General features: G+C 38.0%; 1 protein-coding gene across 1 annotated transcript; it reads left to right on the plus strand.

Moving 5' to 3' along the window:
- The first annotated feature begins 14,893 nt into the window (after positions 1-14,893).
- On the plus strand, positions 14,894-117,828 carry LOC128645725 (gamma-aminobutyric acid receptor subunit beta-4-like). The gene is given in 9 exon segments (XM_053698935.1): positions 14,894-14,956; positions 98,236-98,456; positions 99,453-99,535; positions 100,090-100,230; positions 109,003-109,155; positions 116,420-116,586; positions 116,588-116,617; positions 116,619-116,666; positions 117,457-117,828. Coding segments are annotated over 9 exon segments (1,263 nt in total). The 5' UTR covers positions 14,894-14,908.
- The last annotated feature ends 26,351 nt before the right edge of the window (positions 117,829-144,179 follow it).

The following is a 144,179-nucleotide window of genomic DNA, read 5'->3' on the forward strand; positions in this document are numbered from 1 at the left end:
AATAAGCCTCATAATGCTTGATGAGGTTAGAGAATAATTGGCAAGGGATCTGCGACCATTCCTCCATACAGAAGCTCTCTAGATCATTCAAATCTTGAGATTGACGCTGATGGACTCAAGTCAGGGGACTGGGATGGCCATGGCAGGTCCTTGATTTTGTGGTTGGTAAACCATTTTTGTGTTGATTTTGATGTATGTTTTGGATCATTGTCCTGCTGGAAGATCCAACCACGGTCCATTTTAAGCTTTCTGGCAGAGGCAGTCAGTCGTTCCTTTAATATATGTTAATATTTGATAGAGTCCATGATGCAATGTATCCTAACAAAATGTCCAGGTTCTCTGGCAGAAAAACAGCCACAAAAAGAGCCACCACCATATTTAACCGTGGGCATATGGCTTCCTCTCTGTGTGCGCTTAACCCACCACTGGTGTTTATTGCCAAAAAGATCTATTTTGGTTTCATCTGACAATAGGACCCAACCCCATTTGAAGTTCCAGTAGTGTCTGGCAAACTGAAGACGACTGAGTCCTTTTCTAGGTTAATTCATAACATTTCCAGTTGACTGAAACCTCTTAATTATTGCCCTGATGGTGGAAATGGGCATTTTCAATGCATTTGCTATTTTATTATAGCCCCTTCCCATTTTGTAATGCTCAACAACCTTTTGCCGCACATCACAGCTATATTCCTTTGTCTTACACATTGTGATGAATGACTAAGGGAATTTGGCCTATGTGTTACCTCATATTTATACCCCTGAGAAACAGGAAGTCACAGTTGAACAATTTCCTGTTCTTAGTTACCCAGGTGCACAAAAAAAAAATTAAAATATCAATGGGAATATACTTCAAATATATTTTTCTCATATGAATTCATAGGGGTGCCAAAAATTCTGATCAGACTGATTTACTACGGGAAAGTTCTACTCTGTGAAAAGCATTACTGGGCTAAAAAGAAGCTGCACCCAGGTGATAAATCACCATAGAACAGGTTAACAATGGTATTGAGCTGGTTGTTCATTCCTGTGAGTGCGCTTCTCTCTCTATGTATTATAATTGTGCCACATATATATTTAACAAAGATTTTGTTTTCTGGATAAACCTGTGTTGTGTTTGCAATTATTTTCTCATATTTACCAAGAGTATTAGTGGAGGGCACTAAACATAAAAAGTCTGGCAGTCTCTTGCAAGCACACAAGAGATTAAAAGCAAAATGGAAGAGTTAGTCAACCAAATATATATAGTCTGAGGAAAGGGAAGCTTAGTAACCAAATGTCACTATAAAAAATGGTTTGATATTAAATTTACAAATCCAGTCAGAGCAGTATCAATACCTTCTCTCTCTCTCTCTCTCTCTCTCTCTCTCTCTCTCTCTCTCTCTCTCTCTATATATATATATATATATATATATATATATATATATATATATATATATATATATATATATATATATATATATATATATATATATATATATATATATATCTTTGTCTCTCTTTTTTAATGCATTTTTGGCATTATAATATTTTGTAATTCATCAAAAATACATTTCTACAACATTTGAAGTGATTTTTTTATTTTTCAAATTCTACAGGCTAGACCTCTTGTAACCCATTTCTCCTATTTCAAGCAATATATCTTGACCAGTAGCAAAGCTATTTTTCAATGTTAAAGTGAAGGTCTATTTTGATGAATTAGTGCCTGGTTTTTAATAAACCTATTAAAAACAAGGGCACTTTAATTCATCAAAATTGACATTTCACTGTTTTCTTCAAAAACTTACCTTTTAATCCTGAATGCCGCTACAGCGATTCCCCCGGCCTCTGCAGACGTCAGAAATTACGAATCAGGCTTCCTCCAATCACAGCTTCCCACCCCCCGGGGGAATCTTGGCCTGATGCAATGCTGTGATTGGAGGAAGCCGGATTAGTCATTTTGGACCCGCGAAGACGGCTTGCGACGGGCAGTGGAAGTGCTGGAGCGACTGCCAGGATTAAAAGGTAAGTTTTTGAAGAAAACGGTGAAATGTCAATTTTGATGAATTAAAGTGCCCTTGTTTTTAATAGGTTTATTAAAAACCGGGCACTAATTCATCAAAATGGACCTTCGCTTTAAAGATATTTTTGTATAGTCATTTTAAAAATAAACAATATCTTTTTGATTAATAAAAACAATAAAAACATAAAAATATTGCTCAAATTAAGCTGTATACAATGATGTTTGTACTTAAATGAAAAACATCAGCATGTTTTTGGACATGTTAATTTTGAAAGTGTTCAAAATTAAATTATAAGTTACACATGTGTCATGAACTGATATTTAAAGGGACAGGAAAGCCCAAAATTTTCTTTCATGATTTGGATAGAACATACACATTTTTAACAACTTTTCAATTTACTTCTATTATCAAATTTGCTTCAATCACTTGTTATCCTTTGATGAAGGAACAACATTGCACTACTGGCAGCTAGCTGTACACATCTAGTTAGCCAATCACAAGAGACAAATGTGTGCAGGCACCAATCAGCAGCTAGCTCCCACTAGTGTAGGATATGTGTGTATCCTTTTTCAACAAAGGATACCAGGAGATCAAAGCACATTTGAAGACAGAAGTGAATTTAAAAGTGTCTTAAAATTGCATGCTCTGTCTGACTCCTGCAAGTTTACTCAAGGGATTGGCCTTTATTTTATTTTTTTCATGCTGTATCTATTGTAACCCCTTAATGACCACAATGTACCCTGTATGTCACTGGTCGTTAAGGGTTTTTTCAGAACATAATAGCACAAGTCTAGCAAGAAGACGCTATTAATGCACTCCCTCCAGCAGTCTTTGTGGAATAGAGCAGTCTCAACGCTGGTGGCAAGACCGCGCTATAAAACAATCAAGTCCCAAAAAAAGGCCAGTGACATACAGGGTACGTCGCTGGTCCTTAAGGGGGTAAACATATCAAAGAAAGCTGTGCTTCTTATTTCTACCCTCGAGCTCTCCTAACAGGGCAGAGTGTGAGTATTTCCCTTCCTAGGTTAGACCACTGCTCACCACTGATTTACCTACCTCAAATTAGTAAAACCTTAGATTCTGGCTTGTTAGTGACATATGAGGGGCGGGCTGGAGTTGAGCTTTACTGATCTGATCAGAGAAAGTTTATTACTGTGACTAAGGGCTAGATTTATTAAGCCCCTACGGCAGCAAGTTCTCTCAAGAACTTCAATGGATCCTAACTCACAATAAAATCATATGTTAGCAGATCACTGATCTGTACTGAATCTGTTTGATAGCGGTGCTAATTGCTAAAATAATGTATTGTCCCCTTACCTGTGCTGCTGAAGTCCTGTCCCAATACACCCTGTTTCATGCTACTTACAGTACTTACAGCAAAGACTCCAGCAGGCAGCACACGCTGTATCTGAGACTCACTTTTCCTGACACTGAGTACCGCACCTCTGACATTGCCTTCTCTGGCTTGGAATACTATTTAGACTCATTTTATCTTGGGCTTCTTGTTTGGAATATAATTATCTATACGGGCACATTAACTGTCTAAATAGTATTCCAAACCAGAGAAGGCAATGTCAGAGGTGATGTGCAGGCTAACATTTCAAAACAGCCAGAGGAATACTAGTAAGTCTTTTTACTTATATATATTTACATCAAAATGGACTACAGTTTGCTGTACAAATCCTTAAATACATTATCTGAATGTTATAATAATGTTTGGGTTGACTTCCCCTTTAAACCTTCCTTATATTGGCAACATATTAATTTAAACAACATTTAAATTATCTATCTAAAAAATTGTTATAAAACAAGTTTCAATGTCAGTAATTTTAGGTAATTATTACTGTTACTTTTTAGGCACAAGGGATTAAAGTGATTCAAGTGTTGTCAGCTTTAACCAATATTCAAAGGTTAGGGGTAGTGACTGAAGGGGGGAAGAGGAAGATCAAAGTATTAGCGATATTGAGCTTTTGCTAATAAGAGGGTAACCAGGATGAGATTCTGGATAGACAGCTGGTTACATGAGTGAACAGGGAAGATAAGTGTGGTGTAGAGAGGTAGATTTGTCAAAAGCCGCAGATTGATTGAGAAGGATTAGTAGGCAGAAATGGCCTTTAGACTTGTCATGTAATTTGTCACCTTGGTGACTACAGTCTCTGTGGAGCATTTTAGACAAAAGACAGATTGCATAGGATTAAGATGAGAATTTGATGTGAGGAAGTGCTATAAGCATTTGTATACAATCCATTCAAGCAGATTTGAGGCAAGAAGAAGAGATATAGTGATAGTCAGTGAGGCAGCCTGAGTGGAGCAACCCTTTCTTAAAGGGACAGTTCACCCAAAAATGTTCCCCCCTTTAAATTGTTCCTAATGATCCATTTGTGATTTGAGTGTATTAAATTGTTTACAATTTATCAGCTGCTTCTCTGAATACATTGTCCCTTTAATCCATTTGCTGATTGTGGCATCATGTGGTCATCATCTGCACAATGCTTTTAGTGCAGAGGAAAACTACATGCTGTCATCCCGCTATCCAAGCTCATCGTGGCCCCATTTAACTTACCCCCCATCTCGGGTGGTCTTGTAGCATCGACCATAAATGGTGATGTCACCAGGCCCCAGAAATCCAGAAGTGCAGGTTACTGCAGAGGGCTTAAGGGAGCTGAATGGAGGGGGTAAGTATTCAAATCCCTCAATCTCAGCTCCCTCAAAGCAGTCGATTGTTCTTTCAAATATGGGTATAAAGTCATAGCAATTTTTTTTAAAAACAATTAAAAGAAAAAAAACACATTTTGTAGGAAGTGGGTATCTATGGGTCTGTAACAGATAATCAACAAGGCCTAGAGACCCCCAACACCCTTAGATTTAAAACCCAGAAGGCCCTTTTTTTAATGTGCAGATCAAAGTTATATGCATAAACCCAAAGACCCTTTTATGTGTGGATTATCTATCTTTTTGCCAAAGAGTTTGAGAAAAACAACACCACATACACTATTTTCTACAACCTTGTTTATTAAAAGTTTAATATAAATATATGTTTGTTCCACACATTTTGTTGCAGAGTTCTCATGTGTCATGATATATAGATACATAATGTAATAGTTTGAATATGCTGGGTTTGCTGAATTTAAAAAAAAATCTATATAATTTGTGTGTATTTCTTGCTAAAAAATACCTACAGTGAGGCTCAAATATGAGCAGCATCTAAGACGCCAAAACAGCTCAGCACAGGGGTGGAAATGGCTCAGCAGTTAAAGGATTAAACAAGACAAGATTACATTATTGTTGGTCAAACAATCTTTTGATGGGGTCTGATTTATTATCATCTATATATAGGTATAAATATGTTTGTACAAATAACCATCAGATATATGTAGAAATATGTATTTATCAATAATTAATAATAATAAATGAATACATTTATGAATTTATGAATGTGAAGAACATTTGCATGTGAAATATTCATATTTTCATGTCAGGTTAGCGCAAATGAGAATATGCGATCAGGTTTGCGCTCAAATAGGGTGTTTTTTCTCCACTGTTTTTCCTCCATTAACTTTTATGGGGAAATACGTTATTGCATGCGATATTCTAATATTGGAAGCGAGTGAAAACAGTTTTACTTTCAACTTGTAATATGAGCACTACCCAAAACGCATAAAAAGCTTACTTCTAGCGGAGTTAGCGAACGAGCAGGAGTGTTAAATAATGCTCCAGTTGTAATCAGGCCCTAATTAGGGTAGGCTTGTTATGACAATTATTAAAAAAAATAAAAACATTTTTTGACATGTGATTCAGTTATAAAAAATAGATAAGAGAGCAAAAATTAACTATGTCTTGCCTTCTTTCAGCGCAGGTGGTGTGTATCCTCTTTTTTCTAAGGTATATATATATCTTGGTGTGTATCTATCCCAAATGTAGTAAAAAATATGTTCTGGTTATTTCACATATAAATAATTTGGGAGATTAAGTAATTCAGCCATGGAATCCAAAAAACACCCACACTGAGCTTGACAATTTTGCATATTAGTCTTTCTCTTGTTAAGATTGTTACCAGTAGTATATAGAGAACAGAAGGTTAGGGGTGCAATCTATTCCAATGTAGATGACCTTGAAATCAAAAAGCTTTGATAGAAAAAGCAAATAGTGCAGGTTAATGAATTCTGCCCTGATAAAGCTGAAGGTGTTTCTATGCGGTGGAAATAGAGGAGTAAATACACAGTGCACACAGAAGAACTTATAGTTGCCTAGAAACCAAGGCCTGAACATTCTGGTCAAATCCTAAACCCTCAGACAAAGCAGAAAAACACAATTTCCTAGTAGGACAGAATCAATCTCATCCAAGGTATGAATATATCATGCTAATTATTAACAGCCAAAAGGTAGATTAAAATCGAGCCAAAGAAGTCAACAGTGTTAGGTTTGCTAAATAACAGCACATAGCAGCAGCAGCTAGGTTAATAGTGAGAGCTATTTATTTAAATGATAGTTGCAAACGTTATCTTTACATTGCATCTTAATCAGGTTGCTGTCAAAGGCCCTTATGCTGTATCGCCCGTATATGCCTATATGTTCCTTCATTACTTCTTTGGAGAAGAGGTCCAGTTTGTCTAAGCATTCCAATTATATTCATATGGGAAGGTTCTGTAAAGAATCCTGTCCAACACAATATAAGACTACAACCCATGAGGATCTTGCAGGTGTCTGTTCAAAAATAAACACATATTTGTAGAAAAATCCTATACCTACATACATCCAATTCAAATGTTGCTACTCAAATCAATATCCAAAAATTTAAGAATGTAAAAAAATATGGAATATTTTAAAAAATACCATTACTTGCCTATGTGGAAATAATACCTGTATGAGTATTTAAAGTACATGCAATGGCAGAAAAGTTGAGAAACACAACCCTAATTTCCTTAAGGCAATTAGCAAGCCTTGATTATTCTTTTATCTAGAAACATAGATTAGGTGTCTCTATTGTAGGCCATCATGCAAATATATTCCAGGTGAGATTTAGGTGAGTAAAGGGTAAATAATATCACAAGAGGGCTAGTTTATATAATGTAATGTAAGTGTTTGGCCAAATATATTTGAAAAGAGGCCGATATGTTCTGGTGCACTAATTTTTATGATTCCTTTATGTTCAAGGAATGAGACCAGTGGTTAGCCCCTTGTGAGGTTTCAACCCTTTCATATTTAATGTGGAGATGCCTGCAAAAGTTGAGCTAATTTTAAGTCCGTTTCAATGATATTAAAGGAATACTAAACCCAAATGTTTTCTTCCATGATTCAGATAGAGCATGCAATTTTAAGCAACTTGTAAATGTAGCCACCAATCAGCAAGCTCTACCCAGGTGCTGAACCAAAGATAGGCCGGCTCATAAGCTTACATTCCTGCTTTTTCAAATAAAGATACCAAGAGAATGAAGAAAATTTGATAATAGGAATAAATTAAAAAGTTGCTTAAAATTGCATGCTCTATCTGAATCATGAAAAAAAAATGGGTTCAGTATCGCTTTAAGCAGGCTTTAGTAAATTATGCAAACTGAATAAAGCATCTGAATACTTTCTTATGGCTAGATTACGAGTTTTGCTGTAATCTTAAAAAGCAGCGTTAATAGGTCCTAACTCTGCTTTTTTAACGCCCGCTGGTATTACGAGGTATAGGTGTACCGCACACTTCTTTGGCCTTAACACAAATCAACACGTAAATTTAGTAAATTCTTTTTTCAATGGGACTTGCATAGCGCTGATATTACGAGTTTGTACTGGGAGGCTTAAAAGTGAGCGGTACACCCTCTACCTCCAAGATTCGTAACGCATTTTAAAGTCAGTAGTTATGATTTTTACGCTACAAAGCTGTAGCATAAAACTCATAACTAAAGTGCTAAAAAGTACACTAACACCCATAAACTACCTATTAACCCCTAAACCGAAGCCCTCCTGCATCGCAAACACTAAAATAAAAATATTAACTCCTAATCTGCCGCTCCGGACATCGCCGCCACTATAATAAACATATTAACCCCTAAACCGCCACACTCCCGCCTCGCAAACACTAGTTAAATATTATTAACCCCTAATCTGCTGCTCCTAACATCGCCGCCACCTACATTATACTTATTGACCCCTAATCTTCCGCTCCGGACATCGTCGCAACCTACATTATATTTATTAACCCCTAATCTGCTGTCCCCAACATCGCTGCCACCTACCTACATTTATTAACCCCTAATCTGCCATCCCCAACGTCGCCGCCACTGTTCTAAATTTATTAACCCTTTAAACCTAAGTCTAACCCTAACACCCCCTAACTTAAATATAATTTAAATAAATCTAAATAAAATTACTATCATTAACTAAATTATTCCTATTTAAAACTAAATACTTGCCTATAAAATAATCCCTAAAATAGCTACAATATAACTAATAGTTACATTGTATCTAGCTTAGAGTTTATTTTTATTTTACAGGCAAGTTTGTATTTATTTTAACTAGGTAGCATAGTTACTAAATAATTATTAACTATTTAATAACTACCTAGCTAAAATAAATACAAATTTACCTGTAAAATAAAACCTAACCTAAGTTACACTAACACCTAACACTACACTACAATTAAATAACTTGCCTAAATTAAATACAATTAAATAAATTAAATAAAATTAGCTAAATCACAAAAAAACCCACTAAATTACAGAAATTTAAAAACAAATTACAAGATCTTTAAACTAATTCACCTAATCTAATAGCCCTATAAAAAAAAGCCCCCCCAAAATAAAAAAAAAACCCTAGCCTAAACTAAACTATCAATAGCCCTTAAAAGGGCCTTTTGCGGGGCATTGACCCAAAGAAATAAGCTCTTTTACCTGTAAAAAAAAATACAAACAACCCCCCAACAGTAAAACCCACCACCCACACAACCAACCCCCAAATAAAAGCCTAACTAAAAAGGCCTAAGCTCCCCATTGCCCTGAAAAGGGCATTTGGATTGGCATTGCCCTTAAAAGGGCATTTAGCTCTATTGCTGCCCAAAGCCCTAACCTAAAAAAATAAACCCACCCAATACACCCTTAAAAATCCTAACACTATCCCCTGGAGATTCACTTACCGGGAGAAGTCTTCATCCAAGCGGCAAGATGTCCTCAACGAAGCCGGCAGAAGTGGTCCTCCAGATGGGCAGAAGTCTTCATCCAGATGGCATCTTCTATCTTCATCCTTCCGACGCGGAGCGGCTCAATCTTCAAGACAACCGGCACGGAGCATCCTCTTTAATCGTCGTCTTCTTCAGAATGAATATCTCTTTAAGTGACATCATCCAAGATGGCGTCCCTTAGATTCCGATTGGCTGATAGAATTCTATCAGCGAATCGGAATTAAGGTAGAAAAAAACACCCCCAAAAAAAAAACGAAAAAAAAAAACTAACACGAACCCCAGAATATCTACTCACGGTTCCTGAAGTCCAGACATCGATCTTCATCCAGACGGCGAGAAGTCTTCATCCAGGTGATGACACCTTCATGCATCTTGGGTACGTCTTCTATCTTCATCCCGGCGGCACGGAGCAGAGCAATCCTTGAAGCCGATCCAATCCTGAGCGAAGCATCCTCTTCATACAGTAACTGCCGTACACTGAAGTTGAATGCAAGGTAGCCTTTCAAAATGGCGTACCTTGCAATCCTATTGGCTGATTTGATTCTTCAACTTCAAATCAGCCAATAGGGTGAGAGCTTCTGAAATCCTATTGGCTGTTCACAATATCCTATTGGCTGATTTGAATTTGAAGAATCAAATCAGCCAATAGGAATGCAAGGTACACCATTTTGAAACTGCTACCTTGCATTCAACTTCAGTGTACGGCAGTGACCGTATGAAGAGGACGTTCCGCGCAGGATGGGATCAGCTTCCAGGATGGATCTGCTCCGCGCTGCGCCGCCGGGATGGAGATAGAAGACGTCCCCGAGATGGATGAAGGTATCGACGCTTGGATGAAGACTTCTCGCCGACTGGATGAAGATGGATGTCTGGACTTCAGGAACCGTGAGTAGATATTCTCGGTTAGTTTTAGGGTTTTTTTTTTTAATTTTTTGGGTGTTTTTTATTTTGGATTAGGGCTTTGAGCTTTTGGAAAAGAGCTGAATGCCCTTTTAAGGGCAGTGAAAAAGAGCTGAGTGCAATGCCCATACAAATGCCTCTTTAGGGGCAATGGGTAGCTTACGTTTGTTTTTTAGAGTTAGGTTTTTTTATTTTGGGGGTTGGTTGGGTGGTGCGTCTTACTGTTGGGGGGGACTTTGTATTTTTTTACAGGTAAAAGAGCTGTTTAACTTAGGGCAATGCCCTACAAAAGGCCCTTTTAAGGGCTATTGGTAGTTTATTGTAAGATGGGGGTGTTTTTATTTTCAGGGGCTTTTTTATTTTTATAGGGCTATTAGATTAGATGTAATTGTTTTTATTTTTGATAATTTCGTTTATTATTTTTTGTAAGCTTAGTGTTTTTTATTTTTCATAATTTAGTATTATTTTTTGTAATTTTAGATTTTTTAATTTTTTTCGTAGTGTTAGGTTTTTTGAAATTTGTAATTTAGATTTTTTAATTGGTAGTATTTTTTTATTTTATTTGAATACTTAGGTTAATTTATAGTTTAATGTTAGATTTATTTTTATTTCACAGGTAAGTTTTTATTTATTTAAATAATAAGTTAGGGGGTGTTAGGTTTAGGGGTTAATAGTTTAATTTAGTGTTTTGCAATGTGGGGGCTGGCAGTTTAGGGGTTAAAAGTTTTTCGTGGCGACGATGTGGAAGGCTGGAGGTTTAGAGGTTAATAGGTTTATATAGTGGTGGTGATATGGGAGGCCAGAGGTTTAGGGGTTAACAACTTTATTATAGTGGCAGCGATGTGGGAGGCCAGAGGTTTAGGGGTTAATAACTTTATTATAGTGGCGGTGATGTGGGAGGCTGGACGTTTAGGGGTTAATAGGTTTATTTAGAGGCGGTGATGTGAGAGGCCGGAGGTTTAGGGGTTAATAACTTTATTATAGTGGTGGCGATGTCTGGGGGGGCTGCGGATTAGGGGTTATTAGGTTTATTTAATAGTTGTGATGAGGGTGGGCGGCAGATTATGGGTTAATAAATTGAATATAGTGTTTGAGATGCAGAAGGGAGGCGGTTTGGGGTTAATAGGTAGTTTATGGATATTAGTGTACTTTGTAACATTTTAGTTATGAGTTTTGTGAAACATTTTTGTTACACAAAATCCATAACTACTGCTCTCAGATGGCTGTATGGATAGTGCCGGTATAAGCTGTAACGCAAGCTTTTTAGCCTGAACGCACAACCTGTAATACCGGCGCTATGGAAATCCCCCACTCAAACGTTATTTTTTGAATGCGGAATGGACGTTGCATTACAGGTTTAAATGCTTGTGGTATAGCTATACCGACACGACTCGTAATATGCGTTAAAAGCTAGACCGCAATACTTGTAATCTAGCCGATATTGTAATAATGAGTTTAAATAATTAACTATGTACTTGCTAAATGAGCAGAAGTGAAAATATAGAAATTAAAATGTGACTTTAATTGTCTGTTAAATGACAAAGTGGTTGTTAGTGCACTATTTTCAGTATAAATAATAAATCATTTGTTTACCAACACAGATATATTGATATTGTTGAAGTAAATTCTGAGCCTCACAGTTGAGACTTACTTTCGGAAAGACTTTCTATATAAGGAACATTTTCTAACTGCCTGAGCCAGACATAAAACAAGTTAGGATAGAGACAAAATATAATAATATGTACTTGAATTGCTTTACCTGCAAATGTATACTGCCGTACCTTGCCATTAACCCTTTCATTTTAGTTTCCGAATTGTAAAGCTCTAACTCCCCCCACACATTACATTCTATGGCTGTATCTATATCTATTGTTGTTTTGGTAGAATGCAAAGATGCATAGGGATTATCTGCTGGAGCATGCCTAGAAGCTGTGAACAATGCCCGTGTCTAAACACTGATAAGAGGGGTGGAGTTTGCTACTCCAGGCAGCTTAGCTATGTAATTTATTTTGCTTATTTTTTAAAATGTTTTTAAAATACTTGCCAGCAATTTTTAAACATTTTTTTGAGGCAAACTATTTTTAATTAATTAGTCCTTTTAGGATATGCACAGATCTCAACCTGATTTATGTCCCTTTAATATTTTTTTTTTCTTCTTCTTCACTATATGTGTTATTGAGATGTAATATCAAGGTATTGGTTTTATTATACTATATGTATTGTTATGTTCTGACAACAAACAAATAAAAGTTAAAAAAAATACAAAAACTTTATTAGGGCATATCTCTATCTATTGGGTACTTATAGAGCGTGAACTAATCACCCGTGAGGGTCTCAAGGCGCTAAGGGAATGGGGATAGGGTATAGGAGAAAGGGGGGGGGGCATATCAGTGTTTCAGTTGCCCTTCAAATGCACAGTTTTGACTAAACATTTTTCTTGAAACAATTATAGTTGTATCATCTAACTTCTGTTTGGTATATGATCATCTGAGAATCATGGAGTGAACTCCTGGGGATTCTGGGATATATGGTTCTTTTGGCTGTAACTGATTTGTCATCATAGCATTACTTGACTACAAATTCCTAAATATCATGCAAGTCATATAGGTAGACAGCACATTACAGCCAATCATTACAGAGTTGTGCATCATACCCATTAGGCACTCTAGACATCCTGAGCAACAGGGTAAACTATGATTGCAATTAAAACATTTAAGTAACATGCTTTCCTTGTTGTCAGACATCACTTGGCAACTGTATTGTGTAATGTGTGTGCATGTTTATGTACATGATTATGAGATATTCTGTTGGTGTGATATATATTTATAAAGTACCACCATGAATGTGTGTTTTTTGTTCAAAGTTTCATGATATGATAGTAATTATGGATTTTTATGTTGATTCATGAGCATTGAAGCGTGTACCTTTGAATTTAGACCTGAATACTACTGGTTTTAACTACTGTTGTGAATAGTGAATTTGTTCAGACATTTATTGAAGAACAAATAATACAAAATAATACAAAAGACAAAATATATATGAACGTCCAGTGCTTTCTGTAATGCATGCTATCATGTAATTGTTCATATTGTACTAAGTGATGCAACCAATGGTTATGTCATTATTGATTAGTTGATTATATTGTATAGAAGCGAGATTTGGGTATATATTGTGGGTGATACCAGGGTTCTGTATATGCTGCATTTTATAAACTTTTAATGAAACAAAATGCTTTTATTTGCCATGTCTTAATAAAACAGTTTTGTTTTGGCTTCAGAGTGTGATGTGTGCATACCTATTTTTATATGTACTATAAAAGTTATTACACAAGGAGAATTAATATACTACATAATGATTATACAACTATCTAGAAAATTCAAAGATGAATCTGCTTCCTTCAAATATCTTGTTTAATGGATACATTTGAACTGTTTTAAACAATTCACAATACATTGACTCTTTTATATAAAAAATATAATAGCATATCTGAATTGAAAGATTAAGCAGTAAAGTGATAATTAGCATATCTGAATTGAAAGATTATGCAGTAAAGTGATAGTTTATCCTTTGTTTCTACTATGTACCACTTTAAAAGTAATACAGAAATATCTATTGTTCAGAAACATGGTATAATTATAATACATATATAATCATTTATATCTTTTTTTTCTCTCTCTCTCTCTCCCTTCTTTCATGCATTGTTCTCTTTCTCTCTTTCTTCTTTTTTCTCCCCCTATTCTACGTTTCCTATTTTCATTTCCTTTACGCTATTCATTTCTACCATGCCTTAAATGTTTCTATACCCACTCTCTCTCTGAATTTCCCTGATTTCCTCATTACTATGTTCCTGTTATAATTCTATCCTCTATCCTTTTTCTGTTATAATAATCTATTACCCATTCTGTTACTGCCACTTACCTTCTCTTTTGCAACTCACTTTCTATTCATACCCTTTACTTTTTACCCATTCTAATCCACACTCCACACACATATTCTACTTTTAGTCCTCCCTCTGGGAATATCTCAGTGGTGAAGAAGACTGTGGACAAGTTGTTGAAGGGATATGACATCCGTCTACGGCCAGACTTTGGAGGTGAGAAATGCCCAGTAGTTAAGAAGTATTCATGGGCCACAAGATAACTTCTAAGCAGATGTTATGGAGAAATAGATGGAGATATTCTATACTAAGCAATACGGAGCTTTATAAACAGGGATTACGCATAGTAATTGCATCGAGATAAAAAAATATGCATATATGGAGAAATGGAAATAATAAATCAGACTATGCTGAACAATACCAGAAGTTACTTCCATGTATTCCATATGCCATTAGGATGATGGAAAGTGATTTAAGTAGGATTATCTGAAGAAATACATGGAGATATAGGGATTATTTAGAGTAAAGTGAGGAATTACAAGAAAGATTATATTGAGCAGTTGGAGGAATTATAGAAAGATTTTTTTTATGCAATATAACAACGACTTAAAAGGAATAATATGAGAAGCCATAGAAAAATGGTATATGGAGCAAAAACTACAATAGTCAAATGGGTTTTCCTTGAGGGCTTAAGATATATAGAAATTGTGTCACAATGATAACTATCTCATTGAGCGCAATGGTATGTACCCCTTATATAGCTTATTGTAAAACTAAATATAAATATCCCAAAATAATTAAAAGTTGTATTAAGAATAGTTCTAAGAAGTAAAAACTGTATATCATTTTCTCAGCACATTACAGTATCAATAACTGGTAGGTCATGGCTGGCCAAACCCCTTAATTAAATAGTACATACCAAGACTTTAATAATCTGATTTCTCTTTTAGGTCCTCCAGTTACAGTAGGGATGAGCATACACATCTCCAGCATTGACCAGATATCAGAAGTCAACATGGTATGTTCTCGCTACTTCATTTTATTAAAATCTAGATTTTGCCTGATATTCATAATTTTTACTACCTACATATCCATCCAAATTGTGTAATACTTTCCATTAAAGGAACAGTATACACTCATTTTCATGTAACTGCATGTAATAGACACTACTATAAAGAATAATAAGCACATATATTGATATAAAAATCCAGTATAAAACTGTTTAAAAACTTACTTAGAAGCTCTCAGTTTAGCTCTGTTGAAAAGGTAGCTGGAAAGCCCACTGCAAGTGGGAAATAAGACACTCCCCCTCCCCCTTCTTTTGTATATGAAAAGACCCTTTACACAAACAGGAGCAAGCTGGACTAGGTAGCTGACGGTAATTCTCATAAAACTTTGGGTCTTGGTTAGGAGTCTGAAAATCAGAGCAATGTTATTTAAAAATAAGCAAAACTATACATTTAAAAAGAAAAAAAAACTTTATGGGCTATATAAATAGGTCATCTACAAAACAATTATGCAAAGAAAAAATGAGTGTATAATGTCCCTCTAAGACAGAAATGTATCAAATACCTGGAAGTAAATTGAACTTGGGAAATAACTCTGATCAGTACATAATAAGCCAGCCTTGAAAATAAATAAACACATGTGAGTACTCACAACTCTCCCTTATTGTATACATTATTATAGTAATGGATCCTTCACTTATCCCTAAACAAATACCTTCCAACCTTAAAAGGACAGTAAACACTTTGTAATTGCATTTTTTTCTGCAGTTCTGAAATAAATTAGCATACTATGTGAGTGTGAATATTTTAGAAATGTGTTAACACTTTGTTTGCTACAATTGTTTTCTAAACTCCCCAAACCCCTTTCCTTAGTTGGGGAAGCCAATCTAGTCTAGGAGTCTGAAAAGCAGCACAATGTTATTTAAAATAAGCAAAACTATACATTTTTACAAAAACACTACCAGATAGGCTATATAAATGGATCTACAAAACATTTACACAAAGAAAAATCTAGTGTACAATGTCCCTTTAAATTACAGGAAAAGGGGGCAAGATAAATAATGAAAATATGCTACAAAATCTTGTTCTCTCTCTCCCCCCTCTCTTTTGCTCTCTCTCTCCCCATCTCTTTTGCTCTCTCCTCCCTCTTTTGCTCTCTCCCCCTCTCTTTTGCTCTCTCCCCCCTCTCTTTTGCTCTCACTCTCCCCCCTCTCTTTTGCTCTCTCTCTCTCTCTCCCTCTTTTGCTCTCTCTCTCTCTCTCCCTCCTCTCTTGCTCTCTCTCTTCTCCCTCTCTTTTGTGCTCTCTCTCCCCCCTCTCTTTTGCTCTCTCTCTCCCCCTCTCTTTTGCACTCTCTCCCCCTCTCTTTTGCTCTCTCCCCCTCTCTTTTGCTCTCTCTCCCACTCTCTTTTGCTCTCTCCCCCCTCTCTTTTGTTCTCTCTCTCCCCCCTTCTCTTTTGCTCTCTCTCTCCCCATCTCTTTTGCTCTCTTTCTCCGCCCCTCTCTTTTGCTCTCTCCCCCTCTATTGCTCTCTCTCCCCCTCTCTTTTGCTCTCTCTCCCCCTCTCTTGCTCTCTCTCTCCCCCCTCTCTTTTGCTCTCTTTCTCTCCCCCTCTCTTTTGCTCTCTCTCTCTACCCCCTCTGTTTTGCTCTCTCTCCCCATCTCTTTTGCGCTCTCTCTCCCCCCTCTCTTTTGCTCTCTCACTCTCTCCCCCCTCTCTTTTGCTCTCTCTCCCCTCTCTTTTGCTCTCTCTCTCTCCCCCCCTCTCTTTTGCTCTCTCTCACTCCCCCTCTCTTTTGCTCTCTCTCTCCCCCTCTCTTTTGTTCTCTCTCTCCCCCCTCTTTTCCTTTCTCTCTCCCCTCTCTTTTTCTCTCTCTCCCCCCTCTTTTGCTCTTTCTCCCCTCTCTTTTGCTCTATCTCCCCCCTCTCTTTTGCTCTCTCTCCCCCCTCCCTTATGCTCTTTCCCCCCTCTCTTTTTCTCTCTCCCTCCTCTTTTGCTCTCTCTCCCCCTCTCTTTTGCTCTCTCTCTCTCTTTACCCCCTCTCTTTTGCTCTCACTCCCCCCTCTTTTGCTGTCTCTCCCCTCTCTCTTTTTCTCTCTCTCCCCTCTCTTTTGCTCTCTCTCCCCTCTCTTTTGCTCTTTCTCGCCCCTCTCTTTTGTTTTCTCTCCCCCTCTCTTTTGCTCGCTCTCTCTCTCACGGCCATGCCCACTTCCACCCAGCCACGCCCCATCACAGCCACTCCTGCCTTGGCCACACCCCCACCATGGCCGCTCCTGCCAACCATGCCCCCTCACCACAGCTGGCCCGCCCGGCCAAACTCTATCACGGCGCTCCCGATGCCCAGCCCCCCCCCCCTGCCATGCCTACCCTCTCTGCTGCCTGATCCTAACGTCCAGGTATGTTTGTCCTCCCACAGTCTCTACTGCACATGACAGCTTCGGACAAACATACTTGGCCTTTTATATTATAGGATGTTTACTGTCCCTTTAACATGTTATTGCCTTGAAATGAGCATTTCCTCCTTTACTATTTTATATTCATTAAATTAAGGTTTGCATAATGGATCTAATTTTGAGAACTATGTTTCCTCAGTCTCATTAGTATAATTTCTCACTGCTCTGACAAACAAATGTATAGAATCAAGATTTAACTAAGAAGTTTTATTTCCATGTTTTGTTTATAATTGAATGGAATCATGGTTTTTTTTTAGAATATTTACTATTTATTTAGGGACAGATTGCAAGCGGAGCGGTAGTTTGCGTTTCCACTATAATGATAATTCCGCTAGAATTTAGATTTTTGCACTAGTTGGATTGCACTGGTATTACAAATTTAAAGTAAACTGTTTTTGCTCTAGCAGTAACCCAACTAGCGCAAAAATCCGAATTTACAATATCGAGTGCACGTTCACTTATTCCCCCAAAGAAGACAATGGAGAAAGAAAACAAACCTAACACCCCACTCTTGCACAATCGCCATCACATATTCTCATTAGCGCTAACCTTACATGAAAAAGATAATATTTCATATTCCAATGTTCTTTACGTAACATGTTTTTTTGCACAAATATATATATAAATACATATATATATATATATATATATATATATATATATATATATATATATATATATATATATATATATATATATATACTGTAGGTTTAGATATATACATATATATATAGGAATATCTATTAAAAATACTTAGAACATATTCCTCTATGCAAAGAACATTGGAATGTGAAATATTTACAGTAAATACATAGTTAAAACCTTTATTAAATATGAATATTGCATAAATGTTTTTACATGTTTTCATCTACTTTACGGCAAAAGGCTCTAATGCACATATATATATAAGTGTGTACATATATATTTATGTTTTTATATGTCAATCTCTGTCTGTAAATACATGTATACACATAAAAATACATATGTACACATATATAAACATATATATATATATATATATATATATATATATATATACACTGTATATATATATATCCATTCATATCCATTTTTAGACATGTATGTGTATGTCCTTTGTTATTATACGTATAACTGTACTCTGTAATGTATTTTTGAAGTGTTTTGTGTAACTTTTTATTTTCAGCAAACAGTTAACCACAGCTCTGAAATCACAGTATTGATTCTAACATAAATCAATTGTAATTGCTCTCAACTTGTAATATCAGCGCAATTTAAACGCCATGCAAATGATCGTAAAAACACTTTCGCAATTGTTTGTTCGCCACTTGTAATCTAACCCTTAGTATTTAAATGACATACTTTACTTATAGCTGCTGTAAGAGAACTGATATGCCACTTTAAATATGTTTCTAAGGGTAAATATTATTTCGCTCTATCATGCCTTGATCACTTTAGTAAGAAACAAATGAGTCCTATAAAATTCCTTAAAGGGACACTGTACCCAATTTTTTTCTTTTGTAATTCAGAAAGAGCATGCAATTTTAAGCAACTTTCTAACTTACTCCTATTATCAATTTTTCTTCGTTCTTTTGCTATCTTTATTTGAAAAAGAAGGCATCTAAGCTTGTTTTGGGTTAAGTACTCTGGAGACAACAACACACAAAGAGACAACAACACACAAAGGCCATATTGGAAAAATTCCTAAACATAAATTACACAGATAATCATGGCAGTTTTTTTTTCTTGCTAACAAGCAAATATGGTCCAGACATAGTAAAAAGCCTTAGCTTTTCTTTTTTTTTTTATTTCACAATGGGAAACACAGTTTACTTACTCTTTTAACTTATGCATGAACGATACTTGCACTCAATATATTTGTGAAAAACACATTTTTAACTTAAAACAATACTGCAACCAGTGGGTAAGATAGGAAATCACACAGCAGTCTTGTGTTCAACTGGTCAACACTTTTTGGCCCACCTGATCTGGGTAATTTATACTCTTTTGATTTATGGAGCTTTCCTAGCACCCTACTGTTAAATGATCAAACATCAATAATATATTAATGTATTTGACCTTTAGAAAACACACTTGACTGCATATGAATATGTTGTTTGTGAAACTAATATTTAAATGACAATTGGGCTGATTATTCTTAAAGGAAAATTAAACCCAATTTTTTTTCCAGGATTGATATAGAGCATGCAATTTTAAGCAACTTTCTAATTTACTCCTATTATCAATATGTCTTCATTCTTTTAGTATCTTTATTTGAAAAGTAGGAATGTAAGCTTAGGAGCCAGCCCATTTTTGGTTCAGGAACCTTGGTAGCGCTTGTTATTTGGTGGCTAAACCTAGCCACCAATCAACAAGCGCTACCCAGGGTGCTGAACAAAAAAAAATTAATTGGCCAAGATACCAAGAGAACAAAACTAATTTGATAATAGTAGTAAATTGGAAATTTGTTTAAAATTGTAAGCCCTTTTATGAATCACGAAATAAAAATTCCCAGCAACATCTGTTTAAAAAAAAAACATTTCATTCTAACCAACAAGACCTTACATAAACAATTTGAACTGTTCTCATTTATAACCTTGATGATTGCAGTCTTTGTGGAATATCAGGGATAAAAGTCAGATTGCATAAGGTCAAGAAGATAATCTCATGGAAGTAAATATGCTAGTTGCTTCCAATCAATTGTGAGTAGAGGACATAGCTGTTATTGTTTATTTCATATTTAATAAAATGTATTTTAAGTTGTTGTCAAAGTTTTGTGCCAAGTAGGAAGATGGGATTGGGCAACTGAGGGTATCAAAGGTGGAGAATAAACATCTGGGACTACTTGAAAAGTAATTTTGCTTATAGAGCAAAGTGGGAGCATGATACAGGTTTATCGTGAAAATTACAGCTGAGATGTGGAGATTTGTGAGCAGGGTGTGGGGCATAGCTAAAGGAGCCATATTGTGAAGGGTTCTGGGAAGTATATGAGAGGAGATCTAAAGTGTTTACAAGCTTCTACAGATATTTCAGGGCTTTTAGGACTTTTTATCCAAAGTCGTATGGTGGTATATGGGTTTTAGAGGGACAGCATTGGCATGTCAAGAGGACAAATCTCATCCTCTGTCTTTCCCAGGCCATGTGCTGTTCATCTGGATTGGTTTATTTTTAGTCCTATTTTAGCTTAGCATACGAATATAATGAAATAATATCCAAATTAAGGTTGAATTAATATTTAAGGTGTATTAAAGAATTACACATATTTTGAATATAACTTAAACATATTCAAATATCCCATATAGTTTTACAAAGCAGAAATGGACTATGGAATAGTTACAAGTGTTGCAATAGGGGGCAATTGACGCATGTTACAGATCTACCATGTAAGATAAAATCTTCATATGCTGCTTAGGCAAACAAAGATTTCTAGTTTTTCAGAGAAAGAAAAATTGCTCTAAATTAAAAATAGCTGGAAAAGGTAGCCCCTGAGGCAAATACTTCCTTCTGGGATCTCTGAGCTGCTTCAAATTGCATTTCATCCTAAAAACTCCTATATGTGGAATTCACAGTCTATTTGAGCTAAACAACATATTATCCTTGTCCACATCTGTTCCTTTCAAGCCAACTATGGAATAACCTTGTATTGTAAAATATATTAATCACCTGAGATTAAACCTTGTTTTAGAATCTAACTAAAACAAATTGGTTTTAGAGAATCATGTCCAAAATAATTATAATAAAACTGAAGGAATTAGAGACAGATTACGAGTTTTGCGTTATGAGTGGCTTGGTAATAACTTGCAAGTTATTTCCACTGCTCACCTTTAATAGCGCTGCTATTACAGGTTTTCCAAAAACCTGCGTTTGCGGGCAATATGGCAGCGTGGAGCTCCATACCGCACACAAATACTAGTGCTGCTCTGAGCTGTTTTTACGTGCTCGTACACGATTTCCCCATAGGCATCAATGGGGAGAGCAGACTAAAAAAAAGCCTAACACCTGCAATAATGGAGCGTAAAGCTCAGTAATGCAGTCCCATTGATTCCTATGGGGAAAGAAAATTTATGTTTAAACCTAACACCATAAACCCGAGTCTAAACACCCCTAATCTGCCGCCCCCGACATCGCCGACACCTACCTACACTTATTAACCCCTAATCTGCCACTCCCGACATCGCTGCCACCTACATTACACTTATTAACCCCTAATCTGCCATCCCCGACATTGCCGCCACCCACCTTCACTTATTAACCCCTAATCTGCTGCCCCGACATTGCCGACACCTACATTACACTTATTAACCCATAATCTGCCGCCCCCGACATCGCCGACACCTACCTACACTTATTAACCCCTAATCTGCCACTCCCGACATCGCTGCCACCTACATTACACTTATTAACCCCTAATCTGCCATCCCCGACATTGCCGCCACCCACCTTCACTTATTAACCCCTAATCTGCTGCCCCGACATTGCCGACACCTACATTACACTTATTAACCCATAATCTGCCGCCCCCGACATCGCCGCCACCTACCTACATTTATTAATCCCTAATCTGCCACCCCCAACATCGCCGCCGTCACTATACTAAAGTTATTAACCCCTTAACCTCTGGCCTCCCTCATCACTAACACTAACACAAAATAAAAAAGCCCGCCCAAAATAAAAAAAACCCCTAGCCTACACTAAACTGCCAATGGCCCTTAAAAGGGCCTTTTGCGGGGCATTTAGCTCTTTAACGTTGCCCAAAGTCCCTAATATAAAATTAAAACCCACCCAATAAACCCTTTAAAAAAAAATAACACTAACCCCCGGAGATCCACTTAAGGTTTTTGAAGACCGAACATCCATCCTCATCCAGCCGGGAGAAGTCTTCATCCAAGCGGCAAGAAGTCCTTAACGAATCCAGGAGAAATCTTCATCCAAGAGGCAAGAAGTTGTCCTCCAGGCTGGTAGAAGTCTTCATAAAGACGGCATCTTCTATCTTCAGTGTTCAAGACATCCGGCGCGGAGCATCCTCTTCTTTCGATGGCTCTTCAAGAATGAAGTTTCCTTTAAATGACGTCATCCAAGATGGCGTCCCTTGAATTCCGATTGGCTGATAGAATCAGCCAATCGGAATTAAAGGGTAAAATATCCTATTGGCTGATGCAATCAACCAATAGGATTGAGCTCGCATTCTATTGGCTGATTGGAACAGCCATTAGAATGCAAGCTCAATTCTATTGGCTGATCCAATCAGCCAATAGGATTAAAGCTCAATAGGATTAAATCTTAAATTAATTGTAATTTTTATTTGGGATTATTTTAATTATAAAGAGAAGCTAAGATATCAGCGCTACTAAGGTTGTGAATGATTATATAATGGAAATATAATATAATGAGGTTAATATGCAATAAATATAAATATAAACTGCCAAAAAGATAGTATGCTCCTGAATAAGGAAAAGAAGTACAAATGCTCAACTGTATTGATCAACAGTAGAAAGAATTAAAACATGCCACAACACAGCTAAAAATAAAATACAAAATAAGTCCCAATAAGAGTCTCAAAAAATAGAGATGCCTTACAAATTGCAGCTGTAGTGGTATTGTAAGTTCTCACCATACAAACAGGTGTGTGCTGCTCTTCAAAAAGAGGTGTATCATACGTAGATCCCTTGGAACAAGGCAAAGCTGAAAAATAAAGCAGAGAAGAGCGCAGCCGGACTCAAGTGAAGAAAGTCACTGTCAGTGCAGTGTAGCATCAATAGGAATCCTATTGATGCTACACTGCACTGACAGTGACGAATACAGACTTCCGGTAGCAACCGGAACCGGCTTTCTTCAGCAGTTCACAGCTGATCTCTCGCACACACCGCTACACGAAAGGAACAGCTAAGGACGTTTGACAAAGATTTGGCTTTCCTGAATGAGCGACCTGTGGAGTGGTAATTTGATTTATCAACAGTTCATGTTTTAAATGCTTCTACTTTATTTTTATCTGGTACGCAGGATATTTTTTTATCTTTGAATTGTATAATTGAATAAAACTTTCTTCACTTGAGTCTGGCTGCGCTCTTCTCTGCTTTATTTTTCATTATTTTAATTATGTTAAAGTTAGTGGGTGTTAGGGTTAGGGTTACGTTAGGGTTAGGTTTATGGGTTAATAACTTTAGTATAGTGGTGGCGACATTGGGGGCAGCAGATTAGGGGTTAATAAGTGTAGTTAGGTGGCGGCGATTTGGGGGCAGAAGATTAGGGGTTAATAACAGTAATGTAGATTGCGGCGATGTTAGGGACAGCAGATTAGGGATTAATAAGTGTATGTAGGTGGTGACAACATTGGGGGCAGCGGATTAGGGGTTAATAATATTTAACTAGTGTTTATGATGTGGGAATGCGGCAGTTTAGGGGTTAATATGTTTATTATAGTGGCAGCGATGTACGGAGCTGCAGATTAGGGGTTAATAATTTTTCTTTAGTGCTTGCGATGTGGGAGGGCCTCGGTTTAGAGGTTAATAGGTAGTTTAAGGGTGTTAGTGTACTTTGTGACACTTTAGTTATGAGTTTAAAGCTACAGCTTTGTAACGTAAAACCCATAACTACTGGCTTTCAGTTTACAGTACAGATCTTGTAGTTATAGGCTGTACCGCTCACTTTTTGGCCGGACAGGCAAACTCGTAATACCGGCACTATGAAAGTCCCATTGAAAAAGGTTTTCTTTTAAAAAGTGCGGTAGTTACATTGCGTGACGGCCCAAAAAGTGTGCGGTACAGCTATACCTACAACACCTGTAATACCAGCGGTAGCCATAACGCTGCTTTTTCACTCATAACACACAACTCGTAATCTAGCCGTGAGTTAATAAATGTCCCTCTGTTCTGGTTTATGCCAGATAGAACCTTAAAAAAGATGTCTCAAGCAATAGTGAAGTCTAAAATAAAAATTGTAAGCTGGAAATAGAGATGTTTCAACCTATCCAATTAAAATGATGTGGATGAATTTTTAAATAATTCTGGGCTTGATAGACTTCCACAGGACCTAAAGTATCAATTAAGTGTGCTTTTCAACACTATGATTTGGATGGATAGATGGATACAGAATGTTCTGAAATATAGTAGTCACAAACTGACGTGGTTCTAGGGTCACAATGGCTGATCAAAATACATCATTTTGAAATCATTACAAACCAATTGTAGACTGAAATGAACTATAAGTACTATAAAACAAATTAATTTAGAACAGCTGAAGAAAGCACAGAGCTAGAGGGAGATCAGGGGGAATGTTTCAAATAAGCAATATTAAACGGTATGCTACATGAACCGTGCTTATAAGAGTAAAAAAGGAAGCCTGCATTTTTTTTAAGAAAAGGGTTACATGCTGTGAAGAAAAGGTAAGTAATAGAAATGCAGATAGACATTCATAAGAGAATAAAAAATATGGATAATCCAGCAAAGGAAGACTGTGCAGTTGTTTAAATGTATTCTACTCCTCCAGTGGCAGACAAGACATTATATTAATTGAAAAATTATGGGGGGAAAATGATTTGTTTTAAAGGAGAAAAACAAAATGATACGGATAATGCTAAAACATTAAAGGGACATTGTAGTCAGAAAACAAAGTACAGTATTTGAAAATAACGAATAACCTTATTAGCATTTTGCAATATATATATATTCAAAATATTGCAACTAAAGTTGTTTAGAACTGAGTATGCAATTGTAAGCAACTTTCTAATTTACTCCTATTATACATTTTTCTTCATTCTCTTGCTATCTTTATTTGAAAAGGCAGGAATCTACGATAAGGAGCCAGCCCATTTTTGGTTCAGCACCCTGGATAGCGCATGCTGATTGGTGGGTACATTTAGCTACCAATCAGCAAGTGCAACCCAGGTGCTCAACCAAACATAGGCTGGCTCCTTAGCTTAGATTCCTGCCTTTTCAAATAAAGATAGCAAGAGAACAAAGAAAAATTGATCAAAGGAGTACATTAGAAAGTTGCTTAAAATCACATTCTCTATCATGAAAGAAACAATTTGGGTTAAGTATCCCTTTAATTCTGCTAAAGTAACACAAAACTGCTGTCTTCCGTAGTGTACACAATATACTGTGCATAGCTAGTACTGCAGAAGCCAGTAGTTCACGGTAGCTCAGTAGGTGGCTCTATGCATGTACTACAGCTGGTTAGGGAGTGTAGGAAAATAGTGAGCTATGTGAGGAAGGAACAATACTATAGTACAGCTGGTTAAGGAGTGTAGGAAAATAGTGAGCTATGTGAGGAAGGAACAATACTATAGTACAGCTGGTTAAGGAGTGTAGGAAAATAGTGAGCTATGTGAGGAAGGAACAATACTATAGTACAGCTGGTTAGGGAGTGTAGGAAAATAGTGAGCTATGTGAGGAAGGAACAATACTATAGTACAGCTGGTTAGGGAGTGTAGGAAAATAGTGAGCTATGTGAGGAAGGAACAATACTATAGTACTGTACAGTTCATACCTGGAAATGACAACACAGGCAAGTTCACTCTACTTTAGCTTTAGAAAAATGTAATTCATATATATTACAAATATATTAATTAAGTCATTCTTTTTTTAAAATATTGCATTTTGTTTTCTGACTACATTGTCCCTTTAATGATTACTTTTGTATTTACTAGACCGTGGGATATTTTGTTAATGGGATGCTACAAGGCTTCTGGACCTTCTGACTTACCATTGCTTAAGTTAAAATAAATAAAAATTAAATATAAATCTATCTCTCAAGGAACAAGGAGTCAATCTCCTTAATTAACCCCTTAATGACCAGGGTACGCCGCTGGTCTTTTAATGGGGCTTGTATTTTTGACCACACTATAGGTAAATAAATTATTTGTTCTCCTTTCCTGTAATTTGATTCTGAATATTGTGTGCTTTCCAATTCATGTTAAACATGGAAGTGCAGACACAGCTATATTTCCCACAGTCATTCACCTAGATTTAGAGTTCTGCGTTAGCCGTCAAAACCAGCGTTAGGGGGTCCTAACGCTGGTTTTTACTGCCCGCTGGTATTTAGAGTCAGTCATGAAAGGGTCTAACGCTCACTTTCCAGCCGCGACTTTTCCATACCGCAGATCCCCCTATGCCAATTGCGTATCCTATTTTTTCAATGGGATCTTTCTAACGCTGGTATTTAGAGTCTTGGCTGAAGTGAGCGTTAGAACTCTAACGACAAGACTCCAGCCGCAGAGAAAAGCCAGGAGTTAAGAGCTAACGCCGGTTCATAAAGCTCTTAACTACTGTGCTCTAAAGTACACTAACACCCATAAACTACCTATACACCCCTAAACTGAGGTCCCCCCACATCGCCGCCACTCTATTAATTTTTTTTAACCCCTAACCTGCCGACCGCACACCGCCACCACCTACATTATCCCTATGTACCCCTAATCTGCTGCCCCTAACACCGCCGACACCTACATAATATTTATTAACCCCTAATCTGCCCCCCCAACATCTCCGCTACTTAACTACAATTATTAACCCCTAATCTGCCGACCGGACCTCGCCTAAAGCTAAGTCTAACCATAACCCTAACACCCCCCTAAATTAAATATAATTTTAATCTAACGAAATAAAATAAATCTTATTAAATAAATTAATCCTATTTAAAGCTAAATACTTACCTGTAAAATAAACCCTAATATAGCTACAATATAAATAATAATTATATTGTAGCTATTTTAGGATTAATATTTATTTTAACCAGGTACAATAGCTATTAAATAGTTAATAACTATTTAATAGTTACCTAGTTAAAATAATTACAAAATTACCTGTAAAATAAATCCTAACCTAAGTTACAATTAAACCTAAGACTACACTATCAATAAATAAATTAAATAAACTACCTACAATTACCTACAATTATATCAACTAAACTAAATTACAAAAAACAAACAAACACTAAATTACAAAAACAAACAAACACTAAATTACAAAAAATAAAAAAAGATTACAAGAATTTTAAACTAATTACACCTACTCTAAGCCCCCTAAAAAAATAACAAAGCCCCCCAAAATAAAAAAATGCCCTACCCTATTCTAAAATAAAAATTGTAAAGCTCTTTTACCTTACCAGCCCTTAAAAGGGCCTTTTGCGGGGCATGCCCCAAAGAATTCTGCTCTTTTGCCTGTAAAAAAAACATACAATACCCCCCCCAACATTTACAACCCACCACCCACATACCCCTAATCTAACCCAAACCCCCCTTAAATAAACACTAAGCCCCTGAAGATCTCCCTACTTTGTCTTCACCACGCCGGGTATCACCGATCCGTCCAGAAGAGGGTCCGAAGTCTTCATCCTATCCAGCAAGAAGAGCTCCTCCAGAGGGTCCAAAGTCTTCATCCTATCCAGGCAGAAGAGGAGATCCGGACCGGCAAACATCTTCATCCAGGCGGCATCTTCTATCTTCTTCCATCCGGCGCGGAGCGGGACCATCTTCAAGCAGCCGATGCGGAGCCATCCTTCTTCACCGACGGACTAACGACGAATGAAGGTTCCTTTAAGGGACGTCATCCAAGATGGCGTCCCTCGAATTCCGATTGGCTGATAGGATTCTGATCCAATCAGCCAATCGGATTGAACTTGAATCTGATTGGCTGATTCAATCAGCCAATCAGATTTTTCCTACCTTAATTCGGATTGGCTGATATAATCCTATCAGCCAATCGGAATTCGAGGGACGCCATCTTGGATGATGTCCCTTAAAGGAACCTTCATTCGTCGTTAGTCCGTCGGTGAAGAAGGATGGCTCCGTGTCGGCTGCTTGAAGATGGTCCCGCTCCGCGCCGGATGGAAGAAGATAGAAGATGCCACCTGGATGAAGATGTTTGCCGGTCCGGATCTCCTCTTCTGCCCGGATAGGATGAAGTCTTTGGACCCTCTGGAGGAGCTCTTCTTGCCGGATAGGATGAAGACTTTGGACCCTCTTCTGGACGGATCGGTGATACCCGGCGTGATGAAGACAAGGTAGGGAGATCTTCAGGGGCTTAGTGTTAGGTTTATTTAACCCCTTAACGACACGAGTCGTACAGGGTACGTCGCACACAACCTGGTCTTTAAAGACCAGCGACGTACCCTGTACGACTTTGGGGATTAAAGCGGCTGGAAGCGATCCTGATCGCTTCCAGCCGCTTTACAGTTATTGCAGTGATGCCTCGATATCGAGGCATCCTGCAATAACATTTTTCCCCCATCCGATGCAGAGAGAGCCACTCTGTGGCCCTCTCTGCACCGGCATCGATGGCCGCAATCGTTGGTGGGTGGGAGCTGACATGGGAGGCGGGTGGGCGGCCATCGATGAAAGGCTGAAGAGAGAGGAGGGCGGGATCGCGGGCGGGGTTGTCGGGAGTGCGCACCGGAGCGCGCGCGTGCACGGGGGCGGCGGGCGGGCGTGCACGGGGAGGGAGCGGGTGGGAACCGCTTCACTACGGAAAAAGACATTGTACAGAAGTGGCAGTAAGGGGGGATAAAATCCCTAATAAAAGTTAATCTAAGGGATCTGGGAGCGGGTGGGGGATTGGTGGGGGGGGGAAGCTACACTACACTACAGAAAAAAGGAAAATAAATAAAAAAAATTAAAAAAAAATACATTTTTTATTTGCAAACTGGGTACTGGCAGACAGCTGCCAGTACCCAAGATGGCTCCCAGTAAGTTAGAGGTGGAGGGTAGAGAGCTGTTTGGGGGGGATCAGGGAGGTTGGGGGCTAAGGGGGGATCCTACACAGCTGCATATGTAAATATGCTATACAATTTTTTTTTTTATTTTTTAAATACACCTTTTATTTTAGTACTGGCAGACTTTCTGCCAGTACTTAAGATGGCGGGGGCAATTGTGGGGTGGGGGAGGGAAGGGAGCTGTTTGGGAGGGATCAGGGGGTGGGATGTGTCAGGTGGGAGGCTGATCTCTACGCTAAAGCTAAAATTAACCCTGCACGCTCCCTACAAATGACCTAATTAACCCCTGCACTGCTGGGCATAATACACGTGTGGTGCGCAGCGGCATTTAGCGGTCTTATAATTACCAAAAAGCAACGCCAAAGCCATATATGTCTGCTGTTTCTGAACAAAGGGGATCCCAGAGAAGTATTTACAATCATTTATGCCATGCTTGCAAAAGTTGTTTGTAAATAATTTCAGTGAGAAACCTAAAATTGTGAAAAATTTTACGTTTTTTTTTATTTAATCGCATTTAGCGGTGAAATGGTAGCATTAAATATACCAAGATGGGCCTAGATCAATACTTGGGGTTGTCTACTACACTACACTAAAGCTAAAATTAACCCTAGACGCTCCCTACATGCTCCCTAATTAACCCCTTCACTGCTGGGCATAATACACGTGTGATGCGCAGTGGCATTTAGCGGCCTTCTAATTACCAAAAAGCAACGCCAAAGTCATATATGTCTGCTATTTCTGAACAAAGGGGATCCCAGAGAAGCATTTACAACCATTTATGCCATAATTGCACAAGTTGTTTGTAAATAATTTCAGTGAGGAACCTAAAGTTTGTGAAAATATTTGGGAAAGAGTGAACATTTTTTTTTATTTGATCGCATTTGGTGGTGAAATGGTGGCATGAAATATACCAAAATGGGCCTACATCAATACTTTGGGATGTCTTCTAAAAAAAAATATATACATGTAAAGGGATATTCAGGGATTCCTGAAAGATATCAGTGTTCCAATGTAACTAGCGCTAATTTTGAAAAAAAAGTGGTTTGGAAATAGCAAAGTGCTACTTGTATTTATGGCCCTATAACTTGCAAAAAAAGCAAAGAACATGTAAACATTGGGTATTTCTAAACTCAGGACAAAATTTAGAAACTATTTAGCATGGGTGTTTTTTGGTGGTTGTAGATGTGTAACAGATTGTGGGGGTCAAAGTTAGAAAAAGTGTGTTTTTTTCCATTTTTTCCTCATATTTTATCATTTTTTTAAAGTAAATGATAAGATATGATAAAAATAATGGTACCTTTAGAAAGTCCATTTAATGGCGAGAAAAACGGTATATAATATGTGTGGGTACAGTAAATGAGTAAGAGGAAAATTACAGCTAAACACAAACACTGCAGAAATTTAAAAAAAGCCCTGGTCCTTCAGGGAAAGAAATTGAAAAATGGCCGTGTCCTTAAGGGGTTAAGGGGGGTTTGGGTTAGATTAGGGGTATGTGGGTGGTGGGTTGTAATGTTGGGGGGGTATTGAATTCTTTGGGGCATGCCCCGCATGTTGGGGGAGCAGAATTCTTTGGGGCATGCCCCGCAAAAGGCCCTTTTAAGGGCTGGTAAGGTAAAAGAGCTTTACAATTTTTATTTTAGAATAGGGTAGGGCATTTTTTTTATTTTGGGGGGCTTTGTTATTTTTTTAGGGGGCTTAGAGTAGGTGTAATTAGTTTAAAATTCTTGTAATCTTTTTTTATTTTTTGTAATTTAGTGGGTTTTTTTGTAATTTAGTGGGGGTTTTTTGTAATTTAGTTTAGTTTATATAATTGTAGGTAATTGTAGGTAGTTTATTTAATTTATTCATTGATAGTGTAACTAGGTAACTATTAAATAGTTATTAACTATTTAATAGCTATTGTACCTGGTTAAAATAAATACAAAGTTGCCCGTAAAATAAATATTAATCCTAAAATAGCTACAATATAATTATTATTTATATTGTAGCTATATTAGGGTTTATTTTACAGGTAAGTATTTAGCTTTAAATAGGATTAATTTATTTAATAAGAATTATTTTATTTAGTTAGATTAAAATTATATTTAATTTAGGGGGGTGTTAGGGTTAGGGTTAGACTTAGCTTTAGGGGTTAATACATTTATTAGAGTAGCGGTAAGGTCCGGCCGGCAGATTAGGGGTTAATAATTGTAGGTAGGTGGCGGCGACGTTGGGGGCGGCAGATTAGGGGTTAATAAATATAATATAGGGGTCGGCGTTGTTAGGGGCAGTAGATTAGGGGTACATAGGGATAACGTAGGTTGCGGCAGTGTACGGAGCGGAAGATTAGGGGTTAAAAATAATATGCAGGGGTCAGCGATAGCGGGGGCGGCAGATTAAAGGTTAATAAGTGTAAGGCTAGGGGTGTTTAGACTCGGGGTACATGTTAGGGTGTTAGGTGCAGACATAGGAAGTGTTTTCCCATAGGAAACAATGGGGCTGCGTTAGGAGCTGAACGCTGCTTTTTTGCAGGTGTTAGGTTTTTTTTCAGCCCAAACTGCCCCATTGTTTCCTATGGGGGAATCATGCACGAGCACGTTTTTGAAGCTGGCCGCGTCCGTAAGCACCGCTGGTATTGAGAGTTGCAGTGGCGGTAAATTATGCTCTACGCTCCCTTTTTGGAGCCTAACGCAGCCCTTCTGTGAACTCTAAATACCAGCGGTATTTAAAAGGTGCGGGGGAAAAATACACGTGTAGCTAACGCACCCCTTTTGGCCGCAGAACTCTAACCGCTAGATTTGGAGTTTTGTCAGTAATGACCAGAAAAACTAACGCCGGCTTTTTTCTGGCCGCACCATAAAAATAACTCTGGTATTGAGAGTCCACATAAAGGCTGCGTTAGGCTCCAAAAAAGGAGCGTAGAGCATTTTTAACGCAGCTTCAACTCTCGATACCAGAGTTGCTTACGGACGCGGCCAGCCTCAAAAACGTGCTCGTGCACGATTCCCCCATAGGAAACAATGGGGCTGTTTGAGCTGAAAAAAAACCTAACACCTGCAAAAAAGCCGCGTTCAGCTCTTAACGCAGCCCCATTGTTTGCTATGCGGTAACCCTTCCTACGTCTGCAGTTAACACTCTAACATGTACCCCGAGTCTAAACACCCCTAACCTTACACTTATTAAACCCTATTCTGCCGCCCCCGCTATCACTGACCCCTGCATATTATTATTAACCCCTAATCTGCCGCTCCGTAAACCGCCGCTACTTACATTATCCCTATGTACCCCTAATCTGCTGCCCTAACATCGCCGACCCCTATATTATATTTATTAACCCCTAATCTGCCCCCCACAACGTCGCCTCCACCTGCCTACAATTATTAACCCCTAATCTGCCGACCGGACCTGAGCGCTACTATAATAAAGTTATTAACCCCTAATCCGCCTCACTAACCCTATCATAAATAGTATTAACCCCTAATCTGCCCTCCCTAACATCGCCGACACCTAACTTCAAACATTAACCCCTAATCTGCCGACTGGAGCTCACCGCTATTCTAATAAATGTATTAACCCCTAAAGCTAAGTCTAACCCTAACACTAACACCCCCCTAAGTTAAATATAATTTAAATCTAACGAAATTAATTAACTCTTATTAAATAAATTATTCCTATTTAAAGCTAAATACTTACCTGTAAAATAAATCCTAATATAGCTACAATATAAATTATAATTATATTATAGCTATTTTAGGATTTATATTTATTTTACAGGTAACTTTGTATTTATTTTAACCAGGTACAATAGCTATTAAATAGTTAAGAACTATTTAATAGCTAAAATAGTTAAAATAATTACAAATTTACCTGTAAAAGAAATCCTAACCTAAGTTACAAATAAACCTAACACTAGACTATCGATAAATAAATAAAATAAAATACCTACAATTACCTACAATTAACCTAACACTACACTATCAATAAATTAATTAAATACAATTGCTACAAATAAATACAATTAAATAAACTAGCTAAAGTACAAAAAATAAAAAAGAACTAAGTTACAAAAAATAAAAAAATATTTACAAACATAAGAAAAATATTACAACAATTTTAAACTAATTACACCTACTCTAAGCCCCCTAATAAAATAACAAAGCCCCCCAAAATAAAAAAATGCCCTACCCTATTCTAAATTACTAAAGTTCAAAGCTCTTTTACCTTAACAGCCCTGAACAGGGCCCTTTGCGGGGCATGCCCCAAGAAATACAGCTCTTTTGCCTGTAAAAAAAAACATACAATACCCAAGCCCCCCAACATTACAACCCACCACCCACATACCCCTAATCTAACCCAAACCCCCCTTAAATAAACCTAACACTAAGCCCCTGAAGATCATCCTACCTTGTCTTCACCATACCAGGTTCACCGATCGGTCCAGAAGAGCTCCTCCGATGTCCTGATCCAAGCCCAAGCGGGGGGCTGAAGAGGTCCATGATCCGGCTGAAGTCTTCATCCAAGCGGGGCAGAAGAGGTCTTGCAAACATTAGTTCAATAGTATTAATCCCTAATCTGCCGTCCCTAACATTGCCGCCACCTACCTACATTTATTAACCCCTAATCTGCCGCCCCCAACGTCGCCGCCACTATATTAAAGTTATTAACCCCTAAACCTAAGTCTAACCCTAAACCTCACACCCCCTAACTTAAATATCATTTAAATAAATCTAAATAAATATTCCTATCATTAACTAAATTATTACTATTTAAAACTAAATACTTACATATAAAATAAACCCTAAGCTAGCTACAATATAACTAATAGTTACATTGTAGCTAGCTTAGGATTTATTTTTATTTTACAGACAGGTTTGTATTTATTTTAACTAGGTAGAATAGTTATTAAATAGTTATTAACTATTTAATAACTGCCTAGCTAAAATAAATACAAATTTACCTGTAAAATTAAACCTAACCTAAGTTACACTAACACCTAACACTACACTATAATTAAATAAATTAAATAAATTAAATACAATTACCTAAATTAAATTAAATTAAATTTAATTTGCTAAAGTGCAAAAAAAAAAACACTCAATTACAGAAAATAATAAACAATTACAGAAATTTAAACGAATTACACCTAATCTAAAAGCCCTATTAAAATAAAAAAGCCCCCCCAAAATAAAAAAAAACCCTAGCCTAAACTACCAATAGCCCTTAAAAGGACCTTTTGCGGGGCATTGCCCCAAAGTAATCAGCTCTTTTACCGGAAAAAAAAAAACAAACAACCCCCCAACAGTAAAACCCACAACCAACACAACCAACCCCTCAAATAAAATGCTAGCTAAAAAAAAACCTAAGCTCCCCATTGCCCTGAAAAGGGCATTTGGATGGGCATTGCCCTTAAAAGGGCAGTTAGCTCTTTTGCCACCCAAACCCTAATCTAAGAAATAAAACCCACCCAATACACCCTTAAAAAAACACTAACCCCCTGAAGATCGATTTACTGGGAGACATCTTCATCCAAGCCGGGCGAAGTGGTCCTCCAGACGGGCAGAAGTCTTCATCCAAGCTGGGCAGAAGTGGTCCTCCAGACGGGCAGAAGTCTTCATCCAGACGGCATCTTCTATCTTCATCCTTCCAGCGCGGAGCGGGTCCATCTTCAAGTCATCCGACCTTTAAGTGATGTCATCCAAGATGGCATCCCTTAGATTCCGATTGGCTGATAGAATTTTATCAGCCAATCGGAATTAAGGTAGAAAAACTCCTATTGGCTGATGCAATCAGCCAATAAGATTGAAGTTCAGTCCTATTGGCTGATCCAATCAGCCAATAGGATTGAGCTTGCATTCTATTTACTGTTCCAATCAGCCAAAAGAATGTGAGCTCAATCCTATTGGCTAATTGGATCAGCCAATAGGATTGAACTTTTATCCTATTGGCTGATTGCATCAGCCAATAGGATATTTTCTACCTTTTTTTTTTTTTTTAAATAAATTTTTATTGAGGATATTATAAACATATACAGCGTATAAAATATGCCAACACTGAAGTATTACAAACATTGGGATATCATTCACGATATATAAAAAAAAAACCAGTGTATAATCCGGTAAATATAGATTCAGAATGTAATAGGCAAAGATAATGATATCCTAAATTTTATACTGATAAATACCTCCTCTGAAGAATGTAGGCCACTCTTGGACCGTGATATAGTATATAGACTCATCGGAGGTAGGTAAATTAGGACTATAGCCACTTTTGGGCTTGGTACAATATATAGCACTAGACATATATATAATATTTTCAAAGTCATACAATTAACCAATATAAACAATAATATATATATTATCAGTAAAAAAAACAAATAAAGGTAAGAACATAACTTGTTCATATGTGAAAATACATGAGAATTTCCAGAATATCGATAATAATCAAATCTTTTGAACACAGATTTGAAATAGCCACGTAAGTATTTTTAACGGTCACATGTATTCTTGACAGATCTAGAATATAAATCTCACATTTCTAGTTCAGATAGTGACAAACATATATAGCATTTCAATATGGTATATCATATGATCCAAATAATTTTGAAAATGCGTCCATCAGAATGAGGTAAAAGTAGCTATCTTGGACATAAGAGAAATGGACATAAAGAGAAGAAACAAATAGACATACGTGAAACAAGTAAATAGTTTTCTACAGGATATATTTTCCTTCGCTTACGTGGTAAGCTCATAGGGGTACATAATTTAGGGAGGGGATTTGGGGTGGTAATGTATAGTGTTCCTGCTGTAAGGATAAATGAAATTGGTGTAAGGAGGGGGAAGGAAAGGGGAAAGATGGGGGAGGATGGGGGGAGCGGAGCCAATAAAAAAAAAAAAAAAGAGAAAAAGAAAAACCAGAAGGAAGCTTGGCTAATGAAGAAATGGAATAGGACTAACTGTTATATCTCCCCTCAGGGGTTATTGCCACCACTGGGCGAAGCCGGAAAAAGGATATGGGGTATGACCCACTCTCTTTCAAGAGTGGGAAAGGATGAGGGGAGATATCTGTAAATAGGAGGAAAACTAGAGTGGAGAGTATATATGTGCAGGGGTTATGGAATCATATAAGGAGCTGTATCTCTGACTTAGCGTCATCATTAAAACTAATGTATTTGTTGGGGTGAGTATTCTTGACTTTAAAATGGGATAGGCTACTTTGCTAAAACACGCTAAGGGGTGTAGTCTCTACCAGTAAACAGAGTTGAAGAACTTGACTAGCTATGTAGGTCAGACATAAAGCAAGTGGCTAAGACATATAGAAACATACAATGCAAAAGATACAGTATAACATTTCCAATGACATACATAATACAGAGAGTCACTGTGACCATGAACCGCTCCAATGAGAATTCTAGTGTTTGTACAAACCCAAAGCACAACAGAATATAGACAAAAAGCAGAAAAGGAAACACCCCTATATCTAACCTCCTTAAGTTACTACTTAACAGCAGTGTATGTTTTTGTCTCAAAACATATAAATAGTTACGGGGAAATACAGTAGTTCTCAGTAAAAGTGTAGTAAAATCTGTGTGGATATATTCAGCATTCTAGCAGTGACCCAGGAGCATGGGCCCTATACCCCAGGGTCAAGAGCAAAATGTGCAGCTCCCTAGTCTATAGTATAAGGAGGACCAGTATATAAAGAATACAGGACTGAGAAATACATATATAAAATAGAACATTACATCTTATGTCTAAGGACTCCTATATTAGTGTGCACTAAACTGGTAATGAATCTTTGTAACAAACGACTAGGGACTATAATATTACCCAGCAGACTGTCTTAGGTAGTATATATATACATGGAAACAGGCAAAGTGCAGGATGAACAAATGCCATAATAACCACTAGATCAATCTAGATATTTTCTACCTTAATTCCGATTGGCTGATAGAATTCTATCAGCCAATTGGAATCTAAGGGATGCCATCTTGGATGACGTCACTTAAAGGTACCTTCATTCTGTTTTAGTCGTTGGATGAAGAGGATGCTCCACATCGGATGTCTTGAAGATGGACCAGCTCCGTGCTGGATGGATGAAGATAGAAGATGCCATCTGGATGAAGACTTCTGCCCGTCTGGAGGACCACTTCTGCCCGGCTTGGATGAAGACTTCTGCCCGTCTGGAGGACCACTTCGCCCGGCTTGGATGAAGACGTCTCCCGGTAAGTCAATCTTCAGGGGGTTAGTGTTAGGTTTTTTTAAGGGTGTATTGGGTGGGTTTATGTTTTAGATTAGGGTTTGGGCGGCAAAAGAGCTAACTGCCCTTTTAAGGGCAATGCCCATCCAAATGCCCTTTTCAGGGCAATGGGGAGCTTATTTTTTTTTTTGCTAGTATTTTATTTGGGGGGTTGGTTGTGTGGGTGGTGGGTTTTACTGTTGGGGGGGTTGTCTGTATTTTTTTTTACAGGTAAAAGAGCTGATTACTTTGGGGCAATGCCCTGCAAAAGGCCCTTTTAAGGGCTATTGGTAGTTTAGTTTAGGCTAGGGTTTTTTTATTGGGGGGGGATTTTTTATTTTAATAGGGCTATTAGATTAGGCCTAATTAGTTTACATTTCTATATTTTGTTTATTATTTTCTGTATTTTTTTTTTTAAATTCTTTTTTTTTTTTATAAATAGGTTTTTATTGAAGTCATAAACAAATATAACAATAATGAAACGTCCAACAATGGTAACAAAAGAGAATAGTATAGAACTAATACCATGATCTTGCCAGGTAAACAATACAAGTTATGCCAAGATTGTATACATTCAAAGATTTAAAGAGTAGTACTCCATGGAGAATGGTAAAAGAATGGAGAAGTGCTAGCTGGTTAGTGTTATAAAGGAGCATGGAGGTTTACTAGGCAGTAAATCTAGATCTAGATAGAAGAGGCTTATAAATCCCGTGTATTAAAGGTATTAGGAAAGAGTTTGGACCACCTAGATTGAGACTTCATTTTTTATTTTTTATATGATATATAGACTAGAAGTGACCCCACCTTATGATAAATAAATACACCATAAAATATTAATTAAGAAAATATAAAAGCAAGGAAGGGTTGGTTTTATGGGGGAAAGGGAGGGGGAAGATAAAGTATATTCTCCACATTATCATGAAAAGCATTTATAGCGTTATATAAACTAGTAAAAGAAGGATAAACATGGATTGGCTTATGTTTGGCCACTTATGGACCAAATTAGCGGGGAGGGGGATAAGGGGACGCAGCGGGCAAGAGCCGCTCAAAGTGGAGTGGGGAGGGGAATGGGGGGAGCGGAGCCAAAGAGAACAGGAGAGCAGGTATGAAAAGACTTATAAGATGGGTATGAGGGTGAGCTTCACAGGGGGGACCCGTTATTTACATGACTACTGGGATGGGCATGGCTTCATCAGAGCAAGTAATTATCAAAATATAGTGTTATGCTTATATAATGAGAAAGTAATGATAAATGCGTAGAATATACGACCAAGGTAAAACCAGAGCTCAACTATGGGAGGTAAGGGGCCTTGCCAGTTACTCTGTATCGAATTATGGAAATAACTTGGCTCACCATATGGGGGCTTTGTATAACCTTAAACTCAAAGCAATATATGTGTTAGGGTATTAAATCAGCAACCTCCTGTGAAGGATTAAAGTGGTCTCACCTTAATGAAAGGAAAATAAAGCACATAATGTAAATACGTTAACGAGGGATACAGAGAATACATATTATAACCATTAACAATCGTATCAGTACCGCTGAGCCCTTGTCACAGCACATATATATAGCAGGAGCTAAAGATTATAGATAAATAGCGTGATCTGCATACCTGCCTGAATGTCCGATAACACAAATATTAATACCAGAGGAACTGTATTAGCTATATTTCTGCACACACGCTGTATCTATGTATTAATATTCTGATATAGAGCTCGATGCTACATTTCAGCTGTATTTATATATTAGAGTGCACCATACTGGATCTGTCACACAATACACACTGCCTCTGCAAACTAAAGGCCTTGAATTGTATATGTTACATTGCACAAGTCGTATCTATATACTAGAGGGCTTTCTATTCAGCTTGTTGCTGAACTCACTTTATACCCAGGAACTAGAGGGATTACGCTACTTTTATTGCTATATATAAACTGTACCTATATGTTAGATATCAGTATGCAGGCAAGGGTGTAGTTCATAATAGAATGATATAATGGTTTGCATCTATATTGCAACTAGAAACTAACAGCATACTTAGGTATATCATAAAAACTGATAATAGAAAATTCAAATTATACTGTGTAGCTTGCAGTAAGATACATGTCTCAGTAACAAGGGTGTGATGGCGCTAAGAGCTATGTGCTAAGTGGTGGGAAGTGGTGTCACTGCCTGTAAGCAAGAGGGATATTTTATACAGTGCGTCACAAGAAAAAAAAATGGAGGGAGGTAAAATATAAGAACAAGCCTCTCATTGGTATAACAGATATTCAGTGTCTAGTGTCTTTTTCATTTTACAAGATAAGTTAATGAGATCTGATGTATAAACAAATGTAGGAACCAGTGTTCATCTTAATGGCATAGTAGTAAGATAGTTTGCTTTGCGATATTGAGTATATATGAGACTACTAGGGTATCTATATTTAGAGGAGCATGTAGCAGGCTATTGAGAGTACATAAAACAGATATCTGGTGTAAGAACAGTTCATGCATACAGTATAGGAATTATCAGCAGATAATAGGTGGTATGTGTTTGAATCTTATTCCTGAGAGCTAAACTTAGACTACCACATTTAATAGCTGTAGGTAATTATACTATGTAACATTGAAATTCAGTTAAATAGCCAAACTAAGGCAACTGTAATGTTCTCACAGAAATGTCCACTAGTAATATATTTACAGATGACCCGTGGATCAGGGGGGGCCACACAATATGGAGCTCTGACAAAGAAGGTAGTTTAAAGTTAAGGTTCATAGACCCTCAAACTGGTATTACAACTCAGCAGTGACCATCATGGTATCCGGTCGACAAAAAAAAAAATGATCTACTGCTCAAGGAGAGGTCTAGGTGTTAGGGAACCCAGGCTAATCAACCAGCCTCAGTTTGTGTGTCCCATTCAATATATGCCGACTGTCCTGTGTCCCAGAGCCATCTTATGAGACCGCTGCGGTCAGGTTGCGGCACTAGCCCGCATGATGTGCAAATCCCACTAGTCGGTTGCAGCCCAAGTCCACCAAAGCCAGTCAGATAGTGCATCCAGAAATTACCTTTCAGGGAGATACAACACGCCTCCCCAATATTCAGTATTGGCAGTCCATCGGCCAAAGTATCTTCAGGAACAGAATCGTTGCTCAAAATAACAGCCGCTGTGTTGTAAGGCTTTACGGGAGGGCCTCCCGCGTCCCACTCTGAGACTTCTTTGCAGCTCCCTCCTGAAGGAGAGACCGCAAAGGACGATATAGAGAGACCGTGGATTCTCCGCCTCCCTCCCGGAGGCTCGACTGTTGTCCCCAAAGCCGTCGACAAGTTTAGCGGTAGGTACCGCTCTTCAGTAGTTGGAAGGTGCGGCTTGGGGCTCAGAGGCAGTCTTAGTAAGCGCTGCATATCTGTGATCTGGAGGAAATTCTCTAGTTTCGGTACATCGGTCATTACATGGACCGGAACGGCTGAGCTTGTTGGTGTCAGGTCGTGGCTTGTATTGCTAGTTATTCTTGTAGTCAAATCCCATCTGGGCTGCATTGCTTGTGTTGGCTCAGAGGGGTATTGTGTAGGTAGCAAATTTTCTAATCGGCCCGCCACGTGGGTGTCATATCTGGATAAGCGAGCAACGCCATCTTGGCCGCGTAGCTCCTCAATTTCGGATCTTAAGCTGCAAAAATGAGTATCAGCTTTGTCGAGAAGGCCCCTCAGGATAGAGGCAAAGTATATGGTTGATTCCTCCATCGCATAGGCTTAATAGATAGAATATAAAGATTTTTAAAACAGCATATATAAAGGCTTTAGTGCCCCAGTTTCAGGAGCTCTCCTGAAACACGTCTGTCCTCTATGATAGTTGGCTCCGCCCCCCCTTTTAAATTCTTTTTATTGGATAGAAGAAGCACATGCAAGTATACAAATAACAGAGACTTATGTTCTCCACATCAACAGTAGGAGAAATTATACAAATACATGAGAAATATTTTGTTACATCAGGCAGTTATACAGTCTCTAAGGAAGTTCAATGTAGGATATATTCGTTCATAAACAGTAAGAGGAATAATGGCACATATGTCAATGAAATCATGCGTCTCCTATCATTTTCAAATTTTGTATCCTATTATATTTATTAAACACTTATATTAACAATAACTAAAACAATATTGGAAAAATGGAAGATAAACAAGGGGCGCCAACATAGTGTGAATCGTTCAAACAACAAATATAAAAGTGATGTGCAAAAAACTACTCACAAGGAAAGTGGCACCTTAAATGAATAAGGTGCGATAAAGCAGGCTGACATTCAAATTCCAGCAGTCAGTACGCTGGAGGTCTCACCCAGAGGACCTGTGGAATCCAGATAGGCGTCTAGAAAGTAGCACCCACGTTTTTCAGGGCCAATGGCCGGACCAGGTGAGCTGCAAGCTGATAGGTGTTCTCCTGCTGCACTCACGCCACCGAGACTTTTCTCCAAAAACGACAGTGTCAGTGTATGAAAGGTTCCGTGGTAAAAGTCCTGTTTCAAAAACAAGTGGATCGTGGAAAGAAGCAAAAATACCGGGTCGTGGTATAAAACAAACAGTATTTATTTTGCAACGCGTTTCTCAGTCTATTCCAGACCGTTTCATCAGGCATAATCATAGTTAACAATAGAGATCTATTTAAACCCACAGTGACCCGGAATTGAAACAAAAGGTCAACTCTATTAACAATGTTGCAATTGCAAAAACATTTAACTTTTGATACATTGTATAAATTGGTTTGAACAATTGTGACCACACAGATAACACTTAAATAAAAAGTATATAAAAAACCCTATTCGCAATTACCAAATATATCTGGAAAAAAATAAAATATCTCATAGTAAACTGGACATATATTAACATGTGTGTATATGTATATCTCATCTCCTGGTTGGATTCGAACCCAGGACCTAATGTGTGCTAGGCAATGGAAAAATCAAAAGGATACCTTTATGTCTTGTTTGAATTTCTTGCAAAAAGGATTAGTATTGATACAAAATATATAAATTGATCTACATGTCTCACAATGTCTAGAAGATAATCTTATTTGGTCTTTTTAATAAATGACTCTAATTTTTAAAACCAAACTAAAAGGAATTTTCTTATAAATATAAAACTAAAAAAGAAATGTTCGTGACAAATGCTTACTATAAATAAGTGACATATAAAAATTGTAAAAAATATATATGTATATATATATTTTATTTTATGGCTCCACTGGACTTGAACTTGGGACCTTCTGTATGTTAAGCGAGCATGAAATTGATAAGGCTATCTTGAAGGGCTATTTTTATGTTATATATTGGAGCAGAAATATGTTAGGAATTATGTGATTAATAATATGTATATATATATTTGGGACTCCACTGGACTCGAACTTGGGACCTTTTGTATGTTAGGCGAACAAGAAATTGGTAAAGCTATCTTGAAAGTTTATGTTATATATTGGGGCGGAAATATATTTGGGAATTATGTTATTAATTGTTTCCAATCATATACAACAACCAAATAGACTAAAAAGTGTATCCAGAATGTATATAAACAATTGTAGGTGTATGTATTGATGAATAATCAAACATTCAAAAAAATGAAATGTGCAAAATAGTGTATCGTAGAAAATAATATAAATCAGGTATGTAAAATATAATATAATATGAAACTATATAGGTGCTTGGACTATTAGGTTTAGAACCGGATAGACAAGTGCATACATATACACAACTATGTGGACATGCTCATCATGGGCATATACACATAAATATAAGTGTATGGAAACATAACATATTCTATATGTGTCTAAATTGCATTAATGCAATATATTATTGAAGACTGACAAAGAAGAGAAAAAGAAATAAGAGAGATATAATGTAGTGGTATCAACATATGGTAGTGTTTGTTAATGTATATCAAAAAATATAAGAAAATATGATGTACTAGACCCTAAAAGCTAAATCTCATATTAGATATAAATGTAACCTGTATAAAAGTGATAATTTATGTGAAGGCTGCCAAATCTACATTGGCGTTTAAGCCTAATGGATACAAGGTTTTGAGTTTGTGTATCCAATATGTTTCTAATTGCCTGAGTTTAATCAGACGATCATAATCTGTGGAAGGTGGTACATGATCAATAGGGATAATTTTATAGATATCTGAACTCCCGTCGTGTATCGTTTCACAATGGTTGGGGACACTATGGTTGGTTTTAGTTTTTTTACAATTTTTACAATTTCGATGATGTTCACCCCAACGGGTACGGAGATTTCTAATAGTGCGCCCTACATACTGGACGCCACAAATACAATTAAGGAGATACACTATATATTTAGATTCGCAATTGAGACGATGTGTGATTTGATAAGTTAAACCAGTAATATTGGATTTAAAAGATTTTTGTGAAATTGTAAATTTGCACATGTTGCAACCTCTTTTGCCACATTTAAATGATCCATGGGAAGCTAAAAAGTTTAAAGTTTTGGTTTGTTTATTGGACCGAAATTGGCAATGTTTTACTCTTTTACTGGGGGCTAATTGATTCCTTAAAGTGGGAGCTCGTCTATATACAATTTTGGGTTTTTCACCGACTATATCTTTAAGGAAAGGATCCTTTTGGATAATGTTCCAATGTTTATGTAGTATGTTTCGAATTTTGTAGTGGTTGTTATTGTATTGTGTAATGAAAAGTGGTTCACAAACAACGTTGTTTGTGGATTTCTTTTTGGTTTGATTGTTGGTGCTATTTTGGACTTTTTCAAAGATTAATTCTCTATCTAGATTGCGTGCTTTTTTAAGACATTGATTTAGTAGATCTATAGGATAACCTTTGTCTACAAAGCGTTGGTAAAGAACCTTGCTTTGAATGTCAAAAGATTCTAAATTGGAGCAATTCCTGCGTATTCTCTTAAATTGGCTGTATGGGATGTTTCTTTTCCACCCTATATGGTGGTTACTAGAGAAGTCTAGATAGCTGTTGCTATCGACTTTTTTGAAAAAAGTCTGAGAAATGATGTTACCTTGATTATCCCAACTTAGTAATAGATCCAAGAATTCTATTGAAGATTTTTGTATATTAGCTGTGAAGGTTAAACCCATCTGATTCTGATTTAAATGTTCTATTAGTGTGTTAGCTAGCTCGTGGCTCCCTCTTAAAATAAAAATCAGGTCATCTATATAGCGGCCATAGTATACCAGGTTCGCCCAAAAGCTTGAGGAATAAATATATCGGTCTTCAAAGATTCCCATAAACAAATTTGCAAAGCTCGGGGCGAACCTGGTACCCATGGCCGTCCCCTTGACCTGTAGAAAAAATCTATCTTGAAAAATAAAATAATTGTGCTTGAGGATGTATTCTATTCCTTCCAATATAAATTCTTTTTGGATGTCTGGCATATATAGGTCCTTTTCCAAAAAGATGGAAACTGCATTAATACCCATGTTATGGCAAATGTTAGAATAAAGGGAGCCAACATCACAAGTGATCCAAATTAGATCATCGTTAGTAGAAATGTTTTTAAGTTGATATAGTAAATGTGTGCTATCTCTGATATAGGAGGGTAAAGTAACAACATATTTTTGTAAAAATTGATCTAAATAAAAAGATAAATTGTATGTGAGGTTACCAATGCCTGCTATAATGGGGCGTCCAGGTGGATTAACTTGATCTTTGTGGATTTTGGGCAGGTGGTAATAGTGTGCCACACTAGGATTTGTGACTTTGAGAAATTCTTTCTCTTCTTTATTTAGAATACCTGTGGATATGCCCTTTTGTATTAGTGTACTGTACCCTTTTAGGAAAATACTTGTTGGATTGAAAGAGATTTCCCTATAATATTCAGTGTCTGTTAAAATTCTATTGGCCTCTTTGAGATAATCTCCTAGATCTTGTAGGACAATACCACCGCCCTTATCTGCATCCTTGATTATCAGATTTTTATTGTTGGCTAGCATACGTAAAGCTGTTTGTTCGCTTTTGTGTAAATGGTACTGTTTTTTGTGATCTTTTGAAAGTTTTTCAAGATCCTCAATGACTGATCTTTGATATAATTCTATATAGTGGTTTGTTGAAAAAGATGGTGTAAATTGGGATTTTACCTTAATATCTGTATGAATATAATCATCAAATAAATGGGTAGTTAGGCTTTCTGTTTCTGCAAATATGACCTTCATATTCTTATTAGGGGTCATATTATTGACTAGTATAGTCTGTGTATTTTCAGGTTGTATATATTTTTGTTGTTTTAGTTTCTTTTGTGCAAAGAATTTCTGCAAGGATAGTTTCCTTGTAAATTTATTAACATCCACACAAAAGAAACTAAAACAACAAAAATATATACAACCTGAAAATACACAGACTATACTAGTCAATAATATGACCCCTAATAAGAATATGAAGGTCATATTTGCAGAAACAGAAAGCCTAACTACCCATTTATTTGATGATTATATTCATACAGATATTAAGGTAAAATCCCAATTTACACCATCTTTTTCAACAAACCACTATATAGAATTATATCAAAGATCAGTCATTGAGGATCTTGAAAAACTTTCAAAAGATCACAAAAAACAGTACCATTTACACAAAAGCGAACAAACAGCTTTACGTATGCTAGCCAACAATAAAAATCTGATAATCAAGGATGCAGATAAGGGCGGTGGTATTGTCCTACAAGATCTAGGAGATTATCTCAAAGAGGCCAATAGAATTTTAACAGACACTGAATATTATAGGGAAATCTCTTTCAATCCAACAAGTATTTTCCTAAAAGGGTACAGTACACTAATACAAAAGGGCATATCCACAGGTATTCTAAATAAAGAAGAGAAAGAATTTCTCAAAGTCACAAATCCTAGTGTGGCACACTATTACCACCTGCCCAAAATCCACAAAGATCAAGTTAATCCACCTGGACGCCCCATTATAGCAGGCATTGGTAACCTCACATACAATTTATCTTTTTATTTAGATCAATTTTTACAAAAATATGTTGTTACTTTACCCTCCTATATCAGAGATAGCACACATTTACTATATCAACTTAAAAACATTTCTACTAACGATGATCTAATTTGGATCACTTGTGATGTTGGCTCCCTTTATTCTAACATTTGCCATAACATGGGTATTAATGCAGTTTCCATCTTTTTGGAAAAGGACCTATATATGCCAGACATCCAAAAAGAATTTATATTGGAAGGAATAGAATACATCCTCAAGCACAATTATTTTATTTTTCAAGATAGATTTTTTCTACAGGTCAAGGGGACGGCCATGGGTACCAGGTTCGCCCCGAGCTTTGCAAATTTGTTTATGGGAATCTTTGAAGACCGATATATTTATTCCTCAAGCTTTTGGGCGAACCTGGTATACTATGGCCGCTATATAGATGACCTGATTTTTATTTTAAGAGGGAGCCACGAGCTAGCTAACACACTAATAGAACATTTAAATCAGAATCAGATGGGTTTAACCTTCACAGCTAATATACAAAAATCTTCAATAGAATTCTTGGATCTATTACTAAGTTGGGATAATCAAGGTAACATCATTTCTCAGACTTTTTTCAAAAAAGTCGATAGCAACAGCTATCTAGACTTCTCTAGTAACCACCATATAGGGTGGAAAAGAAACATCCCATACAGCCAATTTAAGAGAATACGCAGGAATTGCTCCAATTTAGAATCTTTTGACATTCAAAGCAAGGTTCTTTACCAACGCTTTGTAGACAAAGGTTATCCTATAGATCTACTAAATCAATGTCTTAAAAAAGCACGCAATCTAGATAGAGAATTAATCTTTGAAAAAGTCCAAAATAGCACCAACAATCAAACCAAAAAGAAATCCACAAACAACGTTGTTTGTGAACCACTTTTCATTACACAATACAATAACAACCACTACAAAATTCGAAACATACTACATAAACATTGGAACATTATCCAAAAGGATCCTTTCCTTAAAGATATAGTCGGTGAAAAACCCAAAATTGTATATAGACGAGCTCCCACTTTAAGGAATCAATTAGCCCCCAGTAAAAGAGTAAAACATTGCCAATTTCGGTCCAATAAACAAACCAAAACTTTAAACTTTTTAGCTTCCCATGGATCATTTAAATGTGGCAAAAGAGGTTGCAACATGTGCAAATTTACAATTTCACAAAAATCTTTTAAATCCAATATTACTGGTTTAACTTATCAAATCACACATCGTCTCAATTGCGAATCTAAATATATAGTGTATCTCCTTAATTGTATTTGTGGCGTCCAGTATGTAGGGCGCACTATTAGAAATCTCCGTACCCGTTGGGGTGAACATCATCGAAATTGTAAAAATTGTAAAAAAACTAAAACCAACCATAGTGTCCCCAACCATTGTGAAACGATACACGACGGGAGTTCAGATATCTATAAAATTATCCCTATTGATCATGTACCACCTTCCACAGATTATGATCGTCTGATTAAACTCAGGCAATTAGAAACATATTGGATACACAAACTCAAAACCTTGTATCCATTAGGCTTAAACGCCAATGTAGATTTGGCAGCCTTCACATAAATTATCACTTTTATACAGGTTACATTTATATCTAATATGAGATTTAGCTTTTAGGGTCTAGTACATCATATTTTCTTATATTTTTTGATATACATTAACAAACACTACCATATGTTGATACCACTACATTATATCTCTCTTATTTCTTTTTCTCTTCTTTGTCAGTCTTCAATAATATATTGCATTAATGCAATTTAGACACATATAGAATATGTTATGTTTCCATACACTTATATTTATGTGTATATGCCCATGATGAGCATGTCCACATAGTTGTGTATATGTATGCACTTGTCTATCCGGTTCTAAACCTAATAGTCCAAGCACCTATATAGTTTCATATTATATTATATTTTACATACCTGATTTATATTATTTTCTACGATACACTATTTTGCACATTTCATTTTTTTGAATGTTTGATTATTCATCAATACATACACCTACAATTGTTTATATACATTCTGGATACACTTTTTAGTCTATTTGGTTGTTGTATATGATTGGAAACAATTAATAACATAATTCCCAAATATATTTCCGCCCCAATATATAACATAAACTTTCAAGATAGCTTTACCAATTTCTTGTTCGCCTAACATACAAAAGGTCCCAAGTTCGAGTCCAGTGGAGTCCCAAATATATATATACATATTATTAATCACATAATTCCTAACATATTTCTGCTCCAATATATAACATAAAAATAGCCCTTCAAGATAGCCTTATCAATTTCATGCTCGCTTAACATACAGAAGGTCCCAAGTTCAAGTCCAGTGGAGCCATAAAATAAAATATATATATACATATATATTTTTTACAATTTTTATATGTCACTTATTTATAGTAAGCATTTGTCACGAACATTTCTTTTTTAGTTTTATATTTATAAGAAAATTCCTTTTAGTTTGGTTTTAAAAATTAGAGTCATTTATTAAAAAGACCAAATAAGATTATCTTCTAGACATTGTGAGACATGTAGATCAATTTATATATTTTGTATCAATACTAATCCTTTTTGCAAGAAATTCAAACAAGACATAAAGGTATCCTTTTGATTTTTCCATTGCCTAGCACACATTAGGTCCTGGGTTCGAATCCAACCAGGAGATGAGATATACATATACACACATGTTAATATATGTCCAGTTTACTATGAGATATTTTATTTTTTTCCAGATATATTTGGTAATTGCGAATAGGGTTTTTTATATACTTTTTATTTAAGTGTTATCTGTGTGGTCACAATTGTTCAAACCAATTTATACAATGTATCAAAAGTTAAATGTTTTTGCAATTGCAACATTGTTAATAGAGTTGACCTTTTGTTTCAATTCCGGGTCACTGTGGGTTTAAATAGATCTCTATTGTTAACTATGATTATGCCTGATGAAACGGTCTGGAATAGACTGAGAAACGCGTTGCAAAATAAATACTGTTTGTTTTATACCACGACCCGGTATTTTTGCTTCTTTCCACGATCCACTTGTTTTTGAAACAGGACTTTTACCACGGAACCTTTCATACACTGACACTGTCGTTTTTGGAGAAAAGTCTCGGTGGCGTGAGTGCAGCAGGAGAACACCTATCAGCTTGCAGCTCACCTGGTCCGGCCATTGGCCCTGAAAAACGTGGGTGCTACTTTCTAGACGCCTATCTGGATTCCACAGGTCCTCTGGGTGAGACCTCCAGCGTACTGACTGCTGGAATTTGAATGTCAGCCTGCTTTATCGCACCTTATTCATTTAAGGTGCCACTTTCCTTGTGAGTAGTTTTTTGCACATCACTTTTATATTTGTTGTTTGAACGATTCACACTATGTTGGCGCCCCTTGTTTATCTTCCATTCTAGACACCCTGACCCATCGCACCGCGGGACACAAGAGGAGCACGCCAAACACCTGAACACATCACTGTTCACATATTAGGATTGGACACTTATTTTTTACATCACAGCAATTTTTGGGACATTGATAAGTACTTTTTTTATATATTTTACTAATCGCCACAAATATCATTGTTTATCTGTGATATCTGATTATTTCAATGTATCACTAATATTATACACAAATTGTCCTGAGCACTTGTTTTACACACAATTTATTTTCGTCATTATTATAATTTTTTACACATACCAAACACTGTGCTGTTTATAAAAAAATAATTTTTTTTTTTTTTTTTTTTTTTTTTTTTTTTTTTTTATTTATGCATACGGGTACAAACCCAATCATAAAGTGGTAGGTCCCACTTTGATAACCTGTGTTCCAAGCGCATCCTCTTAAGTTTTTTCCTCCTCAGGAATTTCTTTTTATAATATTGGAAAAACATGTTTCTGGCTAGTTTCACATCATGTCACTGGCCCATCTCTCACACGGAGAAACCTATGAAGAAGGTTAAAGTATATTGCTCCACTCACCTCTAAGCGTTGCCTCAATAAACACCTTATGTTGCAAGAAGGGGTGCAGCACCTGTTTTTGTTGATTAAGAGGGAGGCTCAGGATATAACTTTGCCATTTACGTAGAAAGTGTCTCAATCTCCGTTTGGTATCTAAGGTAGCATCAAATTGCTCTGTATACATTTGCCGTTGCATCTTATGCTTGAATTGGGTTAGTATGGGTGTGGTTTTGGAGGTCCACTGTGCTAAAATACATTGTCGGGCCAGTAGGGTGCTAAGGGTAAGCATCGAGTGCAGTGATTTATGTTGCCCTTCCCATGAGAATAGGAAAATTGATTTGGAGTCAAAAAGGAGATCAGTATTAAATGTTTTTTTAACCCAGTATTGTAAGCGTCTCCAGAATTGATTTACATAAGGACATTCAAAGAAGTAATGTTTAAGTGTAGGCTCTGGTAACAAACACTTAATACATTGGTTTGGCAGGTCTTTGTTCCAGTGAAATCTACGTGCGGGTGTGATGTAGTCCCTGTTTAACATCCTAACCTGCATTTCCCTAATATGTACTGCTAAGCTCACTGTCTTTGTTCTGTCCAGGCTGGTAAGTATGTCTTTTAGGGATATGTCCCCCAATTCTTCTCTTTGTAATTTAGTCAGCATATTTCCCATGACGTCCTTGGAAGCATGTGCGAGCAAAAGGCGGTATATAGGTGAAATGGAAAAATTGCCCAGTTTAAATGCAACATGGATATGAGCCCAAGGAGAGGATTGCCAGAAGTCTTCATGGCGTGACATTAGTGTGTTAGTATAGTGTCGGGCCTGTAGCTATGCATAAAGTGTGAATTTGGTAGATGGTACTGGTTCTTAAGGTTCTGGTAGGTCCTGACTGTGTGCAACAAGGGTTCTAAAAGGTCACCCACGGATCTGATCCCCTGGAGTTTCCAAACATGGAAGGGGGCTGTTTCATTCCCCGCTGGGAAGACCACATTACCCACAAGTGGAATATACTTAGGGGTAGGGGATCTGTTTCCCAAGTGTTTAAATGCTAGTTTCCATGCTTTCAAGGCATCTCTATACATAAAGTTATTCTTAATGTCAACGGGCATATTCATAAAGGGCATATATGGTAGGTAAGCTAAAGAATGTGGAGCGATGATTGCTGTCTCTGAGGATGGTTCCTGGAAGTGTGTGGTTTCCAGCTGCCATTCCATTACCAGCCTGAGTAGTGCTGCCCAGTTGTAGAGCTTAAGATTGGGGAGCGCAAGACCCCCATTAAGAAATGGTTGCTGTAAGGTCATAGCCGCTATGCGTGTTTTCCTACCTCCCCAAATGAAGGTTTGAATTGCTTTGTTTAGATTGGTCATTAAGCCACAATATCTCAGATTTGGTCATGTTTATTTTGTACCCCGAGAAGTCTCCAAAGGTTTGTAAAGTATTGATAAGTCTAGGGACATAGCGAGATGGGTTACTCACAAAGAGCAGCATGTCATCCGCATATAGTGCCAAATGGAGAGTAGTGTTCCCAGTAGTAATACCCGGGAAGCTTTGTTTCAGTTTCAGGGCAAGTGGCTCTAAGGCCAAGTCGAATAGTAGGGGGGAAAGTGGATATCCCTGAGGCATACCCCTTTCAAGAGTAAAGTTCAGGGAATTGAGGCCATTGACCAGGATACTCGCAGTGGGGGAGGAGTAGAGCTTGCGGATAGGGAGATGTTCAGCTTGTATGCCTAATAATTTGGGGAATGTAGATGCGACAAATTCCATCAAAACTTTGCCTTTAATTGATTCAGGTACCCCCACAATATGGAGGTTGTTGCGGCGGCTTCTGTTCTCAAGCGCCTAGATTTAGAGTTTGGCGTTAGCCATCAAAAGCAGCGTTAAGGGGTCCTAACGCTGCTTTTTACCGCCCGCTGGTATTTAGAGTCAAACAGGAAAGGGTTTACCGCTCACTTTCTTTCCACGACTCAAGGCTACTGCAGATCCCCTTACGTCAATTGCGTATCCTATCTTTTCAATGGGATTTGCCTAATGCTGGTATTTCAAGTCTTGGAAGAAGTGAGCGGTAGAGCCTCTACTGACAAGACTCCTACCGTCAAAAAAAGTCAGTAGTTAAGAGCTTTATGGGCTAACGCGGGAATATAAAGCTCTTAACTACACTAAGTAGTTACACTAACACCCATAAACTACCTATGAACCCCTAAACCGAGGCCCCCCCACATCGCCAACCCTATAATAATTTTTTTAACCCCTAATCTTCCGACCGGACATCGCCGCCACCTACATTATAGCTATGAACCCCTAATCTGCTGCCCCTAACCTCGCCGACACCTACATTATATCTATTAACCCCTAATCCGATCAGCCAATAGAATGCAAGGTCAATCCGATTGGCTGATTGGATCAGCCAATTGGATTGAACTTCAATCTGATTGGCTGATTGAATCAGCCAATCAGATTTTTCTTACCTTAATTCCGAGTGGCTGATAGAATCCTATCAGCCAATCGGAATTCGAGGGATGCCATCTTGGATGACGTCCCTTAAAGGAACCGTCATTCGTCGTTAGTCCGTCGATTGAAGAGGATGGCTTCGCGTCGGCTGGCTGGAAGATGGCTCCGCTCCGGATGGATGAAGATAGAAGACATCTACCGGATGGAGAACCTCTTCTTGCCCCGCTTGGATGAAGACTTCTACCGGATGGAGGACATCTTCTTGCTCCGCTTGGATGAAGACTTCTACCGGATGGAGGACATCTTCTTGCTCCGATTCAATGAAGAATTTGTCTCGGCTGAGTGAAGATGACTCAAGGTAGGGAGATCTTCAGGGGGTTTATTTAAGGGGGGTTTGGGTTGGTTAGAGTAGGGGTATGTGGGTGGTGGGTTTTAATGTTGGGGGGGTTGTATTTTTTTTTACAGGTAAAAGAGATGATTACTTTGGGGCAATGCCCGGCAAAAGGCCCTTTTAAGGGCTGGTAAAAGAGCTGATTACTTTGTAATTTAGAATAGGGTAGGGCATTTTATTATTTTGGGGGCTTTTTTATTTTATTAGGGGGCTTAAATTAGATGTAATTAGTTTAAACTTCTTGTAAAATTTTTTTATTTTCTGTAATTTAGTGTTTGTTTGTTTTTGTATTATAGATTAGTTTATTTAATTGTATTTTAGTTTAGCTAATTGTAGTTAATTTATTTAATTACTTTATTGATACTCTAGATTGTAAATTCCCACGGGAACAGGGCCCTCAATTCCCCCTGTATTTGTCTGTAAAATGTTGTGTCTTATCGTATTGTTTCTCCACTGTACTGTTATCCTTGTACCCATGGGCAGCGCTGTGGAATCTGTTGGCGCTTTATAAATAAAGAATAATAATAATAGTGTAGTGTTAGGTGTATTTGTAACTTAGGTTAGGATTTATTTTACAGGTAATTTTGTAATTATTTTAACTAGGTAGCTATTAAATAGTTATTAACTATTTAATAGCTATTGTACCTAGTTAAAATAAATACAAAGTTGCCTGTAAAATAAATATTAATCCTAAAATAGCTACAATGTAACTATTAGTTATATTGTAGCTATATTAGCGTTTATTTTATAGGTATGTATTTAGTTTGAAATAGGATTCATTTATTTAATGATAGTAATTTTAGTTAGTTTTATTTAAATTATATTTAAGTTAGGGGGGTGTTAGGGTTAGGGTTAGACTTAGGTTTAGGGGTTAATAACTTTATTATAGTAGCGGCGACGTTGGGGGCGGCAGATTACGGGTTAATAATTGTAGGTAGGTGGTGGCGATGTTAGGGAGGGCAGATTAGGGGTTAATAAAATGTATTATAGTGTTTGCGAGGCGGGAGTGCGGCAGTTTAGGGGTTAATACATTTATTATAGTGGCGGCGACGTCCAGTCGGCAGATTAGGGGTTAATAAGTGTAGGTAGGTGGCGGCAACGTTGGGGGGGGGGCAGATTAGGGGTTAATAAATATAATGTAGGTGTCGGCGATGTTAGGGACAGCAGATTAGGGGTTCATAGCTATAATGTAGGTGGCGGCGATGTCCGGTCGGCAGATTAGGGGTTAATAATATAATGTAGGTGTCAGCGATAGCGGGGGCGGCAGATTAGGAGTTAATAAGTGTAAGATTAGGGGTGTTTAGACTCGGGGTTCATGTTAGGGTGTTAGGTGTAGACTTAGAGAGTGTTTCCCCATAGGAAACAATGGGGCTGCGTTAGGAGCTGCTTTTTTGCAGGTGTTAGGTTTTTTTATCAGCCAGCTCAGCCCCATTGTTTCCTATGGGGATATTGTGCACGAGCATGTTTTTCCAGCTTACCGCTACCGTAGGCAATGCTGGTATTGAGGGTTGAAGTGGAGCTAAATTATGCTCTACGCTCCCTTTTCTGAGGCTAACGCAGCCATTCAGACAACTCTAAATACCAGCATTGTCTTAAGGGTGCGCTGGAAAAAAAAGCAGCATTAGCACCGCGGGTCTTTACCGACAAAACTCTAAATCTTTACGATGGTCTTCGACCCTGTCCAGTAGATATTGGTTTTGTTTTAGGATTTTTTTGAGTGAGACATCCATGTTAGCTTGTCTATCTTCTGTATCAGAGATGCTTGTTTCTGCCGCAGTTAAACGAGAGGAGAAGTATTGCACCTCACTGGTTAGATTATCCATTCGTGCTTGGAGTGAGTCAATCTTTGGTAGAAAAAAAGATTTTAAGTCCTGCATCAAGGCAGAGTGGTCCCCTGAGTGTGATAGCGATTGATCAGCCACAGGTGGGCTATTCGTATGTATCTCCACCACATGGCGGTTTTTCTTATCAGCCGTTTTTGATCTGCCACTCATATCTTCTGGTAAGTAGGGTGAAATCTTGGAGAAGTACTTGTCGACTTTCATGAGAGTATTATTATGTGAAGAGGGGCTAGTATACAGAATGTAAATAAAATGTTCACTAGTTTTGAACTGCGCCACTCCCTCAAGTTGATAATCAGAAGTATACCGTTGTCAGGGATAAACAAACCATGAGAATTGGCACCGGGTAACAAATCACAGAAACCTTTGTAGTAGTTGTGTGGGTCCCCTTGTCAAAAACAGTCTCAGGGAGTCTGCAAAGTAGACTAAACTTTAATATTCAGCTGGAACCCCTTTTAACCAAGCATCCGTATCTGTATGGCTGTCTGTAAAGCCCCAAAGCTGCGTGCGGTCCGGGCCCAAAAAGCTCTTTACTATGTGCGTGGCAATCTTATGTCTGCTCTCATTTCAATAGTTATGCAGTTCTCTTGGCCCAGTATGACCCTTAACTGCCACGAGATGCAGTACATGTAGTGTTGTTGATGCTGTTTATACTCACGGCACCATGCGGTTTCTTTCCTGCAGGTATATGTGACCCCCGTTGTTGTTCTCACTTGCACGCTGCCAGTAAGTGCTTGATGTCCCGGAGAGATGCACTGCTGTACTTACGCCTTCACTTTCTCCCCTCAGGAAAGATGGCGTTAGCGCTTTCGCGCTTCTTGCATAGTAACTATCCGGGTGCTGGGGGACTGGGGTTATCCCCACACGCTGTTATGGCCGACACCAACCGATCCCTTTAGCTCTTTAGCTGTATAAGGCTGATGAGTGGGAGCAGTATTTACGGCTCTAAATAAACTTTTAGCCGCTTCTGTGTCGGATCTCTCAGTCCCTGCTCTATTTTCTGTAATTTAGTGTTGTTTTCTTTTGTACTTTAGCTAATTTAATTTAATTTAGGTAATTGTATTTAATTTAGTTAATTTATTTAATTATAGTGTAGTGTTAGGTGTTAGTGTAACTTAGGTTAGGTTTTATTTTACAGGTAAATTTGTATTTATTTTAGCTAGGTAGTTATTAAATAGTTAATAACTATTTAATAACTATTGTACCTAGTTAAAATAAATACAAACTTGCCTGTAAACTAAAAAAAAATCCTAAGCTAGCTACAATGTAACTATTAGTTTATTTTATAGGTAAGTACTTAGTTTTAAATAGGAATAATTTAGTTAATGAAAGTAATATTTATTTAGATTTATTTAAATTATATTTAAGTTAGGGGGTGTTAGGTTTAGGGGTTAATAACTTTAATATAGTGGCAGTGACGTTGGGGGCGGCAAATCAGGGGTCAATAAATGTAGGTAGGTGGCGCGATGTTAGGGACGGCAGATTAGGGGTTAATAATATTTAACTAATGTTTGCGAGGCGGGAGTGCGGCGGTTTAGGGGTTAATATGTTTATTATAGTGGTGGCGACATTGGGGACGGCAGATTAGGGGTTAATAAGTGTAGGTAGGTGGCGGCGACATTGGGGGCGGCAGATTAGGTGTTAATAAATATAATGTAGGTGTCGGCGATGTTGGGGGCAGCAGATTAGGGGTTCATAAATATAATGTAGGTGTCAGCGGTGTCCGGAGTGGCAGATTAGGGGTTAATAATATAATGTGGGTATCAGCGATGTCGGGGGCGGCAGATTAGGGGTTAATAAGTGTAAGATTAGGGGTGTTTAGACTCGGGTTCATGTTAGGGTGTTAGGTGTAGACATAAATTTTATTTCCCCATAGGAATCAATGGGGCTGCGTTAAGGAGTTTTACGCTGCTTTTTTGCAGGTGTTAGTTTTTTTTTCAGCCGGCTCTCCCCGTTGATTCCTATGGGGAAATAGTGCATGAGCACGTTACACCAGCTCACTGCTGACTTAAGCAGCGCTGGTATTGGTGTGCGGTAAGGAGCAAAATTTTGCTCAACGCTCACTTCTAGTTTTTTAGCGACGGGTTTCTGAAAACTCGTAATACCAGCGCTGTAGGTGAGCGGTGAGTGAAAACTGCTTGTTAGCACCGCACAGCCTCTAATGCAAAACTCGTAATCTAGGTGAAAGATAGCAACATCTTTATTTTTTATATTTTTTTAATAAAATTACTGCACTTGGCAGTATGTTGGGGCTAAGTTTGGTGGGAAAGCAGCACTGAAAAGTGCATTTACATTGCGATCTATGGGAACTGTGTGTTCCCATAGACCCCAATGTAAATATATATGTATATGACTATATACATATATATGTATGTATTAATATGTGTATATACACATATTAACACATAAATATATATGTTATATTCATATACATATATATTTAAAACTGCTGCCCAATCGCTGCGCTACTTACCCCCTTTGCTGCGCGAGGTTCTGATGCCGTCTGTGACAGCATCAGAACAATGGTCCCATAGGAGCCTATGGAAGGAACTCATGAGTGCAATGCTTCCTGTACTTGTAATACCAGCGCATATTAGCGTACACTCAAGCAATATAAAGCACTGCACTTGTAATCTGGTGCTCAATGTTTAATGTCCCTTTAAAATAGAGACACTGAATATTAAAAGCCTGCAAGAAAAGCGTAGGCTTTAAATAAAAGATGAACTTTCATAATGATAAAGGTCAAAATAAACTCTTGTTCCAATGCTCAAAGCAAAATATGGAATATAATGTGTTCATACATTGCTAGGTGTATTTGAGCAAGTCTGAACAATCTTGAACTCTCAATATCCAATAATGAATAATCTATAGAAACAACATGCGTTACCTACTGCCCATGATTCCTCTTTCATAATCCCCCTAAAAGTGCAGTCACAGTCCTGTTTCTCAATAAGTAATGAATCTACTTGTATGTTATGGACCTGCTAAATTAAAAGCTCAGACACATTTGAGCAAACATCAAGGGCGCGATCCGATATACGGCGCAGGTTTCGGCGCAAGCGTGGAAACCTGCGCCACCCGTAGTTTCAGCTTGCAACTCGAGCTATCCCATATACGGCGCCGTCAGAGGCTAAAGTGCCGTAAGTCTCACAAACCAGCGATGTCCAGATATCTGCGTACTGGAGTCGCCAGTAACTTACGGCACTTTAGAAACTGCCGCCGCATAAAAAACCTGACTAAGTTATTAAATCACCCGTACTGTCTAACACGCCTCCCAAACATAGCCCGACACGTCTAACCCTCTATGTGCTATCCTCCCTCACTCTCCTAATAATAAAAAATTTATTAACCCCTAAACTGCCGCTCCCGGACCCCGCCGCACCTAATAAAGTTATTAACCCCTAAACCACCGCTCCCGGACCCCACCACCACCTAATAAAGTTATTAACCCCTAAATCGCCGCTCCCGGACCCCACCGCCACCTATTTTATCTATATTACCCCCTAATGTGAGCCCCCTACCCCGCTGCTACCTATTTTATCTATATTACCCCCTAATGTGAGGCCCTTACACCGCTGCTACCTATTTTATCTATATTACCCCCTAATGTGATCTCCTACACCGCCGCCATCTATATTACCTACCCCATAATGTGAGCCCCTTACACCGCCGCCATCTATATTACCTACCCCCTAATGTGAGCTCCTACCCCGCTGCCAGCTATATTAAAATTATTAACCCCTAATCTAATTCCCCTACACCGCCGCCAGCTATATTAAATTAATTAACCTTTAATTTAATCCCCCTACACCGCCGTCAGCTATATTAAATACATTAAACCCTAATCTAATCCCCCTAAAGTAATCACCTCTATTACCAGCCCTTAAAAGGGCCTTTTGCGTGACATTGCCCCAAAGTAACAGCTCTATTGCCAGCCCTTAAAAGGGCTTTTTGCGGGGCATTTCCCCAAAGAAATCAGCTCTTTTACCAGCCCTTAAAAGGGCTTTTTGCGGGGCATTGTCACAAAGTAATCAGCTCTTTTGCATCTAATCTAAATCCCCCTACACCGCCGCCACCTATAATAAATGTATTACCCCCTAATCTAATCCCCTACACCGCCGCCACCTATATTAAATAGATTAACCCCTAATCTAATCCCCCTACACCGCCGCCAGCTATATTAACTATATTAATACTAATTATATTAGGGTTAATATAGTTAATATAGTTATTATATTATATATATTAACCCTAATTATATTAGGGTTAATATAGTTAATATCGTTATTATATTATATATATATATATATACATATATATATATATATATATATATATATATATATATATATATATATATATATATATATATATATATATATATATATATATATATATATATATATATATATATTAAGTATAATACCCCTATCTAACTCTAACATCCCTAACTAAATTCTTATTAAAATAAATCTAATTAATATTAATATTATTAATTAAAATATTCCTATTTAAATCTAAATACTTACCTATAAAATAAACCCTAAGATATCTACAATGTAATTAATAATTACATTGTAGCTATTTTAGGGTTTATATTTAATTTACAGGTAACTTGGTATTTATTTTAACTAGGTACAATAGCTATTAAATAGTTAATAACTATTTAATAGCTACCTAGTTAAAATAAGTACCAATTTACCTGTAAAATAAATCCTAACCTAAGTTACAAATACACCTACACTATCAATAAATTAAATAAACTACAAATATCTAAACTAAACTACAATTAAATACACTAAACTAAATTACAAAAAACCCCATTAAATTACAAAAAATAAAAAAAGATTACAAGAATTTTAAGCTAATTTCACCTATTCTAAGCCCCCTAATAAAATAACAAAGCCCCCCAAAATAAAAAAATTTCCCTACCCTAATCTAAATTACAAAAGTTAACAGCTCTATTACCAGCCCTTAAAAGTGCCTTTTGTGGGGCATGCCCCAAAGAAATCAGCTCTTTTGCCTGTAAAAAAAACAACACCCCCCCCCCGTTACAACCCACCACCCACATACCCCTATTCTAACCCACCCAATCCCCCTTAAAAAAACCTAAGTCTAACCCCTTACCTGTCCTGAAGACCGGCGGAGAAGGTCCTGTTCCAGGCGGAGATGTCTTCTTCCAGGCGGCGACCTCTTCTTCTTCCAGGATCCAGCCGGCGCGGAGCGGAGGAGTTGAAGACCGATGCCCGCGGAGCTGAAGACCGTCCATCTGGAACTGAAGACCGGCGATGCTGGAACTGAAGATCGGCGTCGTTGGAACCGAAAACCTCTGGAACTGAAGACCGGAGCCGGATGCGAGCTACTTTAATTCTATTGGCTGATTTGAATAGCCAATAGAATAAGAGCAACTGTAATTCTATTGGCTATTCTAATCAGCCAATAGAATTACAGTAGCTCTTATTCTAATGGCTATTCAAATCAGCCAATAGAATTAAAGTAGCTCGCATCCGATTGGCTGATTTGAATTTGAAGGCTCAAATCAGCCAATAGGAATTCAAGGGACGCCATTTTTAATCGCGTACCTTGAATTCCTATTCAGTGTACGGCGGCGATCGTATGAAGAGGATCCTCCACGTTCCGGCTCCGGTCTTCAGTTCCAGAGGTCTTCGGTTCCAGCGTCGCCGATCTTCAGTTCCAACATCGCCGGTCTTCAGTTCCAGATGGACGGTCTTCAGCTCCGCGGTCATCGGTCTTCAATTCCTCCGCTTCGAGCTGGCTGGATCCTGGAAGAAGAAGAGGTCGCCGCCTGGAAGAAGACATCTCCGCCTGGAACAGGACCTTCTCCGCCGGTCTTCAGGACAGGTAAGGAGCACTTGGGGGTTAGACTTAGGTTTTTTTAAGGGGGGATTGGGTGGGTTAGAATAGGGGTATGTGGGTGGTGGGTTGTAATGGGGGGGGGTGTTGTTTTTTTTACAGGCAAAAGAGCTGATTTCTTTGGGGCATGCCCCACAAAAGGCCCTTTTAAGGGCTGGTAATAGAGCTGTTAACTTTTGTAATTTAGATTAGGTTAGGGAATTTTTTTTATTTTGGGGGGCTTTGTTATTTTATTAGGGGGCTTAGAATAGGTGTAATTAGCTTAAAATTCTTGTAATCTTTTTTTATTTTTTGTAATTTAGTGTTTGTTTTTTTTGTAATTTAGTGGGTGGGGGGGTTTGTAATTTAGTTTAGTGTATTTAATTGTAGTTTAGTTTAGTTATTTGTAGTTTATTTAATTTATTGATAGTGTAGGTGTATTTGTAACTTGGGTTAGGATTTATTTTACAGGTAAATTGGTAATTATTTTAACTAGGTAGCTATTAAATAGTTATTAACTATTTAATAGCTATTGTACCTAGTTAAAATAAATACCAAGTTACCTGTAAAATAAATATAAACCCTAAAATAGCTACAATGTAATTATTAATTACATTGTAGCTATCTTAGGGTTTATTTTATAGGTAAGTATTTAGATTTAAATAGGAATATTTTAATTAATAATATTAATATTAATTAGATTTATTTTAATAAGAATTTAGTTAGGGATGTTAGAGTTAGATAGGGTTATTATACTTAATATATATATATATATAATATAATAACAATATTAACTATATTAACCCTAATATAATTGGGTTAATATAGCTGGTGGCGGTGTAGGGGGATTAGATTAGGGGTTAATCTATTTAATACAGGTGGCGGCGGTATAGGGGGATTAGATTAGGGGGTAATACATTTATTATAGTTGGCGGCGGTGTAGGGGGATTTAGATTAGATGCAAAAGAGCTGATTACTTTGTGACAATGCCCTGCAAAAAGCCCTTTTAAGGGCTGGTAAAAGAGCTGATTTCTTTGGGGCATGCCCCGCAAAAAGCCCTTTTAAGGCTGGCAATAGAGCTGTTACTTTGGGTCAATGTCACGCAAAAGGCCCTTTTAAGGGCTGGTAATAGAGGTGATTACTTTAGGGGGATTAGATTAGGGGTTAATGTATTTAATATAGCTGGCGGCGGTGCAGGGGGATTAGATTAGGGGTTAATTAATTTAATATAGCTGGCGGCGGTGTAGGGGGATTAGATTAGGGGTTAATTATTTTAATATAGCTGGCGGCGGTGTAGGGGGATTAGATTAGGGGTTAATACATTTAATATAGCTGGCGGCGGGGTAGGAGCTCACATTAGGGGGTAGTTTAATGTAGCTGGCGGCGAGGTAGGAGCTCACATTAGGGGGTAGTTTAATGTAGCTGGCGGCAGTGTAAGGGGCTTACATTAGGGGGTAGTTTAATGTAGCTGGCAGCGGTGTAAGGGGCTCACATTAGGGGGTAGTTTAATGTAGCTGGCGGCGGGGTAGGAGCTCACATTAGGGGGTAGTTTAATATAGCTGGCGACGGGGTAGGAGCTCACATTAGGGGTATGTAATGTAGCTGGCGACGGTGTAGGGGGATCACATTAGGGGGTTATACTTTTAATGTAGGTGGCGGCAGGATCCGGGGGCGGCGGTTTAGGGGTTAAACACTTTATTAGGGATTGCGGCGGGGGATCGCGGTTGGCAAGTAGATAGACATTGCGCATGCGTTATATTTAGCAGTTTGCGGTTGTTAGGTAGATAGACATTGCGCATGCGTTAGGTGTTTTAGGTTTTATTTGGCAGGTAGTTTAGGGAGTTATGGGGCTCCAATAGACAGCGTAAGGCTTACTACGGCTGCATTTTGTGGCGAGGTGAAAATGGAGTAAGATTTCTCCATTTTCGCCACGTAAGTTCTTAAGCTGTGTATTGGATACCAAACTGCGCGGGTTTGGTATACCTGTCTATGGCCCAAAAAACTATGGGCGAAGGCAGAAATATATGAGCGTAACTTCTAGGTTACGCCGTATATAGGATACCAGACCCGCGGAAATGTTGGCGTCGCCGGCTTTTGCGGGCGATGCTGTATATCGGATCGAGGCCCAAATGAGCAGAAACAATAACTGATGCCCTAGAACAAGTGGAGGGTGTTTTTAAAGGGACGAAAAATAGAAAAGTGTATAGAAGTGAATACCCAGTTGTAATAAATCGAACATAAATAAGAAATATTAAAGGGACAGTCAAGTCAAAAAAAAACTTTCATGATTTAAATAGGAAATGTAATTTTAAAAAATTTTCAAATTTACTTTTATCACCAATTTTGCTTTGCTCTTTTGGTATTCTTAGTTGAAAGCTAAACCTAGAAGGTTCATATGCTACTTTTTTAGACCTTGAAGACTGCCTCTAATCTGAATGCATTTTGACCACTAGAGGGCATTAGTTCATGTGTTTCATGTAGATAACATTGAGCTCATGGACGTCAAGTGAACCTGGAGTGAGCACTGATTGGCTAAAATGCAAGTCTGTCAAAAGAACTGAAATAAGGGGGCAGTTTGCAGAGGCTTATAAACAAGATAATCACAGAGATAAAAAGTGTATTTCTATAACAGTGTTGGTTATGCAAAACTGGGGAATGGGTAACAACAAAAATGCTGGTGCTGACTGTCCCTTTAAAACTTTAATTCAGTTCTAATGTAATGTTTCTTTTAGAAACTGCATAGTTATAACAGAAATCACAGTATGAATATAATTTTAATCATTATATATATGTAATGCACTCAGATGAAAGAATACATTGACTAATGCAAAGTATTCTGTGTCCTGGAAGCTTGCACTTCATTCCTTGGTAGTTCTCCATTAAAGTTATCACCCATATGTCCCCCTGTTTATATTTTTTCCAGAATGATTTATGAAGGGGCTTTACTTGGCCACATGGGGCACCAAGTCTTCATTTCAACAAAACCCTTTCAAAACTATACTTGTGCAGCCAAGACATTTTTGGTTTGTCCAAAAATTTTTGTACTAAATATTCAGGGAAATTCGTTTCCACGACTATTCGTTGGCTGCACAGGTCTTTAAAACTAAATTAATACTGAATTTAGAAAAATTCACCTGTACCTCGAATACTTACCTTAACTAGCTCCCGAGAGAGAGCACTAACCCAGTCCTCTTCTTGCCAGAGCTCCAGCCTCTAAGATCAGGCTTAACGCTCTAGGTTCATAGGACCTGCACTAACGTTAGTGAAGCTCCTGGGAGCCGAACACGCTAAGCCTCCTGTTAGTGTGGTCGGGGATCTGGCAAGAAGAGGATCAGATTAGTGCTCTCTCCAGAGCTAATTAAGGTAAGTATTAACACCTTAAAATAATTAAAGGAAACAAATTAATACTGATGATTTTTGTCAGTATATTTTTTAGTTTTCTTTAATTTCTTTTGGTGCATTTATTAGAATATCCATTTAGTTCAAATGAAATATCCAATTTTTGTCATGAATGTGAATTTGAGGAAAACCAAACGCACATCTTTATTCAAAACCACCACTAACTCCTAATAGTTTATTAAAAGCTACATAATTGGCTGGATATCCAGGGGAGGAGCCAGGCTGCAAAACACACAGCATTTGACTGAAGCTCGACCCAGCCCTGCTACATAGGCGGAGAATTGGATTTTTGCGCCGAAAAGCCTGTGTTCGTCAGGCCCAGAGTAAAGACCTGTTAACCGGACATCTGATAAGCTCCAGAATACCCACGCTGAAAGCCGTGAAGCAGCGGATCGACAGTGCCTTGCAAGGACCCACTTCAAGAGATATCCAGGACTGTTGACAGGTTCATTCCCCCTCCCACTAGTGAGGTTAGACAATTATCTGAAAGGATTCAGGAGGCCGAACAAAGAATCTCTGATCTAGAAGACCTAACTAATTCACATGAGTCCAAACTGGAAAGCAATAATATTTTTATTATTAAGTTACAGAATAAAATTGAATATCTTGGAAACCATTCCAGAAGGAGCAATATTAGAATAATAGGGATACCTGAAAACACACAGGAACTTTGTTTCTATTACTTTACCACAGCTATAAAACATTTCCAGTCTTGATTCCCCTATTAAAATTGAAAGAGCTCACAGATTTGGAAAACTCCAACCAAACGTCAAAGGAAAAACTAACTCAAGGCCAATCATTGCCAAAAAATTTAATTTTCAACACAAAGTGATGATAATGCAACATTTCCGTAAACATAAACCTATTTTTATAGATAACGCTAAAAAAAACTATTGTTTCAAGATTTCTCTTATGAAACATCTTTGAAAAGGAAGGATCATTCCCCAATCTGTAGCAAATTGATCAAGGCAGGTTATCAGGCTATAATACTGTACCCAGCTACATTAAGAATTATTATAAATGGTCAAAACTTTCCATTTGACTCGGTTAAAAAAGCAGAAAAATGTCTTACTTAAAAAAAAATATATCTATAGCTTAAAACTGATGGTTTGGTTTTTATTTAAGGCTAATACGATGGTTCCTTGATGAGGTATCTGAAAGAGGGTTTGTATTATCCTAGATGGGGGACTATACATTGTTCATGTTTTTATTGGATTATTGTTTGCCCCTGTCAGGTCTGCCTGCCTATCACACTCCATTTACATCCTGCCACTCTGTACCTTTAAGATGACACTAGCTTTTCAATATCCTATATAAGGCTCCTACTTCTGGTACTCTACGCTGGATTATTGAAGCTTACCTACAGAGTTTACTCTTAACCTTTAATTCAGCCACGAATTCCTTTTCCAAAGTCTAACTTCTTATTGGTCCTACTATTGTACTGGGACAGTTTACTCCGCTGAATTTCAGCAGTACGGTACTCACCCACAACTGCCACAACTGCCGTGATTCCTGATGTCATCGGCTACCGCCCGTAGCTCTCTCTGTATTCCGCTCCTCATCTGTCTCAACGGATCAATGGGTCAACGGATCAAACCAAACAGCGTCTCTGCCAGACACCTATGGACGGAATCAGGTTGTATACGAACAGCTGTTCTGCCTTTTCCGCTTTTGTCTGCTAAGTCCACTCTTGTGCTGCTCAGTTTTCATTCTATACTTTCAGCTGCCTCGCTTTGTACTGTAGCTACTACCCTCCTGCCAGTGCTTCATTCTCCTGATGTTAAACGAAACGCTACACTTGTTTACACGCTTGAATATCACATAAGCCTCTGTAGTTATAACCTTTGGTGTATAACCTGTTCTCAATGTTTTACGCTTGAACCATACTTGCTATACTGCTGATATATGTGTTGGATTACATCACTGTAACAGAGGGTGCTATTGTTACCAAAGCAGAGTCTCAGGACAAAAACCTGTATGTTATATCTTCTCAAATTTCATTCTGTGACCTCAATATATTATATTGTATTCAGGGGGGAATCCTTATTAACCCCTTGCCAGCTTTCATACATCTTCAGCTTCACCGGTGTGTACGCTTGCTAGCTTTCATACATCTTCAGCTTCACCGGTGTGTACGCTTGCTAGCTTTCATACATCTTCAGCTTCACCGGTGTGTACACTGACTGAATAACTCTGGCTAAATTAAGACAGAAGGGTTAACCTTTGCCACATTCAGTAGCAGTTACCCCCACTGTCACAAAACACCTAACCCCCATCTTAAATCTGGATCACACCTATAACCATAACAGTTGATGGTTGTGTCAGCCCCCTTTTTTTTGTTTGCTCTCTCCCCCATTATCTCTCCTCTCTCCCCCCATTTGCCATAGATAATGGCTAAACTTACTATCACATCATGGAATGTAGGAGACATTACATCCCCGATAAAACGAAAGGCAAAAATCTCCCAGCTTAAAAAGTTAAATATGAATATTGCCTTTATACAAGAAACCCATCTAAATTTGGTCGAAGTCACAAAACTAATGTCGGCTTGGGTGAAAGAGGTTAAAGCCACCTCAAGTCTCGCCAGGAAGAGAGGTTTACCAATTTTATCGGGTAAACAGCTCAACTATAAAATTGCAGTATGTCTGTTTTGACAGATGTAGAAAGTAGATTTATGTTAGTAAAGTTAAAAATAGAAAATTTTATATGTACACTATGCAATCTTTATGCACCAAACGAGTATAATTTAGATTTCTGGGATTCACTCCAATCTAAAATCTTGCAGCAAAAAGAGGGATTTCTTATTATGGCTGGTGATTTCAACATGTCTCCCCAATACCCAATAGACAGGCTTAGAACAGGCCCCAATAAGAATTAAACAAAAAGAGATGCCTTAGAAAGCAAATTATTCAGAAACATTTTTAGAAACTTAGCAGTCAGAGATGTCTGGAGAACACAAAATCCAATCACACAGGAATTTACTTGTATCTCAAAAGCATCTAAATCTCTGCCTAGAATAGACTTGTTTTTGGTTGATGAGATAATAAAAAGTGATAAACTAAATGATACACAAAAGTAACAAAAATATATAGCGTATAAGGATATGGGTGGTCTGTGGGAGTCCTCCTCAATTCCAGTAATTGAAGTGATTCAAGTGGTTTCTTGCTTCAAAAGCAAAATAAGAATAATATAGTGCAATAAAATTTGGTAAAAAATAAATATTATCTTCACATTCGTAGTCCCACCAAGGGGTTACTCACACTTTGCTGAGCCTACCAGGTACAGGCGCACACCCGGTTTTATACTGCCAGGTAACCAGTATATATCAACCGCAAACAGCTGCTTCAGGTAAAAAAGTTATTTATTTAAAATAAATAAAATCATTAAAAGCCACAAATATATACACCAATGTATAGAGACACTTGGGTATCGAACCACTAGCAGAGATTTAAGTGGGAGAGATAACTTATCCTTTGGTAGAGTGGAGAGAAATAGCGTGCCACACTGGCTTAGCTAGTTCCCCCTGGGTAAGAAGTAATCTCTCAATACCTCTCCTGGTGACCTTACTTGTAAACAGCGTATAGTGGCGTTCAGTTAATGTTCCTGACGTATGTTTCACCGTAAGCGTACGGCTTTTTCAAAGGAAAGTTGGATGGTGTGCGTCTGATTCCCTGGAGTTTAAATAGGGTGAAAAGTCCTCCCATTGGTCCTAAATGTTGATGTCATTCTTTTGTGATTGGTTATCACTTCACTGATCCAGAGTTGCATCCTCCATCTTTAAAAAGGGCAAACTCCCAATCTAGAAGCAACAAAGTAGCCATTCCCAAAACATAAATCCGGAGATAACTTGTAGTTTAAAACGTCCATTTTATTGACAAAAGTTAAAAGAACAAAAGGGCACATCACACAGTAACTGCAGCTGACGCGTTTCCTGCCTTTGCGGCACTTCCTCAGAGCCTCCCAATCTCCCAACTCCCAATCTGTACAGACCTCATGTATAAATAGTTTGTTTACGTAAACAGAATTGTTATTGCTTTTTTCTATGATGTGATATCTGTGCTTATACATAGTTAGGAAAAACCTGAAAACACTTTGGAATACTTTCACTGGTTTTTGGTATTATACAAAACAATTTTAGGTGATATATCTTAACATATTTTTATATATATATATATATATATATATAACATAAAACTTATATAGATACATTTATAATAACTTGTACATAATCTATATGAAAACCTATTAATATATCCTATATACTATGAAATGTTGCAAGTTCTAATACAATCTACATATGTATGTATCTTTACCAGGTGAAGACAACAAGTTTATATTCTGTATTTGTTCGATTAGTATCCAGCATTTTCATTATCCCTTCAGATCAAGATACTTTCTGTTCTATTTCTATAATGGTTACAATTGTTTAATTTAAGGTGGAATTTTTTTTTAAGATGGGATTTTTTAATTCCCCAAGTTTACAATCCATATATTTGTGATCTTTTGGGAGATGACTCATATAGGTTTTCATATAATTAAATAAACGGAATGTGGTATATAAATTACCATACCAAACTGGTATTACGTGAATGGAGTTATAGCACATCTATGTAATTATAATAGTTGTCACTATATTATAATAAATAATTTAAACTACTAACAAAAAATAGATAAAAAGGGGGAAAAACAAGAGGCCTGTATAAAATAAGTAAATCTGACTCAAGAATGGATCTTTCTAGTTGGTTTAAGGCCTTTTTAAAAATAAAATCTGTCTAGATTATTTTATGTTTGAAATGAATAGGAAGCAATGGGTTGATTTCCTATAAAACATTAATGTCTGGCATACAAATGGCAACACATCTTATACTATCTTTCTAATAACCTTATTATTTAAAGGGACATGAAACCCAAATTTTTTCTTTCATGATTTAGAAAGAGCATGCAATTTTAAACAACTTTCTAATGTACTTCTGTTATCTAATTTGCTTAATTCTCTTGATATCCTTTGCCGAAAAGCATATCTAGATAGGCTCAGTAGCTGCTGATTGGTGGATGCACATAGATGCCTCGTGAGATTGGCTCACCCATGTGCATTGCTATTTCTTCAACAAAGAATATCTAAAGAAAGAAGAAAATTAGATAATAGAAGTAAATAGTAATATCGTTTAAAATTGTATTCTCTATCTGAATCATGAAAGAAAAAAATTGGGTTTAATGTCCCTTTAAATATCAAATAGTGTTATACAATTACCTAGTTTGGAAGGAGGGAAATAAAGTGACGAATTAGATTAACTTTATAGCATAACATTAATATAGAAAGTGTAGCTCAAAGTCTTTGTTCAAACCCATAGTATCCAAAATATAAATCCATTTAATCTCTAATTGTCCTAAGCTTTGTAACCTATCTCCACCCCTCCAATTCTGAGCAGCTTTCCTAATACCAATAAATTCTAACGGCTAGATTTAGAGTTTTGTCGATAACGACCCGCGTAGCTAACGCATGCTTTTTTCCCCCGCACCTTTTAAATACCGCTGGTATTTAGAGTTCACAGAAGGGCTGCGTTGGGCTCCAAAAAGGGAGCGTAGAGCATAATTTACCGCCACTGCAACTCTCAATACCAGCGTTGCTTACGGACGCGGCCAGCTTCAAAAACGTGCTCGTGCACGATTCCCCCATAGGAAACAATGGGGCAGTTTGAGCTGAAAAAAAAACTAACACCTGCAAAAAAGCAGCGTTCAGCTCCTAACGCAGCCCCATTGTTTCCTATGGGAAAACACTTCCTATGTCTGCACCTAACACCCTAACATGTACCCCGAGTCTAAACACCCCTAACCTTACACTTATTAACCCCTAATCTGCCGCCCCCGCTATCGCTGACACCTGCATTATACAATTAAACCCTAATCTGCCGTTCCGTACACCGCCACAACCTACGTTATCCCTATGTACCCCTAAAATGCTGCCCCTAAAAAACGCCGACCCCTATATTATATTTATTAACCCCTAATCTGCCGCCCCCAATGTCGCCTCCACCTACCTACAATTATTAACCCCTAATCTGCCGACCGGACCTCGCCGCTACTCTAATAAAATTATTAACCCCTAAAGCTAAGTCTAACCCTAACACTAACACCCCCCTAAGTTAAATATAATTTAAATCTAACGAAATAAATTAACTCTTATTAAATAAATTATTCCTATTTAAAGCTAAATACTTACCTGTAAAATAAATCATAATATAGCTACAATATAAATTATAATTATATTGTAGCTATTTTAGGATTAATATTTATTTTACAGGCAACTTTGTATTTATTTTAACCAGGTACAATAGCTATTAAATAGTTAATAACTATTTTATAGCTACCTAGTAAAAATAATTACAAAATTACCTGTAAAATAAATCCTAACGTAAGTTACAATTAAACCTAACACTACACTATCAATAAATTAATTACATACAAATACCTACAAATAAATACAATTAAATAAACTAACTAAAGTACAAAAAATAAAAAGAACTAAGTTACAAAAAATAAAAAAATATTTACAAACATTAGAAAAATATTACAACAATTTTAAGATAATTACACCTACTCTAAGCCCCCTAATAAAATAACAAAGCCCCCCAAAATAAAAAAATGCCCTACCCTATTCTAAAATAAAAATAGAAAAGCTCTTTTACCTTACCAGCCCTTAAAAGGGCCTTTTGCGGGGCATGCCCCAAAGAATTCAGCTCTTTTGCCTGGGAAAAAAACATACAATACCCCCCCCAACATTACAACCCACCACCCACATACCCCTAATCTAACCCAAACCCCCCTTAAATAAACCTAACACTAAGCCCCTGAAGATCTTCCTACCTTATCTTCACCATGCCGGGTATCACCGATCGGTCCAGGCTCAGATGTCTTGATCCAAGCCCAAGCGGGGACTGAAGACGTCCATCCTCCGGCTGAAGTCTTGATCCAAGCCCAAGCGGGGGCTGAAGACGTCCATCCTCCGGCTGAAGTCTTGATCCAAGCGGCGGCTGAAGAAGTCCATCATCGGGCAGAAGTCTTCATCCTATCCGGGCAGAAGAGGACATCCAGACCGGCAAACATCCCAAGCAGCATCTTCTATCTTCTTCCATTCGACGACGAGCGGCTCCATCTTCAAGACCTCCGGCGCGGATCCATCCTCTTCTTCCGACGACTAGATGACGAATGAAGGTTCCTTTAAGGGACGTCATCCAAGATGGCGTCCCTCGAATTCTGATTGGTTGATAGGATTCTATCAGCCAATCGGAATTAAGGTAGAAAAAAATCTGATTGGCTGATTGAATCAGCCAATCAGATTCAAGTTCAATCCGATTGGCTGATTGGATCAGCCAATCAGATTGAGCTTGCATTCTATTGGCTGATCGGAACAGCCAATAGAATGCGAGCTCAATCTGATTGGCTGATTGGATCAGTCAATCGGATTGAACTTGAATCTGATTGGCTGATTCCATCAGCCAATCAGAATTTTTCTACCTTAATTCCGATTGGCTGATAGAATCCTATCATCCAATCGGAATTCGAGGGACGCCATCTTGGATGACGTCCCTTAAAGGAACCTTCATTCGTCGTCTAGTCGTCAGAAGAAGAGGATGGATCCACGCCGGAGGTCTTGAAGATGGAGACGCTCGTCGTCGGATGGAAGAAGATAGAAGATGCCGCTTGGATGAAGATGTTTGCCGGTCCGGATGTCCTCTTCTGCCCGGATAGGATGAAGACTTCTGCCCGATGATGGACTTCTTCAGCCGCCGCTTGGATCAAGACTTCAGCCGGAGGATGGACGTCTTCAGCCCCCGCTTGGGCTTGGATCAAGATATCGGAGCCTGGACGGATCGGTGATACCCGGCGTGGTGAAGATAAGGTAGGAATATCTTCAGGGGCTTAGTGTTAGGTTTATTTAAGGGGGGTTTGGGTTAGATTAGGGGTATGTGGGTGGTGGGTTGTAATGTTGAGGGGGGTATTGTATGTTTTTTTTTCCAGGCAAAAGAGCTGAATTCTTTGGGGCATGCCCCGCAAAAGGCCCTTTTAAGGGCTGGTAAGGTAAAAGAGCTTTTCTATTTTTATTTTAGAATAGGGTAGGCCATTTTTTTATTTTGGGGGGCTTTGTTATTTTATTAGGGGGCTTAGAGTAGGTGTAATTAGCTTAAAATTGTTGTAATATTTTTCTAATGTTTGTAAATATTTTTTTATTTTTTGTAACTTAGTTCTTTTTTATTTTTTGTACTTTAGTTAGTTTATTTAATTGTATTTATTTGTAGGTATTGTATTTAATTAATTTATTGATAGTGTAGTGTTAGGTTTAATTGTAGATAATTGTAGGTATTTTATTTAATTCATTTATTGATAGTGTAGAGTTAGGTTTAATTGTAACTTAGGTTAGGATTTATTTTACAGGTAATTTTGTAATTATTTTAACCCCTTAATGACCACAGCACTTTTCCATTTTCTGTCCGTTTGGGACCAAGGCTATTTTTACATTTCTGCGGTGTTTGTGTTTAGCTGTAATTTTCCTCTTACTCATTTACTGTACCCACACATATTATATACCGTTTTTCTCGCCATTAAATGGACTTTCTAAAGATACCATTATTTTCATCATATCTTATAATTTACTATAAAAAAAAATTATAAAATATGAGGAAAAAATGGAAAAAAACACACTTTTTCTAACTTTGACCCCAAAAATCTGTTACACATCTACGACCACCAAAAAACACCCATGCTAAATAGTTTCTAAATTTTGTCCTGAGTTTAGAAATACCCAATGTTTACATGTTCTTTGCTTTTTTTGCAAGTTATAGGGCCATAAATACAAGTAGCACTTTGCTATTTCCAAACCACTTTTTTTCAAAATTAGCGCTAGTTACATTGGAACACTAATATCTTTCAGGAATCCCTGAATATCCCTTGACATGTATATATTTTTTTTAGAAGACAACCCAAAGTATTGATTTAGGCCCATTTTGGTATATTTCATGCCACCATTTCACCGCCAAATGCGATCAAATAAAAAAAATCGTTCACTTTTTCACAAATTTTTTCACAAACTTTAGGTTTCTCACTGAAATTATTTACAAACAGCTTGTGCAAATATGGCACAAATGGTTGTAAATTCTTCTCTGGGATCCCCTTTGTTCATAAATAGCAGACTTATATGGCTTTGGTGTTGCTTTTTGGTAATTAGAATGCCACTAAATGCCACTGCGCACCACACGTGTATTATGCCCAGCAGTGTAGGGGTTAATTAGGGAGCATGTAGGGAGCTTTTTGGGGTAATTTTAGCTTTAGTGTAGTGTAGTAGACAACCCCAAGTATTGATCTAGGCCCATTTTGGTATATTTCATGCCACCATTTCACCGCCAAATGCGATCAAATAAAAAAAAAAGTTACATTTTTCACAATTTTAGGTTTCTCACTGAAATAATTTACAAACAGCTTGTGCAGTTATGGCACAAATGGTTGTAAATGCTTCTCTGGGATCCCCTTTGTTCAGAAATAGCAGACATATATGGCTTTGGCATTGCTTTTTGGTATTTAGAAGGCCGCTAAATGCCGCTGCGCATCACACGTGTATTATGGCTAGCAGTGAAGGGGTTAATTAGGTAGCTTGTAGGGAGCTTGCAGGGTTAATATTAGATTTAGTGTAGAGCTCAGCCTCCCACCTGAAACATCAGACCCCCTGATCCCTCCCAAACAGCTCTCTTCCCTCCCCCACCCCACAATTGTCCCCGCCATCTTAAGTACTGGCAGAAACTCTGCCAGTACTAAAATAAAAGGTATTTGGCCCTTTTTTTAAAAAAAAAAAAAAGAAGCATATTTACATATGCTGATGTGTACGATCCCCCCTTAGACCCCAACCTCACTGATCCCCCCTAAAAAGCTCTATAACCCTCCCACTCTAACTTAATGGGCGCCATCTTGGGTACTGGCAGCTGTCTGCCAGTACCCAGTTTAGAAGAAAAAAATGTTTTTTTTTTACATTTATTAAAAGTTTCTGTAGTGTAGCTTCCCCCCACACAAAACCAACCCCCCACCCCTCCATGATCACTTTTTGTGCTTTTGCACAAACAAGATTAGGTCTTATTTATTAAAACATTTTCCGTAGTGTAGCGGCTCCCACCCGCTCCCGCCCCGTGCACGCGCCCGCCCGCCACCCTCCGTGCACGCGCGCGCGCCCGTGCGCGCCCCCGACGATCGCGCCCCCGATCCCGCCCCCCTTGACGTCATGCGGCACACCGATGGCCGCCCACCCGCCTCCCAAGTCGGCTCCCACCCACCAACGAAACCGGCCATCGATGTCCGGTGCAGAGAGGGCCACAGAGTGGCTCTCTCTGCATCGGATGGCCGTAAAAGGTTATTGCAGGATGCCTCCATATCGAGGCATCACTGCAATAACCGGAAAGCAGCTGGAAGCGAGCAGGATCGCTTCCAGCTGCTTTCCACACCGAGGACGTGCAGGGTACGTCCTCAGGCGTTAACTGCCTTTTTTTTGAGGACGTACCCTGCACGTCCTCGGTCATTAAGGGGTTAACTAGGTAACTATCAAATAGCTATTGTACCTGGTTAAAATAAATACAAAGTTGCCTGTAAAATAAATATTAATCCTAAAATAGCTACAATATAATTATAATTTATATTGTAGCTATATTAGGGTTTATTTTACAGGTAAGTATTTAGCTTTAAATAGGAATAATTTATTTAATAAGAGTTAATTTATTTCGTTAGATTTAAATTATATTTAACTTAGGGGGGTGTTAGGGTTAGGGTTAGACTTAGCTTTAGGGGTTAATACATTTATTAGAGTAGCGGCGAGGTCCGGTCGGCAGATTAGGGGTTAATAATTGTAGGTAGGTGGAGGCGACGTTGGGGGCGGCAGATTAGGGGTTAATAAATATAATATAGGGGTCGGCGGTGTTAGGGGCAGCAGATTAGGGGTACATAGGGATAATGTAGGTGGCGGCGGTGTGCGGTCAGCAGATTAGGGGTTAATAATTGTAGGTAAGGTAGCGGCGACGTTGGGTGGCAGATTAGGGGTTAATAAATATTATGTAGGGGTCGGCGGTGTTAGGGGCAGCAGATTAGGGGTACATAGGGATAATGTAGGTGGCGGCGGTGTGCGGTCGGCAGATTAGGGGTTAAAAAAAATAATAGAGTGGCGGCGATGTTGGGGGACCTTGGTTTAGGGGTACATAGGTAGTTTATGGGTGTTAGTGTACTTTAGAGCACAGTAGTTAAGAGCTTTATGAACCGGCGTTAGCCCAGAAAGCTCTTAACTCCTGGCTTTTTGCTGCGGCTGGAGTTTTGTTGTTAGATTTCTAACTCTCACTTCAGCCACGACTCTAAATACCGGCATTAGAAAGATCCCATTGAAAAGATAGGATACGCAAATGGCGTAGGGGGATCTTCGGTATGGAAAAGTCGCGGCTGGAAAGTGAGCGTTAGACCCTTTCCTGACTGACTCTAAATACCAGCGGTAGCCCAAAACCAGCGTTAGGAGCCTCTAACGCTGGCTTTGACGGCTAACGCCAAACTCTAAATCTAGGCGTGTATGTTTTGGGTCCCTTTTATGAACTTTATCAAAATGTGCTGACACTGTATGTTTTTTGAAACCTATTTTTATGTTGTATACATGTTCATTGATTCAAGTTTTTAATAATCGAGTAGTTCTCCCTATGTAAAATAAATTGCATGAACAACGTAACATGTATATAACATATTTACTATTACATGAAATAGTTTCTCTTATGTCAAATTTCTTCCCTTCTTTAGAGAAAAATTCTTTCATGACTCTTTTAGTTGTCTTTGTGTTCTGACATGCATTACAAGATTGGCACTTTACAAATCCCATTTGCGCTGTGTGTAGTCAATTTAAATCTGTATCTCTAATAAAGCTTTAAAGACATGCATTCTCATGTTATTATAAGGATCTGTATTCTTTTAAGAAGTCAAATAGAATAAACAAGGCAGATTTTTGGCATTACATTGTAAACCTGGTCCTAGATCCTGAGGATATAATGAAAGTCAATGCGCCAGTCACGGAAGAGGAAATCACCCAGACCATTAAGGCCTTACATTAAGATAAAGCGCCTGATCTAGATGCATATCCAAACATATTTTAGAAAATTCTTTCCCCTAGGATTACCAGTCATCTAGAAAGACTATTTAATTCCTTTTATGTGGAGAATAACCAGATCCCTCCAAACTTTGCAGCCTCCCAAACTATTCTAATCCTGAAGCAAGGTAAAGATCCCCAACAAAAGGAATCATATAGACCTATAGCCCTACTAAATACGGACTACAAAATCTTCACTATTTTGGCAAAAAGATTGCAATTTGTTCTGAAGGACATTATACATGAAGATCAAGAAGGTTTTTTATATAAACATAATTCGGCAGCTAAAATAAGGGAGGTCTTTTTAGTTTTTGATTATTTCAATAACAACAAGGAGGACTGAGGAAGGGAAAAAACTGACTTAGCAATCATTACAATAGATGCCGAAAAAGCATTTGATTCAATTCATTATGATCACTTGCTTTATTTACTATCAAGATTTGGCTTCAGAGACAATTTCCTGAAGCTAGTAGAAAATCTATATAATAACTCATATACTAAACTTTCAGTCAACAACACAGAATCATCCTTGTTAACCCTTGAAAGAGGCACACACCAGGGATGCCCACTCTCCCCATTACTATTTGATATCTCGATTGAACCTTTAACCATAATGATCAGACACAAAATAGAAGGAATAAAGATAGGAAGCAAAGAATTGTAGATTGAGCTGTACACAGATGATATTTTGCACTTTGTATCTAATATGTTTGTCAATATCCCGAAACTCTTATCTTTTATAGACTCTTTTGGATCATTTTCAGGGTTCAGAATTAATGCTTCAAAGTATGAGCTACTCTGGATTAGACAAAATGAGAACTTGCCATTAGATATACCTTTTAAAATTGTAGTAAATTCATTCAAATATCTGGGAATAAATATTTCTTCTCAGCCTCAAAATTGGTATAATCTTAACATACTCCCGATCTTAAAAAAGATAAAAGAAGACATGAGAAACTGTCAGAATCTACCCATTTCCATATTAGGACAGATTGCGCTATTTAAGATGGTCCTGCTTCCAAAAATCTTATTTGTGATACAGAATGTCCCTGTCTCACTTAAAAGTAAAGATATTAAAGGCCTAAACACGGCATTATGACTTTTTATATGGCAGAATAAGAGGCCTAGAATCTCTATTGATAAATTGTTCCTACCTAGGAAATTTGGAGGCTTAGCCCTCCCAAACCTGAAAATGTTTAACTTAGTGTCCTTGAGTTGTATCGTTATAGACTGGATCCTGAACATGGACTATTTCATAAACAACAGTTTAGGAATTAATTTGATCAATCCATTTTCTCCAGTGGCTCTCATTCATTGTACATTGAGGCAAATTCCCAAGCAGGTGAAACAGATGAAAACTATCTATACCGTTATTCAGGCCTGGAGAAAAATAGGAACCTTATTAAATAATTATCCCAACATACCTAAATTTCAAACAATTTTAGGCAACCCAGAGTTTCAGGAGAGAACACGGGCAGTACTATTTCATAACTGGGAAAAATTAGGATTAACATATATGAGCCATTTAGTAGACCACCAACAACAATGTATTACATCTTTTGATTCCCTAAAATGAGAATTTAAAATAGGCAATAAAGATTTCTTTGCCTACCTCCAAATACGACATTATTTATTTAAATTAGACTCTGAGTTTGGGTGGAGTTGGTCTTGGGGTAAAATTGACAACTGGATGCTCTTAGCTAAGAACGGAATTTTATCGGTTTCACCATGGTATGAGTTACTAGTTTCACGGAAGGGTGAAACAAACTTAATGGGTATTGCAAATAACTGGAATTTCCATCTAAAGGGGAGGAGAGTCCAGGGCCTCATTCATTACTATTGGGAGTTAAGAACCTGGCCACCAGGAGGAGGCAAAGACACCACAGCCAAAGGCTTAAATACCTTCCCCACTTCCCTCATCCCCCAGGCATTCTTTGCCTTTCATCACAGGAGGATGGCAGAGGAGTGCCGGAGTTTCGGGGTAGTCTCTTATAGAGGGTAGTACTCTTCACAGTGGGACTGGAGTTTTAAGTAGTCCTGTCAGTCTCTCAGTGAGGGCCTGGGCGAAAGTTAGAGCCTGGAGATGCAGGAAGTTTCTTTCTGCAAAACCATGCCTGTTTTTTTCTCTCAAGTCCATGGCGGAGGTGATGCTACTCTTGAAAGGCTGTGTTCCTGTTCCACGGCGTAGATTCTGCTTCATTTTTTATTGATGATGATAACATAAAAGTCAGGGTCACAATGTGGCCCCTTTTTATCTTTACAGATTCAAGGGTTAATATTCCTGGAAGGGGGATTATTGAACAGGGGGGGGTTTATACATAATATTGCTGCGTTATGTGCGAGATGAGGCTCTGGCAACGTGTGGAACTTTCAGGTGAATCTTGCACGGCTATTTTTGGTGCGTTTTTGTCAGGGTTTTTTCCCTGTTTGTTTGCCATGTGCTGCTGGCAGCCATTTTACTCACCTCTCCTCCTGACTATGGTGCATTGTGGGGGATGCTGCTCATTTCCTGCACTTCCTTTTATGGCCAGACTGGTGTGCATCATTCATGTGAGACAGGATGCAGTCTCAGAATTGTGATGTCATCACTTATTATTTAAAGGGCCTCTGTTCAGTATGCTTTGCCTTTGCGTTGTCTCAGACCTGTTTGTGAGACTTCCTGTGTATTACCTGGCTGCCTGATGTCCTTCCTGGTTCCTGATCCCTGGCTTGTTCCTGACTCTGATGTTTTCCTGGTTCCTGATTCCGGCTCGTCTGACTATTCGCTTTGGCTCCTGACTCGGCTCGTCTGACTACCAGCTCTGGTTTTGACTCCTGGCTTGTTATTTGACTTGTGGACTTTTTATTATTTTTTGCTATTAATAAAGGTGTGATTATTTTTGCACTTCTCGTCTCAGTCTGATTTCTGGCACCCTGACATTACGCAAAGGCCATGAATCCTGATGGTGCTAATTATCCACCTTTACCTGCCATAATTTCCAGGATGGATGTACAGGATCAATTTGCACTAGCCCTGCAAACCCTGCTGACTCGCACTACACATTTGGACCAAAATGTCCCGCAAGTTATGGCTGCTCCTGTTTCCGCTGCTGCACCTATGCCTACCAGGAGCATGTCCGGTTCTGCACCTCTACCTCAGCGATATGGAGGCGATCCTATTCAGTGCAGAGGGTTTTTGAACCAGGTGGGCATTTACTTTGAGATGTTACCTCAGGCGTTTCCTTCTGACAGAGCTAAGGTGGGATTTCTCATCTCGTAACTCTCTGACACAGCTCTTACCTGGGCTAATCCATTGTGGGAGACAAATAAACCTGTGATTTCAAATTACCCTGAATTTGTGGCCTCCTTTCGAAGGGTATTTGATGTTCCGGCTCGCTCCTCCTCTGCTGCTAAACGACTCATGTCCATTCAGCAAGGTACAAGATCTGTTACTCAGTATGCCATTGAGTTCTGTACGCTTGCCACAGAGGAAGGTTTGAACAATGAAGCCCTTGTTGCCGCCTTCTTTCATGGGATCTCTGATGCAATTAAAGACGAAGTTGCTGCCAGAGATTTACCAGAGGATCTTGAGGCATTGGTGTCTTTTTTATCCTAATTCACATCAGACTCAGTAAGAGGCCGTCTTTCAAGGAGCACTTGTGGAAGCCTCCTGTTCCGTTGTCTCCTACGTGTTCGTTCCCACCCATGCCTCCCTCTCCTCCCATGCCTCCTGGTCCCGAGTCACCAGGTACTGCTGAGCCGATGCAGTTAGGATTCACGCGTCTCTCCGCGGAGGAGAGGGCCTTTAGGAGGAGGGAGGGGCTCTGCCTCTATTGTGGGTTACAGGGCCACCTTTTGAAGTCTTGTCCTACACGGCCGGGAAACACTCACACCTAAGATCCTGTCGGGGGCAGACCTTGGGTGGTTTATCCTCATCCCCGGAACCGCTTAAAAAGAAACCTTTGGTCACGGTTGTCCTTTACTGGGTGGACTCCTCCATAGTCACTCAGGCTCTTGTTGACTCCGGTGCTGCGGGCTATTTCATTGACAGTGCTTTTGTATCAAAGCACTCCATTCCTGTTTTACCTCGGTCCGTTCCGCTTACTATTGAGGCCATTGATGGCAGGCCCCTTCAGCCCGCACTCGTTACTCACGAAACTGCTCCGTTGTCCATGGCTGTTGGGGCTCTCCATTTTGAAACCCTCCAGTTCCAGGTGATAAACTCTCCACATTTTCCCGGTTGTTCTGGGTTATCCCTGGTTCCAAAAGCACAATCCCAGTCTCGACTGGCGCAGGTCCGAAATTTTGTCGTGGTCCCTGCAATGTATTTCCACTTGTCTTTGGAAACCAGTTACAGTCTTTTGCACTTCTTCGGTATCTAAATTGCCAGAGGAGTACCGAGAGTTCCTAGACATTTTTGACAAGGTGAGTGCTGGTATGTTGCCTCCTCACCGGTCTTACGATTGTGCCATAGACCTGCAACCCGGAGCCATTCCTCCTCGGGGCTGGGTGTACCCTCTGTCTGTTGCAGAGAATTGTGCTATGAAGGAGTATGTTGTCGATGCTCTGTCGCGGGGAATCATCCACAAATCCTGCTCTCCTGCAGGGGCTGGCTTCTTCTTTGTGAAGAAAAAGGGTGGCGAGTTAAGACCATGCATCGATTATAGGGGTCTTAATCGTCATACCATTAAGAATGCTTACCCTATTCCGCTCATTACGGAACTCTTTGACCGCCTCAAGGGAGCTACGGTCTTAACTAAACTTGATTTGAGAGGAGCGTACAATCTCGTTAGGATTAAGGAGGGCCACGAATGGAAAACAGCATTTAACACCAGGAGAGGGCATTATGAGTATCTTGTAATGCCCTTTGGCCTATGTAATGCTCCTGCTGTTTTTCAGGAATTTATTAATGATGTCTTACGAGATATGTTGCAACTGTGTGTTGTGGTGTACTTAGACGACATCCTCATACACTCACTCACACTTTAGGCTCATCGTTCTGATGTTACACGGGTTCTTCAGAGACTACGTGAGAATGGCCTGTTTTGTAAACTCGAGAAATATGAGTTCCATCAGACTCAAGTAACCTTCCTAGGTTATTTTATCTCCATTGCAGGGTTCTCTGTTGCTGTGTATGTTGCCTCCTGCTCAGTTTGTGCACAGAATAAGACTCCTCGACGTCTGCCTGTGGCTCTTCTTCAACCTATTGCTAATGGTAAGCATCCTTGGACACATCTTTCCATGGACTTCATTGTCAAGCTCCCTGTTTCCAATGGCAATACTGTTATCCTTATGGTGGTTGACCATTTTTCTAAAATGTCACATTGCATTCCCTTGATGAAGCTGCCTACCGCTCAGGAGCTTGCTTCAATTTTTCCGTTTACATGGGTTACCCAAGGAGATAGTGTCAGACCGGGGTAGCCAGTTTGTCTCCAGATTTTGGCGTTCCTTTTGTGCTCAAATGGGGATCCAGCTTTTCTTCTCCTTGGCATATCACCCTGAATCCAATGGGGCTGCAGAACGGTCTAATCAAGCTCTGGAACAGTTTCTGCATTGCTATGTCTCAGATAACCACAATAATTGGTCTGAACTGTTACCTTGGGCAGAGTTTGCTCGTAATAGTGCTATTAATGTTTCCTCCAAGTTATCCCCGTTCATGGCGACTTATGGGTTACAACCATCCTTGTTGCCCGATTCATTCATGTCTCAGGGTATTCCAGCTTTGGAGGAACATCTTGGCAACTCTGTTCAATGTTGGTGCAGATTCAGGATTGCCTTCATCGTTCTATGCAGCGCCAAAAGTTCCAGGCTGATCGTAGGCGCCTGCCCGCACCTTCCTACCAGGTTGGTGAGAGAGTCATAACCCTTTGAGAAAGCCGTGTTAGACGGCGAAACATGTTAGGGATTTAGGGAAATGGTGAGGAGCCGTTGCGAGCTCCTGTATTTTAGCTGCTAACTAATATTGGTGCTAGTATGGTAATTTATCATTAGACTATGGCTATAACAGTGAACCTTTACTAAAATTACAAGATTATTCAGAGTCTCTTTCGGCATATTGGGTTAGCTTATGATACTGTCACAATTGGCTAAGCTTTGAACCTCATTTGTTAATTGTTGTAACCGCTTAGGAGCGATACTGCCCTAATGGTCAGTTTAATTCAAAATAGCTGTTGATACTGTCACAATTGGCTAAGCTTTGAACCTCACTTGTTAATTGTTGAAACCGTTTAGGAGCGATACTGCCCTAACGGTCAGTTTAATTTAAAATAACAGGAAAGCGCCAAATTCAGTAACTCAGCTAGCGGGTATATTCCGACAGCCTTAGCTAGTGGTAGTTATATCCTGCGCTCCTGTAGCAATATAGACTATTGATTAAATGCTGAGTTGCGATACACCACAGGATAACTACACTGTGATTCAAAAGTATATATAAACTACCCAACCAGAGTTACGTATAGCTCAGTAAACGCTCAATTTTGTTACAATTACAATTTTCTGATCACAAGTAAAGCAGCCATATAGCGCTGTTATAGATAGATGAAACTGGAGTGTTGAATACCGCAAATTATAATTATATGTTATATTATACTGAGAAACAATGTACTTAGACTCAAATACAGTCTGTTAAATCGATATATCTATTCATTTAAACATTCTCTTAAATACTAACTATAGAGTACAGAAATATCGGCAAAATATCAAATATCCGATTGCGAGTAAATATTATAAGGTTAAACTTCAACCTATGATATAATAACTCAGCTCAAATATTTACTGTAAGCTACGTAGGCTTCAACTTAAAAATTATAATTTTGTGTCTTTGATTTAATAAACCAAGATATCCAATTGTAACCAATGTTTGCACAAGCACAACCGAAACAGTTACAATATATTAAAAATTGACACATATCCCTACATTAACCCAATTAGAAATTTTCTACTCACAGTCAACTAGTTATTTGGCTTAAATACACAATAGTCCAGCTACTCATATATAACCATACTATTGTGTACAATAGCGGTACCAGTTAAGAGTGAACCAAAGGGACTGTTACATACCTCAATTTAATAAACTCTGCTACAGTGCGAGTATTTTTTGACCGTCACTGAGGTATAAAAACTATAGGAAATATGTAACACGCATCCCTGCATTAATCTAATTTGGAATTTTGTACGCACAATAAACTGGTTACACTATATAGGCTAACTTGTAGAAATATAAAAAAGTGAACCAACTTTAACTGGGTAACATTAACGATTATTGGTAGGAATTGAGAAATTTGGACACAGTATATCTCTTTACGTATACCTATTCAGAGACCTAGGTTATACACTTCAACATATTGCAACCTTTCTCCTTAGATATAACCACACTATTGTGTCCAAAGAGGTATTAATCAATAGTGGGCAAACTTAACAGGGAATGTCACACACCTCAATACAATAAACTACACTAGAGTGGGAGTAAATTCAACCCCAACTGAAGTACTTCTAATCATTGGTTTTTCTAATAAAAACAGATACGGTACAAGACCTCAATTTTCCTCATTACTCTGTGTGTATAATATAACTATAATTGCTAAATTTACACCAGAGTGACAGCGTTACTATTTTTAGTTTCTAGCTGTCACAGTGTTATACTATTGATATCCAGAGCACATTCTATCTAGTATCAGCCATTGCTGGACATTGCAGCTCATACCTGCATAAATTAATTGTATATTTGAATTGATCAGATTCTATATATCCAACGGCATTTAACTTCTGAGCGTATATAAATTGTGGATAATTGTACCCACACTATACAGCCCTTATAGAGGAGACTCTGATATATAGATCTCTACATTGGTCTAATTAGCCCATACATTTCAGACCTAATCTTGCTCCAATTACGGTTAGTGTTTTTAAATTTCTTGTTTTAGCACTGTATATTTAATAAATGTTAAGTTTTAACTTAGTTAGGTTCAGTACACTTGGAGACTAATGCTACTTCTTTAATTTTTCACTACATTGTGCTTTTCAGTATTTTTTAAGTAATTTAACTAGCTCTTGAGTGCTATAACTGTACTCTTTTCTGTGGTTATTCTCTTAACCACATCTTGTTGTTCAAGTCTATATATAGTACACAGCACCACAGACTCTATTATTATAAAGTATTGATCTGGGACACACTCCAGAGTCTATTATACTAAGAGATCTTGAGCTCATCTTCTACTTAAACTAGTAGTGCCATTGGTCTTCCTCCTTTGTTACGTGGTGAGAGAGTTTGGCTTTCCTCCCTCAACTTGAACCTTCGTGTGCCTTCCAATAAATTGGCTCCCCGTTATGTTGGTCCTTTTCGAATACTCCGACGGGTTAATCCTATGGCCTACACTCTTGACCTTCCTCCTACTTTGCGCATCTCCAATGTTTTTCATGTCTCCCTCTTGAAACCATTGGTTTGTAATCGGTTTATCACTGTGTTGCCTCGTCCCCGTCCTATCTTTGTTGACAACCATGAGGAGTATGAGGTCAGCAGCATTATTGACTCTCGTATATCCAGGGGCCGTGTACAGTATTTGGTTCACTGGAGGGGCTACGGTCCGGAGGAGCGTTCTTGGGTTCCCTCCTCTGATGTTAATGCTCTCGCCCTCCTCCGTGCCTTCCATGCCCATTTCCCCAATAAGCCTTTTGTCCTCTTGTGGGGGAGGGGTCGTTGAGGGGAGGGTACTGTCAGGGTTTTTTCCCTGTTTGTTTGCCATGTGCTGCTGGCAGCCATTTTACTCACCTCTCTTCCTGACTATGGTGCATTGTGGGGGATGCTGTTCATTTCCTGCACTTCCTTTTATGGCCAGACTGGTGTGCATCATCCATGTGAGACAGGATGCAGTCTCAGAATTGTGATGTCATCACTTATTATTTAAAGGGCCTCTGTTCAGTATGCTTTGCCTTTGCGTTGTCTCAGACCTGTTTGTGAGAGTTCCTGTGTATTACCTGGCTGTCTGACGTCCTTCCTGGTTCCTGATCCCTGGCTGGTTCCTGACTCTGCTGTTTTCCTTGTTCCTGATTCCGGCTCGTCTGACTATTCCCTTTGGCTCCTGACTCGGCTCATCTGACTACCAGCTCTGGTTTTTACTCCTGGCTTGTTATTTGACTTGTGGACTTTTTATTATTTTTTGCTATTAATAAAGGTGTGATTAGTTTTGCACTTCTCATCTCAGTCTGATTCCTGGCACCTTGACAGTTTTCCCTAGTGCAGGGGCGGTCCTGCCAGGTATTCCACGTGATGGGTGTGCCTATCTATCCTTTTCTGTGGATCTGTGGCGCAGGAGACATAGCGGTTTCTGTAGTCCAGGTCCTAGGAGGTGTTGAGAGCCCTGGCCATTGGTGGTATAAGGTGCCTTTTTGTAAATTAAGTTAGTCTTCCCATAAAGCGATGGAGGACTGTTAGTCTTCCCATAAAGCGATGGAGGACTCTGACGCGTTAGAGGGCTCTCCCTCCTTAACAAAGTCTCATTACTGTGTTTATTGTGAGGAGGTTTTGGTAGATCAGCCTGCTCAACTATGTTCCACATGCCTTGATAAAGTTGCAACATCTAAATGTAAACGGATGTCTAGTACTACTGAGCCATCCACCTATGAGGGTTCTTCGTCTCGTGAGGTGCGTTCCCTGCATTCATCTCCTATTGCACATGCAGCACCCCGGGGTCCCAACGTTACTCCTTCGGGAGAGATTCGTTGGCCTTCAGACTTTGCAGACCAACTGGAATCGGTGGTTTCTAAGGTGATCCATGCCTTACCACGTTCTGCTAAGCGCAAGCATAGGGTGTATCATGGCGGCTCGACCCAGGGTTTGTCTTCGCCGAGGGCAGATCCAGAAGCTCTATATGAGGTTGAGGCCTACTCCGACTCTTCGGAGGAGGCCCATTCTGGGTCAGAGTCCGTGTAATCTAAGCCTCCTGCTGCGGAGGAGCCTGGTTATAGGTTTAGGATGGAAAATGTGCGTTTTCTGCTGCAACAGGTACTTGCTACTCTGGAGGTTCTGGAAAAACTTCACAAGGTGTATGAGGACAGGGTGGTGCCTCAGACTTTCCTGGTCCCCATTAAGATGGCAAATATTATTAAGAATGAATGAGAGCGATTAGGGTCTCATTTTTCCCCTTCTTCTTCTTTTAAAAAACTGTTTCCCATTTCGGACTCTCAGCTTGAGCTGTGGGGGACCATTCCCAAGGTGGATGGGGTTATCTCTACGTTTGCGAAGTGGACGACTATTCCCCTAGAGCATAGTTCATTGTTTAAGGAGCCCATGGATAAAAAGCTGGAAAACATGCTGAGAAGGATGTTTTAGCACATAGGGTTTGTTTTTCAGCCTGCAGCGGCTGTGGCAGTGGTTGCCGGTGCTGCGACATATTGGTGCGAATTCCTGTGTGACATGGTCGAAGGGCAGACATCCATCAACGAGATACAGAAGAAGATTAAGGTGCTGAAGGTCGCCAATTCTTTCATCTGCGATGCCAATATGCAAATTATTCGCCTGAATTTTAAGGTATCAGGTTTTTCGGTTTTAGCGCGCAGGGCTCTGTGGCTAAAATTTTGGCCTGCGGACATGACCTCCAAGTCGAGGCTGTTGTCCCGCCTTTTTAAGGGAAGAGCCTGTTCCGTCCAGGATTGGATTCAATCATATCCACGGTTACGGGAGGCAAGGGAGCTTTCCTCCCACAGGATAAGAAGGCTACACCTAAGGGATCTACTTTTCATCCCTTTCGCATGGACAAGGTCCAGCGCCAGCATCCCGCCGTGAAAGTGGACAAGTCCAAGGGATCTTGGAAACTGGCTCAATCTTGGAACAAGTCTAAGCAGAGCAAGAAGCCCGCTGAGACTAAATTGGAATGAAGGGCCGGCCCCAGACCGGTCTCAGGATCACGTAGGGTCAGATTATCTCAATTTTCAGACGCTTGGTTGCAGGACGTTCAGGACCCTTGGGTTCTAGAGGTTGTCTCCCAGGGTTACAGGATAGGGTTCAGATCCCATCCGCCCGAGGGCAGATTCCTCCTGTCAAACCTGTTTTCAAGACCAGAGAAGAGAGAGGCCTTTCTAGAGTGTGTGAGAGATCTCGCCTCTCTGTGGGTTATCGTACCAGTACCCCCTGCAGAAAGGGGTCTAGGATACTATTCCAATCTTTTTGTGGTTCCAAAGAAGGAGGGCACGTCCACCCGATTCTGGACCTAAAGTGTTTGAACAAGATTCTGAGTGTTCCATCGTTCAAGATGGAAATGATCAGATCTATTCTGCCCCTAGTTAAAGAGTGACAGTTCATGACAACTATAGATTTGAAGGACACTTACCTTCATGTGCCAATCCACAGGGACCACTTCAGGTTCCTAAGATTTGCGTTTTTGAACCAAAACTTCCAGTTTTTGGCCCTTACTTTTGGTCTGGTGACGGCCATAAGAGTCTTCATGAAGGTTCTGGGGGTGCTGCCAGATCCAGGGGTATTGCAGTGGTGCCTTATCTGGACAACATTTTAGTTCAGGCCCTGCCATTCAGCCTCGCAGAGGATCATTTGAGGGCTCTTCTCTTGCTTCTCCGATCTCACGGTTGGAAGATCAACTCAGGAAAGAGTTCCCTGGTTCCCAGCAACAGGGTAGAGTTCCTGGGCATGATAATAGACTCTATGTCCATGAAGATATTTCTCACGGATCGGTGGCGCAGGAAGCTGGCGTCCACCTGTCTTGCCCTTCAAGTCCTCCACAAGTCCATCGGTGGCTCAATGTATGGAGGTGATAGGTCTTATGGTGTAAAGCATAGATGTCATCCCATTTGCCAGGTTCCATCTCAGACCACTTCAATTGTGCATGTTGAGACTGTGGAACGGTGATTATTCAGATCTTTCACAGCTGATATCCATGGATGCTCAGACTTGGAACTCCCTCTATTGGTGGACCCGTCCAGAGCAACTGTTTATGGGGACATCCTTCCTGAGACAGTCCTGGGTGATTGTGACCACTGACATCAGTCTATCGGGATGGGGAGCTGTTTGGGGTGTCAAGATGGCACAAGGAAAGTGGTCCAGGGAGGAGTCTCTTCTTCCAATCAACATCCTGGAACTACGAGCAATTTACAATGCTTTGAAGGCGTGGCCTTCTCTGGGGTTAGTCAGTTTAATCAGATTCCAGACAGACATCATTACCTCGATGGCTTACATCAACCATCAAGGGGGCACGAGGAGCTCCCTCATGATGAGTCCCACGACTGCTCGCTCTCAGCGCTCGCTCTCAGTGATTCACATACCAGATGTGGACAACTGGGAAGCGGACTTTCTCAGCAGACAATCCTTCCATCCGGGGTCTTTTCACCCCGAGGTGTTTGCAGAGATTTGTCACAAATGGGGAACGCCGGAGATAGATCTCATTTCGTCCAGACTCAATTGCAAGCTACCTCAATACGAGTCGAGGTCCAGGGATCCCCAGGCAGAGCTGATAGATGCCCTAGTGGTTCCTTGGGGATTCAGCCTACCTTACATTTTCCCACCGCTTCCACTTCTACCTCGAGTAGTGGTATGCATCAAACAGGAGAAGGCCTCAGCCATTCTGATTGCTCCTTCGTGGCCGCGGAGAACATGGTTTGCAGATCTGGTGGGATGTCATCCTCTCCACCGTGGAGGTTACCCTGTGGCAGGCATCTGCTGTCACAAAGTCCTTTTCAACATTGAAATCTAGATTCTCTGAGGCTGACTGCATGGAGATTGAATGCCTAGTCTTAGCCAAGAGAGGCTTTTCTGAAAGTGTGATTGATACTCTAATTCAAGTAAGGAAGCCAGTCACTCGTCGCATCTACCATAAGGTGTGGAGGACTTACTTGTTCTGGTGTGAGAAGTATGGATATCCTTGGCATAAGGTGAAGGTATCCAGGATTCTGGCCTTTCTCCAGGATGGTTTGGAGAAGGGTCTTGCTGCTAGTTCCCTAAAGGGACAGATTTTGGCTTTATCAGTTTTGTAGCATAGTAGACTCGCTGAGCTCCCTGACATTCAATCTTTTGTTCAGGCTCTGTCTAGACAGTCGGCTCCGCCTTGGAGCTTAAACTTAGTCCTTAGGGTTTTGCAGAGGGTTCTGTTTGAATCCATGCATTTCATTGACATTAAGATTTTGTCCTGGAAGGTTCTCTTTCTGTTGGCTATTGCATCGGCATGCAGAGTATCTGAACTAGCTGCCTTGCAATGTGATCCTCCTTATCTGGTGTTTCATGCGGATAAGACTGTACTTCACACTGGGTTGGGGTTTCTCCCCAAGGTGGTGTCTAGCTGTAACATCAATCAGGAAATAGTGGTTCCTTCCTTGTGTCCTAACCCTCCTTTTTCAAAGGAGAGGTTACTTCATAACTTGGATGTGGTTTGTGCCTTGAAGTTCTATCTTCAGGCTACAAAGGATTTCAGACAGTCTACATCTCTTTTTGTGGTGTATTCTGGGAAGTGCAAGGGACAAAGGGTATCAGCTACTTCCTTGTCTTTTTGGTTGATAAGCTTGATTCGCTTGGCTTATGAGACAGCGGGACATAAGCCTCCTCAGAGCATCACAGCTCATTCAGCTAGGGCTGTGGCTTCATCTTGGGCCTTCAAGAATGAGGTCTCTATGGAACAAATTTGTAAGGCGGCTACCTGGTCCTCATGAAAAAAAGAAACAGTCCCAAAAGTACGCTTGTTATAAAAAATTGTGTACTTTATTCCATATTTGTTAAAACAGCATAAGATCCAAATAAAAGTGAAAGAATAGGTCTAACGCGTTTCGGCTAGCTGTTGCCGTATTCATAGACCATAACTTATGACCACTCATTCTACCTTATATAGATCTTCAATTAACCTATTGATTATCTTTACCTGTTTCATTAACCAGTTAAATCCTGACATCTGAAATTACACTGGAGGCTTTCCTTAGCTGCAAACAACTAAATATCCTATGAACTGTTTGATTGCTATCAGCAGATAGTAAAACTAATGTATATTAAAAATATCAATACCGTTTACATGAAAACTATAACATTTTACACTTAACATACAGATCCACATAGCATTATATATATCTAACTTTTACTTATGCTAAACATATATATGACATACATATGTATATACACATATATATAGTAAGGAACCCCTTCATACAATCTTAGCAATAAAAGCATAGTTAGATTGATTAGCTATGACTCTAATCTCATGGAAAGCTCCTTTTATATATTACAGATATTAACACTTTGTACGAACTTTATCAAATAATACAGATCTCTTATTCAATGTATCACCATTCACATTACTTCTTAGTTAAATTCAAATCATTTGAGGATAAAATAACATTCAGAGATCTAATAGATTATTACCATCAGTTATATTCATGTTTCATATTACAGATATCTATATATATATACAATTCAATTATTCCCAAAAATTTACAAGGTCATATTCAGAATTATAACCCAAAGTGACCTGTGTTCTAAGTCTGAATATCCAATAGACCTCCTGTCTCCCTAGGATTTGAGATTTATCTCCACCTCTTTTGGGGGGTCTTAACAGCTTCTATTATATTCCAGCTAAAAGATTTAACTGATTGATTATGCTCATAGATGAAATGTCTACTTAACTCTGAGCATGGGACTTTATTTCTAATATCCCCCAAAGGGTATTGACCCTTACAGAGTTTACATTCTGCTAAGTATATTACAAAGCACAAACTGCAATTTACACATCCCTGTATATCAAACGTTTCTCCTGCAACATGTGATGTGAATGTACTGGTTACATTGTGATATTCACACGCTTTACAGCGGCTGCTGCCGCATCTATAACTACCATTATGCTTTAACCATGAACTGTCATAGACATTTTGTGTCTTACTTTTTAGCATACTTGGTGAGAGTATATTGGCCAGCGTGTTATTTTTAGAATAGACAAATTTACAACCATTAACGATAACATCTTTCAAAATTTCATCCCCATACAAAATTGGGAGATATTTTTTAACAATACTACAGATTTCATTATACTGATTAGAATATTTAGTAATGAATATAGGTCTTGTGTCTGCTCGCTTTTCCTTTCTTGTTTGTAATAAATCATCTCTCTTGTAATTATCAACCTTTTTTTTTAATTTTTAAGACTTCACTCTTCTGATTTCCTCTTTCCATCAGGCGTTCAGCTAGATCCTCACTTTCCTTGTGATAATCTATTTCTCTTGAGCAATTTCTTTTTACTCGCATCATCTGACCTTTTATGATTCCCTTAAATACATGTTTAGGGTGACTACTTGTAGCATATAATAGGGCATTTCCTGCAATAGGTTTCCGATACAAGGTGGTATTAACACATCCCTTTCTTATCTCCCCAATTAGTTTGATATCAAGAAAGTTTATCTGTTCTCTATGCCATCCTTTAGTGAATCTCAAACCCATGCTATTAGAGTTAAGAAAGTCTACAAATTCATCAGCTCTAGCCTCGTCACTTTCCCAAACCAATATAAGATCATCAATAAATATTTTATATTGAATTATATACTTCTTAAAAGGATTACTGTCATTATAGATATGTGTTTCTTCAAACCATCCCATCACAAGGTTTGCATATGAGGGCGCAAAACGCGCCCCCATTGCCATTCCTTGCTCTTGTATATAGTAGTCATTCTCAAAAGTAAAACTATTGTGTTTTAAGAGAAACTCAATTACTTTCAACACATATAGTTTAAAATCCGTATTCAGTCTGGTGTCACAATCTAGATAATGCTCTATTGCTCGTAAACCTGTGGTATGTGGGATTGATGAATACAATGAAATGGCATCTATAGTTAGCCAACTAAAGCTGTCCTTCCATTTTTGATCGCAAAAAATATTCACAACATGGGTGGTATCTCTTATTTATGTAGAATATCATCTACCCATTCTGACAAATGCTCCAATAAGGAGCCATTACCCGACACAATAGGTCTTCCTTTTATGTCTTTCAAACCTTTGTGTGTCTTGGGTAGATGATAAAACACAGCTGTTCTAGGATACTCAACATACAGATAGTCAAATGTAGGTTTATCAATAAAACCATTTCTTTTTCCTTCATTTAGGTGTTTGAGTAGTTGTTTTTGAAAGTCAATGCATGGATTATAAGATGTGGTTTGTGCCTTGAAGTTCTATCTTCAGGCTACAAAGGATTTCAGACAGTCTACATCTCTTTTTGTGGTGTATTCTGGGAAGTGCAAGGGAAAAAGGGCATCTGCTACTTCCTTGTCTTTTTGGTTGAGGAGCTTGATTCGCTTGGCTTATGAGACAGCGGGACATAAGCCTCCTCAGAGGATCACAGCTCATTCAACTAGGGCTGTGGCTTCATCTTGGGCCTTCAAGAATGAGACCTCTATAGAACAAATTTGTAAGGCTGCTACCTGGTCCTCCTTACACACTTTTACAAAGTTTTACAAATTTTACGTTTTTGCTTCTGCGGAAGCTGTTTTTGGGAGAAAGGTTTTGCAGGCTGTGGTGCCCTCAGATTAGGGTCCGCCTTTTACCCTCCCGGTTTCATTCATTGTCCTCTAGAGCTTGGGTATGTTCCCAATAGTAATAAATGAGGCCATGGACTCTCCTCCCCTTTAGATGGAAAACATAAATTATGCTTACCTGATAATTTCATTTACATCCAGGTGAGGAGAGTCCACGGCTCCCGCCAGTATCTCCGTGGGGCGGACATAATTTTAATCATCTTCTGGCACCTTTTATACCCTGATATTTCTCCTACTGTTCCTGGTTCCCTCGGCAGAATGACTGGGGGATGAGGGAAGTGGGGGAGGTATTTAAGCCTTTGACTAGGGTGTCTTTGCCTCCCCCTGGTGGCCAGATTCTTAATTCCCAATAGTAATGAATGAGGCCATGGACTCTCCTCCCCTCAATGGAAATGAAATGATCAGGTAAGCATAATTTATGTTATCTTATTCCCTGAGACGATCATAGCCCCAGCCCTAATAACTCATTCTCTTGCTGCATATTTTCAAATAACTCTATCATCATCATGGCAAGAATCCCACCTATAATTGCTTAACCAAACATATTATACACCATTAATAGGGTATAAATGGCATAATTCTTACTTTAATAAATGTCCGAAATATGCTTTATTAGCAGCTGACCTACTACATATGCTGTGGGCTTGCCCCAAGATAAGATAGCTATGTTCAAAGGTAAACTATTTGGCCACAAAGGTACTGAAGATCAATCTGGTGGATATTACATCTGCAAGAATAATTTTTCTTAAAGGGGAAATTCACTTATGGGAATTTGATAAAATTATCAACATTATAATCATAGTAGTGAGAAATTTAATATTTAAAAAGTGGAAAAACAAAGAAGTCCCCAATTTAACGGAAATAAAAAATTACTTGGAAAAAAAATACATTATTGAACAATTTGATACAGATATGAACTCAGACCGGGATATAACCCTTTTCTTCAAGAAATGGGCCCCATTTATTAAAATATTATCTCCTGGCGAAATTAATCAATTTATCTATCCCTTTAGAAACTCTGAGATAGTACTATTGGGAAACTGGTAACCCATGTGATTTTCGCCATACATTTTTTTTGAAGCCATAGAGATGCTAAACCATTGTAGGGGGGAGAGGAAGGAGGTAAGGGAAAATAGAAATTTCTCAATTATCTCTATATACTGTACATATCCCCTCCCGTTTTCCTCTTCTTTTTTTTTCTTCTTTCTCTCTTTTTCCCCCCAATGCAAAAACTCATAATATATCTAGTGGGTGGACCCAAAGGCCAACTCAAATAGGTTGAAAATATTTTCTGATAATTTCCTGGCGTTGTATCTCCAATATATGTGTGCCGATGTTGAGCTGGGCCTCCTACCTGAGGTACATCTATAGCTTATTCCGTGTAACAGGGGAGCTGCACCTCCTGACTATTGTCTAAGTTTCTTATCAATGCGGAGCTGCGTCTCCAAAATGTATTGCCTATGTACTGGGGATTTTTTGGGGGTTTTTTTGTCTTGTTTTAAGTTGTTTTTGTTTTCGCTAAAATAAGAAAAATTCCAACAATAGGTATGTATGGGATATTAGTTATAGCTGTTATGGGTGTCAAATTTTTAACCCATAATAACAGACTCCGAATGAACCTTAAGCACATTTATATAAAAGATGTTTGTTTTGCTGACTCTACTTTGTGACATTTTGCTCTTTATTATATTCTGCCCTGCAACTTTGCAATAAAGTCTGCTGATACTGATAAATTTTCTTATGTTCTGCTTTATCCTGCATTACTGTATAAATGTGCCTTTTGTTGGTTAATAAAAAATGAATACATAATTAATCAGCATGCCGGAATAATAAAATATGCTAACAAATTCTTTATTAAGGGCTGGAGGGACAGGCCCCCTAGAAAAGGTACTACTTTTTTTCCTGCAACAACATACACAGTATACTTGTTAATAAACTACATTGCTCTTTGCTTTAAAAAAAAAGTAAAAAAAAACTACACTTTTAAAGGGACACTGTACCCAAAAAAATTCTTTTGTGATTCAGATTGAGCATGAAATTTTAAGCAACTTTCTAATTTACTCCCATTATCAAATTTTCTTCATTCTCTTGGTATCTTTATTTGGAATGCAAGAATGTAAGTTTAGATGCCGGCCCATTTTTGGTGAACAACCTGGGTTGTCCTTGCTGATTGGTGGATAAATTCATCCACCAAAAAAAAAGTGCTGTTCAGAGTACTGAAACCAAAAAAAAACTTAGATGCCTTCTTTTTCAAATAATGATAGCAAGAGAACGAAGAAAAATTGATAATAGGAGTAAATTAGAAAGTTGCTTAAAATTGCATGCTCTTTCTGAATTACAAAAGAAAAAATTTGGGTACAGTGTCCCTTTAAATAATGAAATAATGAAACTTGTACATAAAATAAATACAAAAATGTAAATGCTTTCACTGGTCAAAACATATTCATTTATGAATGATAAGTTTTAAATGAATCAAAATAATAAAAATGTATTAATTGCAAGATTCCTATGGTTTTCTAATTCAAACGCCATCTCTTCTTATTGAATCGTATTGAAATTGATAACAAAAAAACATTCATGCTGCTATAAAATGTTTTCTAGTAAAAATTCACACTCATTTAGGATTCAGATTTCAAAATTAATTAAAACGCGTGATATTTTTCCATATTTCTGAAAAAAGTCACTGGAAAAAAAATCAAGTGCCAAATTCTTACTAATTAATGGAACACAAACGCTCTTATATATCATAAGTAGTGTAACTAATAATTCACACCATAGAAACATTCCGTAACCTAGTTTTTGTTTTCTAGTATTAACAAATAACTAGACATTGTAATGCTAAATAAAATTATATGTTGCTGTTAATTAATCAGGTCTAGATTACAAATGATGCGCTAAAATACTATTGCTACTATGCATTAACATCCCTCAGGTGCAATCAAAAGCTCTTCTACTTCTGTGCTCCTATTACAAGTCCAAATGTATTTTCTATCACTCTAGTGCCGCTGTATTACAGGGTGTGCGGGCCACCTAAAATGCTTTACGTTACAGCCTTTACCAACACAATCCATTCCGCAATCTGAGACCAGTAGCTATGGATTTTGCGAAACAAAAATGTTTTACAAAACTCATAAAATTTTACAAAGTACACTAACACCTATAAACTACCTATTAACCCCTAAGCCGCCAAAACATTATATTAAACCTATTAACCCCTAATCTGCCGCCCACCCACCCACATTGCCGACACTAAAATAAACCTATTAACGCCTAAACCTCTGGCCCCCCATATCGAAACTAATAAACTAAACCTATTAACCCCTAATCCGCCGCTCCCCGACATGGCTGACACTAAATAAAGCTATTAACCCCTAAACCGCCAGCCCCCAACATCCCAACTAATAAACTAAACCTATTAAACCACTGGCCCCCCACATTGCAAAACAATTAAACCTCTGGCCCCCCCACATCACAAAACACTAAATTAAACTATTAACCCCTAAACCTAACACCCCCTAACTATAAATTAAAAGTTACAATATAACTATCTTAAAATAAATAAAAACTTACCTGTGAAATAAAAAAAAGCTAAGATTAAACTATAAATTAACCTAACATAACTATTCTAATAAAATAAAAAAAACTACAAATTAAAAAACTTAAATGACCTGATTAAAAAAGCGAACACTACGAAAAAATAAAAAACCTAAATTACAAATTTAAAAAAAACTAATACTATGAAAAAATGTTAAAAAATCTAAGATTACAAAAAATAATATACACTAAAATTACAAAAAATAAAAAAACTCTAAGATTACAAAAAATAATAAGCGAAATTATCATAAATAAAAACAATTACACCTAATCTAATAGCCCTATAAAAATAAAAAGCCCCCAAAATAAAAACACCCCCTTACCTACAATAAACTAGCAATAGCCCTTAAAAGGGCCTTTTGTAGGGCATTGTACTAAGTTAAACAGCTCTTTTACCGACAAAAAATTACAAAGTCCCCCCAACAGTAAAACCCCACACAACCAATCCCCAAAAATAAAAAAACTAAGTCTAAATAAAACCTAATCTACCCATTGCCCTTAAAGGGTCATTTGTATGGGCATTGCACTTAAAAGGGCATTCAGCTCATTTACAGTGCCCATCCCTATGTGGGGGCTGGTGGTTTAGGGGTGGATAGGTTTATTTAGTGTCGGTGATGTCGGGGAGAGGCGGATTAGGGGTTTATAATCACTTTATTTAGCGTCAGTGATGTTGGGAGTGATGTATATGGGGTTAATAACTTTATTTAGGTGTCTGCGATGTCCGACGTTTTATAATAGTAGTAGCGATGTGGGGGCCAATGGGGGGCTAACGGTTTAGGGGTTTAAGAGGCAGTAAACTTTCAAACATAGTGCAGAATTATATAACATTAGCTTACCGGAAGATTTATACACTAAAGTATTGCATAGAAATTTTATGTAAAAGCTCCTTTTTGCAAAACACTGCTCCTTGCTTTACTGAGCGGATCTGGTTTATCCACAGCACATCACGACAACACTGTCTAGTCACAGTGTGCCCAGTCACGCCATTAAAATTAATGTAGCTCGCTCCCGCTCTAGTCTAGTAGCAGGAGCAAGCTACATACATTTTAATGGTGGGACCAGGCACACTGTGACTAGACAGTGTTGCCGCGATGCGCTGTGGAAAAACCAGACCCGCTCAGTAGAGCAAGGAGCGGCGTTCTGGAAAAAGGAGTTTTTACATAACACTAGTTTGTAAGTTTACTCTCCCTTTAATAGTTTTTTTTAGGTGTTAGTGATGCAGGGGGTGGCAGTTTAGGGGTTAATCACTTTATTTAGTGTCGGCAATGTCGAGGGCGGCGGACTAGGGGTGTTTAGACTATGGGGGCAATTTACTAATGTGAGAGCGGAAATGATACGATGTATGTATCATGTCCGCTGCACATCGATAAATGCCGACAGCATACGCTGTCGGCATCTATCATTGAACCAGCAGTTCTTGTGAACTGCTGGTGCAATACCGCCTCCTGCAGATTCGCGGGCCGCTAGCAGGGGGTGTTGATCAACCCGATTGTAATGATGTCTATGGGGGAAAGCGTGCATGAGCACGTAAACTCAGCCCTTGGCTTTTGTGCAGTATGGAGCTTAATGACCCATAACGCACAGCACAAGGAGGTTTTTCAGTAACTCGTAATGGCAGCGCTATGGAAAGTGTGGTACCGCTCATTTGGTATATCGCAAAACTCCTAATATAGCCGAATGTTTGTTGGAAAAAGCTTTTATGACACATTACCAAACAATAAAAATATCTATTTTAAGACTGTTATTGTAATAGTAAAATGATGGTTGCAATCAATTTTCAAAATGAATGACATTACCACTGTCTCTCTCTCTCTCTTGTCCTCCATAGGATTACACCATCACCATGTACTTCCAGCAAAGTTGGCGTGACAAGCGTTTGGCATATACAGCTCTCCCGCTAAACCTCACACTGGATAACCGTGTGGCTGACCAGCTTTGGCTCCCGGACACATACTTCCTGAATGACAAGAAATCATTCTTACACGGAGTCACTGTCAAAAACCGAATGATCCGACTGCACCCAGATGGCACTGTCCTCTATGGTCTTAGGTGAGATGTGTATGCACTTTAATCCCCAATCCTCAGATCTGTATAACTTTTCCCTAACAACTCATGAACTACTCCATATAATTGCTCACAATACAAAATAAATAATATCATAAACTTAACCCCTCCAATTTTTTTCCTTCAATGTAACTGATTCTACAAGATTGTTCAGTATGACATATTTAAATGACTTCCTGTTTCTCTATATACTCTCACCCCCATATATTGTGGTGTTTCATATAACCACTACATTTTATAGATTATATAACCCTCTCCATAGATGCACTTAGCTTTTTTTTACAGCACCCACCAAACTTGTATTACACCTTTGAACATAACCTGTAATTTATTTTGTTTTCAGTACCTCACCAGAACATTTACATCATTATAAACCCCTGAAAAGAATACAGTTTTTTGTTTTGTTTTTATTTAAAATCTATGACAACCATTGAAACTATAATCATATTGGTTGTGTGATATACAGGAGTCTCCTATCAGGTAGTGTGTTTGCAAGTAACAAAGAAGTGACTATGTATATATCATTTTTGTATTCGTATTAAATATTATATAGACGCAGTCACCAAGTGGTATGTCAGGGGGATAGTTATATATAATTATAGCTATATATTATATATATATTATATATATATATATATATATATATTATATAGATATATATAAAGAAACATCAGTGCTAGATAAATCATATTTACACATATATGCATACATTCCAGCCTATGATATTTACTGTTCTGTAATCCTGTTTTGTTCATCTAGGTGAAATGTACTCATGGTTCATTATCAAGGACTTTCCTTGGAAGTATGTCCAAGTATTTTAAAGACTCATGATTGTTGTGTCATGAGCCATCACATTTTTCACACAAGTAGCAAAACATAATAATTTCATTTGTGTATTCTGTTTCAGTGGCAGCATGAATTTCATATATTTAAATCATGGGTGCTCCGGCCCCAAACTTACTGCTAGTCTTGTACCCTCAGAATAACCACCACAGCAGCCTGCATGATGGATCTACGCAGATATCCTCTGGACCAGCAGAACTGTACCCTAGAGATAGAGAGCTGTAAGTATGAATCCTTGTGTGCTTGATGTTTGTGTGGGAAAGTTATACCTATAGCAATACCCATATGAAAAGACAAAATTATGAAAAAATGATTTAGGGATTATTTAGGGAAGCTGGGCTGTGACAAGAACAGGGTTGTATTTGGCAACTTGGTTGCTGCAGTGAGATCACTCTGAGGCAATATGGCACTCAGTTGTTTGGTTATGTGGATCTTAGGAGCTTTGCACTGTAAGCACTGTGCATGGTCAATAAGCCACCAGAGGGCCTTCATACTGAGCAAACAAATACAGACTTGTGTTGATGCAGGGGAGAAACAATTAAGGGTCTAATATTCTAAATTTCTCAAGGGAGGTCCATTATAGGCAATACAGCACTCAAAAGCAGGCTTACTGTATGGAGATGTGGAACAGACAATAACATGCTTAATAGCTAAGTTACTGCCAGGAGATTCAACAGAGCTAATAAGGCACTCAAGAGCTATGTTAGAACTATATAGACACAAAAAGTTATTGAAGAATGTGGAGATTACATGCAACCTTGAATCTCTTTCACAGATGGATACACAACAGATGATATTGAGTTTTTCTGGCAGGGTGGGGAGGTTGATGCTGTCACAGGTGTTCCTGCTCTGGAGTTACCACAGTTTACAATCATCGAGACGAGACTGGTTTCGAAGAAAGTTGTATTTACCACTGGTAAGTAGCCACAACATAAAACATAGGCCTGTCCCTCTACGTACTGGGTGTTACAAATGACAGGAACTAATGAAATATTGATGCTGCCCCTTCTTGTGCAGGGTAGAACCAGGACAAAGGCAGCTTCTTTATATTGTGAAGTGACAAATCAAAGCAGCACCAGAAGGCCCTCATCATTATTCTTCTTCTTAAAGTGTTTCTGATGTCCATGGTGAATTCACATGCCTGTGGACACTTAATCATTGCTCCTTCTAAGCGAAGTTCCCCTTAGAGATGCATGGAAATCCCATGCATCATTACCCACTAAGGAGTTTTGACTGAAGGGAGGAGGCTCTAATAAAGTCCCCGTTTGCCTCTATTTATAACATAGGTGGACAAATGAACCCTTATTTGAACAAGGTTAAGGTCCCCTTTCGAATGAATGGCCATTTGTCTGCCTAGGAATTAGGAGATGACTATAAGATATGGTAATCACCAGGGAGATTATCTATAGTTTGGGCAACTCAGAAAAAGCACTAATCAATGTTTAAATATGAACTTATGTTATATTCAGATGCTCTCCGCCTATCAAAAATCTAATATTCACCATTAGCAACAGCTATGCTATTGTAAGTTGTACCACTTAATGATTACTAGAATTTACAGTGGATGAGAAATAATTGAGGATGTAGATTAAAAAAATGCAGAAAGATGTGGCATAAACTAAAGAGAGAAAATGAGTTTATGAAAGGGAAGATGTTTGGTTATTGTTAATATCTGTGTAGGCATGTGTGAGCATATGAGTGACTGTTAGCATGAATGAGGTTAGATGGGGAATTTGTTTCTAAAAACTACCATTTAGTAATCAAACATTGACGCACCATACATAAATAAACTCTACACTAGTTGTAAAGGTAAACAACAGCAAATCAGAAAGAAAGTCGTTGGTGTAAAAAGAACAATATGTGTCTTTACAATGATAAATGAATATGTGTCTCCACAGTGATAAATAAAAAAAGTCCCAGGAAGGCAAAAGGAAAATCCAATTGAAATCAAGCCCTAAAAGTCCTATTTGGAATTAACTAAGGTCCAAAGAGTTCCCACATAACCACATTCATACAGAAAAGAAATCCCCAAGACAGAAAGATGGTTAGGTTTTAAAGCTATTTGCAAGCACATCCACTACCTGATCAAAAAGTATATCCTGCTTCAGCCATTGCCATTCACCCTCATAGTTTTCAGATGCAGATCGTTTAGATTGCAAAGAAAGATCAGGTCTTTCACCATCTGGAGCCATTCCTTCTCATAACTTAGAACCAATGATGTGTCAGTCAGTATTTCACAATCACCACTACTTTTGCTCTTTCTTGTTAAATAAAAAGGAATCAGATGAATCTTTTCCAAACTGAAAATCCAAATGTATCTGGCCAGGAGGTATATGAAAAAGATTCCTTACACATTCTTTGGAAGCACAACAATAAGAGTATCAACAATGAAAACATGATTATAAACAAAACAATAACATTAATTTTAAATAGGAAATTAAGAGAAATCATAAACGCATACCTTACAAAGTATATATATTATATTCTTTAATTCTTAAAATAAGGACCTTTAATGGGGCACTGCCAAGAAATCTCTGGAAAGTATGGGATTACAGCATACAATAAGGATGTGTAGCTTTGGTGAGTGCAGAGTGTGTAGCTTTGGTGAGTGCAGAGTGTGTATGCCCTCCGTTTCTCATATATGTCCTTGTCAGTCTTAGTGCAGGCTGAAGTTCTGATGAGAGATTTCACAAGGCCATACTCAAGTATTTTGGCTCTTTAAAGTAGATATGGAAATATAAGCCATTGAAACCCCTCTTTAATTTGTCTATTGGGGTTTCAATGGCTTATATTTCCATATCTACTTTACGTAAAGAAAACATAACAATAATGGATGTTTCCCATTACAAAGATTTCTAATAAAATCCACATTTTCTTTAATTTACATTTATCAGAATCTATGATTGTATGTATGCATTTATGATTTCTCGTAATTTCCTATTTTAAATTAATGTTTTTGTTTAGTTTATTATCATTTTTTCATTGTTGATATTCTTATTGTTGTGCTTCCAAAAAATGTATAAGGAAACTTGGACAAGGATGCCACATCCGGCATTGAACGCTATGCCGGATCTCACTCTCTATTGTGCTCTTACTGAAGTGCCCCTGGGAGAAGTTTCAGAGCACCAGGCTTAATGTGTGTTGTATATGTAAATTATGGGTGCAATTTGAATTAATTCCAGAGCAGATTGTAGTAGATTCAAAGGTTTCTTATGGCTAGGGATGGTAATTTCCACTAGTCAACTAGCCCCAGACAAATTAGAAACTACAGTGAACAATCTTAAAGGGACACAAAACCCAATTTCTTTCATGTAATTGGCAAGAGTCCATGAGCTAGTGACGTATGGGATATACAATCCTACCAGGAGGGGCAAAGTTTTCCAAAACCTCAAAATGCCTATAAATACACTCCTCACCACACCCATAATTCAGTTTTACAAAACTTTGCCTCCTATGGAGGTGGTGAAGTAAGTTTGTGCTAAGATTTCTACGTTGATATGCGCTTCTCAGCATTTTGAAGCCTGATTCCTCTCAGAGTACAGTAAATGTCAGAGGGATGTGAAGGGAGTATCACCTATTGAATGCAATGGTTTTCCTCACGGGGGATCTATTTCATAGGTTCTCTGTTATAGGTTGTAGAGATTCATCTCCTACCTCCCTTTTCAGATTGACAATATACTCTCATATTCCATTACCTCTACTGATAACCGTTTCAGTACTGGTTTGGCGACCTGCTATATGTGGATGGGTGTCTTTTGGTAAGTATGTTTTTATTACTTAAGACACTCTCAGCTATGGTTTGGCACTTTATGTATTTATATAAAGTTCTAAATATATGTATTGTACTTATATTTGCCATGATTCAGGTTTCAGTATATTTCCTTTTGCAGACTGTCAGTTTCATCTGGGAAATGTTTTTTAGGAAAAGAAAAAAAAATTTTTACCTGGGGTTTAGTCTTTTTTTCAATTGACTGTCTTTTAAATTTGCGGGCAGAATTAGACTTGCGAGAGCGCAAAATGCCAAAATTTATTGCGTCATTCTTGGCGCGAGATTTTTTTTGGCGCAAAGTTATGTTCGTTGATGCAAATTCGTCATTTCCTCCGGCGTCTTAGTTGACGCCGAGTCCTTCACAAGGTTGCATCATCCGTGACGCTAGTGTGTCATTCCGGATGTTTTTGGTGTGTTTGCTGTTCGTCATGCCTCTTGCCTTTTTTCTCTATCAGAGGGCTATGCTGTTTGCATTTTTTTCCCATTCCTGAAACTGCCATATAAGGAAATTGATAATTTTGCTTATATGTTGTTTTTTTCTCTTACGTTTGCAAGATGTCTCAATCTGATCCTGTCTCAGAAGTCTCCGTTCGATCCCTGCGGCCTGATAACAGTACTACCAAAGCTAAGTGCATTTGTTGTAAACTTGTGGAGGTTATATCTCCTGCTGTGGTTTGTAATAGTTGTCATGATAAACTTTTACATGCAGAGAATGTATCCATCAGTAGTAGTTCATTACCTGTTGCTGTTCCTTCAACATCTAATGCACAAGATATACCTGTAAATTTAAAAGAATTTATTTCTAATTCTATTCAGAAGGCTTTGTCTGCCATCCCGCCTTCTAATAAATGTAAAAGGTCTTTTAAAACTTCTCATAAAGTTGATGAAATTTCAAATGACCGGCAATATGCTGATTTATCCTTCTCTGATGGGGATCTATCTGATTCAGAAGATCCTGCTTCAGAAATTGACACTGACAAATCTTCTTATTTATTTAAAATGGAGTATATTCATTCTTTGTTAAAAGAAGTGTTGATTACAATGGATATGGAGGAAACTAGTCCTCTTGATATTAAAACTAGTAAACGTTTAAATTCTGTTTATAAACCTCCTGTGGTTATTCCAGAGGTTTTTCCAGTTCCTGATGTTATTTCTGATATGATTTCTAAGGAATGGAATAGGCCTGGTACTTCTTTTATTCCTTCTTCAAGGTTTAAAAAATTGTATCCTTTGCCAGCAGTTTCTTTAGAGTTTTGGGAAAAGATCCCCAAAGTTGATGGGGCTATCTCTACTCTTGCTAAACGTACTACTATTCCTACGGAAGATAGTACTTCTTTAAAGATCCTTTAAATAGGAAAATTGAATCTTATCTAAGGAAAGCTTATTTATATTCAGGTCATCTTCTCAGGCCTGCAATTTCTTTGGCTGATGTTGCAGTTGCATCAACTTTTTGGTTGGGACATTTAGTGCAACAAGAATTGGATTCTGATTTGTCTAGCATTGTTCGCTTGCTTCAACATGCTAATCATTTTATTTGTGATGCCATTTTTGATATCATCAAAATTGATGTTAAATCTATTTCTTTAGCTATTTTAGCTAGAAGAGCTTTGTGTCTTAAATCTTGGAATTCTGGCATGACTTCTAAGTCCAGATTGCTATCTCTTTCTTTCCAAGGTAATAAGTTATTTGGTTCTCAGTTGAATTCAATAATTTCAACCGTCACTGGGGGGAAGGGAGTTTTTTTGCCTCAGGATAAAAGACCTAAGGGTAAATTTAAAGCTTCTAACCGTTTTTGTTCCTTTCGACAAAATAAGGAACAGAAACCTATCCTTCCCCCAAGGAATCTGTTTCCAATTGGAAGCCTTCCTCTAATTGGAATAAATCCAAGCCATTTAAGAGATCAAAGCCAGCCCCCAAATCCGCATGAAGGTGTGGCCCTTATTCCAGCTCAGCTGGTAGGGGGCAGATTAAGATTTTTCAAAGATGTTTGGATCAATTCGGTCCAAAATCAATGGATTCAGAGTATTGTTTTCTCAGGGGTACAGAATAAGACCGCCTGTGAGAAGATTTTTTTTCTCTCACGCATTCCAGCAAACCCAGTAAAGGCTCAGACTTTCCTGAAGAGTGTTTCAGACCTGGAGTTATCAGGGGTAATCTTGCCAGTTCCGTTTCAGGAACAGGGTCTGGGGTTTTATTCAAATCTATTCATTGTCCCAAAGAAAGAAAATTAATTCAGACCAGTTTTGGATCTAAAAATTTTGAATCGATATGTAAGAGTACCAACTTTCAAGATGGAAAGATGCAAGGGCATTATATGTCCACAATAGACTTACAGGATGCATATCTTCATATTCCAATTCATCCAGATCACTATCAGTTCCTGAGATTCCTTTTCTAGACAAGCATTACCAATTTGTTGCTCTTCCTTTTGGCCTAGCAACAGCTCCAAGAATCTTTTCAAAGGTTCTCAGTGCCCTACTCTCTGTAATCAGAGAGCGGGGTATTGCAGCGTTTCCTTATTTGGACGATATCTTGGTACTAGCTCAGTCTTTACATTCTGCAGAATCTCACACAAATCAGCTAGTGTGGTTTCTTCAAAGACATAGTTGGAGGATCAATTTACCAAAAATTTCCTTGATTCCTCAGACAAGGGTCACCTTTTTAGGTTTCCAGATAGATTCAGTGTCCATGACTCTGTCTCTAACAGACAAGAGACGTTTGAATTTGGTTACAGCTTGTTGGAACCTTCAGACTCAGTCATTCCCTTCAGTAGCTATGTGCATGGAAATTTTAGGTCTCATGACTGCAGCATCGGACGCGATCCCTTTTGCTCATTTTCATATGAGACCTCTCCAGCTTTGTATGCTGAACCAATGGTGCAGGGATTATACAAAGATATCACAATTAATATCCTTAAATCCCAATGTTTGACTATCTCTGACTTGGTGGTTAGATCACCATCGTATTATTCTAGGGGCCTCTTTCGTTCGTCCAACCTGGACTGTGATCACAACAGATGCAAGTCTTTCAGGTTAAGGAGCTGTTTGGGAATCTCTGACAGCACAAGGGGTTTTGAAAATCTCAAGAGGCAAGATTACCAATAAATATTTTGGAACTCCGTGTGATTCTCAGGGCCTGTTGGTTTTGGCCTCTATTGAAGAGAGAACTGTTCATTTGTTTTCAGACAGACAATATCACAATTGTGGCATATGTCAATCATCAGGGTGGGACTCACAATCCTCAAGCTATGAAAGAAGTATCTTGGATACTTGTTTGGGCGGAATCCAGCTCCTGTCTAATTTCTGCGGTTCATATTCCAGGACAATTGGGAAGCGGATTACCTCAGTCATCAGACTTTACATCCAGGAGAATGGTCTCTCCATCCAGATGTGTTTTCTCAAGTTGTTCAGATGTGGGGTCTTCCAGAAATAGATCTGATGGTATCTCATCTAAACAAGAGACTTCCCAGGTACCTGTCCAGGTCCAGGGATCCTCAGGCGGAAGCAGTGGATACGTTGACACTTCCTTGGTGTTATCAACCTGCTTATCTTTTCCCGCCTCTAGTTCTTCTTCTGAGAGTGATCTCCAAGATCATCATGGAGCAATAATTTGTGCTGCTGGTGGCTCCAGCATGGCCTCACAGGTTTTGGTATGCAGATCTTGTTCGGATGTCCAGTTGCCACTTCCATTAAGGCCAGACCTTCTATCTCAAGGTCCATTTTTCCATCAGAATCTCAAATCATTGAATTCGATGGTATGGAAATTGAATGCTTAGTGTTTTGTCATAGAGGTTTTTCTGACTCTGTGATTAATACTATGTTGCAGGCTTGTAAATCTGTTTCTAGAAAGATTTATTTTTGAGTCTGGAAGACTTACATTTCATGGTGTTCCTCTCATAAATTCTTTTGGCATTCTTTAGAATTCCTAGAATTTTACATTTTCTTCAGGATGGTTTGGATAAAGGTTTGTCCTGCAAGTTCCTTGAAAGGACAAATCTCTGCTCTTTCTCTGCCTTATTTCACAGAAATATTGCTAAACATCCTGATATTCATTGTTTTGTACAGGCTTTGGTTCGTATCAAGCCTGTCATTAAATCAATCTTTCCTCCTTGGAGTCTTAATTTAGTTTTGAAGGCTTTACAGGCTCTTCCATTATTATCATTTATTTGTATAGCGCCGCCAAAATTCCGTAGCGCCATTTGAGCCTATGCATTCTTTGGACATCAAAAGAAACAACACTTTCCCAAGAAAGTATTTTTAGCCATCTCTTCTGCTAGAAGAGTTTCTGAATTATCAGCTCTCTCTTGTGAATCTCCTTTTCTGATTTTTCATCAGGATAAAGCAGTTCTGCAGACTTCATTCAAAATTCTAACACATTAATAGGGAAATTGTTGTTCCTTCTTTGTGTCCTAATCCTAAGAATTCTTTGGAGAGATCTTTACATTCTTTGGGATGTGGTGAAAGCTTTGAAATATTATGTTGAAGCTACTAAAGATTTCAGGAAGACTTCTAGTCTATTTGTTATCTTTTCTGGTTCCAGGAAAGGTCAGAAAGCTTCTGCCGTTTTCCTTGGCTTCGTGGTTAAAGTTTTTGATTAATCAAGCTTATTTGGAGTCGGGTCAAGGCCCGCCTCTGAGAATTACATCTTATTCTACTAGATCAGTCTCCACTTTGTGGGCTTTTAAGAATGAAGCTTCAGTTTATCAGATTTGCAAAGCTGCAACTTGGTCTTCTTTGCATACATTTACTAAATTGTACCATTTTGATTTATTTGCTTCTTCAGAAGCAGTTTTTGGTAGAAAAGTTCTTCAGGCAGCTGTTTCAGTTTGATTCTTCTGCTTCTGGATTTAAGTTTTTTTCCTTTCATTTATGAGATTTAAACTCATATTTTGGGTTGTGGATTTATTTTTTCAGCAGAAATGGCTGTTTTTATTTTATCCTCCCTCTCTAGTGACTCTTGCATGGAGTTCCACATCTTGGGTATTGCTATCCCATACGTTCACTAGCTCATGGACTCTTGCCAATTACATGAAAGAAAACATAATTTATGTAAGAACTTACCTGATAAATTAATTTCTTTCATATTGGCAAGAGTCCATGAGGCCCAACCTTTTTATGGTGGTTATGATTTTTTGTTATAAAGCACAATTATTTCCAAATTCCTTTCTTGATGCTTTTTACTCCTTTCTTTATCACCCTGCTTCTTGGCTATTCGTTAAACTGAATTGTGGGTGTGGTGAGGGGTGTATTTATAGGCATGTTGAGGTTTGGGAAACTTTGCCCCTCCTGGTAGGATTGTGTATCCCATACGTCACTAGCTCATGGACTCTTGCCAATATGAATGAAATTAATTTATCAGGTAATTTCTTACATAAATTATGTTTTTTTTCTTTCATGTTTCAGATAGAGCCTGCAAATTTGGAATTTACTCCTATAATTGTTTATTCATTCTCTTGCTATCTTCATTTGAAAAAGCTGGAATGTAAGCATAGGAACGGCCAAAAAAGGGCAGGCTCCTAATCTTTAAATTGCTGCTTTATTCATATAAAGATAGCAAGTGAACGAAGAAAAATTTATAATAGGAATGTGACTTAAAATTGCATGCTCTATCTGTATCAAAAAGAAAAAAATGGGTTTTGTGTCCCTTTAAATATTGAACAGGCCGGTAACTTTTCCTTCACTACATAATCAATATTTAAAAAAAAAAGAAAAAAAGAAATAACCCAGCTCATTCTGACTCCTGGAACTTCTTGGTCCTTAATTTCGATTCCCCAATGTTGGGAAGTATGTTATAATAATTGTAAACAGAAAAAACTGCATAACAGGATTTCTAATTAAAAGCTTATTGTATACAGCTAACAGTTCTATAAAAACTAAATCTATCCTCAAAACTGACCTAGAATTCTCTCTTCCCTGGTAGGTAATTACCCACGTCTGTCTCTTAGTTTCCGGATTAAAAGGAACATTGGATATTTTATCTTGCAAACATACATGCCATCTATACTCATTACCATCCTCTCCTGGGTCTCCTTCTGGATCAACTATGATGCATCTGCCGCTAGAGTGGCTCTAGGTATGTGCAATATTTTAGATATATTATGCAATAGGAAAAGTTATATAGAGGAAGAGGGGGTATTCTGGGGATGAGTGAATGAATCAGTTGAGGGTAATTATTAAAAGGGGCTAAACATATATAAAATAGATGGATATTCTGGGCAATAACAGAAGTTATAAAGAAGTATTTATGTATTTATATGTGTATAAAAGTATTTGCAGGCATATATACACATATAAACACATACATACATATGTACACATATGTAGACATACATATATATATATATATATATATATATATATATATATATACAGTATATATATATATATATATAAGTCTCTTGTGAACTCTGCACTCACTTTACGTGACAACTGCCCAGGGTGCATCCAAAGCACATTCAGAATTTTTCATTAAGAGAGCACTCACCAGGACTAATTGCTATAAAGCATATCAAGCTTTTATTAATACAGGTGACGTTTTGGGGATTCCAACCCCGTCCTCAAACCTTACATAAATATACAAAGATCTTACCTTAAATACCCTCCACCATCTAAACATGTCACTGTACCGGAAGTCGCCCCGGCGTTCTTCCCGCACCACTGTGCATGTCCAGAGCGTCGGCATGACAACCAGTCACAGCGTCATGCTAAAACATAAACAAAACACCGTGGCTAAAATCATTAACATGAAATGTGTAGGGCAGGACTGTCATGAAGCATTTCAGAGCAATATTTGCATAATAACTTAATGTATTTACTGAGAATAGGTTACCTTTTCACATATGTTCTTTTGTAACTACGTGCCTAGTCTCACATTAGAATACTTATAAGCATTACTTGCCATGCTATCTTGCCTTTGCTTACTAGAGATATCCATTAGCATAAATACATTTATACACTTGTGGCTAAAATCCAAGTCTCACTTATATTATTCGTTAGTGGTGCTGATCCTCATTCTTAAAGAGACAGTACCCCTATCTATATAACATTTAAAGAGACAGCACCAATATATTAGTTGCTATATTGATAGGTGTACTAACTATATTTACCAAATGTCTAGTCTAAACAATAATAGTCAATCTGATACTTATACACCTTATTGTAATCTTGAAAGGCTATGTCAACAGGATTATAGAATGCTACAAAAAACAGTGCCAATCTAAGTGGGTATTTAGCCCACCAGGTACTATAGTACCTAAATTGAAAATCCATCTGGATTCGCACTGAAGAAGAAGCGTGTCTCTATTGTCCCCCCTCGTAATGGGTGGGATGTGATCTATGATCACATACCTTAAGTCTGCCACCGTATGGCCCTTCAGCGTAAAATGTCGTGCCACCGGTTGTTCAGAATCTTGGTTTTTAATTGCTAATCGAATGGCTGCGCGGTGATTGGCCATACGGGTGCGGAGGTCGTCAATAGTTTTTCCGACATAGAATAACCCGCACGGACAATGCAACAAATACACAATATCTGTAGTAGTGCAGGTTACTCTATGTCGGATGGTGTATCTCCGATTAGTGGTAGGATGAGTGAAAAACTTGGCATTTGAAAGACCATTGCACGTAGTGCAACCCATACACTTATAGCAGCCAGGTTTGGAAGTCTGTAACCAGTTCTTTTTAGTGTATTTGTGGACAGGATCCACCTTTACCAAGATGTCACATAATGATCTTGCTCGTCTGTATCCCACCTGTGGATGGGAAACACCTTTGAACGGTAACCTTTTGTCGCTCTCTATTATGTTCCAATTCTTTCTCACCAGTTGCTGCATGTTGTATTTGTCGGCGGTGTATGTAGTAGAGAGGAATCATTGTTTGGGTTTTTGCTTCTGGAGTACTATTCGCCTCAGGGCCTCGTCCTGAGACATAGAGGTAAATCGTCCCAAGTGCTTTTCAATCTTTTTTTCGGAATAACCCCTATGTAGGGAATCTTAATTTCATCTCCTCAAGCTGCTGTTGTGCGCAGTCATGGCTACTATTATTTTCTAATTACCCTCTTAAATTGTGAGATGGGTAGTGCATTCTTTAGGAGACGGTGGATGGCAACTTGTAGCTTCCAGTAAAGAATTTCTATCCATTATCTTCTTGAATAGTGTGGTGCACAGGATCCCAGCTTCCCTACCCACGACCAGGTCAAAAAACTTGGGGAGGCATAGGACACACTTCCGGAGAGGGGGTGGTATGAGGAAGGCCACCAAGAGCCCGACGCAGGATGTAACAAACGATATAGTTCTCAACCTAAGTTCATACCATGAGATGTACATTGACATACAAAAATTTGAGCGGAACCTCAGACTGAAAGAGCACTTTTGTGCAGTACAGGGTGACAATGTCGTAGAATCGGGTGATACAAAGAAAATAAAACTTAAGAGTACATACGATTGTTCCATTTCAAATCCCAGTATTAAAGACATATACGAGACTGCTGTTGGAAGATACAGACACAATGTGCAAAATGGCAAAAAACAGACTGCAGGAATAACTTGTCCAAAGAGGAGAGACAGGCGCTGGATAACTTAAGTAACAATAATGAGTTGATATTTAGGGAGGCGGACAAAGGGGGAGCATTGGTGATAATGGACTACACATATTATCAACAAGAAGTCCCTTACACAGCTTGGAGATGTCTCCACATATAAAGTGATTGACCTGCAACCCTACAAGAATGTTTTAAACAACATATGATGAAGTACTTGATCGAGCCTTTGAAAAGGGCTGGCTTAACAAACAGGAGAGGGGTTTTATGAAAGTGGAACATCCACGTACACCAGCATTTTATACGCTACCCAAGATCCATAAAAATCCTACTAGTCCTCCCGGAAGACCCATAGTGTCTTCTATTGGGTCCTTGCTCCAACCTGTTGCTTTTTTCTTGGATAGTTATACTGCAGCCTGTTGTACGTAATATGCCCTCATTCTTGTTGGACTCTATTAGGTCTAATCAATGAATTACGGAGATTAACCTAAAATTGAAGAACCTATTATTCTTGTTACACTAGACATTGTGAGTTTGTACACTGGCATCCCACATGGACAAGGGATTACAGCAACTCAGAAACAACTGAACCGATACCCATATGTGGGTCCACCGATGGATTTGGATTCAGGAACTGCTGGAGCTGTGTTTACACAGAATTATTTCAAATTTTGAAAAGTCATTTTACCTACAAGTAAAGGGCACGGCGATGGGGTCTAATATGGCCCCATCATATGCCAACCTTTTTATGGCTGAATGTGAAGAAAAAGACACTGACCTTCTTTTAAACATCGACACGTTAAATATTTTAAGAGGTACATAGATGATTTGTATATCCTGATGGTCAGATACAGAAAAGGAATTGGACATCTGGTTCTAGATGTTAAACTCAGCCTCAGCGGATCTCCAATTTAAAATGACGAAGAGTTCCACATCTGTGGATTTTCTGGATTTAAGAATTTATCTAGAAGCTGGGATCCTGTGCACTACACTATTCAAGAAGATGACGGATAGAAATTCTTTACTAGACGCTACAAGTTGCCATTCACCGTCTCTAAAGAATGCACTACCCATCTCACAATTAAGAGGGTAATTAGAAATAATAGTAGCCATGACTGTGCACAACAGCAGCTTGAGGAGATGAAATTAAGATTCCTACATAGGAGTTATTCCGAAAAAAAGATTGAAAAGCATTTGGGACGATTTACCTCTATGTCTCAGGACGAGGCCCTGCATGCGAATAGTACTCAGAAGCAAAACCAAAGAATGATTCTCTCTACTACGCCAACAAATACAACATGCAGCAACTGGTGAGAAAGAATTGGAACATAATAGAGAGCGACCTTTTGGTTACCGTTCAAAGGTGTTTCCCATCCACAGGTGGGATACAGACGCAAGATCATTATGTGACATCTTGATAAAGGTGGATCCTGTCCACAATCACACTAAAAAGAACTGGTTATAGACTTCCAAACCTGGCTGCTATAAGTGTATGGGTTGCACTACGTGCAATGGTCTTTCAAATGCCAAGTTTTTCACTCATCCTACCACTAATCGGAGATACACCATCCGACATAGGGTAACCTGCACTACTACACATATTGTGTATTTGTTACATTGTCCGTGCGGGTTATTCTATGTCGGAAAAACTATTGACGACCTCCGCACCCCGTATGGCCAATCACCGCACAGCCATTCGATTAGCAATTAAAAATCAAGATTCTGAACAACCGGTGGCACGACATTTTATGCTGAAGGGGCCATACGGTGGAGGACTTAAGGTATGTGATCATAGATCACATCCCACCCCTTACGAGGGGGGGGGCGATAGAGACAGGCTTCTTCTTCAGTGTGAATCCAGATGGATTTTCAATTTAGGTACTATAGTACCTGGTGGGGCTAAATACCCACTTAGATTGGCACTGTTTTTTGTAGCATCCAATAATCCTGTTGACATAGCCTTTCAAGATTACAATAAGGTGTATAAGTATCAGATTGGCTATTATTGTTTATGACTAGACATTTGGTAAATATAGTTAGGACCAATATATAGATGCTATATTGATAGGGGGTACTGTCTCTTTAAATGTTATATAGATAGGGGTACTGTCTCTTTAAGAATGAGGATCAGCACACTAACGTATAATATAAGTGAGACTTGGATTTTAGGCCACAAGTGTATAAATGTATTTATGCTAATGGATATCTCTAGTAAGCAAAGGCAAGATAGGCATGGCAAGTAATGCTTATATAGTATTCTAATGTTAGTAGAGACTAGGCACGTAGTTACAAAAGAACATATGTGAATAGGTAACAAATTCTCAGTAAATACATTAAGTTATTATGCAAATATTGCTCTGAAATGCTTCATGACAGTCCCTGCCCTACACATTCCGTGTTAATGATTTTAGCCACGGTGTTTTGTTTATGTTTTAGCATGACGCTGTGACTGGTTGTCATGCCGACGCTCTGGACATGCGCAGTGGTGCGGGCAGAACGCCGGGCGACTTCCGGTACAGTGACATGTTCAGTCGGTGGAGGGTATTTAAGGTAAGATCTTTGTATATTTAGGTAAGGTTTGAGGACGAGGTTGGGAATCTCCGAAACGTCACCTGTATTAACCCTTTAAGGACACAGCTTTCAGTTTGCTCAATTGTTTTTATACGGAAAAATTCCGTCATATGTCCTTAAGAGGTTAATAAAAGCTTGATATGCTTTATAGCAATTAGTCCTGGTGAGTGCTCCCTTAATGAAAAATTCTATATATATATATATATATATATATATATATATTTATATATATATATATTTTTATATATATATATATATATATGCATTAGAGCCTTTTACAGTTAAGTAGATGAAAACATGTAAAAGCATATTTATATTCATATTTAATAAAGGTTTTAACTATGTATTTAATGTAAATATTTCACATTCCAATGTTCTTGCACATAGCAGAATATGTTCTAAGTATTTATAAATAGAAATTCTTATATATATATGTATAATATATGACCTATAAATAATCATGTATATATAATGTAATTATAGATATATATATTGTATAAACAAACATCATATATATGTAGAAATATTAATTAATGAAATAAACTAGTCCTAAAGCCCGTTCACACGGGCCATTTTTTGCAGTACAGCGGTCCCACCCTTGCTCTCTCTCTCTCCCCCCCCCCCACTCTTTTGCTCTCTCACCCTCTCTCTTTTGTGCTCTCTCTCCCCCTCTCTTTTGTGCTCTCTCCCGCTCTCATTTGCATTCTCTCTCACTCCACCTCTCTTTGCTTTCTCTCCCCCCCTCTCTTTTGCTCTCTCTCCCCCTCTCTTTTGCGCTCTCCTCTCCCCCCTCTCTTTTACGCGCTCTCTCTCCCTCTTTTGCGCTCTCTCTCTCCCCCCTCTCTTTTGTGCTCTCTCCCCACTCTCCCCCCTCTCTTTTGCTTTCTCTCCCCCCTCTCTTTTTCTCTCTCTCCCCCTCTCTTTTGCATTCTCTCTCTCTTTTGCGCTCTCTCCCCCCTCTTTTGCATGCTCTCTCTCCCCCTCTCTTTTGCCTCTCTCTCTCTCCCCTCCTCCCCTCTCTTTGTGCGCTCTCTCTCTCCCCCTCTCTTTTGCTCTCTCTCCCCCTCTCTTTTGCTCTCTCTCCCCCTCTTTTGCTGTCTCTCCCTCTCTTTTGCTGTCTCTCTCCCTCTCTTTTGCTCTCTCTTCCCCCCTCTCATTTTGCTCTCTCTCCTCTCTTTTGTGCTCTCTCCCCTCTCTTTTGCGCTCTCTCCCCCTCTCTTTTGTGCACTCTCCCCCCTCTCTTTTGTGCACTCCTCCCCCCTCTCTTTTGTGCACTCTCCCCCCTCTCTTTTGCGCACTATCCCCCCTCTCCTTTTGCTCTCTCCCCCCTCTCTTTGCTGTCTCTCTCCCCCTCTCTTTTGCTGTCTCTCTCCCCCCTCTCTTTTGCTGTCTCTCTCCCCCCTCTCTTTTGCTGTCTCTGTCCCCCCTCTCTTTTGCTGTCTCTGTCCCCCCTCTCTTTTGCTGTCTCTCTCCCACCTCTCTTTTGCTGTCTCTCTCCCACCTCTCTTTTGCTGTCTCTCTCCCTCATCTCTTTTGCTGTCTCTCTCCCCCATCTTTTGCTGTCTCTCTCCCTCCTCTCTTTTGCTGTCTCTCTCCCCCCTCTCTTTAACTGTCTCGCTCCCCCCTCTCTTTTGCTGTCTCTCTCCCCCCGCTCTTTTGCTGTCTCTCTCCCCCCCTCTCTCTTTTGCTGTCTCTCTCTCCCTCTCACTATCCCCCCTCTTCTGCTCTCTCTATACCCGCTTTGTCCTTGCGCGCAGTCTTTACTGCGCATGACAGCTTTGGACAAACACACTTGGCCTTTTATTATATAGGATAGAACATATTGTTTTTATGTGAAGAACATTGGAATGTAAAATATTCATATTTTTATATCAGGTTAGTGCACATGAGAAGATGTGATTGGGTTTGTGCGAGAGTGGGTGTTTTTTCCCACTTTTTTTTCTCCTTTGACTTCTGTGGGGGAATACGTAAACGTCCACATGATATTCTAATTTCGGCTTTCTGCGCTCGGGCAGGTTAGTGCCCAAGCAAAAACAGCTTACTTTCAACTAATAATACGAACGCAACGACGAGCGCAAAAAGCTTACTTCTAATGCTTGAGTGGGAGTGTAGCATTAATTAGCGCTCCACTTGTATTCTGGCCCTATATAAGTTAAAAGGAGCGTTGTAAGGGCGCAAACAATGTAGTTATATGATAAGAAACCATATGTAATATATTAATATTGCATTTTAGGAGTAACAACAGTGCTGACCATGACGACCATAAACACGCATCTAAGAGAGACACTACCCAAGATTCCCTATGTTAAGGCTATCGATGTGTATCTGATGGGATGCTTTGTATTTGTGTTTCTGGCTCTGCTGGAATATGCCTTTGTCAACTATGTATTCTTTGGGCGCCGGTCCTCAGCAGCAAAAAAAGCAGAATGAAGCGGACGACCAAAGCAAATAATGAACGCCACCGCTATGAGGAGAGAAGGGTGAGAGAACAGGTCAGTACTGCACTATGACAAAGACAGAGTATACTATAAGGCACTAAGTTTTAATTCATATGATGTGACACAGACAAGAGTATGCTATCTAACATGTTCCTGCCCAGTGTAAAATTGATAGTTAGAGGACTGGGTTAAAGGATTACTAACTTTTTTTTTGTAATGTTAAACGTAACAAACAGTTTGCATATAAACTATAAAAGCAATGTAATTTACCTTAAGACTGTTTTTAAATGAAGCTCCCTTTTGCCATAAAATTATATTTTATTTTATTACGATGACATCACGTCATCCAGCCACAAATGTGGGGCCGTCTAAGGGCTAACAATATCGCCAATTGTATCACTTCTTTTTGCATATCATTTATATGTATTCTCTGTATTCTACGCATGCACCATGTCATCTAATGCCTATCGCATGCGCATATTGCGGCAATCAAGCCGACATCATGTGCTTGTCTGCCTTCAACATAAGATGGTGACGTATCCTGTGACTTTGCGCTAAACTCACGCATGCGCAATGGGTCTAAATGTCGCCATCTTACAACTGCAGTTGTTAGCACGGATTGGGAATCCGTTTTAATGGCTGACAAAGGAGTGGGTGTGGAAAAATTATTTATTTTAAACATACATATTTTAAAAACGGGTAGATATTTAATACAGAACCACATTAGAAAATGCTTTATTTATATGTATACTCCTGTGTGATTGCCATTTCATTTCTGACTACAGTGTCCCTTTAAGTGATACAAACTAATGACTCACTCTTTCTATCCTAGGTTGATCCTTATGGGAACCTGCTTCTCAGCTCTCTTGATATGAGCAGCGAATTAATGTCATCTGAGATTGGGAGCAGTGTTGGCGACTCCCGGAACTCTGTCCTGTCCTATGACACCTCAGGGATCCAGTTCCGCAAACTAGCTGACCTCCAGGGGGGGACGGTTTTCAGCCACACTCCCCTTGAGCGTCATATGCCCATGACAGCTGCTCGTGGACGTGCCAACTGCCGCCTCCGGCGACGCTCCTCTAAGTTAAAGCTTAAAATCCCGGACCTGACAGATGTCAGCACCATTGATAAATGGTCCCGGATCATTTTCCCCATTACCTTTGGATTTTTTAATCTGGTTTACTGGATGTATTATGTTAACTGAGACACCTCCAATGCCCCCGTATCCCCCAGCTGGGCACAACCCTTCCTAACGCAGGACATGAGCTTTACTGGAACCTCCCACTCCATCCACTCCAGCTTTGCTGTTTGAGTTTTTGTGCAGGAGGATAAAAATATCCTATGGGGTGGGTTGGGGGGGCAGGAGGATTTGCACTCTTTCATTGTGTATTCTTTCGTCACCAAATCCCTACTTTTTTTTTTTGCTTGGAAATGAAGAAGAGTCTGGATTTTTGGGTCACCCCCAATGCCAAGCTCAGCATACTTTCTGGTTTGAGAATTTAGGACTAAAAGGATGGAAAGAAATCTGCGCATGAGAAATATCAATTAGGGTGGTGAGCAGAAGAAATTGTGGGAAACAAAACAGGAGGAAAATGGGGGTGGAGTCTGTTTGGTTTAAATAAACCAGATACCAGAGTGTGCATGCCAAGCAAATTTGCATATGAATGCTGAGCAATCTCTAACAGAACAACTCTAGGGGAACACCTAGCTGCTTAATACTACACAAAGAATTTATTTTTTGTTTTTCTTTTTTTAATCAGATAATCCTATTATAGAACAGCCTCCAAAACAATATGTGCCAAATCTAAAGAAAACTTTAATAGCAAAGCATTCAGGAGCACAAAGGAGAGGAGCCAAATCAAATCTATCCAGACAATAATACCCGGAGAAAACCATTTTCAGTGAAAACTAGTATGTAAACATAGTCCTCAAAAAATGCATCTTGGATGGTGTTTAAGCCACAAACATTATGTCAAATAGAAATGAAATGTGATTTTTTTTTTACATACACATATGTTTCAATACTCCAAGTGGATTAAGACTATAGATATTCATTGTCCAGAAAAGGGTGCCAGGAATGTGCATCAGAACAAAGCAATTGTGCACTAGAATTCTGAAAAAAAAGAGCCATGCCATTTCTAGAATAACAAATGTCTGAGAACAATCTAAGTCAACTTGGTCTACAAGTAGTAAAATGTCCAACATAACCCAAATCCAAAAAAAAAAGAAAAATATTGGGGGGAGAGAAGCCTCTAGAGACTAGTATTAAAGTCTGAAAAAATACAGTGCTGATACTCGGAAATGTTTCTATATTATAACATTAAATAGAATGTAACACATCTTAATTGTTATTTACAGAAATATTATATTTTATAAATATTTTAATTTATAAACAATGGATACTTTCATCATGACATTTGGCTATTTTCAGGTCCTCAGATGTTGATTTCAGTGGCTGATATTTGCATATTGCGTCTTGCCTACAAAACCCTGATGAAACAGGCTGCTCCCAGCTGTTTTAAAGCTTCTTGCATTCTGGGGACCTCTTTGTGAACTGATTAGCAAGCACGAATTCCAACCGAACCAACAAATTATGAAAATTATTATTTAATTCAAAGGACATTTCTTGTATTTTTAGCTTTATTTACTTGTTTGCGAATCTTTTACAGTTACTATATCATTAGCAGTAGTCCTCTACTCTATCATATATAGTAAAGTAATAGACTCTTTATGCATCGTGCAGATTAAATATGGCTGTGAATGCTGAATTGAATAAGCAATATAAACAAATTTCAGCTACTGAAGAGCTACAATTTTTAAATTGAAAAACAATTTTGCAGCACTAAGTGACAAGTGAAAATAGACTAAAAGTTCATTTCTAAGAAAGGACCTATAATCTGTCTAGGGTCTTGAATTGTCAAAAATAAAACCATAACGGATAGAAACAAATAATGACCTGAGATTTTGAGTCTTGAGCAATATATTTGTATAGTCTATTGCCTCATTCTAACATATAGAAGTTTCACTGGCTCAGAGAGGTTCAAATTGCCAAATCTTCAAACAGTTTTACAAACTTACTAAATAAGATACTGAATCTTTGTCTATAATAATAATTTAGAAAGGTGATCAAGTGTGCTGTGGAAAAAGGACAATCTATTATATAGAACCAGAATAAAATGTGAAAAAATAAATAACATAGTGTAACTAAACTATAGAATATATAGTTATATATAGATAATTCTAAAACTGGAGGCAATGTTAACGAATGTCAAAACTGCCAAATGAAGAAACACCAAAGTACGTTACAAATCTAAAACATAGACGTAGTGCCAATGTAAACATATGAAGTATGGCAAATAGAGGAGTAGTAACAAATCTGGAATAGTGAAGCTGTTCCAGCTACTAGACACAAAATCTAGACATATCAGCTGTGCCAATTCAAATAAACAAGTGTTCACAAATCAATTCTTAGACCTACAACTAATCTAGGTGTAATGAAATGTGCCATATCTAAAAACAAAAGTAGTGCCAAATTTTGGAGGGGTGACATAAAACACTCAAGTAGTGCCAAACCAACAACACACAAGAACCTCCAATATGTAAGTCACACCAAGACTATATCTAAACAAGTACAATATATAAAATGCCACATTAAAAGCTCAAAGGGAAAATATGGTACTAAAGTAAATTATACAAGATGTGTCAGACACAGAAAGGAAATATTTTCAAAGCTCTCTTCGTGTTCTGAGAAGTCTTTCTTTATCCTTATCAAAGAAGTGATTTTCTTCCTCCAAACATTGGTGCATAAACTATTTGAACTGGTTGTACATGTATACATAATCCCTCAGGCATAAAGTTAAGAACCATCCTCTTATTGAGCTAACAGTTGTTTATTGGCATAAAGTGTAAAAAACTATATATAGTATTATAGTCACTACAGGCTAATAGACCACTTTGCTGGCAGTGACAATTAAATGCACTTAAGCTAATACTGTGAACACAACAAAAGTGCAAGTCAATACGCTGGTGGATGCTAGCTGTTAGCCTGCTTGCAGCACCCCCAACATATGTGATGTCAGCACTTGTGGGTCAATCCAACATCTATAAGTGTTTAGTGATTTATATACATATAAAGATAATGTCAAGACTTCTGAAAACATGTTCCCATGCAATGTTTGACACATCTATTTCATTTTATTCTAATACCATAGTAAGAATTTGATTTGGTCTTTTCTCATCTTTTATTTCGTATATTTTGGTATGTGATGAAACTTTATTTTTAATGGTGGATATGTTCAATATTTCTTTTTCTTATTCATACCCAGACCATATAATCAGCCAAATATATAACAGAGAGCTGTCCAAATCTAGAGCTAAACTTGCATAAGAAACAGTACAAAGATTAAATCAAAGCTCCACTACGGTGGGACTATAATAAGAACATAGACCATTATACAATATTTTATAAATCAAGTGTACAATGAAGGGAGGAACACAGGAAAAAGATATTGAATAATACTGAAACAAGTTTGTATGTCTAAACAAAAAACCAGTAAGGGTAATGAAGGAAGTCAAGAATGATGTACACAATAGTGTTAAAATGAGCCCTGCCATTTTGTACATCTAAAAATGTTGGTCTACAAACAGAAAATATTTTTATTTTGTTTTTGTTATGATATTTATTTTAGATAAATATTCAATGCAAGCATTATGTTTCCACTTCCCATTTCATACCAACAGCATAATAACAACAATTGAAAATTGTTACTACAAATGTATTTAGCTAATTAGTCTAAATATGAGAAAAAGTACCCTGAAACATAAGTTTCCCTGTGGAGTAATAGTTATTGTAAGTACAAACAAATAAGTTACAACACACAGGAACTGGGATCACACTCGTAATTGTGACAATTCACTGGTGCCAAAAATTCCTACACCACAAGTAATTAAACCCTGACTTTAAAATTACTGGCTTGGAGAACAAAAATGTTACCTGGGGAAAATGTACAATTTTCACATGTACAGACAAATATGTGGATGTATATTGCACAACATTATGCTGTTGCAAAGGCATTCCATTGTTTCATGCAATCATGATTGACTGATATAACTGATCATAGATAAGATAGTGGAAAATACAAAATTTGGTCTCGAGAAACGTATCTTCACACTTTTCAATCTCTGTGCAACATTTTGCTACAAGGTGGCAACTCTCTCTGCAAACTTTAGGGAACAGAAAAGAGCCGTAATCAAACAACAAAAGGCAAAAGTGGAGTAATACTGAATATCTTTGGGCATACATTTTCACATGATCTTTGACAGAAACAAGAAGTTCTCAACCAGATTAATAACATTCTGGGATTGGGAGCCTCAGATCTACATGTTGATAGTGGCTCTTATAACACCTCCTAAAATATATACAGAAATCCTATTTACATAAGGTTCTTTAAAATAATCAAAGAGGTGCTGTTGTTATTGTACAATAATCCTCTTTGTAACTCTACAATTAACCCATCAAAAGGAAGCTCTTAAATCAGGGATTCTATGTTTTGTAAGTGCATATGTAGATTTATTTAGTTAATATTTGTGCCGTGTGGTTTTCCTTGATTTGCAGATAACTGAAGGTTTTTGAGTTTTTCCTTAAGGCAAAAATAAAGCTTCAATGCTTATATGATACACACTATATACACCATACACCCACACAATTATAAATATATATATATATATATATATATAATATATATATATATTATATATATATATATAATATATATATATTGTAATATATTGAAATAACACATTTTCCTACTAAAGCCTTAACATTGCTCACTATAACCTCCTGAAACTCCTCCATCTAAGCTCTCACTACAACTCCTTGCACTAATCGACATATCTACAGTTTTCATCCAGTACATTAATGTTCCCATTACAGTAATTTCTCTCATTTCTTCATAATATCCATTAATTATTACAGACAATTACATATTTTTGCTTACTTTAACATCTACAACTGCTGTATGATCCTCATAACCAGTCATTTTCATATCTGATGACATTTTTCTGACTGTGCAAACTAATGTTGATCTCCCTTTGCCTTAATAACAAAACCTATAGTTCGGCTTTAAGACAAATAGTTTTAAGAGATTTTTTCATAAACCATGCTAGTTTTTTATTCATACAATTTGGCTTTTTAGTTTATGTGCCAAACACACTGCTCAGGACACTAAAACAAGGAGCAGGAAACTGAAATGTGTATTATTTATATGAATTTTATTTATAAAAACAATATAAATAAAGACCACAGTAGACTTACAGTGGTTTACAGACATATGAATAAAGGAGCAATTCATGGTGAATTATATGAAGATATTGCAAGAGATTCACCATTGTTAGCCCTACACCTCAGTTGGAATTATTTTACCAAAGGTTACATTATGATATGAACCATTACAATTAGAAAAATAGAAAAAGAGACCATGACTTTAAATCGTGGATGTTTTGAAAACAATATCTTGACATGAACATCAAGGTTTGATTAAAGGCAAATTAACAGGGTTTTTACCCTAAGAATACCCACTGATTTTTTCTTTTTACGTTTGAACTTTGATTGAATGATTTCTTCTGTTTTATATTCGGGTGGATTTCTATGTAAATACTGAATCCTTACTACATTTCATCCAACACTATCATTTGCAATACAGGTTACCTTGGTTGCGATTACACAGTTCCAATTGTTTTACATGGTACTTAGTCATGCTAAAAGGTAAGAGGTTCACCTGGTAAAGATAATTATCTAGACCATCACCATTGAAAGGTTAGCACTGGAGGTTTTAAAGCATAAAGCCTGGCTGGTGAAAGGAAGGCTTAACTTACTGAATATAAGCAATTCACATGTTTTAAGAAGATTGGGATTTGCCAGATACATTTATAGAAGTTTGATACTTCTTTCACTGGGCTCTTAGGAGAAAAGAAAAAGTGTTCAACTCTGGGCTTTGCTAGAATATGCTGTATTTTCTTTAAAGACCAAATAAATAATTTACATGGGACACCTAACCTCTGACCAAGTAAATATGTAAGATAGAGGCAACCAGATGGTATTCATCTTTTGGTTCCTGCTTCATTTTCATTTTGGACTTTAATTTGGTTTTTTTGTTTCTACAGTTTAGTGATTAATGGGACACCTGAATAAATCCCATTCTTTGCCTCAAAAAAACAAACAAACAGAATGGAAGGTGGTTAAGACTGATATTCCCTGCATTGTGTATGGTTTTTGAGTTGTATTATTTGCTTGTTTTTTCTATTAAGAGGCAGCATATCTCTTCCAAAAGTACACTGTGTCTGTAAAAGTGGTAAGAAAGTGATAATGCCAGAAAGGATTTATATCTTTCAGGAGAATCTTAGCATTTTACTCTGTTCTCAGAAATTCCTTTTCTGTTAGATATGAATATTTAAAGGGTAGTTAATTGCCCTTTATGGTAGGGGGTATGGAACCAACACATTACTGTTTCATCTAAGGCTGATTTCAGTTTAAAAAAATCAAAAAAACACTTTTCTACATGTATTTAATAAAGGTTTGTATACATCTATGAACAACTTAATGGCATAAGATTTAATATAATATTCATGAGGTGAAGTCTGGAGAGATGTTTTTGTTTACTGACATTTCAAGATGGTGGCTTCAAGCAAGCAATTAATGCTCTCACACTGAATCTATTACCCCTCCTCACCAACTAAAAATGTAAATTCATAATAGTCTTACCCAACTTCTGAACTTTCAAAGCGTTAGAAATATTTAACTTCCACATAATTCTCAAAGTTCAAGCTAAATTTTGTTCGCATACTTGGAATTTTGATGAATATCATCAAATCGTTACAAATACACATAAGAAGCCAAAGGGGTTTACTCCTAGTTTGTGCCTAAGCTTTTGAAAAATGACATTTAGACAATACTTTCACGTGAAAGTACTCAACAAGTTCTCTCTTTTTCTGCCATCCAAAGCTCCTTTGATCTCAACATTGTAATTTAAACTTATAATAAGAACTGCTTTGACATCCTGTATTTTGGTGAACAGGGGTATAATTTATGGAAATGACCAGGATAAGGGAAAGATATCCCCTTGTTGCCCAGTTTGACAATGTATACACTTTTCAAAAAAACACAGAATCAATAAAAATGGGGAGGCTTTGCAACCCTGATTACAAAAGATATGGGGAGCATCCAAGGACAGTTTTTGCATGAAATCTGCCCCCACCACCTCTTGAGTGTTGCTATTTTTTTACATCAAATTGATCCCAACCAACTAAATGTATAAGTGATACATCATCCAGATAACCCTGACACATTTCTAGGAGTGGTTAAGTTGTAGTTATGTTTTGTAGGAAAAAATAATAAGAAAATATGATAAAAAGAGAAAAATATAAAAAAGAGCCATCTTTCTGTAATGCTACAGAATGGGATAGTAAGATGATAGGGGGACGATTTAAAAAGTGCACTTCCTGAAAAACAAAACAAAAAAAAACCAATCAGGAGTTTGGTTTCAAAAACAGGTTCTGACAGGAAGAGCATTTTCATAAATCACTCCTCTTACCATCTAATCTGTTGGGGGTGGGTGGTGGGGATATGTTTTGTGCTTGTAGGGAAAGGGGTATTTTTCGAGTTTCGTTTGCGTAGGGTTTCTGAGAGTTGAAGTCATGCTTTTCTCAGGGAGGTTTAGGCTGCGTTTCATAGGATGCCGCAGGGGAGGGAGGTGGGACTCAGGGTTCAACCTATATTATTCTTGGGTTGGGGTAGAGGTGCGTTCGCCCTTTACTAAAATTGTATTTCATGTTTTATTTCACTATAGGTAAAAGAATAGTGATATATTTAAATGACACAATAAAAAATGTCTGTGAAAAGAACAAACAGAAAAGTAGAATACAATTTTATTGGATTGCAAACTAATAGAAAACTTATACAACTTCCATAAATAAGAAGTGTTTTGCACCATACTTTTTTCTTTTTGGACCATGGAATTTCCATTTGCTTATTTGTATGAACCAACCTCTGGGGAGCCAAAGTGCTTTTGGAGAACTTGAATATTTTTCTAAGTAATTTACAATGATCTTATCTGTTTGAATTTGAAACATGATCTAAATTTAAATATTGAATTTTTTGTTGTTGCTTTTTGCTAGCTGATTAAAATGTATTGGATTCAATTTAACCAATGTGGAAGTTTGATCTGTATCCAACATCCACAAATAACGGAAAAAAAGAATTAGCCACATCAGCCTATACAGAATAAGCCACTTAAGAAAACTTTCAAATGGGTAAACGCACCTTTCAAGCAAGTGAAATTCCATTGTGTCTCAATTTTAATGTTAATACACAGACTCTTTCCCTCACTGCTCCCTCCTTCTCCCAAAGGCCATCCCATACACAACACTACGCTAACTTCCGTCAGCTGCCTTCTGAACACACACCCTACACTGTTCCCTCCATGATAAAGAAGAAAAAAAAAACTACACTGTTTAAAAAAATATTAAATTGTAAAAAAAATATCTAAAATAATAAAAAAAAATAAAAAAAAATAATCACACCTGAAAAAGCGGGGAAAAAAACTTGAAAATAGTTTACAGTTTTGTACAAACGATCCTGGATATTTAAAGAAAAAAAATATTTAAAAATAAAAACTATAAAAAAAAAATAAAAACTTTTTAAAAGAAAAAAAATCCTAATTTCATGCCAGCGCCAAATTCGTAATTATCGTGGGACACGCGCATTTTATTTCTTGCTGTGTTTTTAGGTTTTTAATTCCTAAATGTCATATTCATTTGGAAACAGAAAGTGTGGGTCTGTTTATTGGGATGGGAATGGGGAGGGGAATACTGGTGGTTTGGGGTTTTTATATTATTTTTACGCTGTACGTTAAGTATCAATGTATTTGCAAATTGTAAATTGGTTTTAAATGTTTTTTCTTAGTTTGCGTTATTTTTATTTTTTTTCCTGAACATCAGAATCAAAAAGCTATTAATTTACGTAATAAAAATAAATGTTTGATTTTCTCTCTCTCTCTGACTTTGAGTGTTGAAATAAGATTTGAAATATATAAAATTGTGGTGTTTAATGAGTTAAGAATAGAATAAACGTCTTGTAGGTTCAAGCAGACATATTAAAGGGACAGTAAATACCTTTTCCTGCCAACTTCCAACTAATTAGCACAGCTGAGTTTGAAAATGTTTGGAATGAATAAACCTTGTTTGCTGCAATTGATTTCAATAGTCAAACTACAGGGAGTGCAGAATTATTAGGCAAGTTGTATTTTTGAGGATTAATTTTATTATTAAACAACAACCATGTTCTCAATGAACCCAAAAAACTAATTAATATCAAAGCTGAATAGTTTTGGAAGTAGTTTTTAGTTTGTTTTTAGTTATAGCTATTTTAGGGGGATATCTGTGTGTGCAGGTGACTATTACTGTGCATAATTATTAGGCAACTTAACAAAAAACAAATATATACCCATTTCAATTATTTATTTTTACCAGTGAAACCAATATAACATCTCAACATTCACAAATATACATTTCTGACATTCAAAAACAAAACAAAAACAAATTAGTGACCAATATAGCCAACTTTCTTTGCAAGGACACTCAAAAGCCTGCCATCCATGGATTCTGTCAGTGTTTTGATCTGTTCACCATCAACATTGCGTGCAGCAGCAACCACAGCCTCCCAGACACTGTTAAGAGAGGTGTACTGTTTTCCCTCCTTGTAAATCTCACATTTGATAATGGACCACAGGTTCTCAATGGGGTTCAGATCAGGTGAACAAGGAGGCCATGTCATTAGATTTTCTTCTTTTATACCCTTTCTTGCCAGCCACGCTGTGGAGTACTTGGACGCGTGTGATGGAGCATTGTCCTGCATGAAAATCATGTTTTTCTTGAAGGATGCAGACTTCTTCCTGTACCACTGCTTGAAGAAGGTGTCTTCCAGAAACTGGCAGTAGGACTGGGAGTTGAGCTTGACTCCATCCTCAACCCGAAAAGGCCCCACAAGCTCATCTTTGATGATACCAGCCCAAACCAGTACTCCACCTCCACCTTGCTGGCGTCTGAGTCGGACTGGAGCTCTCTGCCCTTTACCAATCCAGCCACGGGCCCATCCATCTGGCCCATCAAGACTCACTCTCATTTCATCAGTCCATAAAACCTTAGAAAAATCAGTCTTGAGATATTTATTGGCCCAGTCTTGACGTTTCAGCTTGTGTGTCTTGTTCAGTGGTGGTCGTCTTTCAGCCTTTCTTACCTTGGCCATGTCTCTGAGTATTGCACACCTTGTGCTTTTGGGCACTCCAGTGATGTTGCAGCTCTGAAATATGGCCAAACTGGTGGCAAGTGGCATCTTGGCAGCTGCACGCTTGACTTTTCTCAGTTCATGGGCAGTTATTTTGCGCCTTGGTTTTTCCACACGCTTCTTGCGACCCTGTTGACTATTTTGAATGAAACGCTTGATTGTTCGATGATCACGCTTCAGAAGCTTTGCAATTTTAAGAGTGCTGCATCCCTCTGCAAGATATCTCACTATTTTTTACTTTTCTGAGCCTGTCAAGTCCTTCTTTTGACCCATTTTGCCAAAGGAAAGGAAGTTGCCTAATAATTATGCACACCTGATATAGGGTGTTGATGTCATTAGACCACACCCCTTCTCATTACAGAGATGCACATCACCTAATATGCTTAATTGGTAGTAGGCTTTCGAGCCTATACAGCTTGGAGTAAGACAACATGCATAAAGAGGATGATGTGGTCAAAATACTCATTTGCCTAATAATTCTGCACTCCCTGTATACTCACCACTTGTGTTACTTATAGGAGCCACTCTTACATTTCAGAGCTAAATTACAGGAAAAGAAATAAAAAAAATAATAATACAAATATACTGCAATCTTGTTTTTACTATACATAATTAAAGGGACACTAAACCCACAATGTTTCTTTCATGATTCAGTTAGAAAATACAATTTTAAACAACATTGCAATTTACTTCTATTATCTAATTTGCTTCATTCTTTAGATATCTTTTGCTGAAGAAATAACAATGCACATGGGTGAGCCAATCACGAGGCATCTATGTGCAGTCACCAATCAGCAACTACTAAGCATATTTAGATATGCTTTTCAGCAAAGGATATCAAGAGAATGGAGCAAAATAGATTATAGAAGTAAATTAGAAAGTTGTTTAAAATTGCATGCAATTTCTAAATCATGAAAGAAAAAATGTGGGTTTCATGTCCCTTTAAATATTATATATATTACAATCTCAAAGTGTTTACTGTCCCTTTAAAAGTGACTTGTTTAATAGGTTGCTGATTTAGATCCATATAAGTTTAAAGTGATGTAATTACACTGGTATATTCATTTGGTTAAACTTCAGTTCCATGTAGAAGGAAAGTAATCTATTTTCAGTGTCATGTTTAGTAAATGTAATTGTTAGTCCTATAGCCTTACCTTACCTTACGTCAGGTGTGCTCAAAAGATACATATATAGTAACATAACATAGTAGATGAGGTCCATTGAGTTCATCCTGTACAGAGACCACCTGATTTCCAATAAAGAAGCTGACAATTGAACTTACATTAATACAATTAGAAAGCTGATCCATTTAACACAAGCAATCATATCCCTGTATTCTGTTTTTAGATAGAAATGTATGTAAGCCATTTTTAAATATATCCCAGGTATTGACAGTCACTATGTACTTAGGGAAGGAGTTCCACAATTTGAGTCCTCTAAGTGAAAACACATTTACATTTCTTCTGAGCCTACTTGGGTATGCTCTTAAAAAAGAATGCCAAGGGAACAAAGTCAATTTGATCATAGAAGTAAAATGAAAAGTCTCTTAAAATTGCATTTTCTACCTGAACCTCTAAAAGATTGAATTTGATGTTCCTGTCTCTCTAATAAGTATAAAGTATGCCTCCAGGAAAATGTAGAAATATCCAGAAAAGGGAGTTAATGCCAATCTTCCAATGGACTTAGTAGCAGGTCCCTGAGCTTTCTTATTTTTACATTTTAATATGGATACCAAGTGAAATACATGTACATACACTCACTTGTCATATTGTCTAAGTATATGTGCATGTGACATCTGCCATTATTAAAGAAATGGCCCTGTCTATCCACTCCACCCACCAGATTGTGGCCTCAAACATTTTTCCCAATCTTAGGGACGTGGAAGTATGTTAAAAGTGTCCGTTCTATTTAGGGATAAGTGATATTAAAATAATAGTCACATGTAAGAGCAAAGTGCCCTAACGGCAGTTATATATTTAACGGGACCTAGCAGTCAAAATAAATAGCTTTTTTTCTTAAAATCTGATTTTATTATTATTATTATTATTATGTTGCTTGAATGATTTAAAGAACCATTCCCATAAAGATGTTAAGTAATCTAATGACAGTTACTTCTATATTGTTATTTTATTTTCCACAAGAATTAGGGTTATAAATCACATTGCAATAACAAGTTGCAGTAGAATCTGAGTGTGAGCGTTCTAAATTATTTTCTTTGTGTCTCCAGGAACAAATATAATAATAATAATAGTATATGTCACCCCATATTTTGGGGTGACATATACTATTACAACCTTTAAATATATCTAAACACATGATTCAATTACTTATAAATATATTTATAATGCTATTGCTACAAATAATATTAACATATTATCTACATATAGATTTCTCAATATTTACATAATCTAAAAAAACAACAATAAACTGAAAGTAGAAATGCAGCTTTTATAAGGAAAAATTACAAAGTTGTTTGCAGTAAATTCATTTTTTTCAGTCAGTACAGTAGAGTCAGTTAGACAGTAGACACCACCAGAAGGTTGATGGACAGTAACAGGGTAACACCCACTAATACGCTTGCAAACACGAGAAACAGAAACAATTCTCCTATGGAGTATGGTAGGTCATCCTCAAAGCATATTCCAGTGCATATGAGTAATTTTACTGCTGCCTGGAGGACTTATCTATTAAAGGTTGCTTAAGAAGAAGCAAAAACATAAAGTGGTAGAATTTAGAAAAATGATGACTATGATGCTGCCTTTGCAAATGTGTACAACAGAAGTCTCTTTTTTTAAAGCCCAGAAAGTGGAAACTGATCTATTAGCATGGCCTGTAGAGCATTTTGAGGGAGAGGTTCCCACCTCCAAGTAAGCCTTGTGAATCAAGCGTCTTAGCAAAGAAACTAAAGTAACTGTTGTGGCCTTCTGGCCTTTGCATTGACCAGAGAAAATAACAAACAAATTAAAGGATTGTCTAAAATCCTCAGTAGCTTGAACTAGAATTGTAAAGCTCTCGCTACATCTAAATAATGTAGAAGCCTTTCTAAAGAATTATGAAGATTAGAACAAACAGGAGGAACAACAATTTGCAACTGAATTTATCAAAACAGATTACTTTTGTTAAAAAGTAAAATTTTGTTCTTAAAACCACCTTATCCTAATGAAAAAAACAGATAAGGAGGCTTGCAAGAAAGAGCAGACAATTCAGAAAACTCTTCTGACATAAGATACTGCTAAAACAAACAATACCTTCTAGGACAGAAGCCGGAAGTCTAAACTATGTAAAGGCTCAAAAATGAGACCTGAAAAACTCTGAAAACCAAATTTAGGTTCCAAAGAGGAGAAACTAGCTTAATCACTGATCTAATCCTGACTAAAGCTTGAACAAAGCTCCAAAAGTCAGGAAGATAGCATTTTTCTTGTGGTATAACAGATAGAAATAAAATCTGACCCTTTAAAGAGCTAGTAGATAAACTGTATATCTAAGCACTCTTAAAAATTGAAAAATTCTAGAAATTCTGAAAGAATGCCAGTTAAATCCCGGTTTCTCACTAAGAAAAAAAAAACTTTCCACATCTTGTGATATACCTCACTTGTAACAGGCAGTTTTAGAAAAAAAAACCTTTCTTCAAAATTAAGCATTCAATCTCCAATTTTTCAAGATGAGAGGCTTGAGATCTCGATGATAAAAAGAGGTTTGAGACAGAAGGTAGTGTCTTAGTGGAAGAGACCATGGAGGACAGCTGAACATCTGTACCAGATCCTTGAACCACGTTCTGCATGGCCAAGCAGAAACATTCAGAAGTACTATTAGAACTCCTGTTTTATCCAAGCTATCACAAGTAGTAGAAGAGCAGTTGGAGAAAAAAATATAAGCAAAACTAAATAACCAAAGAGTTGGCAGAGCATCCATAATTTTTTACTGTGGATACTTGGCTCTTGCAAAATATCTTACAAGTTTGTTGATCAAATAAGGAGCCATCAGATCTATATCTCTGGTAGACCCATTGATCTATAATCTGATTTAAAACTTCTAGGAGAAGAGATCATTCCCCCTAATGAAGGGATTGGCGACTGAGATAATCTGCTTCCCAGTTGTTTACACCTGGGAAATGAATTGCAGTGTTAGGAGGTTAAGGTGTGTGGAATGCAGGAATAGAAACACAAAACAACATAAGTCTCCTGAGAAGCTTTACTGAATGATGAGCATAAAATACATATTGGTAGTTAAAGCTAAAGAACACAGAAACAGCAAGTATAAACATAGGCCCAAGGTTGAACACTAGAGTCCAGTTTAATTTCAGTAAACCTTAGAAAGTTGCAGTAACAAAGTCCATTGGATACTGAAGCTCAAATAGTGCAATATACCCAGTGGGTTCATATATTTATACAGGGTAGATAAAGCAAGCATAGATGGTTTGTGGAAAGCTGTCACTAGTATGTCACGGGATTCCAGGTTGGTACAACAAGCACAAATTGTTTGAGGAAAGCTATCACTGGGATAGAAAATACAGGGTAATTAGCAGGCACAGGGTACTGTTGGTGAGACTGTCACAGGCTACCAGGTGGGTACAGCATGCACAGCTGGTTTAAGAAAAGCTGTCACTGGTATAGCAGACACAGTATACTCAGCAGGTATAGGATACCCAGCGGGTACTGTTGGTGAAACTGTCACAGGATACCAGATAGGTACAGCAGGCACAGCTAGTTCGAGGAAATCTGACACTAGTATAGCAGACACAGGATACTCCGGAGGCACAGGATACCCAGTGGGTACTGTTTGTGAGACTGTCACAGGATACCAGGATGACACAGCAGCCACAATTAAATGATGCTTGGTCTCCAGAACAAGATGAGTATACACAGGTATCAGGTGAGTATGCTTGGTCTCTGGAATTAAATCCCCATGGAAATGGTCATAAGATAATGTCCGAATGTTAGTTGTTGCGTAAGTAAAACTGGAGCAAATCTCAAAGCAGTTAGTAACACTAAGACTAGTTGTAACTCAATATGAAATCAGGATGGAATAGACCATTCACAGGGAAGTAGAGCAGGCAGTAAATGATGAGTAACCTGCAGAAGCAGTCTTACCGTTACCGGAACATGGAGACTAAACCAGATTCAAAAAGGTAATGTAGAATCCAAAGACGTGTCTGCAGAGGTAAGGCAGATTGGATAACCGGAGCTGCAAGGTGAGAAACAAGCAAATCAGCAGAGGTGACTGAGAACTCCACAAGAAGGAGGAGTCAAAGTCCGTATACAACTTCAAGGTAGAACAGCTGTAGCTGTGATGAAAGGGCTATACTTCTGGTAGCTTGATGCAGGCTGAGAAGTTGGTAAGAGAGTGCCTGAGAGGTTTGATACGTAGGTGCTGAAAACACTGGGCGTATGCAACAATAATAAAGCATTGTTCAGTGGCTTCCTTGAGTTTAAATAGGCATAATTGGAGGAGTTGTCTTAAAGGTATAGTGTGCAATTATAAAATAATGTTAGAAGAGGTGAACATTACAGTATCCCCTCCCCCAAAGAATCTACTGCAAGGTATCAAACATATGGTTTAAGTGGAAAGCATTTACGGAAAGGTAAGAGTAGCTTGGGGGCATGTAGGTCATCAGATGGAACCCATGAATCTTCCTCTGGTCCGTATCCACGCCAACGAACTAGAAACTGCACACGTTTGTTTCTGATTCTGGAATCCAGTATTTCTTCCACCTCATATTCAACTTGGTTATTCAAAAGGATCGGTGGTCCAGCTGGTTGGTGCCTCTAACCAGCTGGTCCTTGAAGTAAGGCTTTAATAAAGCAACGTGGAATGTAGGATGAATGTAGTAGTTGTGTGGTAGACAAAGCGTTACCACATTAGGATTGATAATCCAAGTGATGGGGAACGGACCTACAAATTGGTCTGCCAGTTTCTTACATGGAACATTTAGTTTGAGATTCTTAGTCGATAACCAAACTAGATCTGACACTTTATATGCTGGGGGTGGTCTATGCCGTTTATCATAGTAAGCTTTTTGTACACTCTTTGCCTGTTGTAAATATTTCTTTAGTTGTAGTAGTGTAGATTGTATGTTAGTAGCAAAATTTGAAGCGGCTGGACAGTTTGATTGGATTGTTAGGAATACTGGGGGGGGGGGGGGGGGTGACAGCCATAGGTAGCATAAAAAGGTGAGAGCTTACTTGAAGAATTGAGAGAGTTATTGTACAAGAACTCGGCCATAAGTAAGTCGCACTGATCATCTTGTAGGTGAGAAGTATAACATCTCAAGTAATGTTCTAGTATCTGGTTTACCCGCTCAGTAAGACCATTAGTCTGTGGATAATATGCGGTGGAAAGTCAAGAGTCAATTTTAAGAAGATGACACATTTGTCTCTTAAAGCTTGAGGTGAATTGTGCCCCTCTATCGCTTATGATTATTTTTGGAAATCCATGTAATTTCATAATTTGGGATATAAATACTTCTGCTGTCTGTAATGCAGTAGGGAGGTTTTTCAATGGAATAAAATGAGCAAGTCTCGTAAGATGATCTACTACGACTAGAATAGTGTTATATGTCTTTGATAATGGTAACTCAATGATGAAGTCCATGGATATGGTGGACCATGGTAATTCCGGTATGGACAATGGTCTAAGGAGACCTACTGGTCTCCTGCATTCTGGCTTATTTCTAGCACAAACATCACATTTTTTTACATAATAGATAGATATCTTTTTCCAGTCTTGGCCACCAATAATCTCTCTTTACTAGGTCCAGACTTTTGTTAATACTAGGGTGTCCCGCCAGAGGGGAGTCATGTAATTGCCTAAGAATGCTTGGCTGTAATGATGGAGGTACGTATAAGCAGTTCCCATGATAATACAACCCTGGCGGTTTTTGACAAAGTTCTGAGAGAGGTATATTCACATCCTTCTTTTGTTCGGTTAAGAAAGTATGTTCTAATGAGGGAGTTGAGACTTATGATCTTTTCTGTTGGGATAATTGTATTTGAAGGGAAGTGTGAAGCACTAGAGTCCTGGATACGAGATAAGGAGTCAGCCTTAATGTTTTGTTGACCTGGCCTATACATAACGATGAAATCAAATCTGTCTAGAAAAATAGACCACCTGACTTGTCTTGCTGATAGAGTCTTGCTTTTCTTTAGATATTCCAGATTCTTATGGTCTGTGTATATAATGAATGGTATCGAAGTACCCTCAATTAAGTGTCGCCAGGTCGCTAAAGCTGATTTAATAGTCAATAATTCTTTGTTACCTACTGTAAAGTTAGCTTCAGCTGATGTCAGACTTTTAGAGTAAAAGGCTATAGGATTTAGAGAAGACTTGATGTTATCTCGTTGGTATAAAATGGCACCTAACCCTGAATTGGATGCATCTACTTCCAGTATGAACTGTTTTGAGTAATCTGAAGGATTGGTGCAGTAGTGAATTGTATCTTTAATGTATTGAAAGTCTCTTCTGCTTCAGAAGAACAAGAAAACCTATCCTTTTTACTGGTACGTCTAGTAAGTAGTTTTACTATGGAAAGGTAATTACAAATAACCTTCCTATAAAAATTTACAAAACCCAAAAACCTTTGTAGTGCTCTTTGTGTGGTGGGTCTTGGCCAATTAATGATACAAGAAACCTTTTCTGGATCCATCTGAATGCTGTGTGGAGTGAGTATGTAATCTAACAATTTGATGGTGGATTTGTGGAATTGACATTTCTCAAGTTTGGCATAAAGCCTGTGAACTCTAAGACATGCTAAAACCCAACGGACATGTTTTATGTGTTCTGTGAGATTTTTGAATAAATGAGATTATCTAGGAAGCTTAAAAGGTTGCTGGGGTGTTACACAAGCCGAAAATGCAGTATTCCATTCATCCCCCTGTTTTATCCTTACTAGATTATATGCCCCTTTTAAATCTAGTTTAGTATAAATGGTGGCTTCATTTAATCTTTTAAGTATTTCTGGTATAAGGGGTAAAGGATACCTATTTGTAATAGTTATGTTGTTCAAGGACCTATAATCTATTATAGGTCTCAGGGAACCATCTTTATTTTTGACAAAGAATAACATAATTTATGTAAGAACTTACCTGATAAATTCATTTCTTTCATATTGGCAAGAATCCATGAGCTAGTGACGTATGGGATATACATTCCTACCAGGAGGGGCAAAGTTTCCCAAACCTCAAAATGCCTATAAATACACCCCTCACCACACCCACAATTCAGTTTAATGAATAGCCAAGAAATGGGGTGATAAGAAAGGAGTGAAAGCATCAAACAAGGAATTGGAATAATTGTGCTTTATACAAAAAAATCATAACCACCACAAAAAGGGTGGGCCTCATGGACTCTTGCCAATATGAAAGAAATACATTTATCAGGTAAGTTCTTACATAAATTATGTTTTCTTTCATGTAATTGGCAAGAGTCCATGAGCTAGTGACGTATGGGATAGCAGATACCCAAGATGTGGAACTTCCACGCAAGAGTCACTAGAGAGGGAGGGATAAAATAAAGACAGCCAATTCCGCTGAGTAAAAAATCCACGACCAAATCAAAAAGTTTTAATCTTATAATGAAAAAAACTGAAATTATAAGCAGAAGAATCAAACTGAAACAGCTGCCTGAAGTACTTTTCTACCAAAAACTGCTTCAGAAAAAGAAAAAACATCAAAATGGTAGAATTTAGTAAAAGTATGCAAAGAAGACCAAGTTGCTGCTTTGCAAATCTGATCAACAGAAGCTTCATTCCTAAAAGCCCAGGAAGTAGAAACTGACCTAGTAGAATGAGCCGTAATCCTTTGAGGCGGGGATTTACCCAACTCCACATAAGCATGATGAATCAATGACTTTAACCAAGATGCCAAAGAAATGGCAGAAGCCTTCTGACCTTTCCTAGAACCAGAAAAGATAACAAATAGACTAGAAGTCTTTCTGAAATCTTTAGTAGCTTCAACATAATATTTCAAAGCTCTTACTACATCCAAAGAATTTAAAGATCTCTCCAGAGAATTCTTAGGATTAGGACACAATGAAGGGACAACAATTTCTCTACTAATGTTGTTAGAATTCACAACTTTAGGTAAAAAATTAAATGAAGTCCTCAACATCGCCTTATCCTGATGAAAAGGAACAAAAAACTTTCCAGGAAAGTAATTTAATATCCACAGAATGCATAGGTTCAAACGGAGGAGCCTGTAAAGCCCTCAGAACCAAATTAAGACTCCAAGGAGGAGAGATTGATTTAATGACAGGCTTGATACGAACCAAAGCCTATACAAAACAATGAATATCAGGATGATTAGCAATTTTTCTGTGAAAAAGAACAGAAAGAGCAGAGATTTGTCCTTTCAAGGAACTTGCAGACAAACCCTTATCCAAACCATCCTGAAGAAATTGTAAAATTCTAGGAATTCTAAAAGAATGCCAAGAGAACTTATGAGAAGAACACCAAGAAATGTAAGTCTTCCAAACTCTGTAATAAATCTTTCTAGACACAGATTTACGAGCCTGTAACATAGTATTAATCATTGAGTCAGGGAAACCTCTATGACTAAGTATTAAGCGTTCAATCTCCATACCTTCAAATTTAATGATTTGAGATCCTGGTGGAAAAATGGCCCTTGAGATAGAAGGTCTGGCCTTAACGGAAGTGTCCAAGGTTGGCAACTGGCCATCCGAATGAGATCCGCATACCAAAACCTGTGTGGCCATGCTGGAGCCACCAGCAGTACAAACGAACGCTCCATTAGGATTTTGGAAATCACTTTTGGAAGAAGAACTAGAGGCGGAAAGATATAAGCAGGTTGATAATTCCAAGGAAGTCACAACGCATCCACCACTTCCGCCTGAGGATCCCTGGATCTGAACAGATACCTGGGAAGTTTTTTGTTTAGATGAGAGGCCATCAGATCTATTTCTGGAAGTCCCCAAATTTGAACAATCTGAAAAATTACCTCTGGGTGAAGAGATCATTCGCCGGATGTAACGTCTGGCGACTGAGATAATCCGCTTCCCAATTGTCTATACCTGGGATGTGAACCGCAGAAATTAGACAGGAGCTGGATTCCGCCCATACAAGTATCCGAGATACTTCTTTCATAGCCTGAGGACTGTGAGTCCCCCCTTGATGATTGACATATGCCACGGTTGTGACATTGTCTGTCTGAAAACAAATAAACGATTCTCTCTTCAGAAGAGGCCAGAACTGAAGAGCTCTGAAAATCGCACAGAGTTCCAAAATGTTGATAGGTAATCTCGCTTCCTGAGATTCCAAAACCCCCTGCGCTGTCAGAGATCCCCATACAGCTCCCCAGCCTGAAAGACTTGCATCTGTTAAGATCACAGTCCAGGTTGGACGAACAAAAGAGGCCCCTTGAATTAAACGATGGTGATCCAACCACCAAGTCAGAGAAGGTTGAACATTGGGATTTAAGGATATTAATTGTGATATATTTGTATAATCCCTGCACCATTGGTTCAGCATACAAAGCTGGAGAGGTCTCATGTGAAAACGAGCAAAAGGGATCGCGTTCGATGCAGCAGTCATGAGACCTAGAATTTCCATGCACAAAGCTACCGAAGGGAATGATTGAGACTGAAGGTTTCGACAAGCTGAAACCAATTTCAGACGTCTCTTTTCTGTTAGAGACAAAGTCATGGACACTGAATCTATTTGGAAACCCAAAAAGGTTACCCTTGTCTGAGGAATCAAGGAACTCTTTGGTAAATTGATCCTCCAACCATGTCTTTGAAGAAACAACACAAGTTGATTCGTATGAGATTCTGCAGAATGTAAAGACTGAGCAAGTACCAAGATATCGTCCAAATAAGGAAATACCGCAATACCCTGTTCTCTGATTACAGAGAGAAGGGCACCGAGAACCATTGAAAAGATACTTGGAGCTGTTGCTAAGCCAAATGGAAGAGCAACAAACTGGTAATGCTTGTCTACAAAAGAGAATCTCAGAAACTGATAGTGATCTGGATGGATTGGAATATGAAGATATGCATCCTGTAAGTCTATTGTAGACATATAATGCCCTTGCTGAACAAAAGGCAGAGTAGTCCTTATAGTCACCATTTTGAAAGTTGGTATCCTTACATAACGATTGAATATTTTTAGATCCAGAACTGATCTGAAGGAATTCTCCTTCTTTGGTACAATGAACAGATTTGAGTAAAACGATTTAGAGAAAGAAGGTGTATAACCTGCGCAAAAAACAGATAGGGGAAGGGGAATGGGGGATACCTCTAGCTCTCCTCGATGGGTACCCTAGCGTGCCCGATGTGTAAAGATATATACAAGGTAGAGGTGAGCGCCAAAAGAAGGCTGAGGATAGGGAAGGGAACGCCAAAATAGGCTAAGATAAGCTGGTAGAATATGAAATTAAAAATGATTTATTCCACACAATAACTAAAATAATAAAAGAACAATATACACTGATGGTTGTTCATGGATCCATGTTACAAATGATAGCAAATAACAGTGTTGGATAAAATACAATACAATATAATGATAAAAACAATTATATATACTGGTTGAATCAATATGGCTGATGATATAGCCTTATAAGCTGAGTGTCTGTTAAGTAGTTAGCACCTTGGTTGAGTCCAGTAAGTGTAAGATGCTCCTGGTAAGTAGTATAGGGTTAGTTGTAATCCAAAATGTGCAAAGAAAAGATGACGAGGTTTGAGTGTGATCAGTGTCCAGTACAAAAATATAGAAGATTCAAAAAAAAGAAATGAAAAAATGCAAAATATGCAAAAAATGCAAAAAATACAAAAAGTAGTGAAAATATGTGTTCACTCTATGTGATGAAAAAAATAATGAAATCCCTCCAAAAAATGTGTAATAAAAAATAAAAAAATAAAAATACAAATAAAAAATAGTGTCAATTATAAAATCCAAAGTGATGCTGGTGATATCAGTGCAAATCAATCAGTGGTTCAGTGTTGATACGATGTTTGAAAATAAAAATAAGTTTATACAAAAAATCCTGAAAAAAAGAAAACAAACAATACTCTAATATATGCAATCTGTTCAATAGATATATCAGTATTATGCTTACTCAGATCTGTTGACGCGTTTCGGCCATATACCTCTGGCCTTTATCAAGACTAATAAAATGAGTAAGCTCACAGAATTTATAAGAGTTATGGCTAATGTTTTGGCGCCAAACACTAATAGGCCACGCCCCCTTCCTGTTTGGTAGCATTGTGGGTATGGGCAAAAGGATTTATTTTGCTTATGTTATTAAAATCATTGTTGATAGCTTTTGCTGTGCTCTCTTAAAGACATGTGTAATTACAGATTTTCCCTTTTCAAATATATATGCTTTAGTTTGTGTGTATCATAATATAAATTAATTGTTCGTACATACACTTCCGGTTTCGCTAGCGAATCTAGCCCTTACTTCCGGTTTAGCCCTTACTTCCGGTTTAGCTGCCCTATGTGACGTTAGCTTCCTGTTTCCGCTTAAATCCTGGATAGTCATATCATTTCTTATGCTAATGTGTATGATTCATTTCATTGCGACTTATCTTAGCGGTCTTTTATCTGTTTTTTTTGGGGACTCTATTCTTTCTCTCTAATTTCTAAATCGTGCTGTGTTGTTTATGTTTACCATTTTTTACTTCCGGTTACCAGTTCTGGTTCCGGTTTATATCGCTGCTGAGTGCTGACATCTCTGACAATTAAAATCCAAACTGTTTAATAATAGTACCATACCGACATAATAATATGATGACTATGCAAATGGGGGTAATCTTAAACACTGTGTATGGAAATAGGAGAGAAACACAGTTGGATTCGAATATTCAACTATAGCTATATGAATGTATCATATTAGTCAACTTGTATAAAATTAATCATAATTCTGAACTGAATCTTCATGCAAATCTACAAAGTGTACAGACACAATGAAAAGCTGTGATTGAAATTTAAAAGATTATAAAGATTAAAAGATTATATAAATTAAAACTGGAATTTGAAATTTAAAATAGGAATTTCACATATCGAAATTCATTTTGTAATAAAATAGAATATAAAATACGCAAATGATAAGCAAGGCTATTAAAAACATTTGATATACACTTATAATCAATAGTTGATATACCATTATTAATAAAATGCTGATACTTATAAAAAAATGTATATATAGAATAGTAAAAGTATATAAAGGATATAAGGGGCAGCTTTGCCCGATGTGGAGAACATGACAGAGAAAGTATACTAAAAGCTGGATTTCACCTATGGTAAGGATATATAAAGGATATAAGGGGCGGCTGTGCCCGATGTGAACATGACAGAGGAAGTATACTAAAAGCTGGATTTCACCTATGGTGAGGAGATGACCTATGGGGGAGTACATAAAATTGCGGACCTCCTAAATATATACAACAGATGTTAATACTGACACCTGCCGTGGTGGATAAGAATAGGTTAATCAGACCCAATATCTAAATTGTTGATAAAAGATGAGTGAATGAATAAAACCAGACAAAATAAAACAGAATAATGAGAAACTTGTGACTTCGGTGGCTTATCAACGAAATAAATGGACTCTTGTTTAGTGTCGTATAATCCCGACTAGGAAACTATGTATATTTATATGTGGGACATATGATGGATAAGGGACGTTCTGACTAGAATGTGGGGGGATATATGGTAGATCTTAGTGGGGATAGTGACTTAAAGTGCTATACAACTCAATGCTTAGCTTTATTTCGTGAAATTAAACAGATGGGATAGGTCCTCCTTATTGTTTAGGCCCTTAGGATATAGGCAATTCAGGGAAAATATCCATTTGGACTCTTGTAGGAGTAATTTCTGCTCATGGTTTCCTCCTCTCCAATTTTTTCTCACTATCTCTATTCCACAAAATCTCATTTCCCTAACATTTCCTCCGTGTTTAGTAGTGAAATGTTTATATAGGGCTGTGTCTATCCTTTTTTTCTCTATACATAGTATGTGCTCCCTCATTCTGTCTTTCAATTTTCTAGAAGTTTGTCCTACGTATTGTAATTTACATGGACATTCAATGAGGTATATGACATTATGGTCACCACATCTTATCAGACTGTTAATCATAATTTTTTCTTTGGTGTGTGCTGATGAAAATGAGGTTGTTTTCCAACCATTTTTGCACGCCTTGCAATTCGGGCACGGGTAGAAGCCTTTTATCTTCTTATTACAATGGTCTACCATTGCGCCTATTTTTTGTTGTTTAGGGACAGTTGGAGCCAATCTGTTCTTTAAGTTGTTCGTCTTCCTATAAATAAATTTTGGATGTGGCATTAGTAGTTCTCCCAGAATGTCGTCATCCTTCAAAAGTGACCAGTGCTTTCTATAAATCTTTTCTATAATGTGTTTGTTCTCACAATATTCAGTAATAAAAGGGACATCTATATTGTCTTTCGAGGTCATTTTTTCTTCTCTGGTTTTATATTTTAGGAGGGTTTTTCTATCAACAGCTTTAACTTCTTCAATTTTTTCTTCCAATAGTGTCGCTTCATATCCTCTCTCGATGAATCTCTGTTTTAGTACCTGAGTTTGTTCTTCCCACTTTTTCGGATCTGAACAATTCTTTTTAATCCTTAAGAGTTGCCCCTTCGGTATATTTTCTTTCCAAACTCTATGGTGGCAGCTTTCATTGTGAATGTAATTGTTGCAATCGACCTCCTTAAAGAAGGTCGAAGTAACAAATTCTCCATTTATTATGTCTATCTTGAGATCCAGGAAGTGTATGGATTGTTTATTGTATTCGTGAGTGAATCTCAAATTTCTCATATTTTTGTTCATAATTTGTATGGTGTAATGCAAATCTTCCATGGATCCCTTCCAAATGAGAAAAATGTCATCAATGTACCTTACGTAGAGGACCAGGTCCGCGCTAGCTGGGCAGGATTCCCAAAAAATTTGCTCCCATTGGCCCATATACAGATTAGCATAGCTAGGCGCGAACCTGGTCCCCATCGCTGTACCACACTGTTGGTGATAAAACTTATTATCATGATTAAAATAATTTGTGGGTTAAATGTAATGAATGCTATCTAAAACAAAAGTGCATTGTGCCTCAGGAATGCATGGGTCTTTAGAGAGAAAGAACTTGACAGCTTCAATGCCTCCTTCATGCGGTATACTCGTGTATAATGAGACTACATCACACGTTGCCATAATAAATGACTCTTCCCATTTTAGATTATCCAATATTGTTAGAATCTGTGTGGAGTCTCTCAAATTGATGGAAGGTTAATTACTTGTTTCTGTAAGATTTTATCTACATATTCCGACATATTACTTGATATCGACCCAAATCCCCGATATGATCGGTCTCCCCGGAGGGTTAGTCACCGATTTATGTATCTGTCGGGAGTTGGTAAAACACTGGGGGTAACAGGGTATTTAACCATAATATAGTTTATATTCTCTCTGATTGAGTATCCCCAGTGTTTTAGCTTTGGTGGTCAGAGCTTCCAAGTCTCTTGTGAATTTTTCTATTGGGTCGCTCAGTAGTCTCTTGTATGTCTTGGAATCGCTCAAGATTCTATTGCACTCTTCTCGTAATTGCCACTTATCCATCACAACGATAGTCTCCGCCTTTATCGGCAGGTTTAATAGTTAGTTTGTGGTCTTTCTCTAGCCTTTTGATTGTGTCCATCTGGGATCTGGATAGGTTAAAACGTACCTTATTCAGTCTGTTTTGACTCAGTTTTCTAATGTCGTTACAAACATTCGTTTCGAATGTTTCAATTGCACACCCTTTACTTCCCACCGGGTAAAAGAAGATTTCGGTATTAGGCCTGTGTGTAAAAATTGGTCATTATCGATTGGGGCTATATAATTGCGTTCTATTGGAGATTTGAGGAAGTGAGGCTTAAGTGTTAACTTCCTCACAAATTCTTTTGTGCTGATGAACGCCTGAAATTTGTTTAGGCAATTGGTGGGGTGCAAAGCTGAGGCCATGGGATAATATTCCTTCTTCTTGTGTAGTTAGTTCTCTCGAACTCAAATTGTATATACCATTGGTCATCTTCCTTGTGACCAGGGGGACAGTCTGCGATGTGTGGGGGGGTCTCTTCGTGTATACGTACTTCTTCCTGTGGCCTTATTGTATTTCTTTTTCTTAGTGCTGTGCCGCTTCTCCTTCCTCTGCTGGGTCTTCTTTTTAGTTTTGTGGTAGTCTCCTGATCTTCCGAGTCTGTGTTTTTTCTCTTTCTCT

Source organism: Bombina bombina, chromosome 1 (genome assembly GCF_027579735.1).
Source record: "Bombina bombina isolate aBomBom1 chromosome 1, aBomBom1.pri, whole genome shotgun sequence".
Classification (NCBI taxonomy): Eukaryota; Metazoa; Chordata; class Amphibia; order Anura; family Bombinatoridae; genus Bombina; species Bombina bombina.